The sequence below is a fragment of the Bombina bombina genome, chromosome 3 (genome assembly GCF_027579735.1).
Source record: "Bombina bombina isolate aBomBom1 chromosome 3, aBomBom1.pri, whole genome shotgun sequence".
NCBI classification, from domain to species: Eukaryota; Metazoa; Chordata; class Amphibia; order Anura; family Bombinatoridae; genus Bombina; species Bombina bombina.
In genome coordinates, this window is record NC_069501.1 from 465,129,146 (window position 1) to 465,273,324 (window position 144,179).

At 38.6% G+C, this 144,179-nt stretch overlaps 1 protein-coding gene across 1 annotated transcript; it reads right to left on the reverse strand.

Moving 5' to 3' along the window:
* Nucleotides 1-13,824: 13,824 nt before the first annotated feature.
* PRELP (proline and arginine rich end leucine rich repeat protein) lies at nt 13,825-118,561 on the reverse strand. The gene is made up of 3 exons (XM_053706727.1): nt 118,326-118,561; nt 54,129-55,086; nt 13,825-14,191 (listed from the first exon to the last, which is right to left on the reverse strand). Exons 2-3 carry the CDS (start codon nt 55,075-55,077, stop codon nt 14,016-14,018), a joined length of 1,125 nt encoding a protein of 374 aa, XP_053562702.1. The 5' UTR covers nt 55,078-55,086; nt 118,326-118,561; the 3' UTR covers nt 13,825-14,015.
* Between the last annotated feature and the right edge of the window lie 25,618 nt (nt 118,562-144,179).

Sequence of the window (144,179 nt, forward strand, 5' to 3'; positions counted from 1 at the left end):
ATTTTCTGTAATTTAATGGGTTTTCTTCCGTAATTTTATTTAGATTTATTTAAATTCTAATTAAGTTAGGGGGTGTTAGGGTTAGGGTTAGATTTAGGATTAGGGGTTAATAACTTTATTATAGTGGCAGTGACGTTGGGGGGCGGCAGATTTAGGGGTTAATAAGTGTAGGTAGGTTGCGGCGACATAGGGGGCGGCAGATTAGGGGTTAATAAATAAAATGAAGGTGTCGGCGATGTTGGGGGCGGCAGATTAGGGGTTCATAAGTATAATGTAGGTGGCGGCGGTGTCCAGAGCGGCAGATTAGAAATTAATAAATATAATGTAGGTGGCGTCGGTGTCCAGAGCGGCAGATTAGAAATTAATAAGTATAATGTAGGTGTCGGCGATTTCAGGGGCTGCAGATTAGGGGTTAATAAGTGTGAGATTAGGGGTGTTTAGACTCGAGGTTCATGTTAGGGTGTTGGGTGTAGACATAAAATGTGTTTCCCCATAGGAATCAATGGGGCTGCGTTAGGAGTTTTATGCTGCTTTTTTGCAGGTGTTAGGTTTTTTTTCAGCCGGCTCTCCCCCATTGATTCCTATGGGGAAATCGAGCACAAGCACGTTTTACCAGCTCACCGCTAACGTAAGCAGCGCTGGTATTGAGGTGAGATGTGGAGCTAAATTTTGGTCAACGCTCACTTTTTTGTGGCTAACGCCGGGTTTGTAAACACCTGTAATACCAGCGCTGTCTGCAAGTGAGTGGTGAGCATAAACTGCTTGTTAGCACCGCACACTCGTAATCTAGGCGTATGTGTTTCTGTGCTGCTGTAGGGTGCTAGTATAGCCTATGTATTTCTGTGCTACTTTAGGGTGCTAGTATAGTCTGTCTGTTTCTGTGCTGCTGTAGGGTGCTAGTATAGTCTATGTGTTTCTTTGCTCCTGTAGGGTGCTAGTATAGTCTATGTGTTTCTGTGCTGCTGTAGGGTGCTAGTATAGTCTGTTTGTTTCTGTGCTGCTGTAGGGCACAATTATAGTCTATGTGTTCCTGTGCTGCTATAGGGTGCTAGTATAGTCTGTGTGTTTATGTGCTGCTGTAGGGTGCTAGTATAGTCTCTGTGTTTCTGTGCTGCTGTAGGGTGCTAGTATAGTCTATGTGTTTATGTGCTTCTGTAGGGTTCTAGTATAGTCTGTGTGTTTCTGTGCTGCTGTAGGGTGCTAGTATAGTCTGTGTGTTTATGTGCTGCTGTAGGATGCTAGTATAGTCTATGTGTTTCTGTGCTGCTGTAGGGTGCTAGTATAGTCTGTGTGTTTATGTGCTGCTGTAGGGCACAAATATAGTCTATGTGTTTCTGTGCTGCTGTAGGGTGCTAGTATAGTCTAAGTGTTTATATGCTGCTGTAGGGCACAAGTATAGTCTATGTGTTTCTGTGCTGCTGTAGGGTGCTAGTATAGTCTGTGTGTTCCTGTGCTGCTGTAGGGTACAAGTATAGTCTGTGTGTTTCTGTGCTGCTGTAGGGTTCTAGTATAGTCTATGTGTGTCTGTGCTGCAGTAGGGTGCTAGTATAGTCTATGTGTTTCTGTGCTACTGTAGGGTGCTTGTATAGTCTATGTGTATCTGTGCTGCTGTAGGGTGCTATTATAGTCTATGTGTTTCTGTGCTGTTGTAGGGTGTCAGTATAGTCTATGTGTTACTGTGCTGCTGTAGGGTGCTAATATAGTCTATATGTTTCTGTGCTGCTGTGGAGTGCTAGTATATTGTATGTGTGTCTGTGCTACTGTAGGGTGCTAGTATAGTCTGTGTGTTTCTGTGCTGCTGTGGAGTGCTAGTATAGTGTATGAGTTTCTGTGCTACTGTAAGGTGCTAGTATAGTCTATGTGTTTCTGTGCTGCTGTAGGGTGCTAGTATAGTCTGTGTGTTCCTGTGCTGCTGTAGGGTACAAGTATAGTCTGTGTGTTTCTGTGCTGCTGTAGGGTTCTAGTATAGTCTATGTGTTCCTGTGCTGCTGTAGGGTGCTAGTATAGTCTATGTGTTTCTGTGCTACTGTAGGGTGCTTGTATAGTCTATGTGTATCTGGATACTGTAAGTGGTCTAGGAGTAATTATACTAGCGGAACATTGATTATGGCTTGTATCGTGTACTGAGAGGTAACTGAAATATGTACATCGAAGCCGCGGTGTTAACACAGTAAACAAGTGGCCACTTACTTATAGAGTACCCTGGTATCGGTATATGTATTTTTGGTTTATTATTTATTTATTTATTTTTTAAATATCTCCGGTCTTCAGTATGTACTAGTAACTTATATTAACTTGCTTATAAAACCAGTAACTGTTCATTTTAATGCCACAGGTTTTTATAGTACACTATAGGAGAGTAAACTACTGCTCATACTTAATCAGTATAGCGCCATTCGACCACTTCATACACACCTTATTTTAAATTTCTATATTGCTAATATCAGTCATTCACAATTCACACAACTGCAAAAAAATTAAAAAAACGAGACACAAAATCTCAGCGCTCCCTGACATGTTTCGCCTTTCGGCTTTGACAAAGCACACAGCAGCACAGAAACACAAAGACTATACTAGCACCCTACAGCAGCACAGGAACACATGGACTATACACTAGCACCCTACAGCAGCACAGAAACACACAGACTATACTAGCACCCTACAGCAGCACAGGAACACATAGACTATACTAGCACCCTACAGTAGCACAGAAACTCATACACTATACTAGCACTCCACAGCAGCACAGAAACACATAGACTATACTAGCACCCTACAGCAGCACAGAAACTCATAGGCTATAGTAGCACCCTACAGTAGCACAGACATACATACACTATACTAGCACCCTACATCAGCACAGGAACACATAGACTATACTAGCACCCTACATCAGCACAGGAACACATAGACTATACTAGCACCCTACAGCAGCACAGAAACACATAGACTATACTAGCACCCTACAGCAGCACAGAAACACATAGACTATACTAGCACCCTACAGCAGCACAGGAACACATAGACTATACTAGCACCCTACATCAGCACAGGAACACATAGACTATATTAGCACCCTACAGCAACATAGAAACACATAGACTATACTAGCACCCTACAGCAGCACAGAAACACATAGAATATACTAGCACCCTACAGCAGCACAGAAACACATAGGCTATACTAGCACCCTACAGTAGCACAGATACACATACACTATACTAGCACCCTACAGCAGCACAGAAACACATATACTATACTAGCACCCTACAGCAGCACAGAAGCAGACAGATTATACTAGCACCCTACAGCAGCACAGAAACACATAGACTATACTAGCACCCTACAGCAGCACAGAAACACATAGACTATACTAGCACCCTACAGCAGCACAGAAACACATAGACTATACTAGCACCCTATAGCAGCACAGAAACACATAAACTATACTAGCACCCTACAGCAGCACAGACACACACAGACTATACTAGCACCCTACAGCAGCACAGAAACACATAGACTATACTAGCACCATATAGTAGCACAGAAACTCATACACTATACTAGCACTCCACAGCAGCACACAAACACACAGACTATACTAGCACCCTACAGTAGCACAGACACACATACACTATACTAGCACTCCACAGCAGCACAAAAACACATACGCCTAGATTACGAGTTTTGCGTTAGAGGCTGTGCGGTGCTAACAAGCAGTTTATGCTCACCGCTCACTTACAGACAGCACTGGTATTACGGGTTTTTACAAACCCGGCGTTAGCCGCAAAAAAGTGAGCGTTGACCAAAATTTAGCTCCACATCTCACCTCAATACCAGCGCTGCTTACGTTAGCGGTGAGCTGGTAAAACGTGCTCGTGCACGATTTCCCCATAGGAATCAATGGGGGAGAGCCAGCTAAAAAAAACCCTAACACCTGCAAAAAAGCAGCGTAAAGCTCCTAACGCAGCCCCGTTGAATCCTATGGGGAAACACATTTTATGTCTACACCTAACACCCTAACATTAGCTCTTTTTTACCTGTAAAACAAATTACAAATACCCCCCCCAACATTAAAACCCAACACCAACACAACCAACCCTACTCTAAAACCCACCCAATCCCCCCTTAAAAAAACCTTACACTAACCCCTTGAAGATCACCCTACCTTGAGAAGTCTTCACCCAACCGGGGCGAAGTCCTCCACGAAGCCGGCAGAAGTGGTCCTCCAGATGGGCAGAAGTGGTCCTCCAGACGGGCAGAAGTCTTCATCCAGACGGCATCTTCTATCTTCATCCATCTTCAAGACATCCGATGCGGAGCATCCTCTTCTAACGAGATCCGACGACTGAATGAAGGTTCCTTTAAATGACTTCATCCAAGATGGCGTCCCTTCAATTCCGATTGGCTGATAGAATTCTATCAGCCAATTGGAATTAAGGTAGAAAAAATCTTATTGGCTGATGCAATCAGCCAATAGGATTGAGCTGGCAGAGCTGATCGGAACAGCCAATAGAATGCAAGCTCAATCTGATTGGCTGATTGGATAGAATCCTATCAGCCAATCGGAATTCGAGGGACGCCATCTTGGATGACATCACTTAAAGGAATATCCATTCGTCGGGTAGGCGTCGTTGGAAGAGGATGGCACAGCGTCGGCTCGTTTGAAGAAGGCTCCGCTCCGCTCTGGATGGATGAAGATTGAAGACGCCGCATGGATGAAGACTTCTATCAGATGGAAGACCTCTTCAGGGCCCCTTGGATGATGACTTCGGCCGCTGCGGATGTCCTCTTCTGTTCCATCGGTGGTCGGCTGGCTGAAGACGACTCAAGGTAGGGAGATCTTCAGGGGGTTAGTGTTAGGTTTTTTTAAGGGGGGTTTGGGTGGGTTAGAGTAGGGGTATGTGGGTGGTGGGTTTTAATGTTGGGGGGGGTTTGTATTTTTTTTACATGCAAAAGAGCTGATTACTTTGTGGCATGCCCCACAAAAGGCCCTTTTAAGGGCTGGTAAGGTAATAGAGCTGTTAACTTTTGTAATTTAGAATAGGGTAGGGCATTTTTTTATTTTGGGGGGCTTTGTTATTTTATTAGGGGGCTTAGATTAGGTGTAATTAGATTAAAATCTTGTAATATTTTTTTATTTTTTGTACTTTAGTTAGTTTATTTAATTGTATTTAATTGTAGGTATTTGTAGTTAATTAATTTAATTTATTTAATGATAGTGTAGTGTTAGGTTTAATTGTAACTTAGGTTAATATTTATTTTACAGGTAAATTTGTATGTCTTTTAGCTAGGTAGTTATTAAATAGTTAATAACTATTTAATAACTGTTCTACCTAGTTAAAATAAATACCTGTAATAAGTTACCTGTAAAATAAATTTAAATCCTAAAATAGCTACAATGTAATTATTAATTACATTGTAGCTATCTTAGGGTTTATTTTACAGGTAAGTATTTATTTTTAAATAGGAATAATTTATTTAATGATAGTTTAGTGTTAGGTGTAATTGTAACTTAGGTTAGTTTTTATTTTACAGGTAAATTTGACTTTATTTTATCTAGGTAGCTATTAAATAGTTAATAACTATTTAATAGCTTTTGTACCTAGTTAAAATAAATTGAAATTTGCCTGTAAAATAAAAATTAAATCCTAAAATAGCTAGAATATAATTATAAGTTAGATTGTAGCTATATTAGGGTTTATTTTAAAGGTAAGTATTTAGTTTTAAATAGGATTAATTTAGTTAATAAGAATAATATTTATTTAGATGTATTTAATTAATATTTAAGTTAGGGGGGGTGTTAGGTTTAGGGTTAGACTTAGGTTTAGGGGTTGATAATTTTATTATAGTAGCGGCGGTGTAGGGGTGCAGGATAGGGGTTAATAGGTATTATGTAGGTGGCGGCGGGGTCCTGGAGCGGCGGTTTAGGGGTTAACATATTTATTATAGTTGCGGCGGGGTCCGGGAGCGGCGGTTTAGGGGTTAACATATTTATTATAGTTGCGGTGGGCTCCGGGAGCAGCGGTTTAGGGGTTAATAAGTTTATTAGAGTGGTGGTGGGCTCCGAGAGCGGCGGTTTAGGGGGTAATACATTTATTTAGTTGCGGCGGTGTAGGGGGGGCAGATTAGGGGTGTTTAGACTCGGGGTACATGTTAGGGTGTTAGGTGTACACACTTCACATAGGAATCAATGGGATATCGGGCAGCAGCGAGCATGAGCTTTCGCTATGGTCAGACTCCAATTGATTCCTATGGGATCCGCCTGAAAACCAGGTACGCTGGCCCGGAATAGTGGCGAGCGTACCTGGTAGTAGTTTGATAACTACCAAAAGTAGTCAGATTGTGCCGATCTTGCGTTCGGAACATCTGGAGTGACATAAGAATCGATCTGTGTCGGACTGAGTCCAGCGGATAGAAGCTTACGTCACTATATTCTACTTTTGCCGGGCTGTAGTGCTTGATAACTACAGTGAATCAGCCTCGCCGCAAATACGCTGCGGAATTCCAGCGTTTTTGAGGTTGACGGCTTGATAACTAGAGGCCTATGTGTTCCTTTGCTGGTGGTAGTATAGTCTATGTGTGTCTGTGCTACTGTAGGGTGCTAGTATAGTCTATTTGTTCCTGTGCTGCTGTAGGGTGCTAGTATAGTCTATGTGTGTCTGTGATACTGTAGGGAAGTGGAATTCAGCCCGCCAGAGGCGAGCAGCGGTGGACAGGGGCGCGTATGTATGCCCCTGACCGCCGTTGCTTGATAAATCAACCCCTTAGTAAGGAGCTAGTATTGTATTTGTGTGTCTCTGCTACTGATGTGTGCTACTAAAGGTCGTTGTGTTTATAAGCTATAGAGGGCCCATGGAACTTACGGTAGCTCTGAATCTTTCTTTTATTCAGCTATTGCCTTTAGTTCTGTTGGATTTTAGCACTTAGTTTTGTGTTTGGGGAAGTATTGTTTTAAAGAAATCTGTGTTTGTTTTTTTATATATGTATTGCAGCAATAGATAGATGTTTGTGTGTGAACATTTATTTTGGAAACAACAGAAAAATAAATTACCAAGGGCAAGGCAAAAAAATATTATGGCCAAAAAAGGCCTACATCCGTGGAGTGGGTTTAGCAGAATTTTGAGTGCTTAGGGCAGCACAAAACCTAAATACGCCACTGGGTGTAGCAGAGTTAAAGTGAAGGTCAATTTAGATGAATCGGTGCCCGGTTTTTGATAATACTATTAAAAACAAGGGCACTTTAATTAATCGAAGCTGACATTTCACATGTTTTCTTCAAAAACTTACCTTTTAATCCTGACGGCAGCTCCAGCGATTCCCCTGGCCGTCAGAAGCCTCTTCATACGTCAGAAATGACGAATCCGGCTTCCTCCAATCACAGCTTTCCCCCCGTGGAATCATCATGGCCTGAGACAACGTCATGATTGGAGGAAGCCGGATTCGTCATTTTGGACCTGCGGAGGAAGCGCTGCAGCGGCTGTCAGGATTAAAAAGTAAGCTTTTGAAGAAAATGAGTGAAATATCAATTTTGATTAATTAAAGTGCCCTGGTTTTGAATAGTATCATTAAAAACCGGGCACTGATTCATCTAAATTGACCTTCACTTTAAAGTGAAGTTTAGCAAATTGGTTCACATACAGCAAAGTTCTAATTGCTGTAATAGTTGTGTTTATGCATTAATAGTGGCTAGTTGGTAGAATAGATATGTTCAGTTATTTGTTGCAGTACATCAAGCCGAGTATTAACATATCAATGTGTGTTATATATATAGTATATTACTACTTCTGTTAATTCATATTTATATATTGTACATCCAATTGCACGTGTTCCAGCACTCCAACTTTGGTGATTTGATACAGAACCTGGGTGCAATCCTCTATGGACATGTAGACACGAACTCAAAAAGGGAGGGCACTCTCAGGATTTATGTAAATTGCATAACAGCAAATAGAATATCATTTATTTTTCATAGCGATAACATAGAAAAGTCATAAGTCGACGTTTCGGCTTACATGGAAGCCTTCATCAGGACAATTAAGAAACTCCAATCGGCACCCTGTGCCGTGTCAATGCACCAGGTAAGATATATTGTACATAATACTCTAGGCTAGCAGAGTTGTTATATATAGGTTTGTTTGTGTAGCTGGGTATTTATTCAGCTATATGAATAAACTAATTCATATTTACACATGGTTGGGCAATGCTAGTAGAGCAAGGTGTGCTCATGGGTGATTTTTAGTTTAGCAATGGGATCACTTGTTATTGCTACATTAGCAGTTGGCACATATACATTTGTGTTAGCTTGAACCATATGTGCATATAAAAATGTGTGCAGGAGCACGTTATCAAATAGAATTTCATAAATATGGTGATAAAGTTGTTTTATTGTTGATAAACCAAGCAGTGTGTAAGAGTATCAGTTTTATCACTTGTATTTTAAAAGGACATAGCAGTGAAAATTTAAATACACATAGATGAATGACATCTTTGAATAGAATATACATGTATTGGCAAAAATGCTTCAAGTAAAAAAAGTTAGCTAGATATTCTCAGTGCACCAGCATTTTAAATACTGCAGCTTTTCATTGCAGTAAGTGGGGCTTGTATCATATCAGCAATTAACAAATTAAGTCATTACCAGATGATACAAGCACCTTAGGCTCTCTGCTGTGTTTAAAATGCTGGTGCACGGTGCATACATAAATATACGCTTTTGAAACAGCTATGGCCTTCATTAGAAGCATTTTTGCTAATAGATGTATATTTCAAAAAATGCTTTTATTAAAACTGAAATGCATCCATGTGGATTCCATTTTTGGCTGGAATGTCCCTTTAATGTCAATAAAGCATTATATTTACAGACACAATGGTCTATTTTGCAATAATAGTGTTATTTACACTTATTAAAGGGACAGTAAATTATACTTTCATGATTCAAACAGAACATTCCATTATACACTTAGCTCCTTTTAGCCTACTTAGGTTTACTCTTCAACAAAGAATACCAAGAAAATTAAGCAAATTTGAAAACAGAAGTAAATTGGAAAGTTTTTTTTAAAACTCCATTTTCTATCTAAACCATGAAAATTTAATTTTGAATTTACTGTTCCTTTAAGATGCTTTTGAATTCCTGTGTAAAATGCTACACAAATGCAGCTGAATTGACATTTTTTGCATTTCTTTTTTTTTAACCTGCAGGACCCTATTGAGATAGGCTAGTTTATTTTTTTTATTGAGGTGGACTCAAACACTGTATCGTCCTTAAAGGGACATTCCAGTGTACAATAAAATAAAATAAAATTCTTATATCTGATGCAGCAATACATTTTTTAAAGAACTCCCTTTCCTTATGATCTGTATAACAAATCAATGAAACACAAAATGAATTTATGCTTCAGTGCAATTACAGAGGAAAATATGGCAAGTGAGACCACCAGATTCAGCAATGTTAGTATACTCCTATAAATGGTGACATCTGCAATAACACGGGGGGTATTCTGGGTACAGGTGATAAATATATATTAACAAAGTGAAATTTATGTAAAATAAAATGTTATATTTTTTACACTGGGATGTGACCTTTATTTTTTTTATATATACTCACATGTGACTTTGATTACGTTTTTAGAATAAAAATAATTCATACACAATTGTTTCAGCTTTTATGCATGTACAATCATTCACAGCACAATTCAAGCATTATACATCTGTAAGCCATATAAGCTCTTAATGGGACATTGAAATTAAATAAAAAATCCCTAGAGCATGTCATTTTTTACATGATCAACTTCATATAACTATATTTTTTGCACCTGAAAAGGAGTTAAATGCATAGGTAAAGACCTGCAGCTCACAAGCAGGAAATGGCTGGTCAGCTAATCAGGTGAGGCAGTTGCTTTTTTTCTGCCTTGGGGTGGTAGGCACATTATAATCTAAAAAATTAAATTTTTGCATTAGATTGTCCATTTAAGGAGAAATTATTGTATTGAAATTGTTTTCGTCAGTAGATGCTACCTAAACATACATGAATAATTGACTTATACATATACAGGGGCTGATTTATCATGTGTCTGGCCGACATGATCCACTGTAGCAATCATGTCCGCCAGATATCGATAAATGCCGACAGCATACACTGCAATGCCGCCACCTGCAGATTTGCGGACAATCAGCTGCTACCAGGGAGTGTCAATCAACCCGATCGTATACGATCGGGCGATTTGCTGTCCGCCGCCTCAGAGGCGGGGGGCCAGTTAAATAGCAGCGGTCTTAACTCCTGTTTCCGGCGAGAAACAGATGTATTTGCACAGAAACAGATGTATTTCGCCCCATTTGGGCCATGATAAATCGGCCCATTTCTTCCATGTATATGTATATATATATATATATATATATATATATATAAATATATAGATAGATGATAGATAGATAGATAGATAGATAGATAGATAGATAGGTTAGATTAGATAGATTAGATAGATAGGTTAGATTAGATAGATAGATAGATAGATAGATAGATAGATAGATAGATAGATAGGTTAGATTAGATAGATTAGATAGATAGGTTAGATTAGATAGATAGATAGATAGATAGATAGATAGATAGATAGATAGATAGATAGATAGTAAAACGATTAGACCACACTGGATTTCAACAACTCAAAAAATGTATTTAAAAAGGAATAAAATTGTTGGAGTTGCTGAAATCCAGTGAGTTTGGTCTAATCTTTTTGCTATTAGTCTCTACATCTGCACCCTGCTGATTGGTGCATCTGCCTGTACCCTTTTGGGTAGCAACACTGGAATTTGATAGGTGATCTACTTCTAGGTATTTTGTATTATATAGGTACTGTTAAGAAAGTAGGCAGATAAAATATAGAGCAGTTTTATTTGTATTGATTTATTTCTCATGTGAAATGAAATTGTATTCAGTTGTTTCTTGTGCATCAGTTCAGCAGGCAGTGTCTGGAGATTAAAGGGACACTATAACCAAAAATTTTCTTTCATGATTAAGGTAGAGAATATAATTTTAAACAACATTCCAATTTACTTCTATTACCTAATTTGCTTTATTCTTTAGATATACTTTAATGAAGAAATATCAATGCACACAGTGAACCAATCACAGGCGGCATCTATGTGCAGCTACCAATCAGCAGCTACTAAGCATATCTAGATATGCTTTTCAGCAAAGAATATCAAGAGAATGAAGCAAAATAGATAATAGAAGTAAATTAGAAAGTTGTTTAAAATTGTATGCTCTTTCTAAATCATGAAAGAAAAAATTTGGGTTTCATGTCCCTTTAAGCAATTTCTCTTCACATTGAAGTGCTAGATAGTTTGTGTCAGTACAGAAGCATGTTTGCAAATAAACAGTGTGTGAGTGTGTAAAAATAAGTAGCAATAGAGTGCTGGTTATCATATCAATGTGTCTCAGCACAGTGCTCTGGAAAGCAGCGAGAATGTTAATGTGGCGCGTGCGTTTAAGTTGACTGTGTACATTATACTGTCACCTTTTTTAGTTTAGAGCTGTCATGAGTCCCTCTACAGCAGTGTTTCTCAACCGCAGTCCTCAAGTACCCCCCAACAGGCCTGAGTTCCATTATAGCTGAACCAGCGCACAGGTGAAGTAATCAGCCATGGTTACTAATTTGCTCTCATCCATCAGCTGATTATTTCACCTGTGCACTGATTCAGCTATAATGAAAACATGACTTGTTGGAGCGTACTTGAGGACCGCGGTTGAGAAACAATGCTCTAGAGCACTCATTTTCAAACCTTTCCCTGGGCCTCCCTAACAGGCCACATTTTGAGCATATCTGAATTGAAGCACAGGTGAAATAATCAGCTGATTAGCAAATATGGTTATTTTACCTGTTCTCACCCAAGTTAATCCTGACAATCTGGCCTGTTGGGGAAAGGTTTGAAAAACAGTGCTCTAGAGCAGGGGTCAACAACCTTTGGCCCCAGAGATGTTTTGGAGCATCATGGGAAATGTAGTTCCAAAACATCTGGGGGCCCAAGGTTGCCGACCCCTGCTCTAGAGTTATGTATGTAAGTGAAGCAAGGAAGGTTGCACCTACTGTAACAAAGTGTATTATATTGTGCAGGTGTGTCTGTATGTGTTTTTATATATATATATATATATATATATATATATATATATATATATATATATATATATATATATATAATGTAGTAAATAAAAAAAACTATATTAATGTATTTGCATAGGATATCGTGAATCCAAACTTATATTTGTGGAAACATCAATGTGCCACAGATTCATTCAAACTGCATAAGATTTTACAATTAAAGCAATATCCCCTATTTTTAATGTATGGTGCAGATCTACAAAGCTGTAGATTTTTTTTTATATATATATACATGCGTTAATTTAATTTGCTGAATATTATCTCTTCTGAAGGAGCCATAGAAGTCAGTATATTTAGGAGACTGCTATTGCTTGCCAAGCTGTTTTTAAACAATATTCTAGCACAGGGTTGTCCAACCTAAGGGACCAATTCTGTTAAGATCTCTGGGCCCCTGTCCTAATTCTATAAAGGCAGTTTTTCATTTTAGAACATTGTGGGTGTTCCCTGTCAAAATTGAAATGCCCATACATAAACATATTTAGAATACACATTTATTGGCAGAAATGCTTCTAGTAAAATGTATCACTGTTTTAGTGTTAGCATTTTTCTCTGCACATTCATGTGACGCTGAAGCATAGCTAGATATTCTCAGTATACCAGCATTTAAAATATTGCAGCTGCTCAGATAGCCAGTGGGGCTTGTATCATGGCAGCAATGATGCAAATTTAGTAATTATCAGATGATACAAGTACTTTAGATTGTCTGAACAAGTGCAGTGCTTAAAATACTAGTGTACAGAGCATATTTAAGTATACTCTTGAAACAGCAATAGATTTTACTAGAAACATTTTTGCAAATACCTGTATATTGCAAAAATGTTTCCATTCAAAACTGAAATTCACCCACGTGCATTCTAATTTTGACTGGAATGTCCCGTTAAAGGGATACTGAACCCAATTTTTTTCTTTAATGATAATTAAAGACTAGATTATTTTTTTTTAGTATCTAGATTGATTCAAATGGGTTCTGAGATCCTGTAAATAATAAGGATTTCCAATGTGGCTTCTCATTTGAAAAGGTTAACTACTCCTAAGTAAAGACTGTTGCATTGTTCCCGGAGAAATTTACAATGGTTGTAGTATCTAATACCTTTTAGAGGACTATGGGGTCGATTTTTCGCCTGACTACGACTGCAGGTGCTCACAGGTTTCGCCTGCCTAAGACCTTTTCACCACCTCTTAGTGGCGAATTTCAATCTTCCCGGTCTAGTCCGACCAGGGAGATTGACATCTCCTGCCTGCATGTGATTGGCTGTGCGTGGGCAGGGGGCGGGATTGCACGCAAGTGCAAAATAGAGCTTGTGTGCAATGCTGAATTCCCCCAGAGGCGAGCTGCGGCGGACATGCCCGGTCCGCCTCAGCTTGATAAATCGCCCCCTAAGTTAAAGGACCATTAAAAAGAGTAGAATTGCATAATCCACTAATACCCAATAAAAAAAGACAATGCAATAGCACTTACACTTAATTTCTAATTATCAGTAGATTTTTTTTTTCTGCAAAATTTCAATAATTGTTTCCATTTCCCTGCTCACTGTATCATGTGACAGCTAACGGCCAATTACGGCTCATATACTTATACACCAGGAACTCTTGCACATTATCAGTTGGAGCTGGTGTCTCAGAAAATGTGCTTATTAAAAAAATGAGTACAAATTGATAATCAAAGTAAATTGGAAAGTTGTTTAAAATTACATAGTCTCTCTGAATTTTGACTTTAGTTTTACTTTAACATTTTTCAAAGGTAAAGAATAAAATGTTTACATTTGAAGCTATTTTTATACAAAAGAAAAGTATTAACTACTACAACAAGTTGCTTTGATGGTGTGTCTTGGTTTAGAAGCAAGTGAGTTATCCTCCTCAGATGATGACAGATTGCAGCAGCCGAAAGCACATTATAACATCCAGAGGAATAGGGGGCTTCAGTTGATTCCCATCCAGCCTCAGGTATCGGAGTCGGGGGACAGACGAAAAATCAGAAGAAAAATAGTCAACTGCGACAAAGGGAGTTGGGCAGATCTCTGTGCCATTAACCTCTGTAAAGAGAAGTAAAAAGAGAGAGAGTATTTATCAACACCCAGTATAACACTCGTTGCTAGCGGCCTGCAGGGGGTGGCATTGCACAAGCAGTTCACAAGAACTGCTTGTGCAATGATACATGCCATTCATCGATGTCTGACGGACATGATACGCTGAACGGATCGTGTAGGACAGACCGATGATAAATCGGCACCTAATTGTCAATCAAGTGTGTGCTAACTGCTTTGTATTTTTTTTACATTTAGGACAAACATCACTAAAGAATGTTGTCGTGATATAAGTCCTGGGTTTTGATTTTAAAATCAAGGTACCTGCAGTACACAAAGGGGATAATAGTCTAAATTAAAATATATATAGTATTAAAGGGACATCATAGTCTACATTAAATTACAATATGTATGATATTAAAGGGACTTAATTAATAGTCTGAATTACAATACATCAGTATTAAAGGGACATGAAACCCAAATATTCATAGTTCAAATAGAGCATAACGATTTCAGACAACTTTCCAATTTACTTCTATTATAACATTTCCTTCATTCCCTTGTTATCTTTTATTCTTTGTTGAAGGGGCAGAAATGCCCTATTTGGAACTAGCTTAACACGTCAGGTGAGCCAGTGACAAGAGGCATATATGTGTAGTCACCAATCAGCAGCTGGCTCCCTGTAATGGATTGCTGCTCTTGAGCAACCTAGGTGTGCTTTTCAACAAAGGATACAACGAGAACAAAACAAATTAGATAATAAACGTTAATTAGAAAGTTGTTTAAAAATGTTATGCTCTATCTGAATCATTACACAATTTGGGGGTTTTATGTTCCTTTAAAGGGGCATAAAAGTCTAAATTAAAATGCACATGAGATTATTTTAGTTTTTAAAGGGACATAAAACACAATTTTTTTTAAGATTTGGGTACCATGGATACAATACAAAAAAATCTTTCCAATTTACTTTGTTCTCTTGGTATCATTTGTGGAAAAGAACACCTAGGTAGACTCAGGAGCGTGCATGTTTCTGGCGCACCATATGGTAGAAGTTTTGCATCAACAGTGTTGTACATTGTGCAAATATTACTATCATCTAGTGTTTAAAAGTGTATAACATTGTCAAGCATTGACACAAAACTGCTGCTATATAGTGCTCCAGATACATGCATGTTCCTGACCCTAGCTTGGTATACAAAGAGAGCAAAGTATATTTGATAATATTTGTAAACTGGATTTTTTTTTAATTTTTTTTGTAGGCTCTAAAAAAATATCAGAAAATGTGATAATTGTTCAAAATGTATTGTAGTAGCTTTTTTTTAAGGGTGCCCGTGTGCTGAATAAACTAACTTTTTATGTGAGAGTTGTCACTATCTGCTAGTGAGAAGTAGAGTCTTGGGGATTCAGTTGTACATGACCATACATTAACTGCTAATTTTCATTTTCAATTTCAACAGGTTTTGAGAACTTTTTGAGTACCATGTATCGTTAAAGGGACAATGAACCCATTTTTTTCTTTAATGATTCAGATAGAGCATGCAATTTAAGCAACTTTCTAATTTACTCCTATTATCAATTTTCTTCGTTCTCTTGCTATCTTTATTTGAAAAAGAAGGCACTTAAGCTTTTTATGGTTCAGTACTCTGGACAGCACTTTCTATTGGTGGATTAATTTATCCACCAATCAGCAAGAACAACCCAGGTTGTTCACCAAAAATGGGCTGGCATCTAAACTTACATACTTGCATTTCAAAGAAAAATACCAAGAGAATGAAGAAAATTTGATAATAGGAGTAAATTAGAAAGTTGCTTAAAATGTCATGTTCTATCTGAATCACAAAAGAAAAAATTTGGGTTCAGTGTCCCTTTAAATTATCGGGTTGAATGCTTTGTTTATCCCTTGTGACAATTCATGCCTCAGACTGTCATGAAGAATTATGGTTGAGGCCAAAAAGGTGCCAAATTGTACATATTATTTATCTTTTAGCAAAAATAGTTTTGATATTGTTAGTTCCTGTGGGTCAATAAATTACCTGCCAAAATTTTAAAAATGTAATCCAGGTTTAAAGGGACATAATACTCATATGCTTAATCACTTGAAACTGATGCAGTATAACTGTAAAAAGCTGACAGGAAAATATCACCTGAGCATCTCTATGTAAAAAAGGAAGATATTTTACCTCACAATCTCCTCAGCTCAGCAGAGTAAGTTCTGTGTAAAAAGTTATACTCAACTGCTCCCAGCTACAGGTAAAAAAAATAAAAAAAATGAAGAAATGAACAGCAGCCAATCAGCATCAGCAGTGCTGAGGTCATGAACTTTTACTGTAATCTCATGAGATTTGACTTGACTCTCATGAGATTTCATTGCAAACTTCCTTTACCTGATTGGTGAAATAAGATGAGAGTGCACGATGCTCATCCCTTCAGCTGTCCTAGGACAGACACACTGAAATGCTGCTTAGAAATCCTTTACAATGGGAGGTGGCTACTGAGGAACTTTTGAGGTAAAATATCTTTCTTTTTTACATAGAGATCTTCAGGAGATATTTTCTAGTCAGCTTTTAACAGCTATGCTGCATCACTTTCAAGTGTTTAAACATTTGGGTATTATGGCCCTTTAAGTGTGATTGGTCAATGCTGTGTGATCTAGGATATGTGTCTATAAAGTAAAGGTGTATTCTGGATACTCATTGACTAGTTTTGAGCAGTTGAAATGTGGTTTAAATAACCATTAAATACAAAAGAATGGCATAATCAACAAATGCATAATAAAAATACAATACAATATCACTATGGGCCCCATCTACAAAGTCACCTATTTGGGAACCAGTTAACCTGGCTTTGTGGCGAATGGGCAGCAGACACTGTACATCCACTGTCAAAATGTGCCTTATTGAAAGTTTTTGTGGTGATTTATATCCTCCAACTCAGCGGTGGTGCATGAGTGAGCCCCATAACAGCATCGCTACTTAGTACATGGAGCCCTTAGTCTGAATTAGTAGATTTTTTTTTTCTGACAAATGTAAAAATGACTACCATTTTCCCTGCCCCTATAGCATGTGACAAACATCAGCCATTAAAAAAACCCATATATGTGTATACTGTGAACTCTTGCACATGTACAGTAGGAACTGGTGCCTCAGAAAGTGTGCATATAAAGGATTGTGCACATTTTAATAAGGTAATTAAAGGGACATGAAACAAGTTGGGATAGAGCCAAATAATATAATATGTACTTTAATTACTTTACCTGCAAATTTATACTGCAGTACCTCGCCATTAACTCTTTCTTTTTAGTTTCTGAATTGTAAAGCTCTAACTCCCCCCACACAATTCCTTTTATGGCTGTATCTATTTATTGTTCTTTTGGTAGAATGCAAAAGTGAATAGGGACTATCTGCTGGAGCATGCCTAGAAGCTGTGAACTCAGTTGAAATACAATGCCTGTGTCTAAACACTGAGAAGAGGGGCGGAGTTAGCTGTTCCAGGCAGTTTAACTATGTAATTCATTTTGCATATTTTTGAAAATTATTTTAAAATACTTGCCAGCAATTTTTAAACTATTTTTTAATGCAAATTGTTTTAAATTCATTAGCCCTTTTAGGATATGCACAGATCTCAACCTGTTTCATGGCACTTTAAATTGGAAAGTTGTTTTTTACTGCATGTTGTCGCTTTGTGCAGTCCCAAAAATGTTTTGATATATACAGAGGAAGAAGACACACAGACAGCAAGACTGAGTGCTGATCTAGATTAAAGTTTATGGAAATTTCAGTTTTATTCCTAAAATTATGATTTGTCACATGCTTTTTGTAAAAGTACACCAAGCATGTCACAAAGTAGGAATAGTTGGAAATGATTGGTCTAAATCCTTCCAGTATTTAACCCATCCAAACAGAATGTATATCCAAACAAATTATGCAGCACCAGCGTAATGTACATTGATTTTGCAAAATGGCATGTAACTGTCACATAAAAGAGAAATGTGTACTAAAATGCAAATCCCCATCTAGAGGTGGATAGTCTATTACAAGCAGAGAAACACCTATCATTTCTAAAGAAATTTGAAGCCATTATATGCACAAGAGTAAGCATTTATCATCTGTACAATAGCTATAATTTATACAATGAAACATGCAATCGCCATTTGCGGCTCACAATAAATCACATTATAAGCAATATCTGGTAATCAGGCACAGTGCAGCCTTATCTGTCATATGAATAACACCACACATTTATCTGGTGAAAAAGCAATTTGCATCTTTTATATCAGTTGTATAACATGATCCATGATATCATAATAGTGTATATGTATTATCTGCAGACAAATGGGCATCTGTGCTGTACAAGAACCAGTCAGATGAGCTAGATTAACCAACCCCATAAATGTAAGCTAAAATTAAAGGGGCAACGAAGTAACACTTTTGTGATTCTGAAAGAACGTACAATTAAAATAAAAAAAAAATTACTTCTAAAACGTACATCTTTCTCTTTGTATCCTTTGTTCAAACGTATCTCCTTTCCTTAAAGGGTCATTAAAGACAATTTTGTATTAACAAATTTAGAAATGAATAACTGCATTGCAAAATATCTGTTTAAAAAATAAGGGTCTGATTACGAGTTTGCTTGTGAGCGATATAGGGTCTATCGTACTTTTTTGCGCGCATTGGAAGTAGTGCGCATATTACAAGTTGAAGTAAACGTGATTGCTTGAGCACAAGTTAAAGCGTTGTCGGGTTAGCACAACCTCAGAGCTCTGGTAACTGTTTTGGGAAACAAAATAGTCTAACATAACACATCAAAAATAGATTACAAAGTATAGTTAAACTCATAATAACATCATCTGCTAAAATTATTCAAAAAAATATTACACAAAAAGTTATAAGGGCTAAAAAATATGAGGTCTCAGGTGTTAGGAAAAGAAAAGGCAGACAAAAGGCTTTAACATTGAGATACATACACATACTTGTATAAATATGTATATGTGTGTATATATACCGTATATATATATATATACATTTACGTGTGTTTATATGTGTGTACATATGTATTCATATGTGTATATAAGTATTTACAGACATTTATTCACATATAAACACATAAGAACACACATATATATATATATATATATATATATATATATATATATATATATATATATATATATATATATATATATATATATATATATATATATATATATATAAAAGTGCATTAGAGCCCTTTGCAGCTAAGTAGATGAAAAAATAATAAAAACATATTTATGCGATATTCATATTTAGTAAAAGTTTTAACTACGTATTTACTGTAAATATTTTACATTCTGCAAACAAGGGAATATGTTCTAAGTATTTGAAATAGATATTTATCTATACCTATATATACCTATATATATAATCATGTGTATATTTACAGTATATATACCGGTATATATATATATATAGGTTTATATATATATTTGTGCAAAAAAATCATATAAAATTATATATATATATATATATATATATATATATATATATATATATATATATATATATATATGTATTTATGAATAAATAGAACATATTATTCTATGTGAAGGACATTGGAAGGTGAAATATACATTTTTTCATGTCGGGTTAGTGCACTTGAGAATATGCAATCGGGTTTGTGTGCGAGTAGCTAGTTAGGTTATTTCCCAAATTTTTTGCTCAACGTGGTTGCGATATTCTAAGTTTGGCTTTTTATGCACGTCGGGTTAGCGCGCATGTGAAAACTGTTTACTTTCAACTTGTAATACAAGTGCAACCCGACAAGCTTACTTCTAGAACAGTTAATACTCAAGCAAGAGCATTAAATAGCACTCCACTTGTAATCTGGCCCAAGATTTTTTAAAATAATTAAAAACTGTAATTTTTTTTTAATATTAATAATAATTAATCTTTATTGTCCCCCAAAATAAAGAGTAGTGTTCCTTTAAAAAAAAAGGAACATTTTATTTAAAGGGGTTAAAGTGAGCAGATGTGGGGTATTTGGAAAAAAAAAAGCCACTGAAAGGTACCTTTACATTGCAGTCTATGGGGACTGTGTTAAAACTGTAAATATATATATATATGTATGCTTATATACATATATATTTATGTGTTAATATGTGTATATAAACATATAAACACTTAAATATATATGTATATGTCCATATACATATATATTTAAACTTTGCTGCCCATTGCTGTGTGACCTACCCTCTTCACTGCGTTAGGTTCTGTGACTATCGGCATCAGAACGAGGCTCCCATTGGAGCCTACGGAAGCGCGCTATCGTGAGTGCAAAACTTCCATGCGAAGCGAATGCAAGGTTGCGTTTACATTGCGCTTTAACTTGTAATACCAGCACACATTTACGTGCGCCGGTATTACTGAGTGGAGCTCAAGTATAGCTCAAGTATGTGCTCCATTCGTAATCTCGCCATTCTAAGTATGAATCATGAAAAAAAAATGTTGAAATTCAAGGTCTGGTTTTTTTTTTGTGAATTAATTTTTTCCCATGGAATATAGTGTACGGGCCTGATGTTTAAAACTTTGCGTCAAGGAGAGAAATCACACAAAATCTTTGGGATTTTTTTTTAGACCTTGTATTGTAATCTATGAGTCTCTGTTTCACATAAATAAAACTACGTAGCAACATAAACATTTCTCAAGAATTTGTGTTCCTACATTTTTTTTAAGGGCCTCGCCATACCGACGAGACTTTTTAGAATATCTTGCCTAAGCAGTGAGGTTTTGAAGATCAGGCCCTATGGGCTAGATTTATCATAGCTGAGGCGTACAGGGGCACGTATACGCGCCCCTGTACGCCTCAGCTCGCCTGTTGCGGGGCAAAATTCCCCTTAGGTAATTAACATTGGACACGAGCGCAATTTTGCCCTCGCGTGCAATCCCGCCCCCTGCCCGCGCACAGCCAATCACGCGCGGGCAGGAGCTGTCAATCTCCTCGGTCGGACTCGACCGAGGAGATTGAATTTCGCCACAATAGAGGTAGCGAAGAGTTTAGGGAAGCAGCGGTTTGGTGACCGCTGCTTGATAAATCACGGCGAGCAAGTTCTTGTGAGAACTTGCTGCCGTAGGGGCTTGATAAATCTAGCCCTAAGTCTCTGCTCTATGTTTCTCTTTACTTTGCCTCTTTCCTACTTCCTATTCACATGCATTTATTCACCATAAAGCAATCCAGCCAGCTGCCCTAGGGTGCAAAAGTGAGGTTTGACCCTGTCATTGTATGCAAGCAGACAACTATAGAACTTCTTCATCAACCCAGGGAGCCTGCAATAAAATCACACCTGCCCTGACAGATGGAATAAGGAGTTTGTTACCCTTAATCCTTTGGCTCAGCGTTTAATCCCAGAGTCACTCAGATCTTGGCCTTTCTCCCAGGAATTGTTACCAAAGTTGCTGTCTCTTTCAATCACCCCTCAAACCTCCCCCCTCTTCCTTTTCCTCGCTCTGTTTTTCTCTTCACATGAACACAGCAGGTGTCTGCTGTTCACTGTAAAATTTTACATTGCATAAAGCTTGATAAAGAAACACAAAGCTAGTCAGCTCTAATAATTCAGTTTCAAAGAGCCAGATGCCATGTATTCCGATGTGCTAATAGCTGCACCGCGTAAACATCTCCAATTATTATTCTGAAAAGACTTCTGAGGTTTGGAACAGACGTGAAATAGAAAGTTCTGTAAATGTGAAATGGGGGGACTTCTGAAGTTTCCATGACAAATATATCATAGAGGTGGCTTTCCACTCCTGTCACTAAACCTATTAATTATTTTTTCCTTCTTGGGATAAATAGACAGTCAGTTATTTCAATCCATAAAGGGCTAGATTACAAGTGGTGCACTAAAATTAGTGCAGGACCTGATTAGCAATATTGCGAATGTGCTAACTTGCGCGTGTACTACAAGTTGAAAGTAAACGGTGCGCTCAAACGCAAACAAAATTTATGCTCATCAGGGTTATTGTGAGTGAAAACCTAGCATAAAGCATAAGAGTTAAAAAAAAAAGTTTACCAAACAAATCAAAAATACATTAAAATAAAGTGATACATTCATATATACAGCTTCTGAGAAAAAATATTTATATTTTTTTTTATAAGGGTTAAAAGGTATATGGTATATGGCAAGGTGTCTGACTGAAAAGGGCTGGGGTTGCCATTTTCCTTGTTCAGAGGAGAGTTGCCTGGTATTTTGGGGCTGGACTGACCATGTCGGCGGGATCAGACTGATATACTACAGGAAAGTTTTCCTCTGTAGAAAGCACAATTGGGTAGAAAGAAGCTACTCCCAGGTGGCAACCGAGCCATAGGACAAGCTATTGATGCTGCTGTTCGTTCCTATCAGACTTCTACTCTTTCTGTTTTGTATATATACAGTATATACATACATATATACACATATAAACACATATATACACATATATACACATATAAACACATATATACACATGTATATACAAATACATACATACATATATATATACAGTATATATATATATAAGTACAGGTGGCCCTCGTTTTACAACGGTTCAATTTACACCGTTTCAGAATAACAACCTTTTTTTCCAGTTATGTGACTGCTATTGAAAGCATTGAGAAGCAGTGCATTTATTAAAATAGCCAGTAGGTGGAGCTGTCCGCTTGTGTTGCAGCAAAGCCAAGCAAGCTGAAATTAATCAGTTTAACCAGACCTGAGCTATCGAGCAGATTTCAAAGGAACAATATCTTCATGTCTATAAATCAGTCCAGATTGGAATGCATAGAAAGAACTGTTTGCATAAAAATGCAAGTGAAGTCTGTGTTGTGTGATTATTTTATTAGGTTTATAATGCTGTTTAGCAAATGTTTTTGTTCATTTAACTTAGTTTAATTATATATTTTGTGTTGTGTGATTATTTTATTAGGTTAATAATGCTGTTTAGCATTTAAAGTCTTCATTTCAAAGCTTTAAAAATATTATATTAGATGTTACTTATGACAATTTTTAGAGGGGCCTGGAACCTATCTCCCTCACTTCCCATTGACTAACATTATAAACTGGGTTTCAATTTACAACAGTTTCGATTTACAACCATTCCTTCTGGAACCTAACCCCGGTGTAAAATGAGGGCTACCTGTATATATATATATATATATATATATACTTTGGAGCCCTTCTCAAATAGAGCATGCAATTTTAAGCAACTTTCTAATTTACTCCTATTATCATTTTTTCTTCGTTCTCTTGCTATCTTTATTTGAAAAAGAAGGCATCTAAGCTATTTTTTGGTTCAGAACCATGGACAGCACTTGTTTATTGGTGGGTGAATGTATCCACCAATCAGCAAGAACAACCCAGGTTGTTCACCAAAAATGGGCCGGCATCTAAGCTTACATTCTTGCATTTCAAATAAAGATACCAAGAGAATGAAGAAAATTTGATAATGGGAGTAAATTAGAAAGTTGCTTAAAATTGCATGCTCTATCTGAATCATGAAATAAAAAAATTGGGTTCAGTGTCCCTTTAAGGGTAGGGGAAGTAAAAAAGCTGCATAAAACACAACATAACTACTGCAGTACCAGTGTATCCTGTCTGTAGTATGCATCTGCAGTACCAGTTATCTGTAGTCTGTATCTTCAGTACCAGTGTATCCTGTGTGTAGTCTGCATCTGCTGTACCAGTGCATCCTGTCTGTATTCTGTATCTGCTGTATCAGTGCATCCTGTCTGTAGTCTGTATCTGTAGTATGTGAATCCTGTCTGTAGTCTGTATCTGCTGTATCAGTGCATCCTGTCTGTAGTCTGTATCTGTAGTATGTGAATCCTGTCTGTAGTCTGTATCTGCAGTATAAGTGTATCCTGTCTGTATCTGCAGTATGTGTATCCTGTCTGTAGTCTGTATCTGTAGTATGTGTATCCTGTCTGTAGTCTATATCTGCAGTACCAGTGCATCCTGTCTGTAGTCTGTATCTGCAGTACCAGTGTATCCTGTGTGTAGTCTGTATCTGCAGTACCAGTGCAACCAGTCTGTAGTCTGTTTCTGTAGTATGTGTATCCTGTCTGTAGTCTGTATCTGCAGCACCAGTGTATCCTGTCTGTAGTCTGTATCTGCAGTACCAGTGCATCCTGTCTGTAGTCTGTATCTGTAGTACCAGTGTATCCTGTGTGTAGTCTGTATCTGCAGTATGTGTATCCTGTCTGTAGTCTGTATCTGCAGTATGTGTATTCTGTCTGTAGTCTGTATCTGCAGCACCAGTGTATCCTGTCTGTAGTCTGTATCTGCAGTACCAGTGCAACCTGTCTGTAGTCTGTATCTGCAGTATGTGTATCCTGTCTGTAGTCTGTATCTGCAGTATGTGTATTCTGTCTGTAGTCTGTATCTGCAGCACCAGTGTATCCTGTCTGTAGTCTGTATCTGCAGTACCAGTGCATCCTGTCTGTAGTCTGTATCTGCAGTACCAGTGTATCCTGTGTGTAGTCTGTATCTGCAGTATGTGTATCCTGTCTGTAGTCTGTATCTGCAGTATGTGTATTCTGTCTGTAGTCTGTATCTGCAGCACCAGTGTATCCTGTCTGTAGTCTGTATCTGCAGTATGTGTATCCTGTCTGTAGTCTGTATCTGCAGCACCAGTGTATCCTGTCTGTAGTCTGTATCTGCAGTACCAGTGCAACCTGTCTGTAGTCTGTATCTGCAGTATGTGTATCCTGTCTGTAGTCTGTATCTGCAGTATGTGTATCCTGTCTGTAGTCTGTATCTGCAGTATGTGTATTCTGTCTGTAGTCTGTATCTGCAGCACCAGTGTATCCTGTCTGTAGTCTGTATCTGCAGTATGTGTATCCTGTCTGTAGTCTGTATCTGCAGTATGTGTATTCTGTCTGTAGTCTGTATCTGCAGCACCAGTGTATCCTGTCTGTAGTCTGTATCTGCAGTACCAGTGCAACCTGTCTGTAGTCTGTATCTGCAGTATGTGTATCCTGTCTGTAGTCTGTATCTGCAGTATGTGTATTCTGTCTGTAGTCTGTATCTGCAGCACCAGTGTATCCTGTCTGTAGTCTGTATCTGCAGTATGTGTATCCTGTCTGTAGTCTGTATCTGCAGCACCAGTGTATCCTGTCTGTAGTCTGTATCTGCAGTATGTGTATTCTGTCTGTAGTCTGTATCTGCAGTATGTGTATCCTGTCTGTAGTCTGTATCTGCAGTATGTGTATTCTGTCTGTAGTCTGTATCTGCAGTACCAGTGCAACCTGTCTGTAGTCTGTATCTGCAGTATGTGTATCCTGTCTGTAGTCTGTATCTGCAGCACCAGTGTATCCTGTCTGTAGTCTGTATCTGCAGTATGTGTATTCTGTCTGTAGTCTGTATCTGCAGTATGTGTATCCTGTCTGTAGTCTGTATCTGCAGTATGTGTATTCTATCTGTAGTCTGTATCTGCAGTATGTGTATCCTGTCTGTAGTCTGTATCTGCAGCACCAGTGTATCCTGTCTGTAGTCTGTATCTGCAGTACCAGTGCAACCTGTCTGTAGTCTGTATCTGCAGCACCAGTGTATCCTGTCTGTAGTCTGTATCTGCAGTATGTGTATTCTGTCTGTAGTCTGTATCTGCAGTATGTGTATCCTGTCTGTAGTCTGTATCTGCAGTATGTGTATCCTGTCTGTAGTCTGTATCTGCAGCACCAGTGTATCCTGTCTGTAGTCTGTATCTGCAGTACCAGTGTATCCTGTCTGTAGTCTGTATCTGCAGTACCAGTTTATCCTGTGTGTAGTCTGTATCTGCAGTACCAGTGTATCCTGTGTGTAGGGATGGGCGAATGTGTAAATTTTCTAATTTCGAATGTAGAACGAATGTTATTACCGAAATTCGAATTATAAATCCGAATGTTGATAAGTGCGAATATTCTTAAAAATTCTATAATCAAATGTTATTTACAGTTTTTGAATGTCGCTTTCGAATTCGAATGTTTATAATTATATTGAATGTCCACATTCGAAATTTCGAATTTAACATTCTATTTAACAAATACTATTCAGAAGTTTAATAGTTCATGTGGTAGGGCGGGAATCTAGTAAATTGATACATAATAGATACAAATATATCATTTCGAATGTTTCTATATAGAATATTGCATAATTTGAATATTACATTTAAAGAAAAAGCATTAGAAATACTATTACAATCTAAATTCGAATTTTTCGAAAAGAATATTTTCGAATGTAATCATAAATTTCGAAACTGAACATTCGAAAATCGAATGTTAGAATGTTATGTATACATTCGAAATTCGATTCGAACGAACGAATGTGTTAAAATTTATGGTTTTTTTGAATGTTGAGAAATATTCGCCCATCCCTACCTGTGTGTAGTCTTTATCTGCAGTACCAGTGTATCATGTGTGTAGTCTGTATCTACAGTACCGGTGTATCCTGTCTGTAGTCTGTATCTGCAGTACCAGTGTATCATGTGTGTAGTCTGTATCTACAGTACCGGTGTATCCTGTCTGTAGTCTGTATCTGCAGTACCAGTGTATCATGTGTGTAGTCTGTATCTACAGTACCGGTGTATCCTGTCTGTAGTCTGTATCTGCAGTACCAGTGTATCATGTGTGTAGTCTGTATCTACAGTACCGGTGTATCCTGTCTGTAGTCTGTATCTGCAGTACCAGTGTATCATGTGTGTAGTCTGCATCTGCAGTACTAGTGCAACCTGTCTGTAGTCTGTACTTGCAGTACCAGTGTATCCTGTGTGTAGTCTGTATCTGCTGTACCAGTGCATCCTGTCTGTAGTCTGTGGCCTATAGTTATCAATGTCTGTCGGACCTGATCCGACAGAGCGGATCAGGTCCGACAGACATCGCTGAATACAGCGAGCAATGCGTTTGCCATATTCAGCATTGCACCAGCAGCTCACAAGAGCTGCTGGTGCAACGCCACCCCCTGCAGACTCGCGGCCAATCAGCCGCCAGCAGGGGGGTATCAATCAACCCGATCGTACTCGAGCGGGTTGTATTGTGGCGATGTCTGTCCTCCTGCTTAGAGCAGGCGGACAGGTTATGGAGCAGCGGTCTTTGTGACCGCTGCTTCATAACTGCTGTTTCTGGCGAGTCCAATGCCCCTGTATCTTTAGTACAAGTGCATCCTGTCTGTAGTCTGTATCTGCAGTACCAGTGCATCCTGTCTGCAGTAGCAATGCATTGTGTGTTTCGTCTAACTCTGTAGTGCCATTGCATCCTATCTGCAGTACCAGAGTATTCTATCTGCAGTACCAGAGTATTCTATCTGCAGTACCATTGAATTCTGTCTGCAGTGCCAGTGTTTTCTATCTGCAGTACCATTGCATCCTGTCTGCAGTACCAGTGTATCCTGTCTTCAGCAGGGATAGGCACAGACAAAGGCTGTGGCTGACATTTTTCAGTACAGTACAGACCTTAGTGAAGGACACCAAGGTACATTTGAAATTAAAAACATTATTTTATAGTGCTTGGTGTTATTATACTGAAGCAGATACCACTGACCCTATAACCAGCCCTCTTCTGGCTATACCCATGTGCCAGTGTCACTACTGTGTCATTATATAGTGCTGGGTGTTATTATACTGATGCAGATACCACTGATCCTATAACCAGCCCTCCTCTGGCTATACCCATGAGCCAGTGTCACTACTGTGTCATTATATAGTGCTGGGTGTTATTATACTGATGCAGATACCACTGATCCTATAACCAGCACTCCTCTGGCTATACCCATGAGCCAGTGTCACTGCTGTGTCATTATATAGCGCTGGGTGTTATTATACTGAAGCAGATACCACTGATCCTATAACCAGCCCTCCTCTGGCTATACCCATGTGTCAGTGTCACTACTGTGTCATTGCATAGTGCTGGGTGTTATTATACTGATGCAGATATCACTGATCCTATAACCAGCCCTCCTCTGGCTATACCCATGAGCCAGTGTCACTACTGTGTTATTATATAGTGCTGGGTGTTATTATACTGATGCAGATACCACTGATCCTATAACCAACCCTCCTCTGGCTATACCCATGAGCCAGTGTCACTACTGTGTCTTTGTATAGAGCTGGGTGTTATTATACTGATGCAGATACCACTGATCCTATAACCAGCACTCCTCTGGCTATACCCATGTGCCAGTGTCACTACTGTGTCTTTGTATGGAGCTGGGTGTTATTATATTGATGCAGATACCACTGATCCTATAACCAGCCCTCCTCTGGCTATACCCATGAGCCAGTGTCACTGCTGTGTCATTATTAAGGTGTTAAGAAACACCTTAATAATAAAAATGAAAAACCAGTCTGGACCTGATCAAATCCCAGCAATGCTGTTGAAGCTCAGTGCGCTGACAATTGCTAAGCCTGTCACAACCCTAATTAGCGAATCCTTGGTGTCTGGATACATACCCAAACTCTGGAAAACTGCAAGAGTAGTGCCTATTCATAAAAGTGGGGAGTTAACCTTGGTTTCTAACTATCGCCCTATATCATTGCTCCCAGTATTGTCAAAAATCATAGAAAAATGCGTCCATACGCAATTATGCGAGTATTACCAACTTTCTAACTATCTGACCCCTGATCAATCAGGTTTTCGACCGAATCACTCCACTACAACTGCCCTCCTAAAAGTTTGCAACGACATCCAAACTGGCATGGAACAAGGAGACCTAACTGGAGCTATTTTCCTTGATTTTGCTAAGGCTTTTGACACAGTGGACCACGACATACTACTGCTCAAACTAAAAAACTCTGGTATTGCTGATTGTAAATTAACCTGGTTTAGATCATATTTATCGGATCAATCACAATATGTCTCTGTTTCTAACAGTGACTCCCTCCCTCTCCCAGTCACTTGTGATGTTCCCCAAGGTTCCATTCTCGGCCCCCTACTTTTCACATTATTTATAAATGATTTGCCTAATATCTGCAAATCCACAACTGTACACATGTACGCAGACGACACGGTAATCTATGCAAACAAATCTGATCTGCCGCAGCTTGAAGCAGTGCTCCAAGACCAGTTCACAGAGGTAGAAAAGTGGATCTCAAAAAACAAACTCTTCCTAAACACTGACAAAACTGTCACAATGATCTTTGGAACTGGGCCTAAATTACACAAATTACAAAATTCCCATCTACGCATCAAAACAAAATCCAATTGCATGCTTACCGCAGTCCACTCTTTCAAATACTTGGGTATGTTCTTAGACCCTAATCTATCTTTTGGCCTCCACATAGAAAATCTTGCATCTAAACTTTATCCAAAATTAGGTGCCCTGTACAGAAGCAAATCTTGCCTCAGCCCTACAGTAAAGGAAAAGATTGTACAGCAAATGCTGATGCCTATCATGGATTATGGGGACGTAGCATACGCACCTGCACTGCAAACTCACCTTAATAAACTTAATACATTGTATAACTCGTTCTGCCGCTTTGTGCTACAATGTAACTACAAGACCCATCATTGTGACATGCTAAAAGAGCTAAACTGGCTGACGCTGGAATCCAGACGCACCCTCCATCTTTCCTGCTTTGTGTTTAAGAGCCTTTCTGGGAAGCTCCTACCCTACCTGAGCAGAATGCTCTCCCCGGCTATTCCCACCTCCTATAACCTCCGATCCAGTACCAGCACATTATTTAGCTTGCCTCAATAAAAAAAGAAAGCAGCTCGATCCTCCTTTTCCTACCGAGCGCCACAGTTATGGAATGACCTCCGGCACACTTTCAAACCTTCCCCAAGCCTAATATCCTTTAAGAGATCCCTCTCTACATATCTCAAAACAGAATGCACCTGTCATGGTTGATTATATATTTCTTACCTGTTCTATGTAAAATTTTTGCATCTATTGTGTATTATTATTGTTTTTGAATTTTATTGTACCCTATTGTATCAATGCAATGTTTTGTGGACCCAGGACATACTTGAAAACGAGAGAAATCTCAATGTATCCTTCCTGGTAAAATATTTTATAAATAAATAAATAAATAATATAGCGCTGGGTGTTATTATACTGAAGCAGATACCACTGATCCTATAACCAGCCCTCCTCTGGCTATACCAATGTGTCAGTGTCACTACTGTGTCATTATATAGTGCTGGGTGTTATTATACTGATGCAGATACCACTGATCCTATAACCAGCCCTCCTCTGGCTATACCCATGAGCCAGTGTCACTACTGTGTCATTATATAGTGCTGAGTGTTATTATACTGATGCAGACACCACTGATCCTATAACCAGCCCTCTTCTGGCTATACCCATGAGCCAGTGTCACTACTGTGTCATTATATAGTGCTGGATGTTATTATACTGATGCAGATACCACTGATCCTATAACCAGACCACCTCTGGCTATAACCATGAGCCAGTGTCACTACTGTGTCATTATATAGTGCTGGGTGCTATTATACTGATGCAGATACCACTGATCCTATAACCAGCCCTTGTCTGGCTATACGCATGTGCCAGTGTCACTACTGTGTCTTTGTATAGAGCTGGGTGTTATTATACTGATGCAGATACCACTGATCCTATAACCAGCCCTTGTCTGGCTGTACGCATGTGCCAGTGTCACTACTGTGTCTTTGTATAGAGCTGGGTGTTATTATACAGATACAGATGCAGATACACATCCAGTATTTCACTCAGGCTTTATTTATTCCATAACTTATCACCCAATATCACTAGCAGTCTCTTCACAAGCCACTAACTTTATTCACACTACATATTTTTTTTAATTCCTTTTATTTAATCATAAAGAAAAGATATACTAAGGTTGTGGCGGACACTGCAAGGGCTAGTCATGGACACCAGTGTCCGTGTACTGACACCTTGCCTATCCCTGGTCTCCAGTCTAACTCTGTAGTACAATTGCATCCTGTCTGCAGTACCATTGTATCCTGTCTCCAGTTTAATGGTCCGATTTATCAAAGCATCAGTCTCTGTGCATTTGCTGGCGTCAATACGCTCGCCAGACATCACTGCCGCAAATCTACATACAACGCCCTTATTTATTAAAAACTCTGTCAAAAACATGCGTGTCAAGTACGGGAGCGATGATCATCGGACTGTTCAAAAATATTACACTGTGTGTCCCAATGTCATCATCAATGTTTAACTTTAATACTAATTTTGCATATACATACTTTCAAAGTATAATACACAATGTAACAAATGGCATTTACAAGTTCTGATGGGAAATCAATGACACAAGTATCGAGCAATTTGATTCGTTAGTGATAGTATAAAATGTATATTTCAATCAGATTGGCTGATGTCATAAATCATGTGATTATGCATATCCCAATCAAAAGTGGTAGAAAACTTCATTAGTTTGTAGGTTGTTTATGAGTTTGCGTCAAATTTGGTGCAAAAATTGTTGCGTCAAATTTGGTGCGAAGTGGAGAGTGGGACTCATATTACATGCCTTAAACATAGTGCAAATAGATTTATCCAAAATATTATGTAATGTATTTATTTCATTTTTATCCCTATATCTACTAGTGCACCAAATTTGAAGCAATAATATTGCCCCCTTGCTTTGTAATGAGAGACAAAGATGTAACATAATCCATAAGTACTTTTATTATGTAATATGCTTCATTCTCTTGTAGCATCGAACATAGCCTTTCTGTGTTTTCAGACTCCCATTGATTTGTATGGCATTCGCGGCCTCAAGGGTGTCGGTTTGAACGATAGGTACACTGCGGCAGAAAAGACACGAGCGTACCTGTTGAATTTTTAATAAATTGGGAAGAGGGTCAAATAGAGTCAAAGGTGAATTTGAAACATCTGGAATGACGCAAGCATTGATCTGCGTCGGATTGATCTCACGGGAGCGTATATTACGTCGAACATTTCAACATTTGACAATGTTGACACTTTGTTAACTACGGCGGATCATATTCGCGTAGAATATGACGTGGAATTCAAGCACATTATCAGTTGGCACTTTGATAAATCGGCCCCTTGGTCTGCAGTACCAGTGCATCCTGTCTGCTCTTCCTGCAGAACATTTGCCACAGCAAGACTGCCTGCTTTGACTGAATCATCATCTTTATCTGCTTGTTCCAAGAGACTCTTTACCAGACTATCAGCCTGTCTTAGACATTTTTCATGTAAACCCTGCATCATTGCTACTGTGAGTCAGTGTTACTGAATCTGGCTTAGTTTCTGCTTTTATTTATTTTTTATTCCACAATCCCTTAGACTAAGAAGTCTTCCTGGGCCCTAGTCACAGTTCCTATCTCTGATAGCATTTCTTACAACTAAAGGGCAACAAATCATGGAAGAGACATGAACTAGACATGGGTTATTTCTTTTAATAAAATGAATACATAAAACATTTGGAGACCATAGATGATGGTAGGATAGACCCTTAAAATGTGCATCAACCAACTTCTACTGCCCTAGGCACAAGCATAGCTGGCCAATCATAATATTGCCTGAATTAACTATTTGTGCTCTTTATAAGCAAGGTCATCTGAAGACATTTTTAACCAATGATAAAGTGACACATCTTCACAATTTGATACATAATAAAATATGGCAGATCATTTCTGTAGAATAATCATAGTTAAAATGTGTTATATGTTATTTTTAATTTAAAAAAAAAGTTGATGAACTATATGGAGTCAACTATTTTTCTGTTACTAATATTTTTCTAAAAGTTGTTTGAATGTTTAATAAAAACTGTTTCAGTAGATATTGTAAATAGGTGGATACGTTTCTATCTCATTTTAATCTCTCGTATTTTCCTATTGTTTTAAACTATTTTGTTGTAATTTGCTAATTGTATTCCAATAAATACTGGAAATATTAAAACAGCCAAGAAATGACACTCAAAATATACAAAATTGTTTTTCAACTGGTCCAACTAAATTTGAACAAAATGATAACATACTGAGAAGCAGATAGAAAAGTATTTTCTGATCCATTGGAAAAATGGCACAATGCATTTGAAAAATATAGGATAAACAGGTTAAAGTAGGATTAGGATTGAATTTGAAAACTTTACGATCAGCCATGCAATGGGTTCCACAGGGAAATTCTAATTGATAGGAACGGAGCCCTTTAAAGGCTCAAAACTTGACAACAGCTTTATTGGACCATGACAGGATGTATGAAATATGATGGGATGAATTAGGACCTAAGGGGCCGAATTAACAAGGGCCGAATGGCCCTGAATGTAACTGTTTCCAGTGCGAGCCTTCAGGCTCGCCAGAAACAGGAGTTAAGAAGCAGCAGTCTTAGGACCGCTGCTCCTGAACTCGTACGCCTCCTCTGAGGTGGCGGACATCAATCCTCACAATCGCATATGATCGGGTTGATTGACACCCCCTGTTAGCAGCCGATTGGCTGCAAATCTACAGGGGGCGGCATTGTACAAGCAGTTCACCAGAACTGCTAGTGCAATGATAAATGCTGACAGCGTATGCTGTCGGCATTTATCGATGTGCGGAGGACATGATCCGCTACAGAGGACCATGTTCGCTCGTACTTTGTTAAAGGGACACTCAAGTCAAATTTAAACTTCATGATTCAGATAGAACATGCAATTTAAAACAACTTTCCAATTTACTTCCATTAACAAAAAGTGCACAGTCTTTTTATATTATATGTTTATATGTTTGAGTCACCAGCTCCTACTGAGCATGTGCAAGAATTCACAGCATATACGTTTATGCATTTGTGATTGGCTGATGGCTGTCACATGATACAGGGGGATTGGAAACAGACATAACTTTGCAATTTATTTTACAAAAATCTCCTACTCATTTGAAGTTCAGACTAAGTGCTATTGCATTATTTTATTATCATGCATTTCTTGATTATGCAAATCTACTGTATTGACTGGTCCTTTAAATTGGCCACTAAAACTTTACACCAATGAAGAAGAGAACTGCAAGGCTTGGAAAGAAATGTACACATGGACCAGCAACCTATATAAAATATACAAAGTTTTATACATCTGATATAAAAAAGACTGATAAGGCTTTCAAAGTTCTATACACATGAAAAAGAGAAATCTGCGGTTTGGAGGAAACTTGTAGAACAGTATTTCTCAACCGCGGTCCTCAAGTACCCCCCCAAAATGCCAGGTTTTCATTATAGCTGAACCAGTGCATAGGTGAAGTAATCAGCTGATCAGTAACCATGGTTATTAACTTGCTCTCACCCATCAGCTGATTATTTTACCTGTGCATTAGTTCAGCTATAATGAAAACCTGGCCTGTTGGGGTACTTAAAGGACCGCAGTTGAGAAACACTTTTGTAGAATATTGGAAGCTTAAAGGGACATAATAACCAAAACTAAAATGTGCATGTGTACATTTCAATCTTGATATTATCAATGTATTGGGCATATTGGGTGTTGGGTTATTGGCTTGGCTAATTTTTATTAGTGTAACAATGCTCATCATTAATTTTTAATTGTTCAAGCAGGTAACATTTTTATATGTTTCATGACATTGCTTCTTAAAGTTATCTATTATGGTGGGGGTAAGGTCAGTGTGTTTTTCACATGCCCAGAAAAATAATAATAATTGCAATATACACTGTCCCTTTAAGTATAAAGCCATTTATCATCAAACTGATAATGAAAACAGTGTTGCAGATAAAAAAAAGAAAATATCTGTTTGTGATTGTTTCAACATTGAAAAGGGCTCATTTGCATCCATTAACATGCAGCTAATTATCAAACAATAGATTGCGGTCAACGAAAACATTTGATAATAGAAGTAAATAGAAAAGACTCTTCAAATTGCATGCTCCATCTGGTCCATGAAAGTCTCATTTAGACTCATGTTTCTTTAAATAGAATTATATTTTTAGAAGCTATGAACACATGAATTGCCTTATGTGTGAACAAGAGGTCTAAATTGGGAAAGCTGAGTACATACAGGTAGCCAAAAGCACCTGTACCCTTAAACACAAAAAAGCCTGACTGAAGTTTGCCAAAATGCATGTTGACAAGCCACAGTCCTTCCTTTGGACAGCTGAAACAAAAGAAGACCTTTTTGGCAAATCACAACAACTCCATGTTTACAGAAGGGAAAAAAGAAGCTTTCAAAGAAAAGAAGACCATCCCTACTGTGAAACATGGAGAAGGCTTAATAATGTTCTGCGGTTGCTTTTCTGTCTCTGGCACTGGGTGTCTAGAATCTGTACAGGGCATGATGAAATCAGAAGACTATCAAGGCATTCTAGAGCGAAACATACTGTCCAATGTCAGAAACCTGTGTCTCAGTCGCAGTTCATGGGTCCTTCAGCAGGATAATGACCCGAAACAGACCTCAAAAAGCAGACAAGATTGGATGAGAAGAAAACATTGGATCGTTCCAGTGACCTTCTATGAGTCCAGATCTGAATCCCATCGAACATCTGTGGAAAGAGCTGAAACTCGAAGTTGGGAAAAGGCACCCTACAAACCTGAAAGAACTGGAGCAGTTTGCTCAAGAAGAGTGAGCCAAAATCCCAGTTGAGAAATGTATACATTTTATTCAGAGCAAAAGAAAGTGCTTAATTGCAGTTATAGGGGCCTATTTATGAAAGGCCTGTCGGACATGATCCGACATTGCGGATCATGTCCGACAGACCTCTCTGAATGCAGAGAGCAATACACTCTCCGCATTCAGCATTGCACCAGCAGCTCTTGTGAACTGCTGGTGCAACGCAGCCCCCTGCAGATTCGCGGACAATCTGCCGCTAGCAGGGGGTGTCAATCAACCCGATCGTATTTGATCGGGTTGAATTGCGGCAATGTCTGTCCGCCTCCTCAGAGCAGGCAGACAGGTTATAGAGCAGTGGTCTTTAAACCGCTGCTTCATAACTGATGTTTCTGGCGAGCCTGAAGGCTCGCCAGAAACACAGGACTTCAAGCTCCATACAGAGCTTGATAGATATGCCCCATTGTCTCCAAAGGCTGTGCTACAAAATATTATGTTAAGTGTACCAATATTTTTGTCGGTGCCATTCTTATTTGTCTTACTGCCTAAAGTAATACGTGAAGTCATAAATCAAAAGTGAAGTTTCTGTTTTATTACATTTGAAATAAAGAATGGTGGATACTAAATACGTTTGTCAATTTTTACTTAGTGGAGTAGTAACCAATACTTTTGGCCATGTCTGTATAAAAATGAGACATATGCTGGATTGGAGAGATTTGTATATGTGAAGAAAAGATTCTGAGGCTTAAGAAGTTCAGAACACATGGTTCTCACACCAGATCATCTTGTGAATCTAAAATAGAGATAATCTGGGAAGCGCTATTAAGCTAGGGTCTAATCAAAAGATAATATTCATATACAAGAAACAGAGCATTTAAATAAAATATATATTTACTATGCAAGATATACACACTATAAAAGTACAGTGTAACAATCAATTTATAAAAATCAAAGCTGTTCTAAAATGAATGAGAACTAATGAAAGCATAAACAATAATACATAATAATAATAATAGCATTAAAAACGTGTTAAATCTTTTGCTATAGTAGAATGAAATCTTGTGCTATAGTTGACAGAAATCTTCAGCTGAAATAGGCGTCTTTCAAACAATAGTCCAAATAGTTAGTCCAAAATTCAGTCACAAATCCTCAACATGTAAATACAAATGAATGTATACCACAGTTGTCCGGAGTTCTGGTTCAATGACCCCTAGTCATGTGACTAGTTCTGAACTCACGTGATCACCGGCCGCCCTATCCGTGTAACGTATAATGAGTTTCAGTTATTTTTTAATCTTTGCCATAGTCCGTGAGAGTGGATAAATGTCTTTAGGATTCCACAGTGAAAGTGCACTTCACAGGGGGTAATGATGACCCCAAAAGACTCCAACTATCAAGACATAGCTGAAACGCGTAGAAGTTGATACCTGTTTTGTTACAAGTCTTTTAGGGTCATCATTACCCCTTGTGTAGTGTACTTTAGACCTTATGTTGTAATATGAGTCTCAACTTTACATACATAACCCTGCATAGTGAGATAAAAATTTCTCAAGGTAAAATTTGTGTTTCTAAAATTCTTTGAGAGACATCACCAGACTGATGAGACTTCTTAGATCTTCTTACCAGAGTAAAGAGCTTTATAACATTAGGCCCTTAGAGTATGTAGTAAGACGTTAAAAATGCATGCAATGTGTTAAAGTGATAAGAAAGCTGTGTCTGCGCATGTGAACAATTAAAACCCCCATAAAATACACTCAACTCTTGATCTACAAATTGAACACTTGACAAATATCAAGGCAGGTAGTCTAACAACACCCCTTATCCAACACTTTACCAACAAGCATTTAAAATCTTCAAGTTCCCTCAAATGGACCATTATCTAGAGATTTAAAACTCAAGATAGGGGGGAGACTTCAACTATTTACCTGCCAAAAGAGAAGTTTTTTGATTTTTAAACTACAAGCCAGAATACCCTGAGGCCTAAATTCAGAATTTGATCTGATTAACTTCTGGCAGTAATATATTGGACACCATCTCATAAGCTAGGGTCTTATTAACTATATATGTCCATATTAAATCTGCGTGGATTTTAATGTATCTTTGAATAAAGATTGATGTTTTAAAGGCTCCCTGGTTTTCCATTTTTTGTTGGATGATCTACCAATACATTTGACCATGTCTGCATAAAAATGAGACATATGGATTGGAGAGATTTGTATATGTGAAGAAAAGATTCTGAGGTTTGAAAAGTTCAGAACACATGGTACTCATATCAGATCAACTTGTGAATCTACACATACATGGAGTAGAGAATTAGCAGCTTTAGAAAAAGGTATAAGCATGAAGAAGAACCCCATGGAATTTTCTACACATTTAGAAAAGGCAATGTATATCTGAAAAAAAGACCTGAAGGTTTGTCATGCAGAATTAAGTTCTTAAGTTTGGCAGAGACGTCTTTGATAATGAAAACATTGAAGTTGGAAAGCTCTGTACACTTAGGGTCCAATGATCAAAAACTCTCCGCCATGGAGAAAAACCACACATAATATTTGTTTTTGGGTTTTTTAGACCTTATATTGTAATATAGGAGTCTCATCTTCACCTACAGAACCCAGCATAGTGAGATAAACATTTCTCAATGGAAAATTTGTGTTTCTAAAATTCTTTGAGGGGCATTGCCATACTGACGAGACTTCGTAGATCATCTTGCCAGAGTAAAGAGCTTTACAACATAAGGCCCTTAGAGTATGTAGTGAAACGTTATACATACATGGACAATTAAAACCCCCATAAAATACACTCAACTCTTGGACCACAATGCAGTATCCCTATAGTGCTCCTAGATTGATTTATTTATTATTCACCATAAATTCCAACTGAACACTAGTTGTCTAGAATGGAGGTTTGGAAATGTCCAGCTAGGGACTATGTGGGTCTACCTTCTTAGTTTATTGAATGGTGCAAATACATAACTTAAAGGGATTTTCTCATTTGTAGGTATGTCTATGAAAATTAAATTTGTGAAACAAAGACTGTAATAACGCTCACACTCTTCACATTTCTTCAGCATATGAGGGTTGTGGTGTGTCAGTTGTTGATTTACCATTGCTTAATACAATCCATTTTAAGGACTTTGGAATGAACTAATCATTTACTTGCATAAAGAATAGGAGACCCACATCACAGTGTCTGTCCAGGTAAAAAAGCGACCTATAGGTTTTGAAAATTTCTGCTCATGTAAATTTGGTGCAAAAAGAGTTATGAAGCCTGGAACATTTGGCAACTATGTACCAAAGACCAACAATGTTTGTAAATCTTCTATACATTACAAAAATAAGCTATAAAGTTCAGACAGTTCTGTACACAGAGAAAAATACATATTCGTTTTGAGTTTTATAAACTTCTGCATAGGTACAAGAGACCCATAGGATTTGGTAAAAAATGTATGCATGAAAAAGAAACCGATAAGGTCTGGAAAGTTCTGTAATCTTAAATAAGAAAGATAAATGCTTTAGAGAATAATGTACCCTGTGTGAGGGTTTACTAGAATTCCTTGCCCATATAAGATTGGTAAAGTGAATGTAGTGCAGTCATAGTTGTATATAAAAATGTATGGTTGAGGCCTGGGGGGTGGTGTTGGCGGGAGGTACAAGGGCACTTTGGGGGTGAAATTGCAATTATACATGGGCATGGCTGGAGTGGATTGGTAGGGCAGAGATGAGGCTTTTACTTGTTTTATTTTGTACAAAATGCCTCATAGAAACAATTTAGTGTATGCTGTTTGGTGCTTAATATTTCTATTTAGCTAAATCTCCACTTGATTCTGTTTAACTAATTTTCCACATAAATCATAAGGTCCAGTTAATTTAAAAGGGACATGAGACCCACCATTTTTCTTTCATGATTCAGATAGAGCATACAATTTTAAACACATTTCCAATTTACTTCTATTATCAAATTTACTTCATTTTCTTGATATCCTTTGTTGAAGGAGCAGCAATGAACTACTGGGAACTAGCTGGACACACTGGGTAAACCAATGACAAGAGACATATAGGTCAAGTCACCAATCACCAGCTAGCTCTCAGCAGTGCATTGCTACACCAGAGCCTACCAATGTATACTTTTAAACAAAGGATACAAAGAGAACAAAGCAAATTTGATCATAAAAGTAAATTATAAAGTCTCTTAAAATGGCATCTTCTATCTTAATCTTGAAAGTTTCATTTTTACTTTCCTTTCCTTCTAATGCATTACTCTTTTGTCCCTTTAAATTTATTTTATTTTGAGGGCGGAGCCTGACTGAGCTTAGAGATGGACGTGTAATCTCTGAGCTCCATGCTGCATCTAACTAAAGTTGGCAACAAAAACACCTTGCCGGGACAAAACCTACGCCTCAAGGCAGTCATATGAAGGCTGAATCTACGCTAACAAAAAAAAATCTTTTTTTTCCCATGCCTTTTACCTCCAGTTACGGCTATAAGAAGCACTTCCTTACCCAGACTTGAGGACTCGCGCCAAAAGTTCTAAGGCCCTGACTACCGGGAGAAGTGCATTGAACTCATAGCAGTCACATCGTGACAGCAGATTATACCGCCACTCCGGACTGAAGCCCAAAGACACAGATTGCCTCCCGGTGACGGTAATACACGCACGACTCCTTCGGCTCTCTCCCGGCTACACGATGACACGCAGGTAGGCCGCGGAAGCAGACTAAAGTAACAGCCCGGTACCTCACAGGGGAGCAAAATTATAGCTGGGAATGAGAATCCCTAGAGGATATACCAGCCCTAGGTGAGCGAGACTCCATCATGAATGAACGCTACAAGATGTGCTCTAAATATATGGGGGCAGTGAATTAGCAGCAGCACTTATAATCATACTATATGTTATAAGGAGAGGGGAAAGAGAGATAAAAGTATGCAGTTTTATTTTTGATGAAGTGTGTGTGAGAAGGGGAAGAAATCTATAATAGAGTGAGCCTCAGAGAAAAGAATCTACAATAAAATAAGAAGGGGAAACGATCCTCTTAGGTGTACCCACATCCAGCAACAAAAAGGGAGACAGAAGCTTTTTTTTAGATCTAGCAACTGGTTATTACCCCTTTTATATAGCCTCAAAGACTTTTCAACATTTTCTAGGGGCACTACCGTCTCTCCCCAACACAGCTTACATAGAGACCTCTTGATTCAGAGAGGGGTCACCCTGCTCCTTGGGACTAATACTCATCCAACAATACATTCCCCTCTCCCCCAACTTCTACACTATAGATGCCATTAGCTTATCTACATTAAAGGGCTACACCACAAACTGCAACCACTTATACTCCCCTGACCCAGCTGTGTCAAAGATCCAACTTCTTGAGGATTTTCTGCTCTCCTAGCATGTCATCCAGAAGGCTAACTAAGGGAGAGAAGCCTAACAAGCCCGCCACTGTGAACACTTTCTTTAAACCTTCCAAAATCAATAAAACTACAGAACGGGTAGCAATGGATGCGGGAAGTGATTCAGAATCAGCTACCACACCCCACACCTCTGGGGAGGATATGACCCCTGTTACAAAAGCCGATCTAAGAGACCTGGTCTCAAAACATGATATTACCAGCAACTTTGATAGACTCTGGGAAAAGATCGACAACATGCACAATGCAGTCACCGCGAGCCTCTCTGATATTCGATCAGATATGGCAGACCTGGGAGGCAGACTCGACATACTAGAAGAACACAAAGACACAGTTACCGATGAATTAGCGGAGGCCTCTCAAACCATTCAAATTCAACAACAGGCCATTGCAGATCTACAGGACAAGGTCGACGATCTTGAAAACAGATCACGCAGAAATAATATAAGATTGAAGGGGGTCCCAGAAACCATTGCTAACTCAGACCTCCACACATACTTACAACAACTCTTCCGTGGCATCACAAGCGACCCGGAGGATTCTGAATTTGGGATGGAAAGAGCGCATAGAGCGCTTAAAGCGAAACCTAAAGGAGATGCTCCCCCAAGAGATGTCATTGTTAAACTCTCCTTTTTCCAAGACAAGGAGAAAATCCTTCAGGCCTCTAGATCCAAGCCGACCTACAAGTTTCAAGGATCTGTTATCCAGTTCTTTCAAGATCTTAGCATTCGGACACTTCAACAAAGAAGCTCTCTACGACCTCTAACTACTCTCTTGAGGAAACTCCAAATAAAGTACAAATGGGGATTCCCCTTTGCCCTATATATCCTCAAGGACAACAAGACCTATACAGTTCGAGAACAGGAAGAAATAGGTCCAACATGCAAACTTTTGGGTATTGATACTCCACTCATACCTTCTGAGGACCCACCGCAATCTCAATCTACCCTTATCAGACAAAATAAATGGACAAAGGTGACTCGCAAGGGTACCAAGAGATGATTCCTTACAAGAGAATTTGATTACATTGGATGTTATCCAACAATCTCTACAGGACTCGAAGCCCCTTACTTCTTGACCTAATGGGTCCTTGCAAAGTACCTACCCTTTACTATTACAGGACCTACTATAGAAATAACTCTCCCCATGCTCTCATGTGGAGAGAGGTTGGCACTGTCCACCCTTCCCTCTCTCCCTACACCGGAAAATGTAGCTGTTCACATGCTAATCTTCACATAATATCATATCTGTTCACCATATATGTTAAGTTTAATTGTTGCTGACTTTTTTAAGTTGTTTTCTTCTAATGATATAATAGCAGCTCTAATCCTGACACGGTAATGTTAATGTTTTTGTTTTATGTTCACCCACAAGATGGGCTGAAGCTGCACTGTTATGTAAATGTTTTCTCTTATTGTTTTCTGTTTCTTACTCTATCTCTTACTTCTTTCAAGGATGCCGGGATCACCTTCTCCCCCGACTTAGTAACCTTCACACCCAAGCAACCAATGGACAAGCCGAATTACCCCAGTCAGTATGTATCACACAGCTCTAGAGCTATTTTACTATTGCTAGGATTCCCTATCTTAACACTGTCATGACCCCTCAAATACACCTTATCTCTCATAATGTGAGAGGATTAAATACCAATATTAAACGTCGCACAGCAATGTCACAGTACCAACATATAGGAGCTAACGTTATTTTCCTTCAGGAAACACACTTTACACAGACTGTCATCCCTAAATATTGGGCTAAACATTTCACACAACATTACCATGCCACCACAGACTCCAAAAGAAGGGGGGTATCAATCTTGATCCACTCGGGCCTTCCTTTTGAACACGAATCTACCATAGCGGATAGAGAAGGGAGATATCTCATTGTTACTGGCCGTCTGCTTGATTCACATATCATCTTATGCAATATATATGCCCCCAATGAAAACCAGCACACTTTTTTTCAGAACATTTCCACCTTACTAACCAATTGGTCGCAACATAAGATAATTTTAGCAGGAGATTTTAATATCAACATGACCAAACACATAGAGGGCACTACTAAACTCACACCGAAACAACTCAGACACAATAGAATAGTCAACGCCATTCGGGAACACCTATCCCCACATGCACTCCTTGACTCATGGGTTACTCTGTACGGTCACACCACAGATCCTACCTTCTATTCATCAGCCCACAAAAGTTACACGAGAATCGATTATATTTTCACCAGCCAAATTCTTCAGCCGTTACTCCAGACATCGACAATCCATCCTTGTGTCTGGTCTGATCACTCTATCCTTACGATTCAGTTAAAAGGTCTAATAGACACACATAGAGCCAGAACCTGGACCTGCGACCCCTCACATTTCAAAGATCCAATATTCAAAGAAAAGCTCACCCACGCATTCACCGAATTCTGGGACACTAACAGAGGCTCTACATTAAATCCTATTTCCCCCTGGGCGGCACATAAGACATACATCCGGGGCCTGCTTATAAGAGAGAAAGCAATACGAAACGGCCAATATAAAACACTATTATCACAGCTACATACAGAAATACAAACCCTGGAGACCCGCCACAGACTAACACATAGAAATGACATACTCTCTACACTGGAAACTAAAAGGTCCTATTTAGCCAACCTTCTTAACAAACAATCAATTAGAGCAATTCAGAAGCTCAACACCCAATATTATATTTATGCAAACAAACCGGATAAATTCCTGGCCCACAAATTAAGAGAGCGATGTAGGGCATCTAACATTAGCTCAATTTTGCTCCCCAATGGAACATTAGTCTCCCACCCCCAACACATTGTAGATGCCTTCGCTGACTTTTATGGTAAACTCTACGATGGTAACAAAGTGACACACACACAACAGATCATTTCGCAAACCACATCATTCTTAGAAGAGACAGAATTAAGCTCCCTATCTGAGGAAGAAAGCGATAGTCTTAATGCACCTATCACGAGAGTAGAAGTGGCGGGGGTGATAAAGGATCTTAAGTCAGGAAAAGCAGCAGGGCCGGACGGGTTCGCCAGTGAATACTACAAAACTTTTAAAGACATACTAATACCCCACCTAACTGACTTCTGTAACTACATATTAGAAGGCCATAATATCCCAAACGACCTTTTACAAGCGAGAATTGTAGTAATTCCCAAACCTGGTAAGAATCATAAACTTTGTTCCAGCTACCGCCCCATCTCACTCATCAACCAAGATCTAAAAATCCTAACAAAAATTCTGGCCAATCGGCTGAAGCATCTCCTTCCTGGTCTGATCCATATGGACCAGGTGGGATTTGTCAAAAATAGAGAAGCGCCGGATAATGTGCGCAGGATGGTGAGCATTATAGATTATGTGGGGAAAGTACGATTGCCTTCTCTGCTCCTGTCATTGGATGCGGAGAAGGCATTCGACAGAATTGACTGGGACTACATGAGGGCAGTTTTAGCCCGGATGGGATTTGGAGGAGCTTTCATCAAAGCTTTAAATAGGATATACTCAACCCCCTCAGCCCAGGTTTCTGTATCAGGCTATAAATCCAAATGCTTTCCTATACTAAACGGAACAAGACAGGGGTGCCCATTATCCCCCCTTGTCTTTGCACTCTGCATAGAACCCCTAGCTGCCAAAATTAGACAGTCCCAAGATATCTCAGGTATTAGGATAAAAGACCATGAATACAAATTAACGCTTTTTGCGGATGATATCCTCCTGACCCTAACTAAACCCCTTATTTCATTGCCTAATTTATATAAGCTCTTGAACCAATTTTCCCAAATCTCGGGGTACAAAATCAACCTTGACAAATGCGAAGCACTGTCATTAGGCCTCCCACACCACACTAGGAAACTCATAGATACCAACTTTGACTTAAAATGGGCGACACATTCCCTCAAATACTTAGGGATACACCTGACCACCCACACTAATCAGCTACACAAATACAATTATGAACCCATGTATAAAGAGATCAGGAAAAACATACACAAGTGGAAAACACACACTTTCTCATGGATGGGTAGGCTCTCGGCGGTTAAAATGACTATCTTACCCCGTCTACTATATTTATTCCGGACGCTCCCGATAGAAGTCCCGACAGCTGAGTTGAAATCACTGCAGTCAGAACTAGTTGCATTTATTAGGGGAAAAAAAATGGCCAGAATCTCTTCTACACTTATCACACAACACAGGACCCTGGGAGGAGTGGGAGCCCCTAACCTGTTAGAATATTATAGAGCAGCAAGATTATCTCAAGCTACACTAATGGGAGGAGGATGGAAGGGAGTCCTATGGACATCATTAGAAGCTGATATAAGGGGGTCCACCCATACAGACGACATTCTGTGGAGCAAATATACTACAGAGGGTTCATCCAACAATACTCGATCCCATATTCTAGACAACACCACTCACTTATGGACTCTACTGGCCAAACAACAGAAACTACTACCTCACCACTCATTACAGTGCCCAATCAGGTATCTTATCCCAAGAGATATTCAGACTCTAACTGACAAATGGGCTAACAAAGGTTTGTATAGAGTGGCGAATTGGTTGGAAGGGAAGACACCCAAGACTTTCACCCAAATACAGGCACAAATAAACCCAATCAAGTTGTAGTGGTTCCATTACCTCCAAGTTAACTCGATCATCCAACAATACATTAGGGAACCCCGTCCTAGCCTACCCACAGTTCTAGAAAAACTGCTGAGTACCACACATAGACCTAAACAGGCGATATCCAATATTTACTTGGAAATACAATCATTGAATAGTAAAACTAAACCCAATATAATTATTAAATGGGAGGAGGATTTACACATGACCAAAGATAAAAAATGGTGGGATGGAATCTTTCACTCAGCATGCTCAGGCCTCTTGAGTGCAGATCTCAGGGAAAACACTATCAAAACGTTGTTTAGATGGTACCTGACTCCAGTTAAAACCCAACATATGTCCCCCACTAACAACAGACTCTGCTACAGGGGTTGCGGGGAAATAGGCTCCTACCAACACATGTGGTGGGACTGCACCATTATACAACCGATATGGGCTCAGTTGTCTTCCCTCCTAGGTTCAGTACTGGAGGAACAGATTCAACTGACACCTGCACAGGCCCTATTACACGTACCGCTACACCGATTTAATAAACACATAAACACATTCATCAAGATCACCTGCACGGTCACTAGAATGAGCATAGCCAAGTATTGGAAAATTAAAGCTCCCCCATGGGAGGAAGTTAAAAACAAAATAGCACTAACTTACCGCATGTACGAAACTGCCTCTAAAATCCTGGATTCTCAAACACAGTTTGAGAGAGTCTGGTTCTATTGGACACTTAACGGGAACCCTGCCACACAAACATTATAAGGTTATTCTCAAAACTAGAATCAACTGGCCTTAAAACTGGGGGGGGGGGGGGCCTCGGCATCCTACTTTACTTTACTTTAGTCTTCTTTACCTAGCCAATCAAGGAGTAGTTCGCATAGCTCACACACTGACAACGGCTAGACACTTCATATACTTCCTATGATTTCTCTTCTTCTCTTCTTTTACCTTTCTTTTCACTACTTACCTTCTATTACACTAGAATCGTTACATGGTTTAAATTGCAGGCTGTTCTGTTTTTCTCTACAATGGGACAAAATCTGGCTTTCTAAGACTGATGATATGGACAAAGATAGGTGCAGGGCCTGGTCCTCAGGTTCTTGTTTGGACTGATACCTTTTCAACATTATATGACATTAACAGAGATTAAGAGTTTTTAAAGCTATCCTGCTCATTCTGTATATGTCTATAAACCCTTTGTTAATAAGCCAGAAATGATTGTTGTAACACGATGAACCATGGTTTTTGTTTCTTCTCTCTGATTTAATATACCAATAAAAACGATTTAAACATAAATTTATTTTATTTTATAGTTAGTATGTTTATCAAAATAAAAACAACAAAAAACAAATAATGTAAATGTAAGTTTTAAAAAAAAGAAAGGTACGAATAAGAAAAAACACCTTGTGATATCATTTAATGTATTTGGAATTTAGTATTAAGTTTAGTATCAAGTTTAACCAATGTATTACTGTTTGGCAATTCTAATTTAACCTTAAAGGGACATGAAAGATTTTTTTTTTCTTTCTATTATCCAATTTGTTTATTTGTCTTGTTATTCCTTGCCGAAAATGATACCTAAGTAGGTTCAGGAGCTGCTGATTGGTGGCTGTACATGTATGCCTCATGTTATTGGCTCACCCAATGCGCTTGCTGATTGGATAGCTACATCTAGATACCAATCATCAAGCGCTACCCAGGTCCTGAACCAAAAATGGTCTGGCTCCTAAACTTACATTCCAGCTTTTTTTAAATAAAGATACCAAGAGAACAAAGAAAATTTGTAAAGAGGAGTAAATTAGAAAGTTGCTTAAAAAACATAATTTATGCTTACCTGATAAATTTATTTCTCTTGTAGTGTATCCAGTCCACGGATCATCCATTACTTATGGGACATTAACTCCTCCCCAACAGGAAGTGCAAGAGGATTCACCCAGCAGAGCTGCCATATAGCTCCTCCCCTAACTGCCATTACCAGTCATTCGACCGAAAACATGCAGAGAAAGGAAAACCATAGGGTACAGTGGTGACTGTAGTTTAATGGAAAAATTACCTGCCTTAAAGTGACAGGGCGGGCCGTGGACTGGATACACTACAAGAGAAATAAATTTATCAGGTAAGCATAAATTATGTTTTCTCTTGTTAAGTGTATCCAGTCCACGGATCATCCATTACTTATGGGATACCAATACCAAAGCTAAAGTACACGGATGACGGGAGGGACAGGCAGGCTCTTTATACGGAAGGAACCACTGCCTGAAGAACCTTTCTCCCAAAAACAGCCTCCGAAGAAGCAAAAGTGTCAAATTTGTAAAATTTGGAAAAAGTATGAAGAGAAGACCAAGTTGCAGCCTTGCAAATCTGTTCAACAGAAGCCTCATTCTTAAAGGCCCAAGTGGAAGCCACAGCTCTAGTAGAATGTGCTGTAATTCTTTCAGGAGGCTGCTGTCCAGCAGTCTCATAGGCTAACCGTATTATGCTACGAAGCCAAAAGGAGAGAGAGGTAGCCGAAGCTTTTTGACCTCTCCTCTGACCAGAATAAACGACAAACAGGGAAGACGTTTGTCGAAAATCCTTAGTTGCCTGTAGATAAAATTTCAGGGCACGGACTACATCTAGATTGTGTAGCAGACGTTCCTTTTTCGAAGAAGGATTAGGACACAAAGATGTAACCACAATCTCTTGATTGATATTCCTGTTAGTGACCACCTTAGGTAGGAACCCAGGTTTAGTACGCAGAACTACCTTGTCTGAATGAAAAATCAGATAAGGAGAATCACAATGTAAGGCAGATAACTCAGAGACTCTTCGAGCCGAGGAAATCGCCATTAAAAACAGAACTTTCCAAGATAACAACTTGATATCAATGGAATGAAGGGGTTCAAACGGAACCCCCTGTAAAACATTAAGAACTAAGTTCAAACTCCATGGTGGAGCAACAGTTTTAAACACAGGCTTGATCCTAGCTAAAGCCTGACAAAAAGCTTGAACATCCGGAACTTCTGACAGACGTTTGTGTAAAAGAATGGACAGAGCTGAAATCTGTCCCTTTAAGGAACTAGCGGATAAACCCTTTTCTAAACCTTCTTGTAGAAAAGACAATATCCTCGGAATCCTAACCTTACTCCATGAGTAACTCTTGGATTCGCACCAATATAAGTATTTGCGCCATATCTTATGGTAAATCTTTCTGGTAACAGGCTTCCTAGCCTGTATTAAGGTATCAATTACTGACTCAGAAAAACCACGTTTTGATAAAATCATGCGTTCAATTTCCAAGCAGTCAGCTTCAGAGAAATTAGATTTTGATGTTTGAAGGGACCCTGGATCAGAAGGTCCTGTTTCAGAGGTAGCGACCAAGGTGGACAGGATGACATGTCCACTAGATCTGCATACCAAGTCCTGCGTGGCCATGCAGGCGTTATTAGAATCACTGATGCTCTCTCCTGTTTGATTCTGGCAATCAATCGAGGAAGCATCGGGAAGGGTGGAAACACATAAGCCATCCCGAAGGTCCAAGGTGCTGTCAAAGCATCTATCAGAACCGCTCCCGGATCCCTGGATCTGGACCCGTAACGAGGAAGCTTGGCGTTCTGTCGAGACGCCATGAGATCTATCTCTGGTTTGCCCCAACGTCGAAGTATTTGGGCAAAGACCTCCGGATGAAGTTCTCACTCCCCCGGATGAAAAGTCTGACGACTTAAGAAATCCGCCTCCCAGTTCTCCACTCCCGGGATGTGGATTGCTGACAGGTGGCAAGAGTGAGACTCTGCCCAGCGAATTATCTTTGATACTTCCATCATTGCTAGGGAGCTTCTTGTCCCTCCCTGATGGTTGATGTAAGCTACAGTCGTGATGTTGTCCGACTGAAACCTGATGAACCCCCGAGTTGTTAACTGGGGCCAAGCCAGAAGGGCATTGAGAACTGCTCTCAATTTCAGAATGTTTATTGGTAGGAGACTCTCCTCCTGATTCCATTGTCCCTGAGCCTTCAGAGAATTCCAGACAGCGCCCCAACCTAGTAGGCTGGCGTCTGTTGTTACAATTGTCCAGTCCGGCCTGCTGAATGGCATCCCCCTGGACAGATGTGGCCGAGAAAGCCACCATAGAAGAGAATTTCTGGTCTCTTGATCCAGATTCAGAGTAGGGGACAAGTCTGAGTAATCCCCATTCCACTGATAGGCATGCACAATTGCAGCGGTCTGAGATGTAGACGTGCAAAGGGTACTATGTCCATTGCTGCTACCATTAAGCCGATCACCTCCATGCATTGAGCTACTGACGGGTGTTGAATGGAATGAAGGACACAGCATGCATTTTGAAGCTTTGTTAACCTGTCTTCTGTCAGGTAAATCTTCATTTCTACAGAATCTATAAGAGTCCCCAAGAAGGGAACTCTTGTGAGTGGAAAGAGAGAACTCTTCTTTTCGTTCACCTTCCATCCATGCGACCTTAGAAATGCCAGTACTAACTCTGTATGAGACTTGGCAGTTTGAAAGCTTGAAGCTTGTATCAGAATGTCGTCTAGGTACGGAGCTACCGCAATTCCTTGCGGTCTTAGTACCGCCAGAAGAGCACACAGAACCTTTGTGAAGATTCTCGGAGCCGTAGCCAATCCGAATGGAAGAGCTACAAACTGGTAATGCCTGTCTAGAAAGGCAAACCTTAGATACCGGTAATGATCTTTGTGAATCGGTATGTGAAGGTAAGCATCCTTTAAATCCACTGTGGTCATGTACTGACCCTTTTGGATCATGGGTAAAATTGTCCGAATAGTTTCCATTTTGAACGATGGAACTCTTAGGAATTTGTTTAGGATCTTTAAATCCAAGATTGGCCTGAAAGTTCCCTCTTTTTTGGGAACCACAAACAGATTTGAGTAAAACCCTTGTCCTTGTTCCGACCGCGGAACCGGATGGATCACTCCCATTAATAAAAGATCTTGTACGCAGCGTAGAAACGCCTCTTTCTTTATTTGGTTTGTTGACAACCTTGACAGATGAAATCTCCCTCTTGGGGGAGAGAATTTGAAGTCTAGAAGGTATCCCTGAGATATGATCTCTAACGCCCAGGGATCCTGGACATCTCTTGCCCAAGCCTGGGCGAAGAGAGAAAGTCTGCCCCCCACTAGATCCATTCCCGGATCGGGGGCCCTCGATTCATGCTGTCTTAGGGGCAGCAGCAGGTTTCCTGGCCTGCTTGCCCTTGTTCCAGGACTGGTTAGGTCTCCAGCCTTGTCTGTAGCGAGCAACAGCTCCTTCCTGTTTTGGTGCAGAGGAAGTTGATGCTGCTCCTGCTTTGAAATTACGAAAGGAACGAAAATTAGACTGTCTAGCCTTAGGTTTGGCTCTGTCTTGAGGCAGGGCATGGCCTTTACCTCCTGTAATGTCAGCGATAATTTCTTTCAACCCGGGCCCGAATAAGGTCTGCCCTTTGAAAGGTATATTAAGCAATTTAGATTTAGAAGTAACGTCAGCTGACCAGGATTTTAGCCACAGTGCTCTGCGTGCCTGAATGGCGAATCCGGAATTCTTAGCCGTAAGTTTAGTTAAATGTGCTACGGCATCTGAAATAAATGAGTTAGCTAACTTAAGGGCTTTAAGCTTGTGTGTAATCTCATCTAATGGAGCTGATTCAAGTGTCTCTTCCAGAGACTCAAACCAAAATGCTGCTGCAGCCGTGACAGGCGCAATGCATGCAAGAGGTTGCAATATAAAACCTTGTTGAACAAACATTTTCTTAAGGTAACCCTCTAACTTTTTATCCATTGGATCTGAAAAGGCACAGCTATCCTCCACCGGGATAGTGGTACGCTTAGCTAAAGTAGAAACTGCTCCCTCCACCTTAGGGACCGTTTGCCATAAGTCCCGTGTGGTGGTGTCTATTGGAAACATCTTTCTAAATATCGGAGGGGGTGAGAACAGCACACCGGGTCTATCCCACTCCTTAGTAACAATTTCAGTAAGTCTCTTAGGTATAGGAAAAACGTCAGTACTCGCCGGTACCGCAAAATATTTATCCAACCTACACATTTTCTCTGGTATTGCAACTGTGTTACAATCATTCAGAGCCGCTAACACCTCCCCTAGTAATACACAGAGGTTTTCCAGCTTAAATTTAAAATTTGAAATATCTGAATCCAGTTTGTTTGGATCAGAACCGTCACCCGCAGAATGAAGCTCTCCGTCCTCATGTTCTGCAAATTGTGACGCAGTGTCTGACATGGCCCTAATATTATCAGCGCACTCTGTTCTCACCCCAGAGTGATCACGCTTACCTCTTAGTTCTGGTAATTTAGCCAAAACTTCAGTCATTACAGTAGCCATATCCTGTAATGTGATTTGTAATGGCCGCCCAGATGTACTCGGCGCTACAATATCACGCACCTCCCGAGCGGGAGATGCAGGTACTGACACGTGAGGCGAGTTAGTCGGCATAACTCTCCCCTCGTTGTTTGGTGAAATATGTTCAATTTGTACAGATTGACTTTTATTTAAAGTAGCATCAATACAGTTAGTACATAAATTTCTATTGGGCTCCACTTTGGCTTTAGCACATATAGCACAGATATCTTCCTCTGAATCAGACATGTTTAACACACTAGCAAATAAACTAGCAACTTGGAAATACTTTTCAAGTAATTTACTATAATATGAAAACGTACTGTGCCTATAAGAAGCACAGAAAAAGTTATGACAGTTGAAAATTAATAAACTGAAAAGTTATAGCATCAAATCTTTGTAAAAAACACAATTTTAGCAAAGGATTGCTCCCATTAGCAAAGGATAACTAACCCTGATAGCAGAAAAAAAATACAGAAATAAACGTTTTTTATCACAGTCAACTACAATCTCACAGCTCTGCTGTGAGTGATTACCTCCCTCAAAACAAGTTTTGAAGACCCCTGAGTTCTGTAGAGATGAACCGGATCATGCAGGGAAGACAATAAACTTCTGACTGAATTTTTTGATGCGTAGCAAAAGCACCAAAAAAGGTCCCTCCCCCTCACACATAACAGTGAGAGAGATCAGTAAACTGTCATAAATTAAATAAAACGACTGCCAAGTGGAAAAAAATAGTGCCCAAAACATTTTTTCACCCAGTACCTCAGAAAATTAAACGATTTTACATGCTAGCAAAAAACGTTTAACATTAATAAATTGAGTGTTATTAAAAAGCCTGTTGCTAGTCCCTGCAAATTAGGCTAAAGTTTTATGCATACAGTATAATTCCAGTGAAGTGCCATTCCCCAGAATACTGAAGTGTAAAATATACATACATGACAGCCTGATACCAGTTGCTGCTACTGCATTTAAGGCTGAGTTTACATTATATCGGTATGGCAGAATTTTCTCATCAATTCCATTGTCAGAAAATAATAAGCTGCTACATACCTCTTTGCAGATTAATCTGCCCGCTGTCCCCTGATCTGAAGTTTACCTCTCCTCAGATGGCCGAGAAACAGCAATATGATCTTAACTACTCCGGCTAAAATCATAGAAAAAGGTAGATTCTTCTTCAAATTCTACCAGAGAAGGAATAACACACTCCGGTGCTATTATAAAATAACAAACTTTTGATTGAAGGTATGAAACTAAGTATAATCACCACAGTCCTCTCACACATCCTATCTATTCGTTGGGTGCAAGAGAATGACTGGTAATGGCAGTTAGGGGAGGAGCTATATGGCAGCTCTGCTGGGTGAATCCTCTTGCACTTCCTGTTGGGGAGGAGTTAATGTCCCATAAGTAATGGATGATCCGTGGACTGGATACACTTAACAAGAGAAAATGCATCTATCTAAATCATGAATGTTTAATTTTGACTAGACTTTTCCCTTAACTATTTACCAGTAGTGTATTGCTGCTTAGTCAACAAAGAATACCAAAATCATTAAGCAAATTAGATAATAGAAGTAAATTGGAAAGTTGTTTAAAATTGTATTCTCTATCTGAATCAAGACAGAAAAAATGTTGAGTTTCGTGTCCCTTTAAGCAGATTGCTTGTTTTCTATACTGTAATCTCAATGTTGAATCACGTAACAGGATACTGTACTAAAACATGTTTTGTGAAAGCTTTTACAATTTAGATTTAAACTAATACAGCTGTATTGGTTTTTACTTACCTGTAATGCTCTATGGTTGGTTGATATCATGCTAATGATCATTGGCTTATAGATATATTCTGTTAATGTTCATTGGTTGATAAATACTTCCTGCTCATGCTCACTATCATTAGTAGAAAGTACCTCTAAGCCAATTAGCATTGATATGAACTGCACAGGTGATGTGTTAGTATCAATTTAAATGTCACTAGATTTAAGTTTCAATAAATATTTTATCAGGCCAAAAAATGCCTGAATGTTTAAATCCTGCTCTGTTTCATATAAATGATGGACATTTTTTGACTGCAGTGGCCCTTTAATATAAGCAAGGCCTTGCAGACAACTTACTTTCAATATTGTTGTCATTTAGGTACAGGTGCTCCAGTCTGGGATTGATAAGTGGCACCACGGTGAATCTGTTATGGGCAAGTTGAAGGACCAGGAGGCTGGAGATGTTGAAGGCATTTTTGGGTAGACCTTTCTCTGACAGCTGGTTATAGTTTAGTCTGAGAAAGGCCAAGTTTGGAAGTTCCTTGAAATAATCAGCAGGAATGTCCTCAATGTTATTCCTGTCCAGAAACAGCTGGTTCACAGTCTCAGGCACTGTGGGAGGCATTTTTCTTAGGATGTTGTGAGCCAGATTCAACTGGATAAGACTCTTAAGACCTTTAAATGTATTCTTATTGAAAACCCCATCACTTAGTTTGTTGTGGTGCAGGTCCAGCAAGATAAGGTTGTCCATCTTACTAAAGACTCCAGATGGTATCTTAGAGATCTGATTGCGGCTTAGGCGTAGCTGTTCAAGCTTTGGAGGAAGGTATGATGGAATTTCCTTTAGCTGATTCTTTTCCATGTACAAATAAGTCAGATTGTCCATTTTCTCCAGTAATTTCTTTTCTACTTTCTTTATTCGATTGTTGTCCAGGTTGATCCATTGTAGGTCTGTTGCATTTTTGAATGACTCTTCGGCAAGATCATCAATAAAATTATTCTGAAGATAGACATAACGGGCACGAGAGGGGAGGACTGGAACCTTGCGCAGATTTCTACTGTCACAGTAGATTGTGGAAGGGAAATCAGCTGGGCAGTAACACTCTCTTGGGCAGTCAGGAAAAACAGATGGGGGACCTGGAGGAAGAGGGGGTGGCAGTTCAGTAGGCTCCACAGGCTCTGCTGGCAAAGGAGTTGGTTTCTTGGCTGGGCGGACAACTGTTGGACGGGGTTTGCGTCTTTGTCCACTCACCTCTGTAGTCAAGATCAGGGTAAGGGATAAAAGCAAAAGGACCCATGCTCTCATAGTCACCTTCTAAAAATTAGAAAGGAGATGGAGACACATTAAATCATGAAAGTTTTTAGAAGAGACCTGTAAACAGTTATTAAAAACAAAACTAATACAAAACATTAAATATTGCTATCATGTTTCATGTCCTCTCAGTTCATAATTTCCAAATAATTTATAGAACTATGTAGTGAGACAAATCTCTCCAAAACGTAATCAAGCCTAGTGGACTTCCTTCTATATAGTCGTAATGCTATAGTAATTAGAAAGCTTTGCATCACTACTCATGTAGCTTATGCATTCTGCATGCATGGTTATAACTCAAAGTAATGACTTTTAATAGAAGCAATATTATTGTATATTATAAAATGGTCAGTAAATGTGTTTCAAATGCCAAACTTGCCTTTTATATCCACACCCTGATAGATGGTCACAGCTACAAGGCAACAGGTATGCCCTATTTTTTGTGATCTGCAAATAGATAACTTTCAGTAGCCCCTGTGTATGGTCAGGTCACTAAAAAGGGAGCTGCAATGAAAAATGTAGTGGTTCCACATTTTCATAGCATCTCAATTGAAACAACTTGCATAGTATTTAGCCCATACCTGGAAACATATTTTCAAAGTTCCTTACATTTTTATCTAAACTATTTAAAGTTCTTTTTAACAATGTACTAACTTTTCAGAATTTTTGGACTCTCTGCACTCACTAATAGGCCATATTTTTAGAATTACTTTGGATAATAAGAGTTTAGGTGATTATGAAGCAGCTAATTATATATCACCTACTATGCACTTTAAACATCCTGAGAATATGTTATGTTACTGTCTCAAAAGTACTGGATACTGCAGCTAGAGCAAGAATAGATTTGGGTCTGTAGGATAAGCCACAGAAGACTGCAAATGGGTAGGAGAGAAAGGTACAACAGGAATTAAATGACTTAAAACGGAGAGCACATGGCTACTGAATCATACCTTCCAATACTTTCTTTAGGCAACACAAAGCAGAGTCTATGCAGAAAAGTGGGGGTGGAGTAAGACAGTCCCAGAGACAGGGTATAGGCAATTAGGGAAGTGGAGATTGCATGTTAGGGCATACTTTGGGCATTTTGGGGTGAGGTTTGAGTATGTCAAGTTTCTGTTAGAGAAACCTGGACCTACATTAAAAAAACAAAAACAATGGTGAAGAAAGTAATAATAATGAAGAGGTTATCAGGAAAAAAAAAGTTAACATTTTAAGGGTATAGAAGTCACACATAATTCAATTTACAATTTAAAAAAAAATATCCATGTTACTTTAAATGACCAATTTACATCTTTCTTTTGGTTTCCTTTGTTCAAATTTAGCCCCTTTCCATAAGGGCATAGTGAAGTAGGCTCAGGAGTGTGCACGCCTCTTAAGCACTTTGTTTCAGCAGTGTGTGTAGCAATGTCATACAAGAAACCTGTAGAGGGAGATTTATGGTGCAGTAGCTTTAGCCCCTCTATGATAAAACTCTATGGTAAAATAAATGCTTTAGGGTGCAGTAGTAAAATAAACTAGTGCTGTATAATTAGAAGCACTGTTATAGTGCATCTATCTTTGGATAGGAGACACCCAAACAATTTGTGCAGTAGTAGTAAGTGCAAGTAGAGATGGTGTATAACCTGCTGTCACTCAGCACCAGATCCATCTAAAGAGGTAAATTTGATATTAGAAGTAAATTGGAAAGTTTTTTTTAAATTACTCACTGTATCAGATTCAAATACCCCTTTGAATAAAGGAAACAAATGATTTAGAGAGTATAACACTGCAAAACTATGTGAAAGGCAGATTGCACATAAATATTTAAAGCTTTTAAGTATAACATTTACAATTATTCACACCAATTTCTCAGCCTGAAACAGTATCAGCCGTTACTTAGTTAAATCTGTATCACATATTAAAGTCTTTAGTACATAATGCAAATACATACAGGAAATGAGAGTTGCATTTTTCTCTATCTGCCTGTGCTTTATCCCAAACTTATAAATATGCAAATCCTATTGGAAGCCAAATTATTTTGTTCATATCTAAAATCTCACATTGTTCTCTGGATCAGCTCTGACCCAGTTTCATATAAGACTGAATCAAGTAAAAAAAACAACAACTTTAAATATGTCATTTGCCTGATTTACAGTATCTGGCAGTGCGAAGGAGTGAGGAGGAGGCCTAAACTATGTTTAGTGTTGGTAAAGTTTAGGAGTATAGTGAGAAGCTGACATGCAGGAGATGTCTGTGCAAAAATTCAAAGCAGCTGCCTTCCTGCTGTGACAGAAAATGCTCATTAAGGTGTGAATGTGAAGATGAAAGCAAAGTGGGGTTCCATGTTTATAGTTAATGCCAGATTTTCTCTCCTTGTCATTTTAGTTGTTCTCTTAATAATCTGTTTATCTATCTGTCTCTCTATCCACTATCACTTTATTGGTCTATCTATCTATCTATCTATCTATCTATCTATCTATCTATCTATCTATCTACCTATCTATCTATCTATCTATCTATCTATCTATCTATCTATCTATCTATCTATCTTCTGCTTCTTAACTCTTGTTTCCGGCGAGCCTGAAGGCTCACGTGTAAACAGCTGCATTCGCAGCTACATAAAGCAACCCCCTAGTCAGAACTTACCTGTCCCTGTTCCGGTTTCTCGCTGGCATCTGCCCTGACCCCTGGCCTGATTTTGTATTGTTTTTAGATACCTCCCAACTGTCCCGATTTTCACGGGACAGTCCCGATTTTAGGGGTCTGTCCCGCTGTCCTGGGTTGCTAGCCATCTGTCCCACATTGCCCCATGCATTTAAAATATATATATATATATATATATATATATATATATATATATATATATATATATATATATATATATATATATATATATATATATATATTTAAATTCTATTGGGCCCATACTCAGAAGCAGCTGGCTTTGCTCTCACAGGGTTAGATACCTGTTAGATTCCTTGTGGAAAAGGAATGGTGTGTGGGTTAAGTAGAAGTAAGAAGGCTGTATATCCTCTGACCTCAGGTAATGGTGACCTCTAACCTCTGGTAGTGATGACGTCTAACCCCTGGTGATAATACTAGCATGCCTTCAGTTTTATACAATGAGCAGTGCTAACACCAGGGTAATGAACAGTGGCAGCCTCAGACTGCCAGCTAATGTGCTTGCCAACCCCAGGACCTCATACAATGAGTTACAGATACCCATATATGATGTAGTGTGTGTCTATCTGTATCTATAAGTGTGTATGTGTGTGTATCTGCATGTATAAGTGTAAGCTGTGTAGTGTGTGTGTGTGTCTATCTGTATCTATAAGTGTGTGCGTATCTGCATGTATAAGTGTAAGCTATGTAGTGAGTGCGTATGTGTATCTGTATGTATAAGTGTAGGCTATGTAGTGTGTGTGTGTCTGTATGTATAAGTGTAAGCTATGTAGTGTGTGTGTGTGTGTATCTGTATGTATAAGTGTAGGCTATGTAGTGTGTGTGTGTCTGTATGTATAAGTGTAGGCTATGTAGTGTGTGTGTGTCTGTATGTATAAGTGTATGCTATTTAGTGTGTGTCTGCATGTATAAATGTAAGCTATGAAGTGTGTGCATCTGCATGTATAAGTGTGTACTATGTAGTGTGTGTGTGTGTATCTAAATGTATATATGTAAGCTATGTAGTGTGTGTGTGTGTATCTGCATGTATAAGTGTATGCTATGTAGTGTGTGTGTGTGCATATCTGCATGTATAAGTGTATGCTATGTAGTGTGTGTGTGTGTATCTGTATGTATAAGTGTATGCTATGTAGTGTGTGTGTATCTGCCTGTATAAGTGTATGATATGTAATGTGTGTGCATGTGTAAGTGTATGCAATGTAGTGTGTGTGTGTATCTGCATGTGTAAGTATATGCAATGTAGTGTGTGTGTATCTGCATGTGTAAGTGTATGCTATGTACTGTGTGTGTATCTGTATGTATAAGTGCATCATATGTAGTACGTGTATCTGCATGTATAAGTGTAAGCTATCTAGTGTGTGTGTGTGTAACTTTATGTATAAGTGTGTATCTGCATGTATAAGTGTATGCTGTGTAGTATGTGTGTGTTTATCTGCATGTATAAGTGTGTGTGTGTATCTGCATGTATAAGTGTGTGTGTATCTGCAATCTTTAAGTGTATGCTATGAAGTGTGTGTATGTATCTGCATGTATAAGTTTATCTGTATGTATAAGTGTGTGCGTGTATCTGCATGTATGAGTGTGTGTGTGTATCTGCATGTATAAGTGTATGCTATGTAGTGTGTGTGTATCTGCATGTATAAGTGTATGCTGTGTAGTGTGTGTGTGTATCTGTATGTATAAGTGTGTGTGTATCTGCATGTATAAGTGTATGCTGTGTAGTGTGTGTGTGTATCTGTATTTATAAGCTAAGTAGTGTGTGTGTATCTGCCTGTATAAGTGTATGCTATGTAGTGTGTGTGTATCTGCATATGCAAGTGATTGCTATGTAGTGTGTTACTGTGCATTTTTGCTGACTTTAAAGGCCAGAATCTAGAATACAGGGAGTGCAGAATTATTAGGCAAATGAGTATTTTGACCACATCATCCTCTTTATGCATGTTGTCTTACTCCAAGCTGTATAGGCTCGAAAGCCTACTACCAATTAAGCATATTAGGTGATGTGCATCTCTGTAATGAGAAGGGGTGTGGTCTAATGACATCAACACCCTATATCAGGTGTTCATAATTATTAGGCAACTTCCTTTCCTTGGGCAAAATGGGTCAAAAGAAGGACTTGACAGGCTCAGAAAAGTCAAAAATAGTGAGATATCTTGCAGAGGGATGCAGCACTCTTAAAATTGCAAAGCTTCTGAAGCGTGATCATCGAACAATCAAGCGTTTCATTCAAAATAGTCAACAGGGTCGCAAGAAGCATGTGGAAAAACCAAGGCGCAAAATAACTGCCCATGAACTGAGAAAAGTCAAGCGTGCAGCTGCCAAGATGCCACTTGCCACCAGTTTGGCCATATTTCAGAGCTGCAACATCACTGGAGTGCCCAAAAGCACAAGGTGTGCAATACTCAGAGACATGGCCAAGGTAAGAAAGGCTGAAAGACGACCACCACTGAACAAGACACACAAGCTGAAACGTCAAGACTGGGCCAAGAAATATCTCAAGACTGATTTTTCTAAGGTTTTATGGACTGATGAAATGAGAGTGAGTCTTGATGGGCCAGATGGATGGGCCCGTGGCTGGATTGGTAAAGGGCAGAGAGCTCCAGTCCGACTCAGACGCCAGCAAGGTGGAGGTGGAGTACTGGTTTGGGCTGGTATCATCAAAGATGAGCTTGTGGGGCCTTTTCGGGTTGAGGATGGAGTCAAGCTCAACTCCCAGTCCTACTGCCAGTTTCTGGAAGACACCTTCTTCAAGCAGTGGTACAGGAAGAAGTCTGCATCCTTCAAGAAAAACATGATTTTCATGCAGGACAATGCTCCATCACACGCGTCCAAGTACTCCACAGCGTGGCTGGCAAGAAAGGGTATAAAAGAAGAAAATCTAATGACATGGCCTCCTTGTTCACCTGATCTGAACCCCATTGAGAACCTGTGGTCCATCATCAAATGTGAGATTTACAAGGAGGGAAAACAGTACACCTCTCTGAACAGTGTCTGGGAGGCTGTGGTTGCTGCTGCACGCAATGTTGATGGTGAACAGATCAAAACACTGACAGAATCCATGGATGGCAGGCTTTTGAGTGTCCTTGCAAAGAAAGGTGGCTATATTGGTCACTGATTTGTTTTTGTTTTGTTTTTGAGTGTCAGAAATGTATATTTGTGAATGTTGAGATGTTATATTGGTTTCACTGGTAAAAATAAATAATTGAAATGGGTATATATTTGTTTTTTGTTAAGTTGCCTAATAATTATGCACAGTAATAGTCACCTGCACACACAGATATCCCCCTAAAATAGCTAAAACTAAAAACAAACTAAAAACTACTTCCAAAAATATTCAGCTTTGATATTAATGAGTTTTTTGGGTTCATTGAGAACATGGTTGTTGTTCAATAATAAAATGAATCCTCAAAAATACAACTTGCCTAATAATTCTGCACTCCCTGTATTAATGGGGAAAGCAGAGAGCAGTTTTAAAGAATCTATTATTAAATGTCCAATTAAGATAAAAATATTTAGCACTGTCTCTGCAAATGTTAATTAAATACAGAGCTCACATAGCTATACCAGGGGTTTGAGCTTTTGCTTGATTTGCTGCCTAAGAGTATTAAAAGATATGACTTTATTTAGAATTTTATTTATATTACTTTGGTCTTATGATTTTTTAAGCCCCGCCCCTGCTCCTGCCCACCAAATTTCAAATTTTTGCTGCGGTGGTGGTGGTGGTGGTGGTGGGGGGGTGTCCCTCTTGAATTTTGAAATGTTGGGAGGTATGTGATACTGACTTTGTACTGTGTTTTGGACTTTTCCACTAACTAGAGGCATACACATTATCTATTACCCTGTGAAGAATTGCCACTGTGCAGACGAGAGCTCTGTGCAACTGAGCTCCAACTACCAACAGCTGATAAATAACCAAATAAAAAATGGAGCCCGCAGCTGTCCACCCTGACTCTGACAGTGCAAGCATTACAGAATACACTAGCAGAACTGCAAGTAGGGCACGCCATATGCTACAGGGCCCAAATGCTACCAGTTCTGCTGTTCCTGCTCTTGTATCCCCTACAGTATTTGCAGAAGCTGCAGTACACACAAAATCTAAAGTTCTTTTACCAGGTAAGTTTTGACAGAAATCAATACCAAAGTTTTATCACCTCCTGCTAAGTGCTTTTTTCACAACAGGTCAGGACATATGCCATAAACTTTGTGCAGTTACAGACTGTTATTGCTTTTTTTACCTGGTGAACCCCAGTATTGAGCCTATTGCATACACAGAGCCCTGTACTGGATTCTGGGGTAAACTTTTTACAAGCTATGGATACTTTATATGACTAACCTCACAGAGTTTCCTCTGCTACTACATCCCTGAAAGTACATGTTGAAGAATATATCACAGATTTCCAACACTTAGCAGTAGACTCAGCATCGAATGGACCTGGCCTGGTCGACCAGTTTCATATGAATCTGACTGAAAATTTGATGGATGAACTACCCAGAGTAGGATAACCTGTTTCCTTAAAAGAGATAATGAATTTATGTATACAGATTGACAGACACCTGCATGAGAGATATCAAGAGAAGATGTCCATTTCCAGTTTTCCCTGATGACGTCCTTCAGTTGTTCTAAGTTCTCCTCCTACTCCTGTGCCTGCTGCTGAAGAACCTATGCAGATTTGAAGTCTACTATCAGAAGCTGAAAAGATTTGCAGAACATCTAGAGGACTTTATTTATATTTTGGCAGACTTGGTCATTCAAGTCAGAGAGTGTAAGGTCAAGCCTGCTCCTAGTGGAGATATGTTAGCTTCTGTCTCACCCACGGTTCACAGCAACCCACTTAACAGTATCTCTTTCATTAGAGTAAAATAAATAATCTGCATCTTTTCTTTTCATGCTATGATAGACTCTGGTGCAAGTGGATGTTGTATGGATGTGAGATTAATTCAAACTCTAGTTATACCTACTATAAACAAGACAGATCCTTTACACATACAATGTATAGATGGAACTCCTCTCCTATCTTCCTCTTTCTGCTTAACTCATTGTTTGGCTTTTAAATTACAGCTTCTGAAGTCCTACAAAATACACCCAGTTTTCCATGTCTCTCTGTTGAAACCTGACATTTCTGATGCTTTCTTTTCCAGAGCTTTGAACAGCTCTCCTGATCCTGTTGTAAAAGGAGAGGAAGAATACAAAGTTCAGAATATCTTAGATTCTAGACACTGTTAGAGCATTATCGAGTACTCATGCTCAAGCTAAAGTATGCATGTTTCACATGAATCATCCAGACAAGCCGAGTCCTGGTCACCTCCAGGAGGGTCGCCCTAAGGGGGAGCACTGTCAGAAGTTACCTTTCCTTGCTGCGGTGTCTTGCAGTTATCTCTCTGCAATGCCCTGCTGGTGGCTATGTATGAGTCTCTATCAACGAGATCTCTTAAAGGTACAGTGCGCACATATAATGTATGCTGCTCCTCTAGAAAGGATGTCACCAGGGTATATAGCCAGTGAGACAGTGTTTGGTTATTACAACGCTTAGTCCACAGTAATACTTGGTGTTGTACTTCTCCTAGTTTGTTAAATTTCTGGTTCCTTGACTCTTAGCCTTGCTACTTGACTCTTTCTGCCTGCCCTGACCTCTGGCCTGATTTTCAAATGTTTTAGGGCTAGATTTATTATAGCTGAGGCGTACAGGGGCGCGTATACCCGCCCCTGTTCGCCTCAGCTCGCCTATGGCGGGGCGAAATTACCCGCAGGTATTTGGCATTACACACGAGCGCAATTTTGCGCTTGCGTGCAATCCCGCCCCCTGCCCGCGCACAGCCAATCACGCGCGGGCAGGAGCTGTCAATCTCCTCGGTCGGACTCGACCGAGGAGATTGAATTTCGCCAGTTTAGAGGTGGCGAAGAGCGTAGGGAAGCAGCGGTCTCTTGACCGCTGCTTGATAAATCACGGCGAGCAAGTTCTTATGAGAACTTGCTGCCGTAGGGCTGCCGTAGGGGCTTCATAAATCTAGCCCTATTAGGAACTGTGTTTTTTTACTTCTCTGCTATCTAGAGGCTTGCACGTTATATATTATCCTGTGAAGAATTGCCTCTGTGCAGACGAGAGCTCTCTGTGTCTGGACTGCAACTACCAACAGCTGATAGTATTTTGCTAAACAGCAAATTTAGAATAGGAGCGCTTTTGAGTTCCTTTGTGCTGTGTTAGCACTGAAGTAGAGCTAATATTTTTGTGCTCCACTTGTAATCTTAGCCTAAATGTTTATTAGCCAGACTCGTATATACAGATAAAATGTACTGTTATTGTAACTATGGTACAGAAAAAATAAAATAATTCCTAGTGAGGACAAGTTTAAAGGGACACTCAAGTCAAAATTAAACTTTCATTATTCAGATTTCCAATTTACTTCCATTAATTTCCAATTAATTCCATTAACTTTTTATATTTAAACTTTTTGAGTCACCAGCTCCTACTAAGCATGTGCAAGAATTCACAGAATAAGCGTATATGCATTTGTGATTGGCTGATGGCTGTCACATGGTATATGTATGCATTTGTGATTGGCTGATGGCTCATGGCTGTCACATGGTACAAGGGGAGTGAAAATAGACATAACTTTCAAAATTAAAAGATAGAGAAGACAAGAGGGGCGCCTCATGTGCATATCAGTATGCTATATGGTTGAAATAAAAGTAAGCCAAGTGGGTAATCACATTCAGCTTTAGTACACTTATGTACTAGTAGGTGCAGGCAGGAAACTAAGGTGTCAGGGGGTGTCAATCAACCCCATCGTATTCGATCAGGTTGATTTCTGTCCGCCGCCTCAGAGCAGGTGGACAAGTTATGGAGCAGCGGTCTTTAGACCGCTGCTTCATAACTTCTTGAAAACTTCTGATTCCGGCGAGCCTTTAAGGGGCCTCAAGCTCCATAAGGAGCTTAAAGGTACACTGAACCCAAATTTTTTCTTTCATGATTCAGATAGAGCATGCAATTTTAAGCAACTTTCTAATTTACTTCTATTATCAATTTTAATTTGTTCTCTTCATATCTTTATTTGAAAAAAGAAGGCATCTCAGCTAAGGAGCCAGCAAATGTTTGCTTCAGTACCATGGACAGCACTTGTTTATTGGTGCTGACCAATCAGCAAGGACAACCCAGGTTGTTCACCAAAAATGGGCCGGCATCTAAACTTACATTCTTGCTTTTCAAATAAACATACCAAGAGAATGAAGAAAATTTGATAATAGGAGTAAATTAGAAAGTTGCTTAAAAATGCATGCTCTATGTGAATCACGAAAGAAAATTTTTGAGTACAGTGTCCCTTTAATAAATATGCCCCTAAATGCTATTGCATTGTCTTGTTATTTTGCATTTGTTGATTATGCAAATCTACTGTGTTTACGGGTCCTTTAAGGAATGCATTTAAGAAAACATAAAATGTTTTTCCTTTTGTCTAATAAAATCTCATGTGTTACAGAGGCAAATGCTACTGTGCTGCATGTCACACCCAAAGTTTATGCTGCTATTAGTAGATTAGCTAAAAGATTTCCTAATGCATATAACTGTTCTACTGATAGGTGACTGATTTCTCGCCAAAGACACATTTATGGCTCCCTGCTCTCGTTTATTTGAGATACATGCAAATGTGGCAAAATCCCCAGTTTACAAAGTTTCTCTGCAGATTGCGTATTTGATGGTCCCAGTTTGTCCTCAATGCAGCCAGATTACTCATTTGCAAAGTTGTGGAAGAAACAAACAACCCCAGCAGTTCAGACATGGCTAGACGTTATCCTTGAAATCATGTCCCTAGAGGAATACAGCTATTACTGTTTGAATAAGGTACTTATATTTCACGACATTAAGGTTTTATTGGGAATCGATTTACCAGGCTTACACTTAACTATGCTCTAATAACACATTAATAATATTTTTTTTAGAAATCCGCTATCTGTAGGGTGGTTTAAAGGGAAATAGAACACAACAGTGAATTCCCCATAAAGTGTGAGTAATAATGAGTAGCAAAAACAAATATTTGCAAAATACGTTCATTATTTATTCCTTTAGGTTCCTGTAATTTAATCTTGAAAATTGTTTTTTTTTTTTTTCTAGTGCCCACGAAAACTGGCCTCAATGGAGGAAATATAAGGTTTTTAAAGTTATACTAAGGGGCAGATTACATTTGGGTCGGTGTTTAACGCTGCTGCTCACACGCTTACTCCTCTAGAAGGTTTTAAACGCGTCGGGTAGCACTCCTATTACAAGTTGAAAATAAAAGATTTTGCGCACTTACCCGATGCGCACAAAAAGCTGAACTTCGAATATCACGATCACGTTAACGTATTCCCCATAGAAGTCAATGGAGCAAAAAAAGTGTAAAAAGAACATAAAAAACACCCTACTAGAGAGCAAACCCAACCGCATATTCCCAAGTGCGCTGCTACCCAAACATCCAATGTTCTTCACATAGCACAATATGTTCTATTTATTCATACATACATATGTGAACGTGTTTACTTTCAACTCATAATACAAACAGTATTACCGTCATGCGCAAAGAACTGCAAAATACCCTATAGTGCGCAATTTATAATCTAGCCCAAAAGTGGCATAGTAAATAGAGACCAGAGACAGAGAGAAAAAGAATGCGGGAATAGGGGTCAAATATGTGGTTCTATAAGAAAGGTGCAAATAAGTAACAAAAAGTAGTGCGTGCTAGTAACACTCATCAGTTTTAATGTTTACATTATACTCACTCATATACACATAAACACTTAACACACACACATAGATATACACACTGTAAACAGTGCACATGCTACACATGAATTAAATACATATGCATTACACACATACACATTCATGCTACTTACACATACACATTCATGCTACTTATAAACTACATACACATACATGCTACACATACACATACAATACACATACAGACTACACATACACACTACACACATACAATACAAACACATATACACTACACTACACACAGAGACATATACAATACACACACATACGCTACATACACATACAATACACACACATAAACACTACAGATACACTACACACATACAATGAATACACATACATACACACTATACATACACTACACACACACATACACATACAATACACACACACACACATACAATATACACACATACAGACTACACATACACACTACACACATACAATACAAACACATATACACTACACACAGAGACATATACAATACACACACATACACTACATACACATACAATACACACACATAAACACTACAGATACACTACACACATAAACATACAATGAATACACATACATACACACTATACATACACTACACACATACACATACAATACACACACATACACACTACACACACATACACACTACACATACACCACACACAAATACAATACACACTACAGATACACTACACACATACAATACACAAACATACACACTACACATACACTACACACACATACACACTACACATACACTACACACACATACACACTACACACATACACTACACATAAACTACACACACATACACACTACACATACACTACACACACATACATACACACTACATTTACTAATAGAATTTAAAACTTTCCGTGAGATTTTTCTTATTCATATCTCGAGTTATTCAATATAGGACAGAAAAGATTGTTCCTGATTATGTTTCATTCCTCCTCAGTCACAAAGTAAATCAGAAGGTCTAAGGCCAACAACAGCAGAAAGAACTCTATTCCATGCTGTTCAAAGAAAGCAAAACACAGAAGTGTCAGTCGAGTCCTATATCACTGAAGATGAAATACTTTTTGTTCAAGTACAAACATTTAAAATGGAGTCACTTCTTTATAAAATGTCAGTTATTCAGCCAAACTAGTTTGAAATGTCTATTCTTATTGCAAAAGTTCATTTCAGGTATCAAGATTGCTGTGGAGAAAAGGCATTGTGCCCTAGACCTTCACAAAATATTTCAGTGTTTTCACAGAATTGTTTGCGACTGTTCTTTTATTGAGAAGTTCCTCTTCAGAAGTATGTGGTGGCGCCCTTTGTGCAGGGCGAGAGGGGCAATCGCCCAGCGTCTCACACTTTGGGAGGTCCCGCACTTCCAAGGGTGGGGGTATGAGAAGGCGCAATATATATCCTTTATTTAGTTTATGAAAAAGTGTTTATGGTAGCAGGAGGTGTAATATTTAGTGTTATTCTTTATATATGTAACACTAAATGTTGGGAGAAGGGTGGGCCAAACAGGGGGCTAGGGCATACAGGGGGAGGGGAATAAGAGAGCTGGGCTGTGAGGCTCCAGCAAATTTGTCTTGCCCCGGGCCTTGAAAATGCTAAGGGTGCGTGTCCCTGATCCTATAACACAGCTTAGAAAACCTTACTGTGTTTTAGAGGAAATATTTTGATTAAGACAAAGGTCTTTAGGAGTCTCAGAGGTTCAGTGACTTTGATGATTCTATGGCTAAGGGAGCTCAGTATTAAATGTGGCCAGTGTAGATGTTAAAGCCTATTACAAAACTCTCACTCTCAGCTCTCAAAAATGTGGCTTAGCTGATAAAGCATTCAAGAGGTAAAACCTACTACAAATGCTGTAGCTACAGATTGTCCAGATCTTTTCAAATTAGTGGTCACATTGAATTTATTTATATTTTATACTTTTAGGTTCAGTGAACAAATGTTTTGAATTCTGTTATGTTATGCTTCTATATAGGAACTTCAAACTAGTACAGTGTTAACAAGATATATGGTACTGTGCTTCCACAGGTGCCACAAACCTGCATAAATGCAGAGTCTGATGCCTTAGGTCCTACCAGAAAGGACAGAAAAAATCTGTTACATGTGATAAGAACATGTATTATTCGTTAATAATATTGTCTCAAACTTTATTGACATCCTTCCTCTAACTTCTGGTTCAGTGGGGCATTACTCAGAAGACAATCCTGCTGCTTAAGAGTATCTAAGCAGTAACAGCTGGTGATGATCTTGGTTCTCTTTCAAAGAGCATACTGAAATAATCTAGCAGAATTGTAAGACACTGAAACCTAGAGTTAAAGGGACAGTATACTTGAAAACAGCTTTTGTTTAAAAAGATAGATAATCCCTTTATTCCCCATTCCTCAGTTTTGCATAACCAGCACTGTTATATTAATATACTTTTTACCTCTGTGATTACCTTGTATCTAAGCCTCTGCAGCTGGCCCTTTGTTTCAGTTCTTTTGACAGATTTGTATTTTAGCCAATCAGTGCTGACTCATAAATAACTCCACACGAGTAAGCACAATGTTATCTTTTATATGATACATATGAACTTGCACTCTCTAACTGTTAATAACTGTCAAAATGCACAGAGATAAGAGGTGATTTTAATGGCCTAGAAATCAGTTTATGAGTCTACCTAGGTTTAGCTTTTAACAAAGAATACCAAAGGAACAAAGCAAATTTGATGACGAAAGTTAAAGTGATGGTAAAGTTGCTCCATATCAAAAGATGCATTGCAAATATCATTATAAATAAACATGAGTTTAATTCATCTTTTTATTTTTTACATATTAATGAAGTTATTAATAAATCAATCCAGAAATTCTATTGTCCCGCAATCAGCCTGGCTCCGTGTCAAATTTTTTTTGTGTGTGATGTATTATTTGGAATCCAGTTGAAATCCTGGCCGTTAGGCAACCACAAGTTTAGCCAAACAGCCCCCTCTATCTAGAGAGCATGCTCAACTGAGTTAATATATTCTGAAAGTAAAAGAGCACTCCCGTGTGATGCATGCATGTTCCTCAGTGAAAGGATACCCATCTGACTTAATAACAAGCTATCTATCGATCCGGCCAGGCGCATCATAGAAATGTTCAAGCGAATATTTTTAAAGCAAGTTATTAAAGTTATTCAGAAATAAATAATTTGATGATATTAAATCCATTATTTATTTATTTTTATATACGTTATTGATATACAGTATATAGAACTTTATGCCCACATTGAATTTACAACAATACATACAATAATGTAAAATGCTCGTTCTTTCTAGAGCACGATCCCAGTGACAGGATATACAACTTATCTCTCTACTACACTAGTAAACAATGAATAGCGCAAGTCATTGTTTACATTGTGACAAAGAGAAGGAATTTTGGATGTGCACATCTGATTGCATCAGGAGCGAGCCTGGTTGCTTAGGTAGAGAGCGTGTGGGACCACTCTCTACATCGGATACAGCATTGACCAGGAAGCAGGGGTCAAGTCCTACAAAAATAAGTGTGGTAAATCCCCAAAACTTCCACCCCCCTCACAATTGATATTGTTTTATTTATAAATACACATACACACTGTATTTATATGTATATAATCTATTCACTTGGGCTAATGAAAGCAAATTAAATCCAATGAAGATTTGAATGGTTGCTGTTGGGCCTGAGAATCCTCCTCTGTCACAGAGTCTCACCCACTTAAAATGCAATAGTCCTATTTCTGCTGAGGGGAGCTAAATAACCCCAATCAAGCCACACAGTAATGTAAGCACCATGTGTTCCACACATTGCGGCGTGAACAAACAACAGGGCAGCTGACAGGCTTGTATTTAGTGTATTGTAGGAAGTGTTACTGCCCATTACTAGAGGATCTCACTATCCATCTAACCAGGCTGTGCTCCAGCTCACCAGTAGCAGCAGTGTTTACTGAAGCATTTATGTTCTCTTTCCAGGGGGAACTTAGTTCCTCCTGCAAAAAACAAAAGTGCAGGAACTCCGTTTCCATGCATTCTCGTCCGACTTGACCTCTGCCAGAAAGTCAATAAAGGACAGAGTGAGGCGTGATAAATGTTAAAATTTACATGTTTACATTTTTTATGATCATCAAAACTTACGCCTAGATTTAGAGTTCTGAGGTAGCCGTCAAAAGCAGCGTTAAGGGCTCCTAACGCTGCTTTTGGCCGCCTGCTTGTATTTAGAGTCAGCCAGGAAAGGGTCTAATGCTCACTTTCAAGCCTCGACTTTTCCATACAGCAGATCCCCTTACGCCAATTGCGTATCCTATCTTTTCAATGGGATCTTCCTAACGCCAGTCTTGGCTGAAGTGAGCATTAGACCCTCTACCGACAAGACTCCAGCCGCAGAAAAAAGTCAGTAGTTAAGAGCTTTATGGGCTAACGCCGGTTTATAAAGCTCTTAACTACTGTGCTATAAAGTACACTAACACCCATAAACTACCTATGTACCCCTAAACCGAGGTCCCCCCACATCACCGCCACTATAATAAATATTTTTAACCCTTAATCTGCCGACCGCACATCGCCGCCACCTACATTATCCCTATGAACCCCTAATCTGCTGCCCCTAACATCGCCGACACCTACATAATATTTATTAACCCCTAATCTGCCGACCGGACCTCGCCGCTACTATAATAAATGTATTAACCCCTAAAGCTAAGTCTAACCCTAACCCTAACACCCCCCTAAATTAAATATAATTTTAATCTAACGAAATAAATTAAATATTATTAACTAAAGTCTTCCTATTTAAAACTAAATACTTACCTGTAAAATAAACCCTAATATAGCTATAATATAACGAATAATTATATTGTATCTAATTACCAAATTACCTGTAAAATAAATCCTAACCTAAGTTACAATTAAACCTAACACTACACTATAATTAAATAAATTAAATAAATTACCTACAATTAAATAAACTAAACTAAATTACAAACCCCCCCACTAAGTTACAAAAAATAAAAAAAAGAATACAAGAATTTTAAGCTAATTACACCTACTCTAAGCCCCCTAATAAAATAACAAAGCCCCCCAAAATTAAAAAAGTTAACAGCTCTATTACCAGCCCTTAAAAGGGCTTTTTGCGGGACATGCCCCAAAGAAATAAGCTCTTTTTCCTGTAAAAAAAACACAATACCACCCCCCAACAGTACAACCCACCACCCACATACCCCTACTCTAACCCAAACCCCCCTTAAATAAACCTAACACTACCCCCCTGAAGATCTCCCTACCTTGAGTCGTGTTTACCCAGCCGGGCACCGATGGACCAAAAGAGGACATCCGGAGCGGCAGAAGTCTTCATCCTATCCGGGCAGAAGAGGACATCCGGACCGGCAGACATCTTCATCCAAGCGGCATCTTCTATCTTCATCCATCCGGAGCGGAGCGGAGTCATCTTCTTCCAGCCGACGCGGAACCATCCTTCTTCCATGACGCCTACTCGCCGAATGAAGGTTCCTTTAAATGACGTCATCCAAGATGGTGTCCCTCGAATTCCGATTGGCTGATAGGATTCTATCAGCCAATCGAAATTAAGGTAGGAAAAATCTGATTGGCTGATTGAATCAGCCAATCAGATTCAAGTTCAATCGGATTGGCTGATCCAATCAGCCAATCAGATTGAGCTCGCATTCTATTGGCTGATCGGAACAGCCAATAGAATGCAAGCTCAATCTGATTGGCTGATTTTCCTACCTTAATTCCGATTGGCTGATAGAATCCTATCAGCCAATCGGAATTCGAGGGACGCCATCTTGGATGACGTAATTTAAAGGAACCTTCATTCGGCGAGTAGGCGTCGTGGAAGAAGGATGGATCTGCGTCAGCTGGAAGAAGATGGCTTCGCTCCGCTCCGGATGGATGAAGATAGAAGATGCCGCTTGGATGAAGATGTCTGCTGGTCCGGATGTCCTCTTCTGCCCGGATAGGATGAAGACTTCTGCCGCTCCGGATGTCCTCTTTTGGTCCATCGGTGCCCGGCTGGGTGAACACAACTCAAGGTAGGGAGATCTTCAGGGGGGTAGTATTAGGTTTATTTAAGGGGGGTTTGGGTTAGAGTAGGGGTATGTGGGTGGTGGGTTGTAATGTTGGGGGGTGGTATTGTGTTTTTTTTTTACAGGCAAAAGAGCTGATTTCTTTGGGGTATGCCCCGCAAAAAGCCCTTTTAAGGGCTGGTAATAGAGCTGTTAACTTTTTTAATTTAGATTAGGGTAGGGAATTTTTTTATTTTGGGGGGCTTTGTTATTTTATTAGGGGTCTTAGAGTAGTTGTAATTAGCTTAAAATTCTTGTATTCTTTTTTTTATTTTTTGTAATTTAGTGTTTGTTTTTTTTGTAATTTAGTTTAGTTTATTTAATTGTAGGTAATTGTAGGTAATTTATTTAATTATAGTGTAGTGTTAGGTTTAATTGTAACTTAGGTTAGGATTTATTTTACAGGTAATTTGGTAATTATTTTAACTAGGTAGCTATTAAATAGTTAATAACTATTTAATAGCTATTATACCTAGTTAAAATAAATACAAAGTTGCCTGTAAAATAAATATAAATCCTAAAATAGCTACAATATAATTATTCGTTATATTGTAGCTATATTAGGGTTTATTTTACAGGTAAGTATTTAGTTTTAAATAGGAAGACTTTAGTTAATAATATTTAATTTATTTAGTTAGATTAAAATTATATTTAATTTAGGGGGGTGTTAGGGTTAGACTTATCTTTAGGGGTTAATACATTTATTAGAGTAGCTGCAAGGTCCGGTCGGCAGATTAGGGGTTAATACTTGAAGTTAGGTGGCGGCGATTTTAGGGAGGGCAGATTAGGGGTTAATACTATTTATTGTAGTGTTTGTGAGGCGGGAGTGCATCGGTTTAGGGGTTAATACATTTATTAGAGTAGCGGCGAGGTCCGGTCGGCAGATTAGGGGTTAATAAGTGTAGGTAAGGTAGCGGCGACGTTGGGGGGGCAGATTAGGGGTTAATAAATATTATGTAGGTGTCGGCGATGTTAGGGACAGCAGATTAGGGGTTCATAGGGATAATGTAGGTTGCGGCGTTGTACGGAGCGGCAGATTAGGGGTTAATTGTGTAATGCAGGTGTCAGCGATAGCGGGGGCGGCAGATTAGGGGTTAATAAGTGTAAGATTAGGGGTGTTTAGACTCAGGGTTCATGTTAGGGTGTTAGGTGCAGACTTAGAAAGTGTTTCCCCATAGGAAACAATGGGCTGCGTTAGGAGCTTAACGCTGCTTTTTTGCAGCTGTTAGGTTTTTTTCAGCCCAAACTGCCCCATTGTTTCCTATGGGGGAATCGTGCACGAGCACGTTTTTCCAGCTAGCCGCTACCGTAAGCAACGCTGGTATTGAGAATTGAAGTGGCGGTAAATATGCCTGTACGCTCCCTTTTTGGAGCCTAACGCAGCCCTTCCGAGAACTCTCAATACCAGCGTTGTTTAGAAGCAGCGCTAGAAAAAAAAGACGCGTAGCTAACGCACCCCTTTGGCCGCAAAACTCTAAATCTAGGTGATAGGGATTGAATTGATTGAAGTATAGACTACCTGTGTGCATGATCGGAGAAGAGCTACTTTACCATCACTTTAATTGGAAAGTTGTTTAAAATTGCATGCCCTATCTGAATCATGAAAGTTGAATTTTGACTCGATTGTCCCTTTAAATGCTCAAAATATTCACTGAATACTCTCATCCTCTTATATACATGGTTGTAACTGTGTTCCACTTGGATACTATTATAGGTGATGGGTATGAGTAACCATGGCCTCCACCCATACCAAACACCACTTAAGAGTGCTAAGGGATATGTAATTATCACAAAACCTAGTAATATTCTATTTTTTTATTTTCTATTAACTTTGCACCAAAGAGTTTAAACAAGTAAAGCTTATACAATAAGTCTTTTTACCTGGACTAACACGGTAACCATGTTTGTGGGAAATGAGTAATAATAATAACTAGTATTTATATAGCGCCTTTCTCCCAGTGGGACTCTGCTTGCTCTCAGAATTCATAATCGGCAGCTGAATAGTAATAGTTGTTATTATTACCCAATTTAATGGTAATCATTTTATTGACCTCAGAAGGATGAAGAGCTGAGTCAGCCCTGCTGGGATTTGAACCTGTGACCTTGGATCTTTTAAACAGGTTTTTTTTTTAGTCAGGGCATTTACCAACTGAGCTACCTCACCAGCCTTGAGAAGCACAAGATACAAGTTGTTTCAGGGAAAGTTGAAAGGACAATCTGTATATGGGCTATTCCACTAAAACATCCTGTGGGTACTGGAAAATAACAGAGACAAAGAAATTAATGTAACTTAACATGCTTACATCTCTGGGAATTGCATGGTGTGTTTGTGAAAATGGCTAAAAAGTCATCCTTTAAGATGTTTGGCATAGAAAATTAGAATAGTCAGATGTTTGATAACAAACTTACGGATAGATTACTAGTTGGGCGTTAGGCTGAATAAGCAGCGTTAACAGGTCCTAACGCTGCTTTTTCCCTACCGCTGCTATTACGAGTCTTGCAGGTTTAGGGGCACCGCTCACTTCTTTGGCCTTACCGCAAAACGACTTACGTAAAGTTCGTAAAGTCTTTTTTCTATGGGACTTCCATACCGCTGATATTACGAGTCTGTCCTGGGAGGCCAAAAAGTGAGCGGTACACCCTACCCCGTCAAGAGTCCTAACGCATTTATAAGTCAGTAGTTAAGAGTTTTAAAGTACAACGCCATGTCATAAAACTCATAACTAAAGTGCTAAAAATTACACTAACACCCATAAACTACCTATTAACCCCTAAACTGAGGCCCTCCCGCATCGCAAACACTATAAAAACATTTTTAACCCCTAATCTGCCGCTCCGGACATTGCCACAACTATAATAAAAATATTAACCCCTAAACCGCCGCACTCCCGCCTCGCAAACACTAGTTAAATATTATTAACCCCTAATCTGCCGTCCCTAACATCGCCGCCACCTACCTACATTTATTAACCCCTAATCTGCCGCCCCCAATGTCGCCGCCACTATACTAAATGTATTAACCCCTAAACCTAAGTCTAACCCTAACATCCCCTAACTTAAATATAATTACAATAAATCTAAATAAAAATTCCTATCATTAACTAAATAATTCCTATTTAAAACTAAATACCTATAAAATAAACCCTAAGCTAGCTACAATATAATTAATAGTTACATTGTAGCTAGCTTAGGGTTTATTTTTATTTTACAGTCAAGTTTGTATTTATTTTAACTAGGTAGAATAGTTATTAAATAGTTATTAACTATTTAATAAGAACCTAGCTAAAATAAATACAAAAGTACCTGTAAAATAAAACCTAACCTAAGTTACAATAGCACCTAACACTACACTATAATTAAATAAATTAACTAAATTAACAATTAAATAAATTAAATTAAATTAGCTAAAGTACAAAAAAACAAACACAAAATTACAGAAAATAATAAACAAATTACAAGATATTTAAACTAATTACCCCTAATCTAATAGCCCTATCAAGATAAAAAAGCCCCCCCAAAATAAAAAAAACCCTAGCCTAAACTAAACTATCAATAGCCCTTAAAAGGGTATTTTGCAGGGCATTGCCCCAAAGTCATCAGCTCTTTTACCAGTAAAAAAATACAAACAAACCCCCCAACAGTAAAACCCACCACCCACACAACCTACCCCCCCAAATAAAATACTATCTAAAAAAACCTAAGCTCCCCATTGCCCTGAAAAGGGCATTTGGATGGGCATTGCCCTTAAAAGGGCAGTTAGCTCTTTTGCATCCCAAACCCTAATCTAAAAAATAAAACCCACCCAATACACCCTTTAAAAACCTAACACTAACCCCCTGAAGATCTACTTACTGTTCTGAAGACCGGACATCCATCCTCAAGGAAGAGGCAGAAGTCTTCATCTAACCGGGCTGAAGTCCTCAACGAAGCTGGGAGAAGTCTTCATCCAAGCCGGGCGAAGTGGTCCTCCAGATGGGCAGAAGTCTTCATCCAGACGGCATCTCCTATCTTCATCCATCCGACACGGAGCGGCTCCATCTTCAAGACATCTGACGCGGAGCATCCTCTTCAAAAAAAGTCTTCTTACTGAATGACGGTTCTTTTAAGTGAAGTCATCCAAGATGGCGACCCTTAGATTCCGATTGGCTGATAGAATTCTATCAGCCAATTACTATTATTATCGGTTATTTGTAGAGCGCCAACAGATTTCCGCAGCGCTAGTTGGAATTAAGGTAGAAAAAATCCTATTGGCTGTTGCAATCAGCCAATAGGCTTGAAGTTCAATCCTATTGGCTGATCCAATCAGCCAATAGGATTGAGCTCGCATTCTATTGGCTGATTGGAACAGCCAGTAGAATGCAAGCTCAATCCTTTTTTAGATTAGGGTTTGGGCCACAAAAGAGCTAACTGCCCTTTTAAGAGCAATGCCCATCCAAATGCCCTTTTCAAGGCAATGGGCAGCTTAGGTTTTTTTAGATAGTATTTTATTTGGGGGGTTGGTTGTCTGGGTGGTGGGTTTTACTGTTGGGGGGTTTGTTTGTATTTTTTTTTACTGGTAAACGAGCTGATTACTTTGGGGCAATGCCCCGCAAAAGGCCCTTTTAAGGGCTATTGATAGTTTAGTTTAAGCTAGGGTTTTTTTATTTTGGGGGGGGGGGCTTTTTTATTTTGATAGGGCTATTAGATTAGGCGTAATTATTTTAAATATCTTGTAATTTGTTTATTATTTTCTGTAATTTAGTGGGGGGGTTGTACTTTAGCTAATTTAATTTAATTTATTTAATTGTTGTTAATTTAGTTAATTTATTTAATTATAGTGTAGTGTTAGGTGCTATTGTAACTTAGGTTAGGTTTTATTTTACAGGCACTTTTGTATGTATTTTAGCTAGGTAGTTATTAAATAGTTAATAGGAATTATTTAGTTAATGATAGGAATTTTTATTTAGATTTATTGTAATTATATTTAAGTTAGGGGGTGTTAGGGTTAGACTTAGATTTAGGGGTTAATACATTTAGTATAGTGGCGGCGACGTTGGGGGCGGCAGATTAGGGGTTAATAAATGTAGGTAGGTGGCGGTGATGTTAGGGACGGCAGATTAGGGGTTAACCCCCTGAAGATCTACTTACTGTTCTGAAGACCGGACATCCATCCTCAAGGAAGAGGCAGAAGTCTTCATCTAACCGGGCTGAAGTCCTCAACGAAGCTGGGAGAAGTCTTCATCCAAGCCGGGCGAAGTGGTCCTCCAGATGGGCAGAAGTCTTCATCCAGACGGCATCTCCTATCTTCATCCATCCGACACGGAGCGGCTCCATCTTCAAGACATCTGACGCGGAGCATCCTCTTCAAAAAAAGTCTTCTTACTGAATGACGGTTCTTTTAAGTGAAGTCATCCAAGATGGCGACCCTTAGATACCGATTGGCTGATAGAATTCTATCAGCCAATTATTATTATTATCGGTTATTTGTAGAGCGCCAACAGATTTCCGCAGCGCTAGTTGGAATTAAGGTAGAAAAAATCCTATTGGCTGTTGCAATCAGCCAATAGGCTTGAAGTTCAATCCTATTGGCTGATCCAATCAGCCAATAGGATTGAGCTCGCATTCTATTGGCTGATTGGAACAGCCAGTAGAATGCAAGCTCAATCCTTTTTTAGATTAGGGTTTGGGCCACAAAAGAGCTAACTGCCCTTTTAAGAGCAATGCCCATCCAAATGCCCTTTTCAAGGCAATGGGGAGCTTAGGTTTTTTTAGATAGTATTTTATTTGGGGGGTTGGTTGTGTGGGTGGTGGGTTTTACTGTTGGGGGGTTTGTTTGTATTTTTTTTTACTGGTAAACGAGCTGATTACTTTGGGGCAATGCCCCGCAAAAGGCCCTTTTAAGGGCTATTGATAGTTTAGTTTAAGCTAGGGTTTTTTTATTTTTGGGGGGGGGGGCTTTTTTATTTTGATAGGGCTATTAGATTAGGCGTAATTATTTTAAATATCTTGTAATTTGTTTATTATTTTCTGTAATTTAGTGGGGGGGTTGTACTTTAGCTAATTTATTTTAATTTATTTAATTGTTGTTAATTTAGTTAATTTATTTAATTATAGTGTTGTGTTAGGTGCTATTGTAACTTAGGTTAGGTTTTATTTTACAGGCACTTTTGTATGTATTTTAGCTAGGTAGTTATTAAATAGTTAATAGGAATTATTTAGTTAATGATAGGAATTTTTATTTAGATTTATTGTAATTATATTTAAGTTAGGGGGTGTTAGGGTTAGACTTAGATTTAGGGGTTAATACATTTAGTATAGTGGCGGCGACGTTGGGGGCGGCAGATTAGGGGTTAATAAATGTAGGTAGGTGGCGGTGATGTTAGGGACAGCAGATTAGGGGTTAATAATATGTTATGTTGGGAGGCGGGAGAGCAGCAGTTTAGGGGTTAATATGTTTATTATAGTGGCAGCGACATTGGGGCAGCAGATTAGGGGTTAATAAGTGTAGGTAGGTTGTGGCAACATTGGGGGTGGCAGATTAGGGGTTAATAAATATAATGTAGGTGTCAGCGATGTTGGGGGCAGCAGATTAGGGGTTCATAAGTATAATGTAGGTGGCGGCGGTGTCTGGAGTGGCAGATTAGGGGTTAATAAATATAATGTAGGTGTCAGCGATGTTGGGGGCAGCAGATTAGGGGTTAATACATATAATGTAGGTGGCGGCGGTGTCCGGAGTGGCAGATTAGGGGTTAATAAATATAATGCAGGTGTCGGTGATGTCGGGGGCGGCAGATTAGGGGTTAATAAGTGTAAGATTAGGGGTGTTTAGACTCAGGGTTCATGTTAGGGTGTTAGGTGTAGACATACATTTTATTTCCCCATAGGAATCAATGGGGCTGCGTTACTGAGTTTTACCCTGCTTTTTGGCAGGTGTTAGACTTTTTCTCAGCCGGCTCTCTCTGTTAATTCCTATGGGTAAATCGTGCACGAGCACGTACAACTTAAGCAGCGCTGGTATTGGAGTGCGGTAAGGAGCACAATTTTGCTCAACGCTCACTTCTTGCCTGTTAACTCCGGGTTTGTAAAAACCTGTAATACCAGCGCTGTATGTAAGTGAGCGGTGAGAGAAACTACTTGTTAGCACCACATAGCCTCTAACACAAAACTCGTAATCTGGCCGTATGTATTTTAGGTGCCTATAAGCTTGTGGGATATGTCTCTCTCACACACACATACATACACACACGATTACCCTCTCTCTAACAAGCTGAGCTCTTCTCACTGTCTCTTTCATTCACAAACTCTCTCACAGTCTGAGCCCACTAACCTCTTTAACAGGTTTCAACCCTCTAACCCAACTTTATGGACTAGGCCAATGACAATTTCTCCCTCACAGGCTCAGCCATTTTTATGACAAGATACACACACACCATGTTCCTTATGGCAAGCTCCTCCCACGGAGACTCAAACCATCTCTTTCTCATAACCATTTTATTTCAATGTCTAAGTAAATCTCATCATCTCCCTCACAGGCTCATTCTGTCCCACAACCTCTCTATGTCATTCTATTCAAGCATCTTTCAACCACATTGGCACCACCTACAGATCAATTTTGGTAATGTCTGAATTGTGTATTTGCTTGCTGATGTATATTGGTTAAAGAGATTGATAGGTAACTCTGTGATATTAACCCATTGCTTAACAAAGTGAACTGAAAATGCCTACTATTTCCTTTTCCATGGTCTTAAATTCCAGTAATGCTCTTTCCAGTAATATAAACAAGATATTTTCAAAAATAACAGGCTTAAAATGTAAGTTCAACAGTTATCAGAGAGTACTGAATTTAATTTCCATTGTGAGGACATATATCTATGTAATTCCCATGGTTTGTGCATTTCAGTGGCTGAAATACAGCTCTCCCTTATGTTGTGGCAGTTATTTGTTTATTTATTTTTAACAGCTGTGTCTTTGGTTTTTTTTTATTGATAGTTGCCATATGATACAAACAATACAAGCAAAATACAGTACATAAACAAGGTAAGTTAAAGGGACAGTATACACTCATTTTCAAATAACTGTATGTAATAGACACTACTATAAAGAATAAGATGTACAGATACTGATAAAAAAATCCAGTATAAAATGCTTTCAGTTTAGCTCTGTTGAAAAGGCAGTTGGAAAGCCCACTGCAAGTGGGAAATAAGACCCTCCCCCCTCTTTTGCATATGAAAAGACCCTTTACACAAACAGGAGCAAGCTGGAGAAGGTAGCTGACGGTATTCAAATAAAACTTTGGGGATTGGTTAGGAGTCTGAAAATCAGAGCAATGTTATTTAAAAATAAGCAAAATTATACATTTTTTAAAAAAAAACTAACTTTATGGGCTTTATAAATAGATCATCTACAAAACATTTATGCGAAGAAAAAATGAGTGTATAATGGCCCTTTAAGTACATATAAAATAACATATTGTGACAGCTTTTCAAAGAACAATGAGAAATACATTAATAATCCTTATTAAATTCTAAGCATGCAGCATTCTAAGGCCTTCTGACATGTGAAAGGGACCACTCTTGGACCCCATTTACTCTTAAGTCAAGTCCAAAAAAAAACTTTCATGATTTAAACTGAATGTCAACTTTCATGATAAAATGCCCAGTTTAAAAAAAAACAAAAAACATAATTTATGTAAGAACTTACCTGATAAATTCATTTCTTTCATATTAGCAAGAGTCCATGAGCTATTGACGTATGGGATATACATTCCTACCAGGAGGGGCAAAGTTTCCCAAACCTCAAAATGCCTATAAATACACCCCTCACCACACCCACAAATCAGTTTAACGAATAGCCAAGAAGTGGGGTGATAAAAAAAGTGCGAAAGCATATAAAATAAGGAATTGGAATAGTTGTGCTTTATACAAAAAAATCATAACCACCACAAAAAGGGTGGGCCTCATGGACTCTTGCTAATATGAAAGAAATGAATTTATCAGGTAAGTTCTTACATAAATTATGTTTTCTTTCATGTAATTAGCAAGAGTCCATGAGCTAGTGACGTATGGGATAATGACTACCCAAGATGTGGATCTTTCCACGCAAGAGTCACTAGAGAGGGAGGGATAAAATAAAGACAGCCAATTCCTGCTGAAAATAATCCACACCCAAAATAAAGTTTAATGAAAACATAAGCAGAAGATTCAAACTGAAACCGCTGCCTGAAGTACTTTTCTACCAAAAACTGCTTCAGAAGAAGAAAACACATCAAAATGGTAGAATTTAGTAAAAGTATGCAAAGAGGACCAAGTTGCTGCTTTGCAAATCTGATCAACCGAAGCCTCATTCCTAAACGCCCAGGAAGTAGAAACGGACCTAGTAGAATGAGCTGTAATCCTTTGAGGCGGAGTTTTACCCGACTCGAAATAAGCATGGTGAATTAAGGATTTCAACCAAGATGCCAAAGAAATGGCAGAAGCTTTCTGACCTTTTCTAGAACCGGAAAAGATGACAAATAGACTAGAAATCTTTCGGAAAGACTTAGTAGCTTCAACATAATATTTCAAAGCTCTAACAACATCCAAAGAATGCAACAATTTCTCCTTAGAAAACTTAGGATTAGGACATAATGAAGGAACCACAATTTCTCTACTAATGTTGTTGGAATTCACAACCTTAGGTAAAAATTCAAAAGAAGTTCGCAACACCGCCTTATCCTGATGAAAAATCAGAAAAGGAGACTCACAAGAAAGAGCAGATAATTCAGAGACTCTTCTGGCAGAAGAGATGGCCAAAAGGAACAAAACTTTCCAAGAAAGTAATTTAATGTCCAATGAATGCATGGGTTCAAAAGGAGGAGCTTGAAGAGCCCCCAGAACCAAATTCAAACTCCAAGGAGGAGAAATAGACTTAATGACAGGTTTTATACGAACCAAAGCTTGTACAAAACAATGAATATCAGGACGATTAGCAATCTTTCTGTGAAAAAGAACAGAAAGAGCAGAGATTTGTCCTTTCAAGGAACTTGCGGACAAACCTTTATCTAAACCTTCCTGAAGAAACTGTAAAATTCTCGGAATTCTAAAAGAATGCCAGGAAAAATGATGAGAAAGACACCAAGAAATATAAGTCTTCCAGACTCTATAATATATCTCTCTAGATACAGATTTACGAGCCTGTAACATAGTATTAATCACAGAGTCAGAGAAACCTCTTTGACCAAGAATCAAGCGTTCAATCTCCATACCTTTAAATTTAAGGATTTGAGATCCTGATGGAAGAAAGGACCTTGCGACAGAAGGTCTGGTCTTAACGGAAGAGTCCACGGCTGGCAAGAGGCCATCCGGACAAGATCCGCATACCAAAACCTGTGAGGCCATGCTGGAGCTACCAGCAGAACAAACGAGCATTCCTTCAGAATCTTGGAGATTACTCTTGGAAGAAGAACTAGAGGCGGAAAGATATAGGCAGGATGATACTTCCAAGGAAGTGATAATGCATCCACTGCCTCCGCCTGAGGATCCCGGGATCTGGACAGATACCTGGGAAGTTTCTTGTTTAGATGAGAAGCCATCAGATCTATTTCTGGGAGTTCCCACATTTGAACAATCTGAAGAAATACCTCTGGGTGAAGAGACCATTCGCCCGGATGCAACGTTTGGCGACTGAGATAATCCGCTTCCCAATTGTCTATACCTGGGATATGAACCGCAGAGATTAGACAGGAGCTGGATTCCGCCCAAACCAGAATTCGAGATACTTCTTTCATAGCCAGAGGACTGTGAGTCCCTCCTTGATGATTGATGTATGCCACAGTTGTGACATTGTCTGTCTGAAAACAAATGAACGACTCTCTCTTCAGAAGAGGCCAAGACTGAAGAGCTCTGAAAATTGCACGGAGTTCCAAAATATTGATTGGTAATCTCACCTCCTGAGATTCCCAAACCCCTTGTGCCGTCAGAGACCCCCACACAGCTCCCCAACCTGTAAGACTTGCATCTGTTGAGATTATAGTCCAGGTCGGAAGAACAAAAGAAGCCCCCTGAATTAAACGATGGTGATCTGTCCACCACGTCAGAGAATGTCGTACAATCGGTTTTAAAGATATTAATTGAGATATCTTTGTGTAATCCCTGCACCATTGGTTCAGAATACAGAGCTGAAGAGGTCGCATGTGAAAACGAGCAAAGGGGATCGCGTCTGATGCAGCAGTCATAAGACCTAGAATTTCCATGCATAAGGCTACCGAAGGGAATGATTGTGACTGAAGGTTTCGACAAGCTGAAATCAATTTTAGACGTCTCTTGTCTGTCAAAGACAGAGTCATGGACACTGAATCTATCTGGAAACCCAAAAAGGTTACCCTTGTCTGAGGAATCAATGAACTTTTTAGTGAATTGATCCTCCAACCATGATCTTGAAGAAACAACACAAGTCGATTCGTATGAGATTCTGCTAAATGTGAAGACTGAGCAAGTACCAAGATATCGTCCAAATAAGGAAATACCACAATACCCTGTTCTCTGATTACAGACAGAAGGGCACCGAGAACCTTTGTAAAAATTCTTGGAGCTGTAGCTAGGCCAAACGGCAGAGCCACAAACTGGTAATGCTTGTCCAGGAAAGAGAATCTCAGGAGCTGATAGTGAGATGGATGAATCGGAATATGCAGATATGCATCCTGTAAATCTATTGTGGACATATAATGCCCTTGCTGAACAAAAGGCAACATAGTCCTTACAGTTACCATTTTGAATGTTGGTATCCTTACATAACGATTCAATATTTTTAGATCCAGAACTGGTCTGAAGGAATTCTCCTTCTTTGGTACAATGAAGAGATTCGAATAAAACCCCAGCCCCTGTTCCAAAACTGGAACTGGCATAATTACTCCAGCCAACTCTAGATCTGAAACACATTTCAGAAATGCTTGAGCTTTCACTGGGTTTACTGGGACACGGGAAAGAAAAAATCTCTTTGCAGGAGGTCTTATCTTGAAACCAATTCTGTACCCTTCTGAAACAATGTTCTGAATCCAAAGATTGTGAACAGAATTGATCCAAATTTCTTTGAAAAAACGTAATCTGCCCCCTACCAGCTGAGCTGGAATGAGGGCCGCACCTTCATGTGGACTTAGAAGCTGGCTTTGCTTTTCTAGAAGGCTTGGATTTATTCCAGACTGGAGATGGTTTCCAAACTGAAACTGCTCCTGAGGATGAAGGATCAGGCTTTTGTTCTTTGTTGAAACGAAAGGAACGAAAACGATTATTAGCCCTGTTTTTACCTTTAGATTTTTTATCCTGTGGTAAAAAAGATCCTTTCCCACCAGTAACAGTTGAGATAATAGAATCCAACTGGGAACCAAATAATTTATTACCCTGGAAAGAAAGGGAAAGTAGAGTCGATTTAGAAGACATATCAGCATTCCAAGTTTTAAGCCATAAAGCTCTTCTAGCTAAAATAGCTAGAGACATAAACCTGACATCAACTCTGATAATATCAAAAATGGCATCACAGATAAAATTATTAGCATGTTGAAGAAGAATAATAATATTATGAGAATCATGATCTGTTACTTGTTGCGCTAAAGTTTCCAACCAAAAAGTTGAAGCTGCAGCAACATCAGCCAATGATATAGCAGGTCTAAGAAGATTACCTGAACACAGATTTTCTTAGAAAGGATTAAATTTTCCTATCTAAAGGATCCTTAAAGGAAGTACCATCTGCCGTAGGAATAGTAGTACGTTTAGCAAGGGTAGAAATAGCCCCATCAACTTTAGGGATTTTGTCCCAAAACTCTAATCTGTCGGACGGCACAGGATATAATTGCTTAAAACGTTTAGAAGGAGTAAATTAATTACCCAAATTATTCCATTCTCTGGAAATTGCTTCAGAAATAGCACCAGGAACAGGAAAAACTTCTGGAATAACCACAGGAGATTTAAAGACCTTGTCTAAACGTTTAGATTTAGTATCAAGAGGACCAGAATCCTCAATTTCTAAAGCAATTAAAACTTCTTTAAGTAAAGAACGAATAAATTCCATTTTAAATAAATATGAAGATTTATCAGCATCAACCTCTGAGACAGAATCCTCTGAACCAGAAGAATCATTAGAATCAGAATGATGATGTTCATTTAAAAATTCATCTGGATAACGAGAAGTTTTAAAAGATTTTTTGTGTTTACTAGAAGGAGGAATAACAGACATAGCCTTCTTAATGGATTCAGAAACAAAATCTCTTATGTTATCAGGAACACTCTGAACATTAGATGTTGTTGGAACTGCAACAGGTAATGGTACTTTACTAAAGGAAATATTATCTGCATTAACAAGTTTGTCATGACATTTAATACAAACAACAGCTGGAGGAACAGCTACCAAAAGTTTACAGCAGATACACTTAGCTTTGGTAGTTCCAGCACCAGACAGCGATTTTCCTGAAGTATCTTCTGACTCAGATGCAACGTGAGACATCTTGCAATATGTAAGAGAAAAAACAACATATAAAGCAAAATTGATCAAATTCCTTAAATGACAGTTTCAGGAATGGGAAAAAATGCCAAAGAACAAGCTTCTAGCAACCAGAAGCAATGAAAAATGAGACTTAAATAATGTGGAGACAAAAGCGACGCCCATATTTTTTTATTTTTTTTTAGCGCCAAAAAAGACGCCCACATTATTTGGCGCCTAAATGCTTTTGGCGCCAAAATGACGCCACATCCGGAACGCCGACATTTTTGGCGCAAAAGAACGTCAAAAAATGACGCAACTTCCGGCGACACGTATGACGCCGGAAACAGAAAAGATTTTTTTTTGCGCCAAAAAAGTCTGCGCCAAGAATGACGCAATAAAATGAAGCATTTGCAGCCCCCGCGAGCCTAACAGCCCACAGGGAAAAAGTCAAAATTTTAAGGTAAGAAAAATGATTGATTTAAATGCATTATCCCAAATATGAAACTGACTGTCTGAAAAAAAGGAATGTTGAACATCCTGAGTCAAGGCAAATAAATGTTTGAATACATATATTTAGAACTTTAAAAAAGTGCCCAACCATAGCTTTAGAGTGTCACAGAAAATAAGACTTACTTACCCCAGGACACTCATCTACATGTTTGTAGAAAGCCAAACCAGTACTGAAACGAAAATCAGCAGAGGTAATGGTATATATATAAGAGTATATCGTCGATCTGAAAAGGGAGGTAAGAGATGAATCTCTACGACCGATAACAGAGAACCTATGAAATAGACCCCGTAGAAGGAGATCATTGAATTCAAATAGGCAATACTCTCCTCACATCCCTCTGACATTCACTGCACGCTGAGAGGAAAACCGGGCTCCAACCTGCTGCGGAGCGCATATCAACGTAGAATCTAGCACAAACTTACTTCACCACCTCCATAGGAGGCAAAGTTTGTAAAACTGATTTGTGGGTGTGGTGAGGGGTGTATTTATAGGCATTTTGAGGTTTGGGAAACTTTGCCCCTCCTGGTAGGAATGTATATCCCTTACGTCACTAGCTCATTGACTCTTGCTAATTACATGAAAGAAACTACATTGCAGCAGATTTTACAAATACCTTCTTCTCCTGAAACGCCGGATCACTGATCCCCCCGCCTGCTTCTTCCTGCTGTACTTACACAGTAATGACGAAATCGTCTTCCTCCTATCACGGCGTGGTGTAACAAGATAAACACTCCTAGGGAGAAAGCCGTGAGTGGAGAGAGACGGTTTCGTCATTGCTGATAAAGTACAGAGGACCTGCAGGCGTGGGATCGGCTATCCACTGTTTCAGGAGAAGAAAGTAAGTATTTGTAAAATCCGTTGCAATGTAAACTTTCATGAATGAAAGCGCCCCTGTTTTTAATAGTTTTTTAAAAAATCGGGCACTTTATAATGAAAATTGACATTCATTTTAAATAGGGTATGTCATTTTAAACAACTTTCCAATTAACTTTTATCACCAATTTTGCTTTTTTCTCTTGGTATTCTTAGTTGAAAGCGAAACCTAGGGGGTTCATATGCTAATTGCTTAGACCTTGAAGGCCCCCTCTATTCTGAAAGCATTTTGACAGTTTTTCACCACTAGAGGGCGTTAGTTCATGTGTTTCATATAGATAACATTTAGCTCACGCACGTGAAGCTCCAAGGAATGAGCACTGATTGGTTAAAATGCAAGTCTGTCAAAAGAACTGAAATAAGGGGGCAGTTTGCAGAGACATATATACAAGGTAATTACAGAGTTAAAACTTTTATTATTATAACTGTGTTGGTTATGCAAAATTGGGGAATGGGTAATAAAGGGATTATCTGCCTTTTTAAACAACAAAAATTCTGGTGTTGACTGTCCCTTTAAGAAGGCAGAGGAAAAGTATTTGAATATAAATTGGTGGCAAAACCTCAGTTTTATATTTAATATAATGCAATATAACTTCCCCAGATAATGAATAACAGCCAGACTTGGACCAGTAATTATGAAAATATTAAGGACATTAGGCTGACCATATTGCCGCTTTAAGAAGGGACACATATGAAAAATACACATGTCAGGGTTCCTATACAAAACATTTCTTTAAACAGCCCTGAAAACACCCCTGACATCTATTTTTCATACGTGTTCCTTTTTAAAGCGGCAATATGGTCACCCTGGTCATGGGGGGTCTTCTGGAGAGAAATTGTGTATTTAATTAAATTACGAGAACAAATAAGTAGAACCAAACTATATGGATTGTAGGGCTATGTTTCAACCATCCATTAGGCAAACTTAAAGGGACAGTCAAGTCCAAAAAAAAAAATGTTCATTATTTAAATAGGGAATGTCATTTTAAACCACTTCCAATTTACTTTTATCATCAATTTTGCTTTGTTCTCTCATATTCTTAGTTGAAAGCTAATTCTAGGAGGTTCATATGCTAATTTCTTAGACCTTGAAGACTGCCTCTAATCTGAATGCATTTTGACTACTAGAGGGCATTAGTTCATGTGTTTCATATAGATAACATTGAGCTCATGCATGGGAAGTTACCCTGGAGTGAGCACTGATTGGCTAAAATGCAAGTCTGTCAAAAGAAATGAAATAAGGGGGCAGTTTGCAGAGGCTTAGATACAAGGTAATCACAGAGGTAAAAAGTGTATTTATATAACAGTGTTGGTTATGCAAAACTGGGGAATGGGTAATAAAGGGATTATCTTTCTTTTTAAACAACAAAAATTCTGATGTTGACTGTCCCTTTAAAGAGACTAATCTGAATGTATAGATATATAATAAATAATTTGAGCATATCACTTAGATATCTGCTGACCAGTTACAGGAGGGTAACAATAAAGATGAAAATATGAAGATCGTTTTATATATAAATATACTATGAGGCAGCTGCACTTTCTAGCTCTTAAAGTGATCTATGACCCCAAAAGTAAGTAAGGCTTCGGTACACTAAGGTGTCCTGACAATTTGGTATATAAGGACCACTTCAGGGAAGTAAATTTGTATATAATAATAAACAGATAGTCAAGCGTAGAAACGAGCAACTCGCAAATTACGAAACAGTTATAAAAGGCATTCGAATCTGTAATAAGAGCTTAGTGATTGAGTCTTGTATGCAAGTCATGAAAAAGTGGAGTAATAAAGTAAAATATATTATAACTAAACACATAAGCAGTGGGCATTTGCTTATAAGCAGGATAATGAGGTACAACTGTAAGAAATTAAACATAAAGGTGTTCTCTACAAGGGGTACTGAATAGGCCGAGCCCAAAGAGTCTCTGGAAGACTGAAACTAACATCAAACCTTAAACGAGTAGCTTCATTTAAGAGCATTTTCTTTACTGCAAAGAATATAGCACAAAACAAATCAGCACTTGATGAGATATAAAAAATGTAGATTTTCTGTGGACTAATACTGAGGTTTAAAGCAGCTGTATTGCGACCTGTCATGGCTGCCACCCGGAAGTCCCCCCCCCCTGTGTTTTTGGATTTAAACTATAATTTAAATGCCCAGTAAATATAGTAGATTTGCATAATCAACACCCCTTATAAAATGCAATATCACTTAGGGGCTGATTTATCATCGCACAAGCAGTTCTGGTGAACTGCTTGTGCAATGCTGCCCCCTGCAGATTTGCGGTCAATTGGCCGCTAGCAGTGGGTGTCACCTCAGTCTTAAGACCGCTGTTTGTTAACTCCTGTTTCCGACAAGCCTAAAGGCTCGTACGGAAACAAGGGTATACGGCCCCATTTGGGCCATGATAAATCGGCCCCCATGTCTGAACTTCAAATGAGTAGTAGATTTTTTTCTGACAAATTTCAAAGTTACGTCTATTTCAACTCCTACTGTATCATGTGATAGCCATCAGCCAATCACACATGCATATACGTATATTCTGTGAATTCTTGCACATGCTCAGTAGGAGCGGATTAATCAAAAAATGTAAATATAAAAAGACTGTGTCCATTTTGTTAATGGGAGTAAATTGGAAAGTTGTTTAAAATTGTATGCTCTATCTGAATCATGAAAGTTGTATTTTGACTTGAGTGTCCCTTTAATCATTCATTGTTTTATTTCCTGTCAGTTACCCACACAAACCATTTACTTTTAGACAATTCCCTTAGTTTCTAGATAAAAATATATATATAAAAAAAGCAAAATGCCATCACACAGATGGTAAAAACGCGATTTTAAGTATCATTTATGTAGAGCATGACAAACAGAAACATTTCTAGACTATGAAATGAAACACTTATTGTTTTTACTGCTGACATCGTTTCACAGTTCCAAAATCCAAAAGTTTAGAATTCTACACCTACATTTTTATAGAAAAATAGAGGATGACAGTTTCTTGGTCATTTTATGACATTATTCAGAGTTCACAACAAAGAAATACTCCCCCATATATATATATATTCCTTTAGGGAAACCTTAATCTATGAGAAAATTATCTCTAGGAAATAAAGAAATATATAAAACAAACAAACCAAAAAGTCATTACAATTACTATCAATATACCATAACAGCTAGTCTATAGGAACATGTAAATTACAATTTTGAATAATCCAATTCTCTTCATTAGTCTTTTAGTTACCAGATCATTAAAATAACCACAAAACATATTGCCACTGTTATAGAAAACACTGAGAGCGAAGGAGCAAAGTTACACTTGTTTGAAAGAGGAGGTGTCCTGTGTGTAGCAAAAGATAACTGTATCTTGTATGATAACAGTTTATGTGATTAGTGTTACCACCTTCTACCAGGTGGGGAATGACATCCCTTGTTTGAAAAACAGGAATTTACTCTTTCATTGTGTGTTCTGTGTGTAGTATGATTGTTATAAAATAACTTTCCTAGTTTTAAAATGGGGTCTTATTCACCCCTACATAGCTCTATAATAACAGAATCATGAATCTACAATGCACTTAAAGGGACACTGAACCCAAATTTTTTCTTTCAAGATTCAGATAGAGCATGATATTTTAATCAACTTTCTAATTTACTCCTATTATCAAATTTTCTTCATTCTCTTGGTATATTTATTTGAAATGCAAGAATGTAAGTTTAGATGCCGGCCCATTTTTGGTGAACAACCTGGGTTGTCCTTGCTGATTGGTGGATAAATTCATCCACCAATAAAAAATTGCTGTCCAGAGAGTTCTGAAACCCAAAAAAAGCTTAGATGCCTTCTTTTCAAATAAAGATAGCAAGAGAACGAAGAACAATTGATAATAGAAGTAAATTAGAAAGTTGCTTAAAATTGCATGCTCTATCTGAATTGCGAAAGACAAAATTTTGGTTCAGTGTCCCTTTAACCATTTTTGCAGCCATCATCTGCCTCATCCAAAGGCAATAGTCTTCTCAGAGAAAAAAATGATGAATATGATCTCTTGTGCCAGATGGTAACAACCTCAGCCAGTTTAGCCCCCCAAATCGAATTTTTTAAACAAACCTTATTCAGGGCTAGATTACAAGTGGAGTGCTTACATTTGCGGGAGTGGGATAATTAACCAAGCTCGCGGTAGCAATTCGCGCTCAGAAAATTAACCAGAGATCTGATCTCTGGTTAATTTTCTAAAAATGCCCCAAATGCCCTCAAAATAGAGGGCACTATAGTTTTTTTTTATTAAAAATAAAAATAAATCTAGCATTTTTTTATATACACATATTAACACATAAATATATATAGTCATATACATATATATTTGGAAATGCTGCCCATTGCTGCGCTACTTACCACCATCGCTGCACAAGGTTCTGATGCTGTCTCTGATGGCATCAGAACAAGGCTCCCATAGGAGCCCATGGAAGCACTCTCTCGTAAGCGGAATGCTTCCTATCAATGCGAACGCGAGCTCGCGTTCCCTTTGCGATTTATTTTTAATACCAGCGCACATTATTGTGCACTGGTATTACAAAGTGGAGTGCTAATATCACTTGCATGCAAGAGATATTTAGCTCTCCACTTATAATCTAGCCCTCAGTTGGTTAGATATTTGATTTTGTTAGATCAGGTTAGGTCAATCAGCAGCTAGCTCCCAGTAGTGCATTGTTGCTCTTGAGCCTATGTAGGTATTCTTTTCAACAAACAATATCAAGAGAGCTGAGCGATTTTGATAATGGAAGTTAATTGGAAATGTATTTTAAATTGCATTATCTAACTGAATAATGAAAGTTTAATTTTTACTTTAAATCCCTTTAATCAAGAGCAAGAGAATGTATAATGTATATAAAGCCAGCGAGGCAAGGAGTACATTGCCAGTATTGTCCAGTAGATGGCCTGGGACTAAATAGCAAAGATAACTGCTCATAGAGGGACTCAATTATCCAGGGCTCCAAGTCAGGATCAGAATTTATACTGTTATTATTATCATTATTATCATTTATTTGCAAAAACACTGCCACATTCTGTTGCAATGTGTACATATGTTGGAGTAAACAATGGCTCTAACTCATGGTAAAAAAAGGAATACAGATGAACAAAACAGACTAAACAATTTCTGCCACCTGGATGAGGATGGATGTCCGGTCTTCGAAAACTGTAAGTGGATCGTCGGGGGTTAGTGTTAGTTTTTTTTAAGGGTTTATTGGGTGGCTTTTATTTTTAGATTAGGATTTGGGCAATGTATAAGAGCTAAATGCCCTTTTAAGGGCAATGCCCATCCAAATGCCCTTTTCAGGGCAATGGTTAGCTTTTTATTTGGGGGGTTTGGTTGTGTGGGTGGTGGGTTTTACTGTTGTATTTTTTTTACAGGTAAAAGAGCTGATTTCTTTGGGGCGATGCCCCACAAAAAAAGGTCCTTTTAAGGGTCATTGGCAGTTTAGTGTAGGCTATGGTTTTTATTTATTTTGGGTGGGCTTTTTTATTTTGATAGGGCTATTAGATTAGGAGTAATTCGTTTTTATTTTTGATAATTTCGTTTTTTATTTTGTGTAATTTAGTGTTTATTTTTTTTGTAATTTAGATAATTGTATTTTATTAATTTCATTTATTTTATTTTATTGTAATGTTAGGTTTTAGTGTAAGGCCAGTTAGGTTTTATTTTACAGGTAAATTTGTATTTATTTTAACTAGGTAGTTAGTAACTAGTTAATAGCTATTTACTAAAAAGTCTACCTAGTTAAAATAAATACAAACTTACCTGTGAAATAAAAATAAAACCTAAGCTAGCTACAATATAACTATTAGTTATAATGTAGCTAGCTTAGGTTTTTTTTTTTACAGGTAAATATTTAGTTTTAAATAGGAATTATTTAGGTAATAATTGTAAGTTTAATTTAGATTTATTTTAATATTATTTAAGTTAGGGGGGGTTAGGGTTAGATTTAGGCTTAGGGTTACGTTAGGATTAGAGTTATGCTTAGGGTTACGTTAGGGTTATGCTTAGGGTTAGGGTTACGTTAGGGTTAGGGTTAGGTTTAGGGGTTAATATATTTATTTAGTGTTAGGGATGTGGGAGGCCAGAGGTTTAGGGGTTAATAACTTTAGTATAGTGGAGGCGACATTGGAGGCGGCATATTAGGGGTTAATAACTGTAATGTAGGTGGCGGCGATATCAGGAGTGGCAGATTAGGGGTTAATAGTTTTATTTAGGTGACGGCGATGTTAATGGCAGCAGATTAGGGGTTAGTAACATTATGTTGGTGGTGGCGATGTTAGGGGCAGCATATTAGGGGTGCTTAGACATGGTTTTTATGTTAGGGTGTTAGGTTTAAACGTAACTTTTTCTTTCCCCATAGACATCAATGGGGCTGCGTTACGGAGCTTTCGTTTCCGCGATCGCAGGTGTTAGGCTTTTTTCTTGCCGACTCTCCCCATTGATGTCTATGGGGTAATCGTGCACGAGCACGTCAAAACACTGCTTGTATTTGGGTGAGGTATGGAGCTCAACGCAACCATATCGCCCGTACAAGCCAGGTTTTACAAAATCTGTAATAGCAGCGCTATAGGGAGGTTGCAATTTTAAACAACTTTCCAATTTACTTTTATCATCAAATTTGCTTTTTATTTATTGGTATTCTTAGTTGAAAGCTAAAGCTAGGTAGGCTCATATGCTTATTTCTAAGCCCTTGAAGGCCACCCCTTATCTGAATGCATTTGACCGTTTTTCACAGATAGAGGACATTAGTTCATGTGTGCCATATAGATAACATTGTGCTCATGCATGTGGAGTTACCTAGGAGTCAGCACTGATTGGCTAAAATGCAAGTCTGTCAAAAAACTGAAATAAGGGGGCAGTTTGCAGAGACTTAGATACAAGGTAATCACAGAGGTAAAAAGTATATTAATATAACTGTGTTGGTTATGCAAAACTGGGAAATGGGTAATAAAGGTATTATCTATCTTTTTAAACAATAACAATTGTGGAGTAGACTGCGGATGTCTCTGTGAGGGTGTGTGTGTGTATGTATGTATGTCTGTGTTTTCTGTGGATGTCTCTGTGAGGGTGTGTGTATGTCTTTGTGTGTTTTCTGTGGGTGGCTATCTGTGTGTGTGTTTATGTCTTTGTGTGTTTTCTGAGGCTGTCTCTGTCGATGTTTCCTTGGGTGTATGTGCAAGTTTGTGTTTGAGTTTGTGTGTGTGTACATGGTCTGTTCCTTTTAGGATATATTGACCTTACTACTGATTATTCACATCTTTCTACAGACTTAGAGACTAATGAGACCTTTCTAGAAGTCACCAATTAACCATTTCACCTTTAAATTATTGTTTTGGCAGTTCAGGGCCCTTCCTTTCAGCCACTGCATGCTGTTGTCATCATTTAGTTGGCATCTTCCTTGACAAAAAGATCATTAGAACTCCATATTTTGATTTGTAAATCTCCTTTTTTGACAAAACTGTAGTCTACCTCATTACTTGTCAGGTCAATGTAAACAAGTGCTGAGTGTCTGTTTGGGTGTCTGTGTCTGAGTGTGTTTGTGTGTTTCTTTGCGTGTCTGCTAGAGTGTCTACATGTGAATCCTTACATGTGAGTGTGTGTTTCAGTGTATGAGTGTTTCTGTGTGTTTCTGTTTGTGTGTTACTTCCTTTACAAGATTTCCAAGTTTGACTATGCTTAAGAATAAAGTGCATATGCGTTTTAGTCACTTGGTCAAAAATTGCACATGTCAAAAGGGGGGGGGGTGATCAATGGTTAAGTCAGGGACCCCAACATTTCTAGTGGCGGCCCTGCACGCAAAACTATAGTCAAGGTGACTTCCCCAACAAACAGCATAAGCAAACACAAGGGAGTCAGTGAATCAGGCACATTTGTACCAAGAGGAACATTCTAAAAATAGAACCTGTTTCTAACCAGAAGGACTAATGCCAGCTAACCCTAGCATTATGCATAACACAAATTGACCACCTGAAAAATAAGTTTACTTTAAAAAAAACAATAATTGTAAAGTACAAAAAACAAATCAAATATACACAAAAGAAATATATTAAAATCACACATTGTACTGAAGGGGAACTTTTTCACAGCATTTTTGTTCCTGTGTGAAAAAGTTCCCCTTCAGTACAATAGGCGCATTGCGCATGTGCTAAAGCCAGTTACGAGGAAGATAGAAAAATTACAGGGATCACAAGAAGATCATGATGTCACTGATGATGAAAAGGGGCGGAGCCAGACGGAAATTTTTAAACGGCAGCAGCACCAGAAGTAAGTGCTTTAACTTGAAAACGGATTATATGTAAAAACTGGGCTACATTTGTAAAAAACGATCTATAGAAACTTTATAGATATAACTTAAAACTATTTTTGGGTTGACTGTCCCTTTAATAGATTTATAAGGTTTTTGCGATGTGGGTTAACGGCGGATTAGGGGTTAATAGTTTTAATAGGGATTTTGCGATGTGGGTGAATGGCGGATTAGGGGTTAATACATTTATTAGGTATTTTGCGATGTTGGGGTTGGCGGATTTAGGGGTTAGAACTTTTATTATGCAGACTGCGATGTGGGTGAATGGTGGATTAGGGGTTAATAGTTTAATTAGGCATATTGCATTGTGGAGGTTGTCGGTTTAGGGGTTAATACATTTATTATTAGTTGCAATGTGGGGGGATTGCGGATATAGGGGTTTTACGTGTCGGGTTTATTTTTGGGAGGTGGGTTAGACTTTTAAGGGAGATTTGATTTTTCATTTTTTTTTCTTAGGTACCGGCAGTTTCTAAAGTGCCGTAAGTCACTGGCGACTCCAGAAATGTGTATTTACGCTCATTTCTAGACATTGCATGTTTATCCGGTAGTTTATGAACTACTGGCGGGGTTTATGTGATACTCCGATGTGCGAGGTGAAATTACTAGCGGCGCGAGTTTCAGCAGTTGCGCTGAAGCTTGCGCCGTATATGTAATCTCGCCCTTGATTTGCAGCATTTGTAAAATATACTGTAGTATTTGCTTTCTGGACACTCCAGGGAGTGTGGGGCAAGCATGATTTCTCCACAAAAACAAGAGATATTTAATGTCATTTTAAAGCTTTATAACATGTGGAAAAAAAGTAAATTTCTAGTAGAATACATTTGATTTTTTTTGCAGAGCCTTGATGTGAAACTAATCAATAGCATCAGTATTTTCCAAATTCCTTTTCTCCTCTATATTTAGGTCTATGTTATAATTATGAAGACAGCTCTGCAACACAAGAAGGATGTTGTTTCGAACAGCTGTATATATTGGCATACGTTTATAGACAATACACATAGATACATTTGTAATAATGAGTACTGATTTAGTTTACATATTCAGTGTTAGCTCTCAGAAGGATCTGCATTCTGCAGTTTTAAGCATGCTGCTGGGCTTTTAAGGTTTTAAGGAATAATTAGTTATTGGCTGGTGACATAATGAAAACTCAATAACTGCCCGAGGCAAACTCTACCGCTCTAGTCAGCCACACCCAGCTGTGCTAACAGCTGAATAGAGGATTTTTATACACAGCTGGAGAGTCCCCAAGATCTTGACTACTTTGTCTAATATACATTCCAATCTGATGATATTGCTTGCGCTCCTCCTCTCGCTAATGAGTTCTTAAAGGGGGCTTATTGTGGATCAGGAATGGTTTTCCTAACATTCCCCTCATTATCCTACTTTAAAGGGACATGAAACAAGTTGGGATAGAGACAAAATAATATAATATGTACTGTTATTACTTTACCTGCAAATTTATACTGCAGTGTCTCACCATTAACCCTTTCTTTTTAGTTTCTGAATTGTAAAGCTCTAACTCCCTCCACACAATTCCATCTATGGCTGTATCTATGTTTACTGTTCTTTTGGTAAAATGCAAAAGTGAATAGGGATTATCTGCTGGGGCATGCCTAGAAGCTGGGAACTCAGTTTAAATACAATGCCTGTGTCTAAACACTGATAAGAGGGGTGGAGTTAGCTGCTCCAGGCAGTTTAGCTATGTAATTCATTTTGCTTATTTTTGAAAATTATTTTAAAATTACTTGCCAGCAATTTTTAAACAATTTTTTTATGCACAGACCTCAACCTGTTTTATGGCACTTTAATCTCCCAAAAAAATTGAAACACCAATAATTTATTTCTAGAAAATGACACACATTATAATATTGTTTCAATATATATTAACAAAAATTAAAAGACAAATAACTAAAATAAATTTTCTTTGTAACTGTAGTGTTTCCTTTTTTACACTTATATATGCATAGTTAGTTAGAAATGTATCATGTCTCTAATTATACGAAGTGTGGCCAAGAATATACCTCACTATCTACCAGTGTATCACAATATTATGTGATTTGTCTTTTTGTACCAATGCCTGTAAAGAAAATATAAAATTAAGGGCCAGATAACAAGTTGAGCGCAAAATATCGCTTCCGCAAAAGTGATATTTGCTTTCAACTGAGTAATACCAGCGCACGCAAATGTGTGCTGTATTACAAGTGAGGTGCAATGGGAACACGACCTTGCATTCGATTTCGCATTGCACTGAAGCATTGCGCTCACGGGAGCGCGCTTCCATAGGCTCCAATGGGAGCCTCGTTCTCATGCTGTGAGAAATGCGAAGGGGGTAAGTCGCACAGCTATAGCAGCAAATTGTAAATATATATGTATATGAATATATACATATATATTTATGTGTTAATATGTTTATATACCCTTATTAACACATACATATATATGTAAATATCATATACATTGATATATACTGGGAACACACAGTTCCCATAGACCACAATGTAAAGGCACTTTTTAGTGCCTTTTTTCTTACATCCCACACACCGCTACTTTTAACTCCTCATAACTGCTATTAGCAGTTATATTTAAAAAAAAATAAAGATGCTCATTGTTTTTTATTTTCAAAAACAACACACCACTTTATTTTGTGGGCAATTGGGGACATTTAGAAAATGAACCAGAGATCTGATCATTTGTAATGGCTGGTTATTTATCATGTTTTGCGAGTGTGTGGTAAATTAGAGCTCCACTTGTAATCTAGCCCTAACTATGTAAATGTGTTTTGCAGAAGTATATTTCTTCTCCTGTAAAAAAATATTATGAAATGTCTCACATTTCTTTAAGGTTAGCATTTATAAAAGTAAGTCAGACTGGCAAACTTCACAACAAAGTAGATCCTTTTTCAGTCTGGGTATGTTTTTGCTAGTCTGCTCTTGGCATAAGTCTCTTAAAGGGATATTAAGCTACAATAATAATATGCTAGAGCTTTATATTATTGCAGTATTGCTTGTAGATAACTGTGGGTCAGATTACGAGTGGAGCGTTATTTAATTCTTCCACTCGAGCCTTTACTGTGCTTGAAGTAAGTTTTTTTGCTCTTGTCATTTTGTGCTCATATTATGAGTTGAAAGTAAACTGTTTTCGCTTGTACGCTAACCCTAAAAGCGCAAAAAGCCAAATACGCACGCGTGATAACGTATTCCCCCGAGAAGTAATTGGACCAAAAAAAGTGGACAAACCCCAACACCCAACTCGCGCGCAAAACACAATCCCATATTCTCAAGTGCGATAACCCAACATGAAAATATGGATATTTTACATTCCAATGTTCTTCACAGCAGAATATGTTCTATGTACTTATTTCTATATATATCTGATGGTATTGGGTAAAATATATATTTATAACTATATAAATATACATGATTATATAGGAATAGGTATATACAGATATATATATAGGCATATCTATTTATAAATACTTATTTCTATATATATCTGATGGTATTGGGTAAAATATATATTTATAACTATATAAATATACATGATTATATAGGAATAGGTATATACAGATATATATAGGCATATCTATTTATAAATACTTAGAACATAGTCTGCTATGTGAAGAACATTGGAATGTAAAATATTTACAGTAAATACACAGTATAACGCTTTATAAAATTTGAATATTGCATATATATGTTTTTACATGTTTTCATCTACTTACGCTCTAATGCACTTATATGTATGTCTATATATGTGTACATATGTATTTATATGTTTATATGTCTGTAAATAAATGTATACACATATAAATACATAAATACATATGTACAGATTTATATTTATAAATATATATACACCTTTAGATATGTATATGTATATATCTATATGTTAAATCCCCTTTGCCTGCCTTTTTTGTTTTAACATCGGAGACTTCAGATCTTTGAGCCCTTATAACTTTTTTGTGCAATATTTTTATAAAATAATTTTTATTAGATGTTGTTATTATGAGTGTAACTTTACTTTGTCATGTATTTTTGATGTGCTTTGTGACACTTTTTTGTTTCACAAAACATTTATCCAGAGCTCTGAGGACACAGTAATCATTCTAGCATAAATAGAAATTGCGCTCAAGCAATCGCGTTTACTTTCAATACAATACAAGCGGAAAACCCGACTCATGAAAACCCGCAATATACCACCTATTGCTAGCGCTTAACTGTTAGTGCTCTATTCGTAATCTGGCCCTATGTGTTTAACCTAGGGTTTCCACCTCAGGCATGTTTCCCTGGACAGTTATGAGATATACATGCTGCAGGGTGTACAAAATACATTTTCCTCCCTGCGCACACTGCAGCATGTATAACTCATAACTGTCCAGGAAAACATGGTTGAGATGGCAACCCTAGTTTAACCCCTGTTCACACTTCAATAATAATTATTGCTTTTTCGTTTTTTTCGTTTAAATTTAAAGGGACGGTCAGAGGCGTAACTAGAAACCACAGAGCCCAGGTGCAAGAATCTAAGAAGGGCCCCTCACCCCCCCCCCCCCAAAAAAAAGTGAATTTGATACATATCTTTTTTTTTTTTTTTACATTTAACACAGAAAAAAAAAATGTGAACTTCTGAATAATATTTGTTAAATCGAATGTTACATTCAAAATTTTGAAAATTCAATCTAATTATGAACATTCAAACATTTGAAAACCAGAAATAACATTCATTTACCGAATTTGAATGGATTTTCCTTCTGATCAACTTTTGATTGTCCAAAACGAATGACTATTCGTTCTACCAAACAAATTACACTTTCAGCACATTCACCCATCACTAAAAAACAGGACTAGGAGTATTAAAGTCTATACACTGAACAGGAATACGAGCAGAGTACATAGGCCTTAAAGGGACACAAAACCCAAATTTTTCTTTCATGATTTAGGTAGAACATACAATTTTAAACAACTTTCCAATTTGCTTCTATTATTTTATTAGCATACTTCTCTTGATATCCTTTGCTTAAAGGTTTATCTATGAAAGCTCAGGTGCAGCAAAGAACCAAGGTTCTTGATGCTGATTGGTGGCTGCATATATATAATGATTATCATTGGCTCATCCATGTGTTTAGTTAGAAACCAGTAGGGCATTGTTGCTTTTTCAACAAATGATACCTCAGATCCAGTACCAGCACATTATGTAGCTTGTCTCAATACAAAAAGAAAGCAGCTCGATCCTCCTTTTCCTACAGAGCACCACAATTATGGAACAACCTCCCGCACACTTTCAAACCTTCCCCAAGCCTAAAATCCTTTAAGAGATCCCTCTCTACATATCTCAAAACAGAATGCACCTGTCATGGTTGATTATATATTTCTTACCTGTTCTATGTTAAATCTTTGCATATATTATGTATTAATATTGTTTCTGTATTTTATTGTACCCTATTGTATCAATGCAATGTTTTGTGGACCCAGGACATACTTGAAAACGAGAGAAATCTCAATGTATCCTTCCTGGTAAAATATTTTATAAATAAATTATTAAGCAAATTTGATAATAGAAGTAAATTGGAGAGTTCTTTAAAATTGTATGTTCTACCTAAATCAAGAAAGAAACATTTGGGGTTTCATGTCCCTTTAAAAAGGAGCTGTCCAGGAAACAACAGTACTATGAGCAAATATGCTATCCTGGGAATATTTAAAGGGACATAACTCCTTTCAGTATTATTTGTTAAAGAGCTAGCAGAACACAATGAGAGAACCAATGATCAGCAGCTAGCTCCCAGTAATGCATTGAATCTCCTGAGCCTATCTAAGTATTCCTTTCAATAAAGGATACAAAAAGAACTAAGCAAATTAGATAATAGAAGTAAATTAGAAAGTAGCTTAAAATTGTATATAATTATATAATTGTAATGAGTAATGAAAGAAAAATGTGGGGTTTCATATCACAGCCTATACACTGAGCAGCCCTATGAGTAGAGTGGCCTTTTCTTCCTTCCCTACCTTTTAAATATATATATTAATGAGAGTTTTCATGATACATTCCTATTCATTTGCCTCTGTATCTGCCTTTACTTCATACTCATGCCCCTGAGCATATAAAGCGAATATTAGGGAGAGTTCATTTTGCTAATTTTCTAAACAATATCCACCATCTTAGGGGAACATTTTCACACATACCAATTTTAAGGTATCTGCTGCATGTACTGTGAAACTTAGTTTACATATAAATTATATGAACTATTACAAAACAGAAACAATTTAAATATATATATATATATATATATATATATATATATATATATATATATATATATATATATATATATACTGAACACAATTTATATGTTGTGTACTGTAAACATGTTTAACCCCCCCCCCCCTATGATTTCTTAAGGAAGGCACATCGCTTCTTGCCTGTATAACCCTTTTTTATAGCGTTTTGCCTGGTGGGCACTTGGTAAGACTGGTAAGATTGAAATGAGCATTTCACCTGAACCTGGTGAGCGTTAGAACATTGAGCCCTAAGCCCCTTGTCACCTTAAAGAGACAGTCTACTCCAGAATTCTTATTGTTTAAAAAGGTAGATAATCCCTTTATTATCCATTCCCCAGTTTGGCATAATCAACACTGTTATATTAATGTACTTTTTACCTCTGTAATTACATTGCATCTAAGCTTCTGCTGACTGCCTCCTTATCTCGGATCTTTTGACAGACTTGCATATCATGCAATAAATGTGCTTACTCTTAAATAACTCCACTGACATGAGCACAATGTTATCTTTATGGCTCACCTGAAATAACGCCCTCTAGCAGTAAAAACTGTTAAATGCAATGAGATAAGAGAAAGTCCTCAAGGGCTTATAAATTAGCATATGAGACTACCTAGGTTAGCGTTCAACTAAGAATACCAAGAGAACAAAGCACATTTGATGATAAAAGTAAATTGGAAAGTTGTTCAAGATTTCATGCCCTATCTGAATAATTAAAGTTTAATTCTGACTAGACTGTCCCTTTAATATATAATGTCCATCATTTCTGCTACATTCTTCAATTTCTTTTCTCACTTCACAATGTCCACATCTTGGATCTCACAGCCCCCCCTATGCAGAGAGTGGGGAAGTTAAAACTTAGCTTTGTATCCATAGAAACTCTTTATCTTTGGCTTCCCTGAGCTGCTTTTCTGTGAGCCAAATCACACAAATATTTCCAAACCCAGAACTGAGCAAAGTGGTAGGAGCAGAAACTCCAGGCAACAAACAGAGAGGGTGGTGGGAAAATTAAATATGGGGGTGATAAACAGACTACTAAGCCAAAAATGAGTATGAATATGTATACACATATCACACTGATAATAAATCTGTTTCATGTTTGTGTTTATGCATTAAATTAGCAAATCCACCGGGGCCTAAATAATAAGATCTCTCAGTACTGATAACAGATACTGTTTGAACTTTTTATAACACATTCTTCGCCCAGTCACATTATTAAAGGGACATTAAACCCTAAAAATGTATTTCATGATTCAGACAGAGAATACAATTTTAAACAACATTCCAATTTACTTCTATTATCAAATTTGATTCATTCTTTAGATATTCTTTGTTAAAGAAATAGCAATGCACAAGGGTGAGCCAATCACATCAGGCAAATATGTGCAGTCCCCAATCAGAAGCTATTGAGCCTACCTTGATATGCTTTTCAGCACAGAATACCAAGAGAATGAAGCAAATTAGATAATAGAAGTAAATAAGAAAGTTGTTTAAAATGGCATTCTCTATCTGAATCATTAAAGAAACAATTTGGGTTTAATGTCCCTTTTAAGAATTAACATATGTATAATTATGACAGCCACATGCTTAAATAGACAGTACATTTAAAGGGATATGAAACCAAAAAAAATTTCTTTTGTGATTCAGATAGAGCAAACAATTTAAAAAAATTCCAATTTACTTCTATTCTAAAATTTGCTTCGTTCCCATGATATTCTGTGTTGAAGAGATACCTAGGTAGGTGTCTGGAGCACTACATGGCCGGAAATATTGCTGCCATCTAGTGCTCTTGCAAATGAATAACATTCTTACAAAACTGCTGCAATATAGAGGTATATTACAAGGAGCGATAGTTTGTGCTCCCATTTGCACGTTAACAGTGCTAAACTTCGGCTTTTTGCGTGCGTTGTGTTGCGCATGTATTACAAATTGAAAATAAAAAGTTTTTGCTCGAACCCAGTGTGGGCAAAAATCAAAACTTGGAATATCACGACCGTGTTAACAAATTCCCCCGTAGACTTCAATGGAGCTCGAAAAGGGGAAAAAAAACTAGCACCCTTACTCGCGCCCAAACCCGATTGCATTTTCTCAAGTGCCCCAACCCAACATAAAATATTATGTATATATATTTCACATACCAATATTCTTCCCATAGCAGAATATGTTCTAGTTATTTCTAAATACATGGGGGATATTTATCAAAGCCTCAACCGCAAATACGCCGGAATTCCGCAGCATAATTGTTGCGAGCTTGATCCGACCTAGTTATCAAAGCCTACAGACCGGCAAATTTTGAAATTTGTGACGTAACATACGATCCGCTGGTCTCAATCCAACGCAGATCGATGCTTACATCATTACAGATGTTCCGAATACACATTCGGCTCTATTTGACACTTTTTTCCATTTACCAAATAGTTAACAGGTACGCTCATGGCTATTCCGGCCCAGCGTACCTGGTTTTCAATCCACCACCCTGGAGGCCGCGGATGCCATAGAAATCAATGGGAGTCTGAAAGCAGCGAAAGCTTATATTCGATGCTGCCAGATATCCCATTGATTTATATGGTAGAAAACAAGTGACGTTTACACCTAACACCCTAACATAAACCCCGAGTCTAAACACCCCTAATCTGCCACCCACGACATTGCCGCAACCTAAATAAATTGTATTAACCCCTATTCCGCCACTCCCTGACCCCGCCGCAACATAAATGAAGTTTTTAACCCCTATTCCACCGCTCCCCTACACCGCCGGCAACAAAATAAATGGATTAACCCCTAAACCTCTGGCCTTCCACATCACCACCACTAACTAAACCTATTAACCCCTGAACCGTCATCCCCCCACATCGCCATAAACTAAATAAAGCTATAAACCCCTAAACCAAACAACCCACTAACTTTAAATTAAATTTACAACATCCCTATCTTCAAATAAATTTAAACTTACCTGTAGAATTAATATTAATTAACCTACCCTAACTATTATACTACAATTAAATTAAGCTACCAATTAAATTAACTAAATTACATATTAAAAAACCCTAACCCTACTCAAGTTATTTAAATATACTATTAAACCTTATTAAAAGTACCACATTACCAAAAGAAAAAAAACCTGTTACAAAACCCCCCACTAAATTACGAAAAATAAAAAACACATTATCAAAAATAAAAAAAATACACCTAATCTAATAGCCCTATCAAAATAAAAAAGCCCCCCCAAAATAAAAAAATCCCTAGCCTACAATAAACTACCAATGGCCATTAAAAGGGCCTTTTGTGGGGCATTGCCCCAAAGGAATCAGCTCTTTTACCTTTAAAAAAAAAATACAAACCCACCAGCCACCCAACCAACCCCCCCCCCAAATAAAAAAACTATCTAAAATAACTTAAGCTCCCCATTGCCCTGAAAAGGGCATTTGTATGGGCATTGCCCTTAAAAGGGCATGTGGCTTTTTTACATGCCCAGACCCTAATCTAAAAATAAAACCCACCCCAAAGAAACCTTAAAAAACCTAACACTAACCCTCGACGATCCACTTACAGTATTTGAAGTCCTGCTTGAAGGATCCATCCAGTAGGAGAAGTCATCATCCAGGCGGCAAGAATTTTTCATCCGGGCGGCCTCTTCCATCTTCATATTGACTGCAAATTACTCCATTGTATCTATCATCTATCTATCTATCTATCTATCTATCTATCTATCTATCAATCAATCAATCTATCTATCTATGTGTGTTTCCAAGTATAGATATGTATTTATGTGTTTATATGTGTATATATGTCTGTAAATACTTATATACACATATCCTATATTATAAAAGACCAAGTGTGTTTGTCCGAAGTTGTCATGTGCAGTAGAGACTGCACGAGGACAAACACACCTGGCCTTTAGGATCCTGACAGCAGAGGAGATGTGGCATGGCCGGCGGGAGCGCGCAACGGGGGTGTGACCGGGCGTGACGAGGGGCATGGCCGGACGGGGCACCACGATGGGGTTGTGATCTGGTGGGCATGGCCTACGGGAGCACAGTGATGGAGCGTGGCCGGGTGGGGGCACCTCAATGGGGGCGTGGATGGCCGGGGGTGGCCATGGCTGCGAGAGAGAGGCAAAAGAGGTGGAGAGAGAGCCAAAGAGGGGGAAGAGAGAGAGCCAAAGAGGAGGAAGAGAGAGAGCCAAAGAGGAGGAGTATTGGAGGACTGAACTGGCTGAGTATATTAGCATTCTTGTGCATTTACTTTGGGATAAATTCTCTTGTTCACTATGTTTAGTTAATATTGCTTAATCTGGGTTTGTTTAAGATAAAGTTGCCTGTATAATTTGGACTGGATGTTGTAGCTCTTGGTATTTCTTGAGACTTGTTTTATATTTTGTAGCTTACATAGTTGTTAATCTCCATACCTATATTATTTGTCTTCCAATAAAATAATTTTAAAAAGTGGACAACCCCTTTAGTTTAATATTCTGGTACTAATTACCACCACGGAGAGAGCCAGAGAGAGGGGGCAGAGAGAGCAAAAGAGAGTGGGAGAGCAAAAGAGAGGGGGAGAGCAAAAGAGAGGGGGGAGAGAGAAAGCAAAGGAGAGGGGGGAGAGAGAGAGAAAAAGAGAGGGGGCAGAGAAAGCAAAAGAAAGGGGGAGAGAGAAAGAAAAAGAGAGGGGCAGAGAGAACAAAAGAGAGGGGGGAGAGAGAAAGCAAAGGAGAGGGGGGAGAGAGAGAGAAAAAGAGAGGGGGCAGAGAAAGCAAAAGAAAGGGGGAGAGAGAAAGAAAAAGAGAGGGGCAGAGAGAACAAAAGAGAGGGGGGAGAGAGCAAAAAAGAGGGGGAGAGAGCAAAAGAGAGGGGGTGAGAGCAAAAGAGAGGGGGAGAGAGCAAAAGAGAGGGGGAGAGAGAGAAAGCACAAAAGAGTGGGAGAGAGAGCAAAAGACAGGGGGAGATAAAGCAAAAGAGAGGGGGAGAGAGAGAGATATATATATTAACCCTTTGAGTGCTAATGACGGCTCTGAGCCGTCACAGAGTTTCTCACTCTGGTGATAATGACGGCTCAGAGCCGTCATGAGCACTCTCCCACCTTGAGGGAGATCTGGGGGCTCCTTACTGATCCTACCCCGGCGATCATGCCTGTAGAGTGACAGGCATCGCCGCGGCTTCACGTGATGCGCAGTGACGTCACCCGCAATTACGTGATGACATCACCGCACAACTTTATTTATACTTAACAATGTTAAGTATAGGAGGAGGGGGCATGCTGCTTAGAAGCCTGTATCTCAGGTATCTAAGCAGCTACAGACCCCCAAGACCCATTGTTGGAAAGGTAATCGCCTAACCTTTCCAACAGTGTAAGTTTTGGGGGTCTGCAAAAAAAATTAAAAAGTTAAAAAAAAAGTTTTCAAACATTTCAATAATAATAATAATAATAATAAAAAAAAAATATTAGCACCCAGGTGGGAAATGGCTTAGCAGCCAAAGGGTTAATATATTTATATTAAAAAAAATACTGTTCTGACTGGAATCTCATCATACTGGGCAAATACTGTCTGGAGTCTTTTGTTATAGATAGTGGACTGCCTTTTATGTGGCAAAATTAGCAGCTGCTGTAAAAAAAAATCATAATTCTATAAAGTTTTAGGCTGTATCTATAGGTTCATACATGTGAACCAGGGAGCGCTTCCTGTGGACTGAATTTCTGTAGCACAGAAAAAAACTTTGGACTAGATTACAAGTGGATCACTAATGATGGCGTAGGGCGCGGTAAGCAATATCACTAGACAGTGCTGTCATTAGCGAACGACAACTGGTATTGCAAATTGAAAGTTATAGTTTTGCGCTCGAGCGAAAGCTGAAAATGCCCTAGAATATTTAGCGCGACTAAGTAAACTGTAAGGGTTAAAATAAAAGTTACACAAAACACTTCAAAAACACATTAGAATAAAGTATTATGTACACAGATACCTATATACATATCTAAATATGTGTGTGTGTATATATATATATATATACGTGTATCATCTATGTGTAAATATCTCTATACATGTGTATTTATGTTTTTATATATGTAAATATGTAGGTGCACACATACATACATTTATTATATACACATAAATGCACATGTATGCACTTAAATACACACACACACATATATATACAGCACAATCAGTGAAAAATGGTTACAAAACCTTATTTAGATGTATTAGTGAAAGGAGAAAAACTAAACAAGGAACAGTATAGCTGAGGGTGATTGATGTCCGAGTAGTGTTAAAAGAAAGGGAAATAGAAGACTGTCTGCAAGATTACATCTCTCTCTCTTAACATCTTAACGTAAAGATAGAAGAACTTTTTAAAGGGATGCCACTATGGACTCGATTTATCAAGCCGTTCGCCAGGCTCCGACTGCAGGTTCCACAAGAGAACCTGCCGTCAGTATTTATCAAGCAGCGGTCATCAGACCGCTGCTTGCTAGTCTCTTTCAATCTCCCTGGTCTCGTCAGACCGGGAAGATTAACAGCTCCTGCCCGCGTGTGATTGGCTGTATGCGCGGGCAGGGGCCGGTGTTGCACAAGAGCGCAAAATAGTGATCTTGTGCAATACTGAATTCCGGCAGCAGATTGCTGCCCGCTAGAGGCGAGCTGGGGCGGAGAAGGGCGCATTTGTACGCCTCTGTCCACCCAAGCTTGATAAAGCGAGCCCTATAAATGGTCTATTTTAACAGAGGACAAGGTTTTATTGACACTATAAAAGATAAAAAAGAAGGTCTGTTGATCCAGCCAATAGTCATTCAAAGCTTTTAAGAGAACTTTGTTCTGTGCTAGCTGATCCATTGACAGAAGTTGTTCCGGATAATTGAGAACTGCACGTGTAGCACCTCTTCATAATTAAAATCTCAAGAGGGAGTACTCCAGTAACTGCTGGCTTGTCAATAGCTATAACCAATAATGTAATTGCTCACCCCAACTTTATTAGTTAAATGAACATCTCAGTCCATGGATTGTCAACCAAAGGGTTGAATTAACCCCCGAAGATGGGCTGTAAAAGATGCTCTGGCACCTCCACCGGCCAAAGCTACTTTTGTTTTGGTATATTTAATTAATGGTAAAGTCAATCAGAAGCCTATTTCATTGCTTAAAACCAGCACATTCCGGAGTCCCTTCACATGCTTGCCTGCTAGTAGAGAAGGGTTGAAACAAATGAGTAGGTATTTGTCACTTCCCAGCCTAGAAGGAGATAGATCTCTCTACAAGCTGCATAAACAAATATGTTGTTGCTGGCTTTATAAAGTTCTGTTGGCCTGTTGCACAAGTAAGTGTTTAGCAGTGCAAGAATTGTATCTCAGTTTCTGGGAGAAGCAGGGCCTGATGGTAGATAGAGTGAGACAGCCCTGCAGCCTGCAAACACTAAAATCTTCTTGCTGTCTACTTGGAGTGCTGATTTACAAGTGTATAACACCCACTGCATGTCACGGTGGACTAATTTAGCCTATGATTATGTAACTAAAGTAATAGAGCAGGGCGAGCAGTAGCTTATCTCGGTTTTAATGAGGGTTTTTTATTGGGGGATCATGGTTAGGATAGCAAGGCTAGGGGGTCATGTAGAGTTTTTTTATGGTATGGGGAGGTTGTTTTATGCTTAAAAGGACAGGAAAGTCAAAATTAAACTTTAGTAATTCAGATACCGTGTACAAACAGGAAAAGTAAATTAGATTTTTTTTTTTTATTTCCTTGTTTAGTTTTTCTCCTTTCACTAATACATCTAAATGTACCTATTTCTTTTGGTATTTTTTTTAATTTTTTTTATTAATACTAACCTTTCCATGAGAGCATATTGAGGTAAGTTCCGAATCATGCATGAGTCTTAAGAACTACATGTATAACATTGCAACAAAAGTTATTGCAAGCACTGCTGTCATATAGTTCTTAAGACTCATGCACACTTCTGAGCATACATGGTAGGTATCATCAAAGAATACCACGAGAACAAGCAAGATACCCCATTTGAATAATAACAATTTCATTCTGGCTTCCATGAGCCTTTAATTGCAGATCAGTATTTATGGTTATTTATGGTAGAAAGAGGTCTTGGCTAGGGTTAATTGGGGTATGGGCATCAGGTGGGCTAGTTAGGATTATTTGTGATGCAGAAAGAAATTAGAAAAAAAATAGCGGTACTGAATATAGTACAGGTGGCCCTCGGTTTACAACGGTTCAATTTGCACCGTTTCCGAAAAACAACCTTTTTTTTCAGTCATGTGACTGCTATTAAAAAGCATTGAGAAGTAGTGCATTGATTAAAATAGCCAGTAGGTTGAGTTGTCCACTTGTGTTGCAGCCAAGATATACAAGCCAAGCAAGCTGAAATTAATCAGTTTAACCAGACCTGAGTTATCGAGCAGATTTCAAAGGAACAAGATCTTCCTGTCTATAAATCAGTCCAAATTGGAATGCATAGAAAGAACTGTTTGCAGAAAAATGCAAGTAAAGTCTGTGTTGTGTGATTATTTTATTAGGTTCATAATGCTGTTTAGCAAATGTTTTTGTTCATTTAACTTAGTTTAATTATATATTCTGTGTTGTGTGATTATTTTATTAGGTTTATAATGCTGTTTAGCATTTAAAATCTTAATTTCAAAGCTTTAAAAATAATGTATTAGGTCTTACTTATGACAATTTTGAGAGGGGCCTGGAACCTAACTCTCTCACTTCCCATTGACTTACATTATAAACTGGGTTTCAATTTACAACGGTTTCGATTTACAACCATTCCTTCTGGAACCTAACCCCGGCATAAACTGAGGGCTACCTGTATATGTTTAATCATTGGGTCCCTTCTAAGATAAAAGAATACTAACCACAGGGCTCAATCTAGAATAAAGATCTTTGAATATGAATGACAATTAAATGTTTAGAGGTCTGGTCCCTTATAGGACCACATTTATTGCATCAAAGTGGCATTTAGAAAAGGTGGGTCTAGAGTTGTGAAAGCTGAAAGTCATTAAATTTGCATAGCTAGCCACAACTAGTTACAAAAGCAGTTAATCCTACACTCATCAATGTATGTTTGTGATTGAGGAACATTTAGTTAACAATTACATGACAACAATAAAGTTTTATCAGAATTTCTTATAATGAGATGTCCCTATTGGTTGAATCTGCTTGTGATAGTTTATTTAGTCGTCTCCAAACTTCAGATGGTGATGCAAATTCAAGACATGCAAAAATCCCTGAGAAATTAATGTTGTTTGACCACCTTTTGTGTAAAAATGATGTTTGTCTCACACTCGCTAGGAGGCCAAAACGAAAATTCTGTAATGTGCAAATGCTACAATCCAAAAATTTGGTTTATGCAATTTAAAGCATTTTGAAAACCTAAGTTACAGACAGTGTGGGACAAAGCACAGATTTAACATAAAAGCAAGAGCTGTTTATTTGTCTCTTTAACAAGGCCTTTTTCATCTGACACCCTTGGCTGTCAGCTAGTTGGCCTCATCATAGCACAACCTCAATATGTGTATGGATTTAATTACTCCTAAAACCAAAATTTACTATTGATAATGACATGTTTAACACTGGAATGAATAGGCCCAGGGGCAAAAGAGTTGGAGAAGTTTCTAATATTTTAGTTTAAAGGGATACTAAACCCATTTTTTTTTCTTTCATGATTCAGATAGAGTAGTGTTTCCCAAACCCAGTCCCCAGGACCCTTACTCAGGCTAGATATTCATTATATCTTAACTAGAGCACAGGTGAAATAATCAGCTGATGGGTGAGCTGGTTGTTTCACCTGTGCTCTAGTTAAGATATAATGAATATCTGGCCTGAGTAAGGGTCCTGGGGATTGATTTTGGGAAACACTGAGATTTGTGGAATAGACTTCCAATAGAGGTAGTAAGGACAAATAGAATAAGGGTATTCATCTATATAAAACTATGCCATACCTCTCAACATTTCCTGGAAGCTTTCCAGGATGTAGAAGGTTAAAAAATGTCCACTGGCATTTTGTGTGCAGGGCCCCATTGGACGGGACAACTTATTAAGGGGACAGTGGGTGAGTTTGTAGGCAGATTCTGAGCAATTCTGGGAGGGCTCTGCGTGTGTATAGGAGGGCTCTAGGCATGGCTCATACAGTCCCTTAAAACCGGGACAATGAACGACTGTGGGCGGGTAGTGAGCCAGACCTCCCAACCTGTTACAATTCTGCAGGATGTAGGACAGTTGGAAGATATGATGTGCAAAGAATTAAATAATCTTGCACTTAAAAAAGAAATATGGGCACACTCTGTGGGTCTTTTGATTCTTATTGCTCATCTTTATTTCTATTAAGTGGCATTGACTATAAAAGACCATAACCATTAACCCTAACCTATTATCCTAACTCTAAACCTAACCATGATGTCAGGCAATACCCTCCTCCACACGTTTCTTATACATACACAGATGTTTTAACTATATTGAGAAAATACTAGAAGCAATGGCTTAATATTTTTCTCATCTTAATAAAGTATTATATATATTCATGAAGGACCCTCCAACCCTGACTTCTAAAAAACTACCTAATACATACAACTTGCATGCAGGTGGCTACATTGTCATGTTGATGTAAATACCCAGATGCATATGTAGGAAGCTATGCTCCCTGGAGGGGTTACAAATCAATACACTTATATGTCATGAATATAGTCGATTAAAACATTTTATCTGTCAGACAGGTCCTAGCAACAACTGCACTGCTGTATCCTTTGTAGTTATGACTATGATGTTTAAAGGGACACTAAACCCAATTTTTTTCTTTCATGATTCAGATAGAGCATGAGATTTTAAGCCCCTTTCTAATTCACTCCTATTATCAAATTTTCTTTGTTCTCATGCTATCTTGATTTGAAAAAGCAGTACTGTAAGCTTTTGAGCCGGACCATTTTTTGTTCAGCACCTGGGTAGCACTTGCTGATTTGTGGCTAAATGTAGCAAACCAATCAGCAAGCGCTACCAAGGTGCTGAACCAAAAATGGGCCTGCTACTAACCTTTCATTACTGCTTTTTCAAATCAAGATAGCAAGAGAACAAAGAAAAATTGATAATAGGAGTAAATTAGAAAGTTGCTTAAAATTGCATGCTCTCTCTATCTGAATCATGAAAGAAAACTTTTTAGGGTTAGTATCCCTTTAAGTGGACATTTCACTCAGAATATAAGCCCTATTAAAATGTTTAGCTAAGCAAAATAGAACAACATTGCAATATACAGTACATTAATCACTGATGTTGCTTGTGTGTCCTGTAAAAGTATGCACATTGTGCTTGTTCCACTCCTACCAGAGAGGCTGTAACACCTTCCTCCTTGATCTTACAACCTGCTACCTAGTGGTTGCTTACACTAGAGCAAAAACTTACATCTGGCAAATATACAGGAGACCAGGAATGTGAAATCCACCAGACATTTCAAGGGTTGTATCCCCAAACTGCCCTTGGTTTACAAAAACTTGTAAATTGCACAATAACAGCATTTGATTATTTTATAACTTTGTTTTGTATCCACATTGTTACGGTTGCCTCCAGGCTGGCTGGAAGTTGGACCGTAGAAAAGGATGCTCCTAGCGCTCACCAAAGAATCATCAGCACCATAGTCAGCAATCCCTGTAGCTAAGGCAGTATGAAGAGCATAGCAATCCCTGTAGTGATTATAAGCTGTATCCTACAAACATGAGTCAAAGCTTCAAGTTAGAGGGTCAACATAGGTCTGATGTGCTGGAGCACACAGCCTGCTTTTTATTGAGGTTACATGCAAACAGGACACTCTCAGGGGGAGGCATAAAATCCCCCATCACACATTTGATATTAGATAGAGACACTCCCTTTGACAGGCCACAACAGCAGATAACATTACACACAATAAAACAATGCAGTCCACCTTATCAATACTAGTCTGATTAGACAATGGGAAAGTTGATCACTAAACCTAATTAGAGCTAATCCCAGCAGACTTGTATTTAGAATAGGTTTCTTGAAGCTGAACAAAATTTAACTCTTAATGGCACACAATGAAACTGAACCAAGTGGGAGAAAGCCAGGGACAAGTCATTTCACAGGTCTGGGGACATAGTCTTAAAGGGGCATTGTTCATCAAAGTCACAATATGTCCCCAGATGGTTCTTAAAGGGCCACACACACCCAACAAAAGTCAATATGTCCTCAGGGGCACAATCTTCCAGGGGCCATAGTCATGTGGAAGGAGGCTGGCAAATAGGCTTCTCCAAAATCCAGGGAAGCAGGGCAACCTTCCATTTAAAGGGCCAGTCACAAATAGCAGTTTGTAACATATCTCCCCTTTTGGAGGGAGACTAACAAGGCACCTGACCTTCTGTCGGTCAGTGCCTAAGTTAGTCTCGCAACCCACCCACAAATAAACACTAGCAGCAAAGCAGCCCCCCCACAACAAGTAGCACTGGCCTGTAGGTTCCAGGTTATAGGATGAAAGTGTAGCATCCTTTGCCTTCCTGGCGCAGCTGTGCAAATAGCTGATGGTACTTGGGGGGCAGAGGCCAGCGGCACTCTGCCCTGGTGCCAGCGCTTCTGCTGGGGTGAGGGGTTTGCAGGCCAGTCCTGTAACAAGGGGGTCTGTAGGGCAGAGGCCAGCAGCGCTCTGTTCTGATGCCAGCTCTTCTGCTGGGGGAATTGGGGCATAGTCCTGCCCGGTGGCAAAGGGAACGTGGGGGTCAGTGGGGGTTAACATCTCCACTGTTAACCCTGGGCCCAAGTTAGGAGTTAGCTGGGGAGGGGGAGATTGGCTTACCTCCTCCTCCTGATACTCCGGTGGCCGTTGGGAAGGGAGGTCGATGCTCTCCGCTTCCTGTGGAACATGCTGCGGCTGGGGAGAGAGACCGGTTGTCTCCTCTCCCTGGAAGGCACACTCCGGCTGGGGAGGGAGGTCGATGCTCTCCCCTCCCTGTAGCTGGGTCTGTCGCTGGGGATCTGGGCCGCCTGCCCAGCATCCCTGTAGGGCCGGTAGAGAGACTGCGGTCCCATCTCCACCTGCCTGCTGGGGGTCCTCCCAGGACCAGTCTATGAGGCCTGCTGCCTCTGGTATCTCTGGCTGGGGAAGGGGACTGGTTGTCTCTTCCCTCTGCACGCTATACTGCCGCTGGGGAGGGAGGTCGTTGCTCTCCGCTCCCTGTGACTCACTTTCTCGCTGGAGACCAGGTGTCCAGACCCTCAAACTCCACAGTTGGCGCTCAAAGGCTCGTGCCGCTTTGTTCTCCGTATCCAATTCCCGGATGATGCGACTGACTACCTCCTGTGCAGGGTCTGGACCATATCGGACTAGCCGCCTCTTTACCTCTGGAACGAAATCCGCGCCCTCATAGCGACGGATCAGGTTGAGGTGCTCTTCACAGGGTTCTGAATAGTGTCTTGTCAGCTCCATGCTGCTGTAGGTAGGGACGCTGCGCAGTGGCTAGCGTTGCCCTCAATAACTCTCCTACGATACCAGTGCTGTTGTGGTGCTGCTCCTTGCGCTAGGACGCCAATCCCACCGCTGCCGCCAAATGTTACGGTTGCCTCCAGGCTGGCTGGAAGTTGGACCGTAGAAAAGGATGCTCCTAGCGCTCACCAAAGAATCATCAGCACCATAGTCAGCAATCCCTGTAGCTAAGGCAGTATGAAGAGCATAGCAATCCCTGTAGTGATTATAAGCTGTATCCTACAAACATGAGTCAAAGCTTCAAGTTAGAGGGTCAACATAGGTCTGATGTGCTGGAGCACACAGCCTGCTTTTTATTGAGGTTACATGCAAACAGGACACTCTCAGGGGGAGGCATAAAATCCCCCATCACACATTTGATATTAGATAGAGACACTCCCTTTGACAGGCCACAACAGCAGATAACATTACACACAATAAAACAATGCAGTCCACCTTATCAATACTAGTCTGATTAGACAATGGGAAAGTTGATCACTAAACCTAATTAGAGCTAATCCCAGCAGACTTGTATTTAGAATAGGTTTCTTGAAGCTGAACAAAATTTAACTCTTAATGGCACACAATGAAACTGAACCAAGTGGGAGAAAGCCAGGGACAAGTCATTTCACAGGTCTGGGGACATAGTCTTAAAGGGGCATTGTTCATCAAAGTCACAATATGTCCCCAGATGGTTCTTAAAGGGCCACACACACCCAACAAAAGTCAATATGTCCTCAGGGGCACAATCTTCCAGGGGCCATAGTCATGTGGAAGGAGGCTGGCAAATAGGCTTCTCCAAAATCCAGGGAAGCAGGGCAACCTTCCATTTAAAGGGCCAGTCACAAATAGCAGTTTGTAACACACATATTTTGCTATGCAGTTCTTCATTGCTGATTTTTACTCTGCATATATAAAACATAGACTTCACTCTCCATTTAAAGGTTCTGTCACTGATGCATGAACGTCAATGACTTGTGCTCTGCTTCTGTAGCAAAGTTCAAAGTTCACAAATAGCAGTGTGTCATGGTTAACGATTTTTTTATTATAAGGGTCAGTTTGTACAATTGATAGTGACAGAATAATGAAAAAATATCAGCCAATTCTTTGTTATTTGCATGACAGAGTCTGTTATAAATTCTGCTATTTATTTTTGTTTGATATCAACTTTAGTTGACTTTACATCACTGAGTCAAGTTAATATGAGATATGAATTCCACAAGGCGTTATCTGATCTGTATGTTTTGATAATAGGCTAATTTCACCCCACCATGCATCCTTCATATCTAAGATACAGTACAGTAGGTCACATCATGAACGCATCTTTGCTGTTGAGCTATTTCTGCATATTGCACAGCTGTTTATCCGTTTTTTTAAAAACAACACCAGATTTAATAAACATACGATGCACAAACGTGTCACAATTTATATGAAGTGACATTAAAAATATTTGCAATTTATGAATAAAGAGAAGTAACTTTGTATTTTTTCTTTATCTAAACAGCAATGATACAAACCTATTTAATTAAATAATACTTTGTTTACATTTTGTTTAACTCTGCCCTATATAGGTAAGCCCAGTCTAGAACACGTCATGCACTGATGGAACACACAGCACCCTAAGGTGCTAGAAGCCTTGTTAGCTCCCTGGAGCAGCTTTAGTGCGGTGCACCCACATTTAATATTTTAGTAGAACCCACAAAGGTGTCAGTTACCCTGAATATACAGGAGTGTACCATTTTAACATGATCTCTAACCTGCAGTGAGAAATTAGCAAGGTTTTTTTTTTTTTGTTTGTTTTTTTTAAAAATAGACAAGAATAAACCGAACATCACAAAGCTAATTATAAAAAATACAAAAAAATACAGGTAGTAGTGGAGGGGAAACTCATTGTCTGTTAGCTATTCCTACCTTAAAAGGACATGAAACCCGAAAATGTTCTTTCAGGATTCAGATAGAGAATACAATTTTAAACAACTTTCTACTTTACTTCTATTATCTCATTTGTTTTATTCTCTTGGTATCATTTGTTGAAGGAGCAGCAATGCACTACTGGTTTCTAACTCAACACATGTGTGAGCCAATGACAATCAGTATACATATGCAGCCACCAATCAGCAGCTAGAACCTAGATTCTTTGTTGCTTCTAAGCTTAGCTACATACACATTTCAGCAAAGGATAACAAGAGAAGGAAGCAAATTAAACAATAAAAGTAAATTGGAAAGTTGTTTAAAATTGTATTCTCTATCTGAATCATGAAAGAAAAAAAATTGGGTTTCATGTCCCTTTAATTTTTTTTTTTTTAAATTCTCATTTGCTCCTCTTCTTGCCCTGGGTAGAATACTGAACTTGTGAAAAAAACAAAATAAAAGGTACAGGGCAGCTGACATATTTAATGTTTGAGAGTGTTACAGTAATGTATAAGTACCCTCAATCACCTCTATAAAACTGCTACAGAGTCTGTGACCACTATCCCTCTACACCCTTGATATCAAGCACTGTGGTCACCCTACATTGAATGCTCTAGAATTACCCCAGTTTTCTCCCCTGAGCTCTTATTAGCTGAAAATAACACTACAGGTGCTGATATGATGGAAGGATTGTAGAGGTACCAATGTAATGTGTATTCTAAGATCTGCTGTTAAACTAGTGCATCAATTGCCTCGTTTGTGAACCTTTTTATGTGGAATGTTTTACAGAGTGCAGTGGTTAGAGAACTGCAATAAAACCAATGCTTTCTGTAATTACAACCTCACATCTTGTTTTGTTAGGGCTTTGTTAGGGTGTATGTGGTGCAGGGTTTAAGCTTGAGAGGGGATGGGCACTGAATTGTAGCACTTGCAAAGTGTAGCAGTGAAAGTAATGAAACTTCTTACCTGTGATGGGGAGCCTGTTGCTGCCGGCTGTACAAAGGTGGGCTTTATTCCCAAGGAAATAACTTGTGCTCTCTCTCTCTCTCCCTCCCTCACTTGCTCTCTCCTCCCTCCCTCTCTCTTCTCTATCTCTCTGTTGAGTTCAGATCCCTGTGAGCTGCTCTCTAAGTGATTTGGGATCCAAGGAACGAGGGAGGGGAACAGAGATGTACAGGAGGGGAGAGAATGAGGGAGGAGAGCAACAGAGAGGGGAGAAGAGAGAGGGAGGAGTGAGAGAAGATGGAAAAGTAAGGGATAGACAGAATTAAAAAAAAAAAAGAAAGAGCTTGGGAACTCAGCAGTACAATGAGGTCTTTATTTGGCAGTGAGGAGCTTGTAAATTTTATTCCTACACACATCACCTTCCCCTCCCCACCTTACTTTTAATAAGACTCTAAGCTGCCCAGCTCACAGATTTCTTACATATGGGACCCAGTGTGCGCTCAGTATACATAGCTGCTTGTACTCAGAGTATCCAGACACTCATGGGTTACAAGGTGTGAGGGAGGAGTAGTAAGAATAGTGACATCTTTAGAAAGGAATATAGGATGTCCAGGGCTTGATTCAGCTCTCCATGCAATAACCAAGTACCAATGTCAAAGAGGAAAACCCTGTCCAACAGAGCTTAAAGTGCCCTTCCCATACTAACAGATATTCTGTATGACTATGTATGCATATTCTATCTATTGATCAATTTTAATGACTTAAAGGGATATGAAACACCAAAAATATATTTTGTGATTCCGGCAGAGAACACAATTTTATAAAAGTTTCCAGTTTACTTCTAGGATCAAATTTGCTTCATTCCGATGGTATTCTCTGTTGAAGATATACCTAGGTAGGTGGTTGGAGCACTATATGGCAGGAAATAGTGCTGGATAACATTCTTACAAAACTTCTCCAGACACGTACACACTCCTGAGCTTACAGTCCTGCTGTTAAATAAAAAGATCCCAAGACAACAAAGAAAATTTGATAATAGAAGTGAATTAGAAAGTTGTTATACCCTACTGATCACTCTAATCTGCTAATCAATTAATCAGTTTATTAGCAAATATCTTACTTTAACCATCACTGTATAGGTTTGTCTATCTGTTGATCTATCTCCCTTTCAGTTTAAACATTCTTAAAGGGGCATGCTATTTTTCCATTACTGATCCTAGATAATTATGTGTTTGACCATTGCAAAGGGATTTAATACATAAGTAAAAACTAGTTTGGGAGCCTCAAACTTTGCGGCTGTCAAGATGGGGAACCAATCAGAAATTGTAGCCACATGACCAGCCAAACACCCACCAATCACCTGCAGGGGTTAAACACTTACACCTGGATTACAAGTTTTGCGCTATAGACGGTGTGAAACGAACGCAACAATTACGAGTTTTAAACGAGCGCTGCCATTACGAGTTTTAAAAAAGCCGCCTTGTGCGTGTGATATGGTGGCGATGAGCTCCATACCGCACAAAATACAAGCGATGCTTTGACGTGCTTGTGCACGCTTTCCGCATAGACATCAATGGGGAGAAAGTGTTAGAAAAAAAACTAACACCTGAGATCGCGGAATGAAAAGTTCCGTAACGCAACCCCATTTATGTCTATGGGGAAAAAAAGTTACGTTTAAACCTAACACCCTAACATAAACCCCACATCTAAACACCCCTAATCTGCCGTTCCCGATATTGCTGCCACTATAATAAAGTTATTAACCCCTATTCCCCGCACCCCAACATCGCCCACACTATAATAAAGATATTAACCCCTATTCCGACGCTCCACGACATCGCCGCCCATAAATAAAGTTATTAGCCCCTAAACCTCTGGCCTCCCACATCACTGCCACTAAATAAACCTATTAACCCCTAAACCGACAGCCCCCCACATCGCAAAAAACTAAATTAAACTATTAACCCCTAAACCTAACAACCCCCTAACTTTAAATTAAAATTACAAGATCCCTATCTTAAAATAAATAAAATCTTACCTTGGAAATTAAAAAAAACTAAGTTTAAACTATAAATTAAACTAAAATTATACTAAAATTAAAATAACTATCAATTAAATAAATTAAATTACTCATTAAAAAGAACTAACACTACTGAAAAATATTAAATCTACAGTTACAAAAAATAAAAAATACTAAATTACAAAAAATAAAAAAATAAAAAAATGACAAAAAATAAAATAAATACTAAATTACGGAAAATAACAAACAAAATTATCCAAAATAAAAACAATTACACCTAATCTAATAACCCTATAAAAATAAAAAAGCCCCCCCAAAATAAAAAAAACCCTTGCCTACAATAAACTACCAATAGCCCTTAAAAGGGCCTTTTGTAGGGCATTGCCCTAAAGAAATCAGCTCTTTTCCCTGAAAAAAAATACAAAGACCCCCCCAACAATAAAACCCACCACCCAATCAACCCCCCAAAATAAAAAAACCTAACTCTAAAAAAAACCTAATCTACCCATTGCCCTGAAAAGGGCATTTGTATGGGCATTGCCCTTAAAAGGGCATTCAGCTCTTTTTCTTGCCCTTAAAAGGGCATTCAGCTCTTTTTCTTGCCCTTAAAGGGGCATTCAGCTCTTTTAAGACAAGCCCAAACCCTAATCGGAAAAAAAAAACCCACCCAAAAAAAGTTTAAAAAAACCTAACACTAACCCCTGACGATCCACTTACAGTTTTTGAAGTCCGGACATCCATCCTCATCCAGGCGGCGAGAAGTCTTCATCCAGACAGCGAGGTCTTCATCCATCCAGGCGGCGTCTTCTATCTTCATCCAGGTGGCATCTTCTATCTTCATCCCGGCAGTGCAGAGCAGCTCCATCCCGAAGACATCCGGTGCGAAGCATCCTCTTCATACGGTCGCCGCCGTAAACTGAATCTTCAATGAAAGGGAGCCTTTTCAAAATGCATTCCTATTGGCTGAATTGATTTTGGAAATTCAAATCAGCCAATAGGATGAGAGCTACTGAAATCCTATTGGCTGTTCAAATCAGCCAATAGGATGAGAGCTACTGAAATTCTATTGGCTATTCAAATCAGTTATTTTAATTTTAGTATAATAGTAATGTTAGTTTAATTTTTAGTTTAAAGTTAGTTTTTTTAAATTTCCCAGGTAAGTTTTTATTTATTTTAAGATAGGGATCTTGTAATTTTAATTTAAAGTTAGGGAGTTGTTAGGTTTAGGGGTTACTAGTTTAATTTAATTTTTTGCAATGTGGGGGGCTGTCGATTTAGGGGTTAATAAGTTTATTTAGTGGCAGCAATAACTTTATTTAGTGGCGGTGATGTCGGGGAGCGGCGGAATTGCGGTTAATAACTTTAGTATAGTGGTGACGATGTCGGGGAGCGGCGGAATAGGGTTTAATAAATTTTATTAGTGGCGGCGATGTCGGGAGCAGCAGATTAGGGGTTAATAACTTTAAAATAGTGTTTGCCATGCGGGAGGGCCTTGGTTTAGGGGTTAATAGGTAGTTTATGGGTGTTAGTGTACTTTGTAACAGTCTAGTTATAAGTTTTGTGTAACAGTTTTGTTGCGTAAAACTCATAACTACTGCTCTCAGATTGCGGAACGGATCGTGTCGGTATAGGCTGGAATGCAAGCATTTTATCCTTACCACACAACTTGTAATGGCAGTGATATGGAAATCCCATGCAAAAACGTCATTTTTATGAGTGCGGGACTGACGTTGCATTACAGGCTAAAATGCTTGCGGTACAGCTATACTGACACTACTCGTAATGGCTGCGTTACTGTTTTAATACAAAACTCGCAATCTAGGTGATAGCTAGGATCAGTTATACAGAAATCACATGTCCTAAAGAATTGGAATATGTACATTTTTCATTTGATTTTCTGCATTAGAACTCCTTTATACACAGAGGGGTAGATCCCAGTCTTGCACTTGTTTTCAGCAGATAAGGATTTCTGAACGTCAGCCTGTATTGTCAGTGTTTTTCCACTGATCATAATTCATAAATGATTGTGCTTTTTTATACCCCATAAGCTCGGAAATGTTACATACCAGAAACAACATGAAATCATTATCTGCATCTTTAACCTAACAATTTTGTAATAAAAAAAAATCAAGTGTGCAGGATAAAGGACAAACAAAATGGTAATTTTGTGGGTTTAGCAATTACGTCACAATTTGAAGGGTTGTTATGTTAAAGGGACACTATACCCAAACATTTTCTTTCATGATTAAAGGGACAGTCTAGTATTAATTAAACTTTCATTATTCAGATAGGACTTTTAATTTTAATTGACTTCCAATTTACTTTTATCATCAAATTTGCTTTTTTCTCTTGGTATTCTTAGTTTAAACTAAACATAGGTAGGCTCATATGCTAATTTCTAAGCCTTTGAGGGCTGCCTCTTATCACAGGCTTTTTAAATCTCTTTTCAACACAAAGAGACAGAAAGTACACGTGGGCCATATAGATAACACTGTGTTCAGGCACAGAAAGTTATTTAAGATCTAGCACAAAGCAATGCTACATTTAAGACAATAGATAATAAACAGTCACAGTCATGTGATCAGGGGGCTGGAAGAATGTTCCTAGATACAAGGTAATCACAGAGGTAAAAAGTGTATTAATATAACTGTGTTGTTTATGCAAAACTGGGGAATGGGTAATAAAGGGATTATCTATCTTTTAAAACATTAACAATTCAATGGTAGACTGTCCCTTTAAGGTAGAGAATATAATTTTAAACAACATTCCAATTTACTTCTATTACCTAATTTGCTTTATTCTTTAGATATACTTTAATGAAGAAATAGCAATGCACACAGTGAACCAATCACAGGAGGCATCTATATGCAGCTACCAATCAGCAGCTACTAAGCATATCTAGATATGTTTTTCAGCAAAGAATATCAAGAGAATGAAGAAAAATAGATAATAGAAGTAAATTAGAAAGTTGTTTATAATTGTATGCTCTTTCTAAATCATAAAAGAAAAAATTGGGGTTTCATGTCCCTTTAATTGATCCATTTAAAGGACAATTAAATACAGCAGAATTACATAATTAACAAGTGCATAATAAAAAGACAATGCAATAGCACTTACTCTGTATTTTACATAAGCAGTAGATTTTTTTCTGACAAATGTATTTTTCCCCCATTTGCTGGCCCCTTGTATCATGTGAGATCCATCAGCCAATCACAGACTAGTATATGTATATACTGTGAACTTTTGCACATGCTCAGTAGGAGCTGGTGCCCCAAAAAGTGTGCATATAAAAAGACTGTGCAAAATGTGATAATGGTGAATAAGTGAATTTGAAAATCTTATTTTATAATATATTATTTAATCGTCCCTCAGACCAGCCCCCTTATTCCCCAACACTGCATGACAGAGGGCTGATATTTTGTCCATTTCTTCCAGTATGATAGACTTCTATATAGCTATAGCTTAACTTTTTTTTATCATTTACAAAGACAATAAACTTATTCATTTCTCATAGATATAAAACAGCAGCAATTAAATGTAATAAAATACGTTGTAAATCAAAAAGCTATTTATAATGAAAACCAGAGGAAGTCAAGGATCAACTGTTCACTTCTACAACTCTATTGGTACTGGAACATAGCTCTACAAGTAGATTTTTTTTAGCAAGTACAGGGACATCTGTTTTCCAGCGTGCACTAAACTAAGGGTAGGGCCTCCTATCCTTGAACAGACCTAAGGGTTAAAGGGACAGTCAACTTGATTTGTTTTTAGCTTTAAAAAAGATAGATAATGCCTTTACTACCCATTCCCCAGCTTTGCATAACCAATATTGTTATATTTATATACTTTATAACCTCTAAGTTTGCCTGTTTCTAAGGCCCTAGAGGACGCACCTTATTTCAGTGCTTTTTTTAGCTTTGTACAATCTTACACTACAGCCAGATAGTGCTAGTTCATTTGTGCCATTGATAACATTGTTCTTACTCCTGTTGAGAATCAGAGGTGTAAATAGAAACCTCAGGGCCCCTAGTGCAAGAATACATGAAGACTACCCCCCCAAAAAAAAAAAAAGATTTTGATACATTTAATTTTTTATTTTATAAAATGTTAAATAAAATTATACAAAATGCAGATGTAAAATGAGTGTATTGGAAGCTTGCATATATTTAATAATGAAATTAGTCTAAACATCCTAAACTTATATAGTGCCACCTTTATTACATTTTGTGAAGACTTTATGAATTACTTTATTTCAACCATATCCACAAAATGTAATATTAAAATAAATTAATGATGGATGGAAGATTTAGCATGGGAGGGAGAAAAAAAGAGAAAGGGAGAGAGAGATAAAGAGAGAGAAAGAGGAAGAGAGAAAAAGAGAGATAGAGAAATAGAGTAAAAGAAAGAGGGGGAGCAGGGCCGGATTTACCATTAGGCAGAGTAAGCAAGGGCCTACAGACGCCTTCCATAGATGGGCGCCTGTCTCTCTGCTCCATATGCCTTTTCTGCACACCTTTGCGGCTCTGCCCTCACTCACTATAATAGATAATAACTTTGCCCTAAATAAAGATGGCTGCCACGCTGGCCGGTCAGTTTCTCCAGTGAATGTGGACAAAGCAGTGCGGAAAGGGAAGTGACAGTAAGTGACTATTTGTGCGCTATTACAGAGCTCTTTGAGTGCACGGTGGTCATGTATCAGCAGCAGCGGCTGTCAAAATCAAAATGACAGATTGTACAGTCAGAGGGCAGCCTTTCATATAAAAAAACTATAGGTATGAATATTATTGCTAAATCACAAAATGCCAGGGCTGTTGCACAGGATAAACACACTTTAAAAAAACAACTGACCCTTGGTTGATTGTGCACATTGCAGGCTTGGTCAGCAAAGTTTCTAAATGAAGCCCCAGTCTAGACAACCTGCACTTTATTGTATACATTTTATTTTAAAAAAATACTGTTCTGAATCTCATCATACTGGGCAAATAATGTCTGGAGTGTTTTGTTATAGATCATGGACTTCCTTTTATGTGGCAAAATTAGCAGCTGCTGTAAAAAAAAAATCATAATTTTATAAAGTTTTAGGCTGTATCTATAGGTTCATACATGTGAACCGGGAGCACGTGGGGGGACGGGTGTTGATTTAGATTTTGGTGCTTACAGGCACCTGGGCTGTAAATCTGGCCCTGCAGGGGAGAGAGAGAGAGAGAGAGAAAGAGAGAGAGAAAGAGGGAGAAAGAGAGAGAGAAAGAGGGAGAAAGAGAGAGAGAAAGACAGAGAAAGAGGGTAAGAAAGAGAGAGAGAGAAAATGAGAGAGAAAGACAGAGAAAGAAAGAAAGAGAGAGAGAGAAAGTGAGACAGAGAGAGAGAGGGAGAGAGAGAGAGAAATAAAGAAAGAGATATTAATGCAATAATAACAAAGGCAATAACAAGCAAACAAATGACATTATTCATGGGGGTATGGGGGCTCTCTAAACTTAAAGTATTTTGTTTTACAGGGTGGGGGCCTGGCAGTGCCAAATATAAATCACCACCGCTTGCCTCAATGCAGCAGAGTGGCTACCTGCACAATGCAGTAATTGCAGGAGCAGCAGCCATTATTAAATCTGATGAACGGCATTGCAGGAGGCCAGGAGCAGCAGGGGGCCCCCTCAGAGTGGTGGACCTTCAGGGCCCAGTCGCAACTTTGAATGTTGCGACCCTGGTTGTTCCGCCACTGTTGAGAATGACAATGGTTATACAGGAACCATCACTATTTGGATAAAAGCAAGATTATAAAAAGCTAAAACAAAGCACTGAAATAAGGGGGCAGTGTGCAGGGACTTAGAAACAGGTGATCATAGTGACAAAATGTATATTATTATAACAGTGTTGGTTATGTAAAACTGGGTAATGGGTAATAAAGGGATTATCTATTTTTTAAGCAATAACAATTTTCAAGTAGACTGTCCCTTTAAAGGGACAGAAAACACCAATTTTCATTTAACCACATGTAATAGACACTACTATAAAGAAGAATATGCACAGATACTGGTCTAATAATCCAGTATAAAATATTTTAAAAATGTACTTAGAAGCTCCTAGTTTAGCACTGTTGTTGAGGTTAGGCTGGGACAACCTGAAAAGGGGCTGAGAAAGCAGGAAGTGTAGATCCTCCCACCCTCTCTCCCTTTTTTTTTGGAGAAGGGGCGGCTTTTGTTCAAGACTTCTGAGGGAGTGTTTATTGGGTCTGGGCCTTGAAAAGGGTTGGGCAACCTGGCTCTGTAAGTCCTAGGATGGTAGTATTTTGCTTCACTGGGTTCAGCATGCTGTACGATTAGCTGGCCTGAGACCTACTGATTTGAAGGTGTTTTGTTACCATGGCACCCTAGTTGAGAGGTTGGTCTGGGCTCAGGCTGCGGAAAGAGGGAGAGTTGGGGAATGACAATTGCAGGAAAGGCAACGTAAAACAGGTGCAAGCCTGGGGGTGCCCCTCCTTGATTTGTGGCAGGCAGAAGAGCTCCTCTTTATGTGCCTCTGTAAGACAGCGAAGTAGCCGGGCTCCGCTGAATGTAGGCGGCCTGTGGCCTGACCAGCTAAGCATGGGTTAGTTATTTAGGACCCAAATTTCCACCACCTAAGTTTATTTTTAAATCAAAGAGCTTATACCTAATGTTCTGTACTGGATAATAAGACTCGGGGTTTTAAACTTCCAATCCCTGTTTCTGTGTGTTAATTTACTGTTTGGTTTAAGTTTAGTTTAACTCAGGGACGATAGGGCATCCCTTATCTAATCCCTTATGCATTTTAAAAAGCATTTCTTTATAAATGTAACAAATTAAAAACTAACAAATGTATTCCCCCTCTAACTCATAAAAGATTATTCAAATAAAAAATATGTGTTCTGATTCATTAGATCATGTAATTTGTACATAGTGATGTCGCGAATAGTTCGCCGGCAAATAGTTCCCGGCGAACATAGCTTGTTTGCGTTTGCCGCGGCGGGCGAACATATGCGATGTTCGATCCGCCCCCTATTCGTCATCATTGAGTAAACTTTGACCCTGTACCTCACAGTCAGCAGGCACATTTCAGCCAATCAGCAGCAGACACTCCCTCCCAGACCCTCCCAGCTCCTGGACAGCAGCCATTTTAGATTCATTCTGATCCTGCATTCTTAGTGAGAGGAGGGATAGTGTAGCTGCTGCTGATTTTATAGGGAAATTGATAGCTAGGCTAGTGTATTCAGTGTCCACTACAGTCCTGAAGGACTCATCTGATCTCTGCTGTAAGGACAGCACCTCAAAAAGCCCTTTTTAGGGCTCGAACATCTTTTTTTTTTGCCTGTGTAATTTTGACTGTGAAACATCAGTCTGCTAGTGTAATCTAATTGCAGTTGCCTGCCTGCAGTGCCACCACTCATATCTGTTGTAATAGTAGTGTAAATTTAGTAAAAAAAAACTTTTTTGACTGTGAAACATCAGTCTGCTAGTGTAATCTATAAGCAATTGCCTGCCTGCCAGCGTGTGTGCCAGGCTCACTTGCCAACTAGTGCCACCACTCATATCTGTTGTAACAGTAGTGTAAATTTTTTTTAAAAAAAACTTTTTTGACTTTGAAACATCAGTCTGCTAGTGTAATCTAATTGCAGTTGCCTGCCTGCCAGCGTGTGTGCCAGGCCCACTTGCTAAGTGCCACCACTCATATCTGTTGTAACAGTAGTGTCAATTTTGTAAAAAAAAAACTTTTTTGGCTGTGAAACATCAGTCTGCTAGTGTAATCTAATAGCAGTTGCCTGCCTGCCAGCGTGTGTGCCAGGCCCACTTGCCAACTAGTGCCACCACTCATATCTGTTGTAACAGTAGTGTAAATTTAAAAAAAAAAAAACTTTTTTGACTGTGAAACATCAGTCTGCTAGTGTAATCTAATTGCAGTTGCCTGCCTGCCAGCGTGTGTGCCAGGCCCACTTGCCAACTAGTGCCACCACTCATATCTGTTGTAACAGTAGTGTAAATTTTTTAAAAAAATACTTTTTTGACTGTGAAACATCAGTCTGCTAGTGTAATCTAATTGCAGTTGCCTGCCTGCCAGTGTGTGTGCCAGGCCCACTTGCCAACTAGTGCCACCACTCATATCTGTTGTAACAGTAGTGTAAATTTTTTTTTAAAAAAATTTTTTTGACTGTGAAACATCAGTCTGCTAGTGTAATCTAATAGCAGTTGCCTGCCTGCCAGCGTGTGTGCCAGGCCCACTTGCCAACTAGTGCCACCACTCATATCTGTTGTAACAGTAGTGTAAATTTAAAAAAAAAAACTTTTTTGAATGTGAAACATCAGTCTGCTAGTGTAATCTAATAGCAGTTGCCTGCCTGCCTGCCAGCGTGTGTGCCAGGCCCACTTGCCAACTAGTGTCACCACTCATATCTGTTGTAACAGTAGTGTAAATTAAAAAAACAAAACTTTTTTGACTGTGAAACATCAGTCTGCTAGTGTAATCTAATTGAAGTTGCCTGCCTGCCAGTGTGTGTGCCAGGCCCATTTGCCAACTAGTGCCACCACTCATATCTGTTGTAACAGTAGTGTAAATTAAAAAAACAAAACTTTTTTGACTGTGAAACATCAGTCTGCTAGTGTAATCTAATAGCAGTTGCCTGCCTGCCAGCGTGTGAGCCAGGCCCACTTGCCAACTAGTGCCACCACTCATATCTGTTGTAACAGTAGTGTAAATTTAAAAAAAAAAAACTTTTTTGACTTTGAAACATCAGTCTGCTAGTGTAATCTAATAGCAGTTGCCTGCCTGCCAGCGTGTGTGCCAGGCCCACTTGCCAACTAGTGCCACCACTCATATCTGTTGTAACAGTAGTTTGGGGAGTTTGCGGTTGTGCAAATGGACTGTTTGCGGTTGTTTGCGGTGCGTTAAACGGGGAGTTTGGTCTGTCACTGTGAAGCGGGCGTAACCCTTACACTACCTGAACGATACAACATCATACCTAATGTTTTAAAGCACGTTATTCCCAACAATTTAGGAATTTGAGGTGATTTATGCCCTTTATGGATTAAAAACAGACTCTGCATCAACTATGTAATTTTCCATAGGAGTTTTGCCATGGATCCCCCTCCGGCATGCCACAGTCCAGGTGTTAGTCCCCTTGAAACAACTTTTCCATCACTTTTGTGGCCAGAAAGAGTCCCTGTGGGTTTTAAAATTTGCCTGCCTATTGAAGTCAATGGCGGTTCGCCCGGTTCGCCCGTTCGTGAACTTTTGCGGAAGTTCGCGTTCGCTATTCGCGAACGCAAAATTTTAGGTTCGCGACATCACTATATACATTACTGACCCCAGATTACTCACTCAAAGGGGTTAATTACATAAAGCCTGGGCAGGCAAGGCTGATTCTATAATTAGACCAGGTGAAACCTCTGGACCCAGGCAGCATTGGACAGGGATGGCATATTCCAGCTAATAGTGGTTTTAAAGATATCTTACTCTCATATTTTAATCTACTGGACTTTATTAATTGAGACAATTGGTCATGGTTAGGTCTACAGAAAATGGGGAGGGAATTTCATTCTTGGACAAGAATAGCAACTCTTGAGCAGAAGACAACTACTGACTCAACTCGTGTTGGGTGCTTATCCTGATTGGCTCACAGGAGTTTTCCCATCTGGGAGTGTTTGCCCCTCCTGATTGTCTCACCTAGGTCTTTCCCTTTGCAAGGGCTAAACACATAGTTATCCAGGGTCAGTAATGTGAAAATGTCATGCCCTAATGAATTAAAGCACGCCCCTTTAACAAATGTTATGATTGTGCTTTATTAGGCAATAAAACACTATCATGAAGAACATTTTTTTTTTCTGAGCAAAAAAGTACCTTTAATCCTATTCTCCCCCTTTCTTATGATTTCTGGTCTGGACATAATTCATTATTTAACTAAACCTTAGCTCTAAAGCTATATACTGGCTAGGACAAATAGGCCTTTACCTAGGGTACCACATTTTGGTGGAAAACAAATTTTGAGATATAGTTCTATCACATGATCTTTTCTCATTCTCTAATTTTATCACAAATGAAGAACCTACAATTGTCTATTGGGGTTAGGGTTGCTATATTTATTTATTTTTATTTATAAAATATTTTACCAGGAAGGATACATTGAGATTTCTCTCGTTTTCAAGTATGTCCTGGGACCACAAAACATTGCATTGATACAACAGGGTACAATAAAATACAAAAACAATAATAATACACAATATATGCAAACATTTAACATAGAGCAGGTACAAAATATTTAATCAACCATGACAAGAGCATTCTGTTTTGAGATATGTATAGAGTGATCTCTTAAAGGATTTTAGGCTTGGGGAAGTTTTTAAAGTGTGAGGGAGGTCATTCCATAATTGTGGTGCTCTGTAGGAAAAGGAGGATCGAGCTGCTTTCTTTTTGTATTGAGGCAAGCTAAATAATGTGCTGTTATTGGATCGGAGGTTATAGGAGGTGGGAATAGCAGGGGAGAGCATTCTGCTCAGGTAGGGTGGGAGCTTCCCAGAAAGGCTCTTAAAGACAAGGCAGGAAAGATGGAGGGTGCGTCTGGATTCCAGCGACAGCCAGTTTAGTTCTTTTAGCATGTCACAATGGTGGGTCCTGTAGTTACATTGTAGCACAAAGCGGCAGAACGAGTTATACAATGTATTTAGTTTATTAAGGTGAGTTTGCGGAGCAGGTGCATATACTATGTCCCCATAATCCAAGATAGGTATCAGCATTTGCTGTAAATCTTTTCCTTTACTGTAGGGCTGAGGCAGGATTTGTTTCTGTACAGGGCACCTAGTTTTGGATAAAGTTTAGAGGCAAGTTTGTCTATGTGGAGTCCAAAAGATAGATTGGGGTCTAACAACATACCTAAGTATTTAAAAGAGTGGACTGCGGTCAGCGTGCAATTGGATTTTGTTTTGATGCGAAGATGGGAATTTTGTAATTTTTGTAATTTAGGTCCCGTTCCAAAGATCATTGTGACAGTTTTGTCAGTGTTTAGGAAGAGTTTGTTTTTTGAGATCCACTTTTCTACCTCTGTGAGCTGGTCTTGGAGCACTGTTTCAAGCTGCGGCAGATGAGATTTGTTTGCATAGATTACCTTGTCGTCTGCGTACATGTGTACAGTTGAGGATTTGCAGACATTAGGCAAATCATTTATAAATAATGTGAATAGTAGGGGGCTGAGAATGGAACCTTGGGGAGCACCACACGTGACTGGGAGAGGGAGGGAGTCACTGTTAGAAGCAGAGACATATTGTAATTGATCCGATACATATGATTTAAACCAGGTTAACGGGCGATCAACAATACCAGAGTTTTTTAGTTTGAGAAGTAGTATGTCATGGTCCACTGTGTCAAAACCTTAGCAAAATCAAGGAAAATAGCTCCAGTTAGGTCTCCTTGTTCCATGCCAGTTTGGATGTCGTTGCAAACTTTTAGGAGGGCAGTTGTAGTGGAGTGATTCGGTCTAAAACCTGATTGATCAGGGGTCAGATAGTTAGAAAGTTGATAATACTTGCATAATTGCGTATGGACGCATTTTTCTAAGATTTTTTACAATACTGGGAACAATGATATAGGGCGATAGTTAGAAACCAAGGTTAACTCCCCACTTTTATGAATAGGCACTACTCTTGCAGTTTTTCAGAGTTTGGGTATGTATCCAGACACCAAGGATTCGTTAATTAGGGTTGTGACAGGCTTAGCAATTGCCGGCGCACTTAGCTTCAACAGCATTGCTGGGATTTGATCAGGTCCTGACTGGTTTTTCATTTTTAGATTATTGAGGTGTTTCTTAATGACATTGAAGGGTACAGGTCTAAAATTGAACTTCTCTATATTGGGTCTTTGCTGTTTTAGTGGGGCCTGATCCACATTTGTAGCTTCAGGATGCGTGCCATTTATTAGTTTGTCAATCAGGGTGGTGGAGCATCCGACAAAATAATTGTTAAAGGCATTTGCTACTTCTAAGGGGAGTTGCAGGTTTTGGTTATCCACATTGACAGTGGAGGGTTGGGAGTGGATTGGTGGATTTTGTAAGTTATTTATGAGTTTCCAAAACTTTCTAGGGTTAGATATATTATTGTGCAGATTTTCACAGAAATATTGTGCCTTAGCCAATTTTGTTTGTTTAGTACATATATTTCGCCATTGTCTATATACACAGTGATCATTCATAGAGCCAGTATGCTTGAACTTTGACCACAATGAATCCCGAAATTGGTACATTTGAATGAGGTCAGCTGTGATCCAATTCAAGTGTGCTCTTTTTACTCTCACCTTACGCATCTATCTTGCAAAGACTACCTGAAGCAGAGGGCAGTGTCAGCTGAAAGTGGGTCTGTGAATGTTCTTTAAAGACTTGTTGTAAGTATACTTTAAAATTCAGCTGAAGCAGAGGGCAGTGTCAGCTGAAAGTGGGTCTGTGAATGTTCTTTAAAGACTTGTTGTAAGTATACTTTAAAATTCAGCTGAAGCAGAGGGCAGTCTCAGCTGAAAGTGGGTCTGTGAATGTTCTTTAAAGACTTGTTGTAAGTATACTTTAAAATTCAGCTGAAGCGGGGCGGAGCCTGCAGCTGTTGCGGAAGGACGTGTGTGAGAGGAGCTCTCGACTCTTACTAAGGTTTAATTATATGTTTCTATGTTAAAAACCACAACTACTTTACTGGACATCTCAATCAATGTGCCTGGAGTTGCCCTGGAAGAGTTGACGAGATAAATCTACACAAACGGATCTTCCTATGCTCCTCAGCTAGACCGCATAGGGACGGAACACGTGGCAATCAGGCCTACCTAGTGACTCTGCCTAACTGTGTAGTCGGGGCTGCCGCATTTTTACCCCCCCCCCCGGTCCCCACAGATTCCGGGTTATTAGCAACGCATAGTTGCTGCTCTCCCTTTTCTAATCAAACAAAAAGCTACCTGCTTCTTGGAACAGAGATACCGCTACCTATATCCTGATAATGGAGGCGCTGAACAGATGGGAGTACACAGTCACCCAGCTACTGTCCAATCACTTTCAAAGCCTAGAGAAAGAGCTCAGTGGACTCCTTAGGCTGCATGGAGCTGTTGGGTCACAGACGGAGGAACATATTTGTGTCCACTCAACTACTCAGATAGCGCCGGTCAGTGCGATGACCCCCCACCTTTATAGCCCGATGAGTGTGACACTCTCTGCAGCTGGGGAACCTACACTTTCCATAGCTCCAGACCGGGAAATGCTGGGGTTCTATGAGGAGTCATGTGGCCGAGATCATCCTAGACCTAAATCTGCTGGAGGAGCGAACATAAGAGGCGAGTCAGTCGCCCAAGCAACTCAGAATAAGCTGCGAGTTCAGGCACAGCGATCCGGAGCCTTGGTACTGCCGTCTATGTGGCTAGACGTTGATGCTGGCTTAAGGGTCTTTGCAGATCGAGCCAGCGATTGCAATAGAGCTGAATCTTTCACCTTCTCACTCTGCAATTCCTCTCAGACCGAACTAGATCAGCATATTGGTTCATTTGTCCCCTTTGATCCAGGAGGTTTTCCAGGGCTGCTGCCGACCGAGTTTTTACCTGCAGCTCGCTCATATATTGCAGAAGAAATAACTCAAAAGATGGCACTGGGTTCTTGGAGCCGACAACTTTTACACTTACCCGTTTCCCTAGTTAACATTTTCAGCTCCATATGCTGTGGAGTGGGCTGTGAGTGACATATTCATCGGGACTTTCTCACCAAAACTCTGAACTGGTATGCTAAGTCCTCAAGAAGTATGCGTGAATTGAGGTATTTGGTCAGGGACATTCCAACAACATGACAATCGTTGTCCGCAGTCTAGCTATACTTAGGAAGCTGTTTAGCCTGAGACTTTACCAGTGTTTGGAAAATTTCTATATACCCCAAACGTTGCCTTTTCATTACTGTTTAGCATATCTAGTTATAGCAGTACTGCATATTATATGTTTTATATGTGTTATAGATCCTATTACCCTTTCACATGCAGCCTGTAAATGTTTCTTCTGGCTCAATCTGCATTAATAGAGTCATAGTACATAGGTGCCCCTCATTTACTTCATAAAAGCTGCACCCTTCTCTGCTATGATAGGTTGTTATTATATATTGTATTTTCACCTAAAGCTTGCCAGTTATTTAGATGTGTACTTAATAGATAGTGAACTCATTTTATAGGATTATACTATATCAAGCAAGAACAATATTACAGAACTATATTTTTGCTAGTGCTGCAGTTGCAGTTGCAATTGAAAATCCTGTGCTGCTAGAATTACTCATCAGAATCTAGATCATGTTCTGATACTGGTGATACTACCAGTTTACTTTATTCACAGTTTAGCATAAAATTATGGGTTTCTTGTATATTGCTGAGAGACCAAGTGTAGGGAATTAGTACTTTGGTTTGACTGCAATTATCTCCCAATAATACTTTTTTTTTGTTACCTTCAGAAAATACTGGAATGTACTATATGTTACCATTCTTGGTAGGATGGGAATTATATTTATATTACTGTGGTAACGTTTGCCAATTATTGCTAGACACTATAAGTTGGTGTTTTGTCTACTAGTTGCTAAGATGTACTGTCTTGAGATAGCTTTAGGAAATTCTAGGTTTGAGAAAATATCCATACAGTTAGCCCTGAGATCATAATTTCCAATATAGTTGCTCCGTCCTCCCTTCCCTCAAATCTGTTTACTGGTTAAACTATGGAGAGCAGACTCCATCGCATTTCCCCTTGATACCTATTTCATGTTTTTACAAATATTACGGCCATTACGATCCCCTTTCCTATTTACCTACTATTTACTCTCATTACTTACGACATATAATTTTGTTGTATATACTACTGTATTTATATCTCATTTCATGTGACATAGGTCGCTATAAGACATTAACTTAATTTTGAGGTCCAAAAGTGACCGTATGTAACATTAGAGCTCCTTTTCCTATTCATTTAAAGTACATAGGCCCATGAGTGGTCTGCTGGTCTTGTGGAGGTGCTTTCATTTCCTATAAAAAATAGAAAATGAGGTTCCCATATGCATATTCAGTGTTTTGTACAATAGTATTGTACTGTCTTTATAATTATACGCTGTCATATGCATGATAATTTAATTCTTTCTATATGAATGTAAAAGCTACACAATTATTATTGTACCCAATGTATATATGCTACTGAACTTTTGTTTATTGTTTGCTGTCTACATAACCTCAATAAAAATCTTTAAAAAAAAAAAAAAAAAAAATTCAGCTGAAGCAGAGGGCAGTGTCAGCTGAAAGTGGGTGTTCTTTAAAGACTTGTTGTAAGTATACTTTAAAATTCAGCTGAAACAGAGGGCAGTGTCAGCTGAAAGTGGGTCTTTTGCTGCTTTAATAGGGACCGTTGTTAAAAATACATATGTCAGTGGCGTTTTAAAGAGACGGTTTCAAAATAACATAATTTATGTAAGAACTTACCTGATAAATTCCTTTCTTTCATATTGGCAAGAGTCCATGAGCTAGTGACGTATGGGATATACAATCCTACCAGGAGGGGCAAAGTTTCCCAAACCTCAAAATGCCTATAAATACACCCCTCACCACACCCACAATTCAGTTTAACGAATAGCCAAGAAGTGGGGTGATAAAGAAAGGAGTAAAAAAGCATCAAAAAAGGAATTTAGAAATAATTGTGCTTTATACAAAAAATCATAACCACCACAAGAAGGGTGGGCCTCATGGACTCTTGCCAATATGAAAGAAATTAATTTATCAGGTAAGTTCTTACATAAATTATGTTTTCTTTCATGTAATTGGCTAGAGTCCATGAGCTAGTGACGTATGAGATAGCTATACCCAAGATGTGGAACTCCACACAAGAGTTACTAGAGAAGGAGGGATAAAAATAAAAACAGCCATTTCTCGCTGAAAAAATTATCCACAACCCAAAATATAAGTTAATTCTCACTAAATGAAAAGAAAAAACTTAAAACATAAGCAGAAGAATTAAACTGAAACAGCTGGCTGAAGAACTTTTCTACCAAAAAGAAGAAGCGAATACATCAAAACGGTAGAATTTAGTAAATGTATGCAAAGAAGACCAGGTTGCTGCTTTGCAAATCTGATTAACTGAAGTTTCATTCTTAAAAGCCCATGAAATGGAGACTAATCTAGTAGAATGAGCTGTAATATTCTGAGACAGGCTTGACCCGACCCCAAATAAGCTTAATGAAACCAAAGCTTTAACCACAAAGCCAAGGAAACAGCAGAAGCCCTTGGACCTTTCCTAGAACCAGAAAAGATAACAAATAGACTAGAAGTCTTCCTGAAATCTTTAGTAGCTTCCACATAATATTTAAAAGCTCTTACCACATCCAAAGAATGGAAGGATTTCTCCAAAGAATTCTTAGGATTAGGACACAAGGAAGGGACAACAATTTTTCTATTAATGTTGTTAGAAATCACAACCTTAGGAAAGAATTTAAATGAAGTCCGCAAAACTGCCTTATCCTGATCAAACTTTAGAAAAGGAGATTCACAATAAAGAGTAGATAATTCAGAAACTCTTCTAGCAGAAGAGATGGCCAAAAGGAACAACACTTTCCAAGAAAGTAGTTTAATATCCAAATAATGCATAGGCTCAAATGGAGGAGCCTGTAAATCCTTCAAAACCAAATTAAGACTCCAAGGAGGAGAGGTTGATTTAATGACAGGCTTGATACAAACCAAAGCATGTTAAAAACAGTGAATATCAGGAAGCTTAGCAATCTTTCTGTGAAATAAGACAGAAAGAGCAAAGATTTGTCCCTTCAAGGAACTTGCAGACAAAACCTTATCCAAACCACCCTGAAGAAACTGTAAAATTCTAGGAATTCTGAAAGAATGCCAAGTGAATTTATGAGAAGAACACCATGAAAATAAGTCTTCCAAACTTGATAATAAATCTTTCTAGAAACAGATTTACGAGCCTGTAATATAGTATTAATCACTGAGTCAGAGAAACCTCTATGACTAAGCACAAGGCGTTCAATTTCCATACCTTCAAATTTAATAATTTGAAATCCTGATGGAAAAAACGGACCATGAGACAGAAGATCCGACCTAAATGGAAGCCAAGGTTGGCATCCTAACAAGATCCGCATACCAAAACCTCTGAGGCTATGCTGGAGCTACCAGCAATACAAATGACTTGGTTGGTAGCACCAAGGAAGTGTCAACGCATCCACTGCTTCCGCCTGAAGATCCTTTGACCTGGAGAGGTACCTGGGAAGTTTCTTATTTAGATGAGAAGTCATCAGATCTATTTCTGGAAGACCCCACATCTGAACAATCTGAGAAAACACATCTGGATGGAGAAACCACAAAATCTGAGGAAGGATCTTCTGAATCAGATAGATCCTCATCAGAGGAGGATAATTCAGTATGTTGTCTGTCATTTGAAATTTCGTCAACTTTATGATAAGTTTGTAAAAAAACCTTTACATTTATTAGAAGGCGGGATGGCAGACAAAGCCTTCTGAATAGAATCAGCAATAAATTCTTATAAATTCACAGGTAGATCTTGTACATTAGATGTTAAAAGAACAGCAACAGGCAATGTACTATTACTGATGGACACATTCTCTGCATTTAAAGTTTATCATGACAACATATTACAAACCACAGCTGGAGATATAATCTCCATAAGATTACAACAAATGTACTTAGCTTTGGTAGAACTGTTATCAGTCAGCAGGATTCCAACAGTGTTTTCTGAGACAGGATCAGATTGGGACATCTTGCAAATGTAAGAGAAAAAACAACGTATAAAGCAAAATTATTTATATATATTATTTCCAGGAATGGGAAAAAAAATGCAACAGCATAGCCCTCTGATAGAGAAAAAAGGCAAGAGGCATATAGGAATGGGGTTTATATTATGAAAATATTTGGCGCCAAGAATTACGCACAAACAAACAGAGAATTTTTTTTGGCACTAACAACATCCGGAAATGACACACTTGCATCATTGAAGACGCAACCTTGTGAAAGGACTCGGCATCGACAAAGACGCCGGAAATTACGAATTTGCCCCATCGAACGTAACTTCGTGTCAAAAAAATCCCGCGCCAAAAATGATGCAATATAGTTTAGCATTTTGCGCCCTCGCGAGCCTAATTCTGCCCGCAAATTTTAAAATGACAGTCAATTGCAAAAAGACTATACCCCAGGTAAGAAATACATTTTCCTAAAAAAATGCATTTCCCAGATATGAAACTGACAGTCTGCAAAAGGAAATATACTGAAACCTGAATCATGGCAAATATAAGTACAATACATATATTTAGAACTTTATATAAATACATAAAGTGTCAAACCATAGCTGAGAGTGTCTTAAGTAAATGAAAACATGCTTACCAAAAGACACCCATCCACATATAGCAGATAGCCAAACCAGTACTGAAACGGTTATCAGTAGAGGTAATGGTATATAAGAGTATATCGTCGATCTGAAAAGGGAGGTAGGAGATGAATCTCTACGACCGATAACAGAGAACCTATGAAATAGATCTTCCGTGAGGAAAACCATTGCTTTCAATAGGAGATACTCCCTTCACATCCCTCTGACATTCACTGTACTCAAAAAATGCTGAGAAGCGCATATCAACGTAGAAATCTAGCACAAACTTACTTCACCACCTCCATAGGAGGCAAAGTTTGTCAAACTGAATTGTGGGTGTGGTGAGGGGTGTATTTATAGGCATTTTGAGGTTTGCAAAACTTTGCCCCTCCTGGTAGGATTGTATATCCCATACGTCACTAGCTCATGGACATCTTGCCAATTACATGAAAGAAATCCCACTAAAAGAACCCTGACATATGTATTTATTTTATAAAAGTCCTCTTTTAAAGCGGCATTCCTAAGTGAGGCGCATGATTAAAGGGACAGGAAACCCCAAATTTTCTTTCAAGATTTAGGTAGAACATACCATTTTATAAACAACTTTCCAGTTTACTTCTATTATCAAATTTGCTTCATTCTCTTGGTATCATTTGTTAAAGGAGCATCACTGCTCTACTGGTTTCTAACTAAATAGATGGGTGAGCCAATGACAATCGATGTATATATATATGCAGCCACCAAACAACAGCTAGAACCTAGGTTCTTTGTTGTTCCTGAGTTTACCTAGATAAACCTTTCACCAAAGGATAACAAGAGAAGGAAGCAAATTAAATAATAGAAGTAAAATTGAAAGTTGTTTAAAATTGCATGCTCTTTCTGAATCATTGGGTTTCATGTCCCTTTAAGGTTCTTAGAAAAGATATGAGGCAAAAAATATCTAAAATAATTAGGGGTGGGGTTACTGGGGGTAGCAGATTTCCTAATGTCTAAAGCAACACATAAGGGAGACCCTGCACTGCTAAATCTAATGTAAAAGCTGATTTAAACTCAGGTTTTTGATCTGACAGGATCAGATTAACTGTTCCTACTATGGTCCCCCGATTATTAAATTAAAGGGATAGTCAAAATTAAACTTGCATTATTCAGATGGAACATGTACTTTTAAGGCACCTTTAAATTCCCTTCTGTTGTCAAATGTGCTTCGTTCTTTTTGTATCCCTTGTTGAAAAGAATACGCACATATACTATACTGGTGGGAGCTAGCTGCTGATTGGTGCCTGCACACATTTGTATCTTGTGATTGGCTAAAGTGCAATGCTGCTCCTTTTGCAAAGGATAACAAGAGAATAATGCAAATTTGATAATGTAAATAAATTGGAAAGGTGTTTGAAATGGTATGTTCTATCTGAATAATGAAAGAACATTTGGGGGTTTGTATCCCTTTAACCAATATTTCACTGCTGGAGTGTCAATGCTTTGAGTTAAATCAATTTTGGCTCATAAATAGGTAAAATAGTTGAGGAACCAGATTCTCTTTAACTGAAGGAAACAACATTGTAAATAGATCGTTGTAAGTTATATCAAGTTATTATGTAAAATTACTATTTACAAAGGCATCCAGAAATTGTGTCTTGTCAACACCTCTGTCATTTGTCTAAATCTATCACTGCTTTCTCCATAGAAATATTTTCTTTCCAGTTCTTCTTCCTATATTCTAATACACTTTATTATTTTTTTCCCACGTCACACATTCCATCTGCTTTTCAGGCTGTCTCATTTTCCCATTTTTTTTCCTTCTTACCGTTCCAATTTTTTTTAAAGTTTTTCTCCACTCTCTTTCACACCCTTTTAATATTTTGTCTCGCCCCCTTTATAACACTGCAAAAAAGTTTGTCTTTATAGAGCAAGTTAAAGGAACGCAAAGTCCTTGTAATTGCAAGATTTTCTATAGTCATGCAATTATTTAACATGCCAGACAAGTGTGTTAATTATCTGACTACATTAACACTTTGCTGCAATTGCTTATCAATAACCAAACTCCCCTAAACTTCCCTAATTTAAACAAGCCAGACCAGACGTATTACTGGAATAGACAAAGCTTCTACTGGAAAACTTAAAAAGGGACAGGAAACCCCAACATTTTCTTTCATGAAAATTTGCTTCATTATCTTGTTATCCTTTGCTAAAGGAACAGCATTGCACTGCTGGCAGCTAGCTGAACACATCTGGTTAGGCAATCACACAAGACAAATGTGTGCAGGCACCAATCAGCAGCTAGCTCCCACTAGTGTAAGACATATGTGTATTCTTTTTCAACAATGGATACCAAGTGAACAAAGCACATTTTAAAAGTGAATATAAAAGTATCTTAAAATTACATGCTCTGAATCATGCAAGTTTAATTTTAACTTTCCTATCCCTTTAAAATTGTTTTTCAGTGTTTAATCACCACTGCTGAGGCCAATAAAGGAGTGTGCACTTCCAGTACTCAGAATAGGAAATCCCACAATTTTAGTAATAAATTACAGGAAAAGGCTAAATAATACTAATTTATAATTACACTATCAAAGTGTTCCATGTCCTTTTAAATGCTTATATGTATTTATTTTCAAAAGACAAAGAAAAATACAGAGTTATGCCTTGTACTAGTTACTAAGACATACACCTATGCTCACAATTTCTTTTAATATCATTCATGTATGTTAAATGCACATGCAATTACACATCCACATAGCAATACATACTGGAAAAGAATCATTGCAATAAAATACTGCAAATCCAAAATGCCAAAATCCAAACTTATTCTAAAATCCAAACTCTTTCAATTAAAATATATTTAAAAATAAAATTATCAAAAAAATATATATTATTTTTCTCTGCCTGTATGGCACAATTTTCTGTGTCTTTGGTTTGTTTTCTTGTGTTCCAAAATGCAAATAATAGCCTGTATTTATTTAAGAACTAATATTAGCTTTATCTTTACAGTGCTGTATTATCATTCTGAGGGTACTATGTATACAATAGTATTATTATTATTCGGCTATATTACGAGTTTTGCGTTTTGAGGGGTGCTAACTTGCACGTTATTGTCACAGCTCACTTTCCTACAGTGCTGGTATTACAGGTTTTCCTAAACCCGGCGTTAACAGGCAAGAAGTTAGCGTAGAGCAAAATTGTGCTCCATACCGCACTCAAATACCAGCACTGCTTAAGTCAGCGGTGAGCTGGTTGTACGTGCTCATGCATGATTTACCCATAGACAATCAATGGGGAGAGCCAGCTGAAAGAAAGCCTGACACCTGCAATAAAGCAGTGTAAAGCTCCGTAACGCAGCCACATTGATTCCTATGGGGAAACAAAATTTATGTTTACACCTAATACCCTAACATAAACCCCGAGTCTAAAAACCCCTAATCTTAAACTTATTAACCCCTAATCTACCGCCCCCGACATCGCCGGCACCTACATTATACTTATAAACCCCTAATCTGCCGCTCCGGACATCTCCGACACCTACATTATACTTATTAACCCCTAATCTGCTGCCCCCAACATCGCCGACACCTACATTGTATTTATTAACCTCTAATCTCCCTCCCCCAATGTCGCCGCAACCTACCTACATTTATTAACTCCTAATCTGCCGCCCCCAACGTCGCCGCCACTATAACTAAATTTATTAACCCCTTAACCTAATTCTAACCCTAACCCTAACACCCCCTAACTTAAATATAATTAAAAGAAATCTAAATAAAAATTCATATCATTACCTAAATAATACCTATTTAAAACTAAATACTTACCTATAAAATAAACCCTAAGCTAGCTACAATATAACTAATAGTTACATTGTAGCTAGCTTAGGGTTTATTTTTATTTTACAGGCAAGTTTGTATTTATTTTAACTAGGTAGAATAGTTACTAAATAGTTATTAGCTATTTACTAACTACCTAGCTAAAATAAATACAAATTTACCTGTAAAATAAAACCTAACCTGAGTTACACTAAAACCTAACCTTACACTACAATTAAATAAATTACCTAAATTAAATACAATTACCTAAATTACAAAAAAAAACAAACACTAAATTACACAAAATAAAAAACAAATTATCAGATATTTAAACTAATTACACCTAATCTAATAGCCCTATCAAAATTATCAAAATAAAAAAAGCCCCCCAAAATAAAATAAAACCCTAGCCTAAACTAAACTACCAATAGCCCTTAAAAGGGCCTTTTGCGGGGCATTGCCCCAAAGAAATCAGCTCTTTTACCTGTAAAAAAAAAATACAAACAACCCCCCCAACAGTAAAACCCACCACCCACACAACCAACCCCCCAAATAAAATGCTAACTAAAAAACCTAAGCTCCCCATTGCCCTGAAAAGGGCATTTGGATGTGGATTGCCCTTAAAAGGGCACTTAGCTCTATTGCTGCCCAACCCCTAACCTAAAAATAAAACCCACCCAATAAACCCTTAAAAAAACCTAACACTAACCCCTGAAGATCCACTTACAGTTTTGAAGAGCCGACATCCATCCTCAATGAAGCCGGGAGAAGTCCTCAACAAAGCGGCAAGAAGTCCTCAACGAAGCCGGGAGAAGTCTTCATCCAAGCCGGCAGAAGTGTTCCTCCAGGCGGGCAGAAGTCTTCATCCAGACGGCATCTTCTATCTTCATCCATCCGACGAGGAGAGGGTCCATCTTCAAGACATCCGGCGCGGAGCATCCTCTTTAAACTAAGTATTCTTCCAGAATGAATGTTTCTTTAAGTGACGTCATCCAAGATGGCGTCCTTTGAATTCTGATTGGCTGATAGAATTCTATCAGCCAAAAGGAATTTAAGGTGAAAAAATCCTATTGGCTGATGCAATCAGCCAATAGGATTGAGCTTCAATCCTATTGGCTGATCCAATCAGCCAATAGGATTGAACTCACATTCTATTGGCTGATTGGAACAGCCAATAGAATGCGAGCTCAATCCTATTGGCAACATTGTTGCAATACTAAATAGTGCAACATTGTTGCAATACTGCTGCCTTAAAAATGATATAAATGACATGTAAATATTGTTGTTTATACTTGGTTCATCCCCTCTCCAAACTGTCCTATTTTACAGATGTAAATATTCCAAAATCCAAACTATTTCTGGTCCCAAGCAGTTTGGTTTAAAGGTCTTCTACCTGTACAACCAATCTAGCAGTAGTCAGATGTGAGTTGGGGAAACATTAGTAGATCAGTGGAACTATTTTCCTGTAGCAGAGGTAGGAGCAAATTATTTTAAAAAACAACTTATAAATATGTAAGACTATCCAGATGGTAACTTTACTCCCTTGTGGGGAAGGTAGACTAGCTAAGTTTCATTGCCTGTCAAAAATCTGTATTTCTGTGATGGTGATGAAAATGATGCACATCCAAGAACTGTCTTCTTACTGTGCAGATATTAAAGTGACAGTTTACTCAAAACATTTCTCCACTTTAATTTGTTCCC

Excerpts from the sequence above, each read along its gene's own strand:
- PRELP (XM_053706727.1), bottom strand. The coding sequence starts at position 55,077 with ATGAGAGCATGGGTCCTTTTGCTTTTATCCCTTACCCTGATCTTGACT. Across the intron at positions 14,192-54,128 it reads AAATGACAACAATATTGAAA|AGGTTAATGGCACAGAGATC; the intron begins GTAAGTTGTCTG and ends TTCTCTTTACAG.